The 143,227-nt window shown below is 41.7% G+C and overlaps 8 protein-coding genes and 1 long non-coding RNA gene across 15 annotated transcripts; 5 read left to right on the top strand and 4 right to left on the bottom strand.

The window, feature by feature from the left end:
* Positions 1-43,415: 43,415 nt before the first annotated feature.
* On the top strand, positions 43,416-49,291 carry slc16a1a (solute carrier family 16 member 1a). The gene is made up of 4 exons (XM_061785207.1): positions 43,416-43,632; positions 45,580-45,723; positions 46,394-47,167; positions 48,466-49,291. The coding sequence occupies exons 1-4, from the start codon at positions 43,416-43,418 to the stop codon at positions 48,687-48,689; spliced, it is 1,359 nt and encodes a 452-aa protein (XP_061641191.1). The 3' UTR covers positions 48,690-49,291.
* Positions 43,497-51,487, bottom strand: LOC133483685 (uncharacterized). The gene is made up of 4 exons (XR_009790173.1): positions 51,214-51,487; positions 50,909-51,065; positions 48,507-48,578; positions 43,497-43,636 (listed from the first exon to the last, which is right to left on the bottom strand). It is a non-coding gene; the product is annotated as an uncharacterized LOC133483685 (long non-coding RNA).
* Positions 50,474-61,025, top strand: sycp1 (synaptonemal complex protein 1). 2 transcript variants are annotated; one of them, XM_061785203.1, is made up of 35 exons: positions 50,474-50,584; positions 50,770-50,829; positions 50,917-51,068; positions 52,636-52,723; positions 52,813-52,853; positions 52,947-53,111; positions 53,191-53,258; positions 53,344-53,417; positions 53,494-53,552; positions 53,625-53,691; positions 53,771-53,844; positions 53,920-54,028; positions 55,143-55,237; positions 55,371-55,555; positions 55,642-55,709; positions 55,797-55,858; positions 55,947-56,063; positions 56,162-56,257; positions 56,349-56,452; positions 56,535-56,652; positions 56,733-56,803; positions 58,140-58,221; positions 58,295-58,357; positions 58,433-58,492; positions 58,576-58,638; positions 58,705-58,821; positions 58,897-59,007; positions 59,079-59,171; positions 59,262-59,327; positions 59,407-59,493; positions 59,580-59,669; positions 59,942-60,013; positions 60,088-60,195; positions 60,273-60,338; positions 60,432-61,025. In XM_061785203.1, the coding sequence occupies exons 3-35, from the start codon at positions 50,958-50,960 to the stop codon at positions 60,564-60,566; spliced, it is 2,985 nt and encodes a 994-aa protein (XP_061641187.1). In that variant the 5' UTR covers positions 50,474-50,584; positions 50,770-50,829; positions 50,917-50,957; the 3' UTR covers positions 60,567-61,025. The 2 variants fall into 2 exon arrangements, with proteins under 2 accessions (XP_061641187.1, XP_061641186.1); XM_061785202.1 differs by having other exon boundaries at positions 50,484-50,829.
* Positions 61,026-61,120: 95 nt separating this feature from the next.
* slc5a8l (solute carrier family 5 member 8, like) lies at positions 61,121-70,433 on the bottom strand. 3 transcript variants are annotated; one of them, XM_061785204.1, is made up of 15 exons: positions 69,864-70,431; positions 69,310-69,375; positions 69,073-69,124; positions 67,739-67,806; positions 67,465-67,619; positions 66,414-66,554; positions 66,183-66,312; positions 66,024-66,112; positions 65,178-65,290; positions 64,222-64,289; positions 64,051-64,137; positions 63,759-63,952; positions 61,870-61,979; positions 61,707-61,792; positions 61,121-61,611 (listed from the first exon to the last, which is right to left on the bottom strand). In XM_061785204.1, exons 1-15 carry the CDS (start codon positions 70,215-70,217, stop codon positions 61,507-61,509), a joined length of 1,818 nt encoding a protein of 605 aa, XP_061641188.1. In that variant the 5' UTR covers positions 70,218-70,431; the 3' UTR covers positions 61,121-61,506. The 3 variants fall into 3 exon arrangements, with proteins under 3 accessions (XP_061641188.1, XP_061641189.1, XP_061641190.1); XM_061785205.1 differs by lacking the exon at positions 69,310-69,375 and having other exon boundaries at positions 69,864-70,432; XM_061785206.1 differs by lacking the exons at positions 64,051-64,137; positions 64,222-64,289 and having other exon boundaries at positions 69,864-70,433.
* tshba (thyroid stimulating hormone subunit beta a) lies at positions 66,018-75,262 on the top strand. Of its 2 annotated transcripts, XM_061785209.1 has the most exons (4): positions 66,018-66,100; positions 69,871-70,218; positions 72,924-73,116; positions 74,811-75,262. In XM_061785209.1, the coding sequence occupies exons 3-4, from the start codon at positions 72,955-72,957 to the stop codon at positions 75,081-75,083; spliced, it is 435 nt and encodes a 144-aa protein (XP_061641193.1). In that variant the 5' UTR covers positions 66,018-66,100; positions 69,871-70,218; positions 72,924-72,954; the 3' UTR covers positions 75,084-75,262. The 2 variants fall into 2 exon arrangements, with proteins under 2 accessions (XP_061641193.1, XP_061641194.1); XM_061785210.1 differs by lacking the exons at positions 66,018-66,100; positions 69,871-70,218 and adding an exon at positions 72,831-72,856.
* A 3,411-nt stretch (positions 75,263-78,673) lies between these two features.
* On the top strand, positions 78,674-87,131 carry slc25a55a (solute carrier family 25 member 55a). 2 transcript variants are annotated; one of them, XM_061784027.1, is made up of 10 exons: positions 78,674-78,816; positions 79,430-79,506; positions 79,630-79,755; positions 80,673-80,728; positions 84,414-84,504; positions 84,598-84,716; positions 85,019-85,220; positions 85,293-85,447; positions 85,539-85,614; positions 86,376-87,131. In XM_061784027.1, the coding sequence occupies exons 2-10, from the start codon at positions 79,487-79,489 to the stop codon at positions 86,533-86,535; spliced, it is 1,005 nt and encodes a 334-aa protein (XP_061640011.1). In that variant the 5' UTR covers positions 78,674-78,816; positions 79,430-79,486; the 3' UTR covers positions 86,536-87,131. The 2 variants fall into 2 exon arrangements, with proteins under 2 accessions (XP_061640011.1, XP_061640012.1); XM_061784028.1 differs by lacking the exons at positions 78,674-78,816; positions 79,430-79,506; positions 79,630-79,755; positions 80,673-80,728 and adding an exon at positions 80,749-82,220.
* Positions 87,132-98,087, bottom strand: tspan2a (tetraspanin 2a). Of its 2 annotated transcripts, XM_061784029.1 has the most exons (9): positions 97,985-98,087; positions 94,410-94,738; positions 92,181-92,283; positions 89,737-89,834; positions 89,349-89,423; positions 88,763-88,855; positions 88,610-88,678; positions 87,953-88,036; positions 87,132-87,878 (listed from the first exon to the last, which is right to left on the bottom strand). In XM_061784029.1, the coding sequence occupies exons 2-9, from the start codon at positions 94,476-94,478 to the stop codon at positions 87,813-87,815; spliced, it is 657 nt and encodes a 218-aa protein (XP_061640013.1). In that variant the 5' UTR covers positions 94,479-94,738; positions 97,985-98,087; the 3' UTR covers positions 87,132-87,812. The 2 variants fall into 2 exon arrangements, with proteins under 2 accessions (XP_061640013.1, XP_061640014.1); XM_061784030.1 differs by lacking the exon at positions 97,985-98,087 and having other exon boundaries at positions 94,410-94,739.
* Positions 98,088-98,823: 736 nt separating this feature from the next.
* ngfb (nerve growth factor b (beta polypeptide)) lies at positions 98,824-120,262 on the bottom strand. Its single transcript, XM_061784032.1, has 3 exons — positions 119,713-120,262; positions 103,321-103,442; positions 98,824-99,428 (listed from the first exon to the last, which is right to left on the bottom strand). Exon 3 carries the CDS (start codon positions 99,415-99,417, stop codon positions 98,824-98,826), a length of 594 nt encoding a protein of 197 aa, XP_061640016.1. The 5' UTR covers positions 99,418-99,428; positions 103,321-103,442; positions 119,713-120,262.
* On the top strand, positions 109,762-136,679 carry LOC133483198 (potassium voltage-gated channel subfamily A member 3-like). The gene is made up of 2 exons (XM_061784026.1): positions 109,762-110,304; positions 133,262-136,679. The coding sequence occupies exon 2, from the start codon at positions 135,025-135,027 to the stop codon at positions 136,609-136,611; it is 1,587 nt and encodes a 528-aa protein (XP_061640010.1). The 5' UTR covers positions 109,762-110,304; positions 133,262-135,024; the 3' UTR covers positions 136,612-136,679.
* The last annotated feature ends 6,548 nt before the right edge of the window (positions 136,680-143,227 follow it).

Raw genomic sequence — 143,227 nt, 5'->3', positions numbered from 1 at the left:
GTTAATGAGGTGCACAGCAAGATGCAGACAATTGCGCTTCTTTTTTGGGGTGAAAAAAAATGCCAGTCAGCGTCGACGTCTGCCCACTTTTTTTTCTGCTTTGAAGGCACCGCCTCTGCCCGGCCGGCTGCAAGAGGGAAAGAGGGAGAAAGAATGAAAGAAAGAAGCCTCTCGCCGCTTTGATGCCTCCATAGAGCCTTGGCCAACAGGGCACAAAGAGAGGCGGAGAGATTACTGATGCAACATAAGCGAGAAGATGGATGGCTGATGTGCTCCGGGGCACGGGAACAAAGTCGGACGCTTAACTTTCACGAGCAACCTTTCCTCGCTCGTGACGATTTCAAAAGATGACCCCAGAGAGGATAAAGCTTTTTGTCTGCGGTAACTTTTATGTCGGAATTACAACCCCAATTCCAATGAAGTTGGGACGTTGTGTTAAACATAAATAAAAACAGAATACAATGATTTGCAAATCATGTTCAACCTATATTTAATCGAATACACTGCAAAGACAAGATATTTAATGTTCAAACTGATAAACTTGATTGTTTTTAGCAAATGATCATTAACTTAGAATTTTATGGCTGCAACACGTTCCAAAAAAGCTGGGACAGGGTCATGTTTACCACTGTGTTACATCACCTTTTCTTTTTAACAACATTCAATAAACATTTGGGAACTGAGGACACTAATTGTTGAAGCTTTGTAGGGTGAATTCTTTCCCATTCTTGCTTGATGTACAGCTTCAGCACGACTTCGGACTTAAGTTGAGGCTAATGTAACGAAAGTCGAGTCGACATCGACTAGCCAATAATAACGAGACGATGGCTAGATGCCTTCTGAGACGATGAAAAGAGGACTAACGGTACTCGGTCACCAACCTCAATGAACTATCACTGTAACACTATGTCAATGAGTCAATGTCAGCCATAACAATGCCCGAAAAACATTCAAATACATGAACAACAAACAGCAACTTAGCGAAACCGCAACATTTTACATAACACACACGTTATGTTAGATGTAGCAAATGGTTGTAGCTCTGTAAAGGCGGCCGACTGGAAGAAAAGATGCCAGAAACACGTCATAAGCAATTAGTCCTCTTCAAGCTCTAAAAGTCATTGCTGAGTAGTACAGACGACTCATGGACACTCTGTTCTTCTACAAATTACAATAATACAATGTAGCCTAAAATTGCTCATAGTTTGGACAAATTTTGAATGTCCAGAAATCTAAAACCACAAAAAGTCACTAGATTTTAATGGTAGTGGCTTTTATTTAAAAAAGGAAAAACAATTGGTAGAAGGGGGTAAAAGGTCGTGTGTATTGGGCCCCGACAGCGAGCCTGAGGCCAGAGCATATCCGACTTGATTGGCTAAAGCCGAGGCCGAGCAGCATGAAGTTAAGTTTATCCAGCGACGTACCAGGAAGCACGCCAGGAGAGATCCCCCGCACCTCCTAATGGCGTACAGGCACTCTTGTCCATTTACCTGGCATTAGTGGAAATACTCCAACGATTGGGTTAGTTTGACTGAAAAATGACTTTTAAGGCAAGGGGAACATGCTTTTGGACAGAGAAGCCAGGAAAGGGAATAATTTCAGATTTTTTCGTCTGATCTGAACTTCTGATCTTGATCTTTTCTCTTTTTAGTGAATGTGAACATAGCCATATTGGATATATGTGACTTGAAATGTGCATGGAACTAAAAATCAGATCTAGGTATTCATTTGGACTCGGGCACTTGATTCTTTCAATGAATGCCATGCTTATAGAATTAAGCCGATTACATGCATTGACTGCAAGTGGGCACGCTAATTCACGTAGTTCAGTGTAGTTGTGCTCGGACCACGCGCGAGGGCAGCACAGTTGACTCAGGGCCCTCTCGTTTATATTTCATGCTGTATAAGTGTGCCTTTCCCACCCCCCGCACGTTGCTTTATGCTAATGTGATCAGTCAGGTTTCAAACACGGCTGCGGGCGTATTCCCATTCCCACCCCACCCTACAGTGGAGGTGCGAGGACACGGAAATTTGACAGTTGCCGATGTAGCCTCATCATGTCAAACATGACACCCAGGTTTGAACAGTGCGACCCCCTCGTAGACAAACGCAGGACTGAAGGCTCATTTAAATTGGACATATTCCTGTGTGCGAGGGAGGGCCCGTCGCTGCCGTGTTATCCATCCATCCATCCATTATATCAAATCCCGCCTCGGGGGCTGGCATGCATTTGATGGAGAAACTGCAAGAGTTGGCGGAAAACAACAGCACATATGCGAATTCCGTTCCCGTACCCGGTTGCATTTTTTACACCGATGAAAATCAAGCAGAAGGGGAGGGTGGGTGTTTTTTTTAATGGGATTCACACGGGACGCAGTCGGCAGCACTGGACCATAGCGGAAAGCTCCTGGGAAATCGCGATGGCAATGATGAGGGAACACTGTAGTGTGGTTGTATCTCCCAACCTCAGCCACAGCATTAGGTACACCTTTAATGAAATCCAAATGAAAATACTTGGAAAAAGTCTGCTTTCATCAAAATACTAGAGTTTTGATTGACACGCTCTGAGAGGGTGGCTAGTGGAATGGTGGCGCTCTTCCAAATCACTCCCCTTTCGGTGGGCCTCAACATGCCCCAAACCTCACCAATTTTGATTTCACTCAGTAGCGCCCGCTTGGAAAGTTGAGAAAATTGCTTTTTACCCAGAGACAAGTCTCTTGTTTACATGTTGGTTACACCATGCCTGAAAACACCTATTTTTGCAAACGCATCTATCCTGGTGTAAATGTATGTATTTTAGCGGTCCTTTGCACCCCCCCCAACTCCTTCACTCACACTCATTAGCGACCCCTGGGAAGCTGCCCAAAATTGAACCCCGAAGTCAGCCATCTTGAGTAGAAACAGCCATTTTGGGGTGAATTCCAGGGCTTGTACTTTGCAAAGTCCTACAAGGGAATTCATCCAAATGAGCCCCAATCACATGCAAATACCCTAGCTGGATAGGCGACGCTAAATCATTTCGAGCATTTTTGCTTACACCTTCTAATGTGGGCAAAGCATGGTGCCAAGGTTTGATGATCATTTCAAGGATTGGACATGAAAAAATATCTGAAACTGATCTGAGTATAAAGCAGAGTAGTTGTACACCACCGCAAACCCTAATCACAATGATAGTGTTAAATGAATAACTGTGACAAAGTCAAACAAAACTGATCATTAATAGTTTGTAAAGGAATATTTCTTACACAGCTCAGGAGATGTCAGATTTTTCGGAGTTTAGAGGGTCTGCCGTGGATATTGACAAAAACGCTATTAATCCACTACAAATTGCTCATTTGAATAGTGTAAACAGTAAATATAGCACAAATTATGATCCAAAAACACTAATATCATTTCAAAGTTTTTTCACGACATGACACTTAAAAGAAATGGCTTACAGATGATTTGTTTTGGAAAAGTTGCTCCCTGACATACAAAAATCTTAAAATAGTTATAATGTACAACTTCAACATACTTCCCTGAAACCAATTACTACTTTCCCATTAGTCAGGGCTTTGGCACCATCCTGTTGGCATTTAGCTCGTTGTACAAAGAGCACAAAATACAAACCCCAGTTCCAATTAAGTCGGGACGCTGTGTAAAACGTAAATAAAAACAGACAGAGAACAACTCATCTGAGACAGACTGACGCAAAGTGGAAAAGTGTGCTGTGGTCTAACGAGTCCACATTTCAAATTTCGTGGACGTCGTGTCCTCTGGGCCAAAAAGGAAAATCCGGATTGTTATGAGTACAAAGTTCAAAGGCCAGCATCTGTGATGGTACGGGGGGTGCTACTGTCCAGGGCATGGGTAACTTGCACATCTGTGAAGGCATCATTAATGCGGTTTGTAAATAGTGATCTGCGAATAGGCAAGGTTAACTCTACAGATATTTTATTATTAGTTGGATTTTTGCTTTGAATTGATTGAACAAATCTGACTTGTGGAGACGGAGACTTAAAAACGTATGGGGTTCTTGTCTTGCCGTGGAAAGGGCAGACATATTGACATACAGCGAGATGGTGGTCAACTCACTGATGGTGGTCGACTCACTGATTTCATCTTAAAATTTATAACGTTCCATTTAAATACAAGATAGAAAGCATTTCATTCCTGTCCCTTTTGTCATCCCGCGCTGTCGTCCCCACCCGCGGTGGACAGTACCCCCACAAATGTACGCAGCCCAGATGGAGCTAGCAATTGGAGACCTCTAGTGAATAATCTTCTCATTACTTATCATGATGAACTGTGGCATGCAAATATCAATAAGAGACTGCGGTGAAGCAATCCAATTAAGGCCCAAAAGCTGAAGTTTCATTAGTGCTGAGTCTCTAATAATGCAAATGACACCCCACTGTTAATCAACCTGGACTATAAATGCCGTCCGTGAATGTACCACCACAGGTGACGGTGTGCACCTGCGCTTGATGAAAGGCCAGAGTCAACGCTGCTTACAATGGAGGTTTTAGATGATAGAAATTAGCTGCTACTTCCCCTCTGTGAGGCAACAATGGCCGGAGAACTTTCCCTCATAAGAAAGTGCATTTAGTGAAGTACTGCTGATCTTTGAAAGCACCCAAATGAGTCAGCGTGAAAAACATATTTATTACACTAATTTCCTTTTATTTCCTTGCCTTTAATGACTTTACCAAAACGTTTTTAGTAAAGGGATGGAAGAAATACGGTTCTCCGCTTTTTGAGCACTGCCAAGACAAACCCATGAACCGTACTTAAGCACAAAACTTTGAATTAAACCCTCACTTGGATAACATTAAACCTCAAAATCAAAAATGCAATTCAATTAAAGCTGTAAGCAGTGATGAGCAGACCGTGGCACATCTTTTTCATAGTGACTCCTCAGAATGATAAGCAAAGTTTGACATCATGCTCTGCCCACATTAGATTCCAAGAAACTTTGTAATGTAGCACCACGCAACTTTCTAGGATACAGTGAACCCCCTGCAATTCCCATGCTATTACCATAGGGGTGAATGTGAGTGAATTGTTCTTTGTCAATATGTGCCCTGCGATTGGCTGGCGATCAGTCCAGGGTGTACTTTGGCTCTTGTCTAAAGTCAGCTGGGATAGACTCCAGTTATTCATGACATGAACCTAATGAGGACAAGAACAAAGTATAAAATGGTGAGACCCAACTGCTCAGTGCTCGGAGAGGAAAACAAAAATGTTTTAAAAAAAGGGGGTCTCAAATGGCTTCTGTTGCATACTGTAATAGAATCTTAAGAGGGAATTTACTCTCTGGATCCCCTCCATGCACCAATTTTAGTAAACAACTTCCCACTTAGTAAATCAGCTTGTCAAAGCCAATTGTTCTTCTCATGATGGAGGCAATCTTCCCCTCGTTTCCCCCCCCCCGCTGGGAATTCCTGTCACACGGGCCGTCCCTTGCTGTCAATATCTCTTTCATTCACGCTTCTAAAATTACCGCTTTGTGTCAAATCATTGTTCTCCCAGCCAATCATTCGTAGCCGTTGTCCTTTAAAAAAAAAATCTCTGTTGTTTCCCTCCTTCAGATCTCCCATTACACATCCCACCTACTCCTTTTCATCATCATCCAGTCTACGGTTGCTTATGGATGTCCATTCTCTGTATTGCCTGCTTCCCCAAAGAATAATTGGGTGGCCTTCACACTTACTACCAGAAGTGATATTTTGGCTAAAAATGTAAATATACTTGTAAGGGGGTGGGGGGGGGGGACACTTCAGAAAACTAGAATACCACCACTGAAGGACTAACTGTCAACAGCAAACTCCATCCATTACAAATGGACAGGTGCTGGTATTCTGATTCAGGGGTGGACTGTACCATTCGTACTGAAGAAAAAAGAAAAATTCCTCAGTCTGCAAGACTAATTTGTTTGACCAATGCATCACCCTTCCACCAAGTTTTGTGATAAACAAACTATACAACGAACCAGCTAACTGTGTTGGAAACGTAACCGCTCATTGGTAGAGTCAATGAGTTTCATACCTTGGTTTACGACAGTCCCGACATATGGCATCTCAGTTCGTACTTAATGTTTTTCATATGATTTTTTAAAATTTATTTTTCACCTAGTAGTTTTTATTTGTGTAAAGTACTTTGTGTTGCATTTTAATGTATGACAATTGCTATATCAATTGATTTGAAGTGTTTTTCATACAAATATTTACTGTAACTATGACTCTACTACTGCATTAGCAAAGGTTTGTGACTGCAGCGCATTCCGACTTACAAGTATACTGTATGTGGGAATGCTATATTTTATTTCGAGCGAACATTTTTAATGATAAAATGGCTAAAATCACACATTTCTACCACTTTCAACCAACCTGGAAATGGAGATCTCCGTCGAACGCAGTGCCTTCTTCACCTTGTCATAATGTTTTTTTTTTTCCTTCATTTTCCTTATGCTGTTTCTCTTGTCACTCTGAAATCTCTCCGCCACCACCTCTCCTATTGGATTATGCCGTTTGTTGTCACAGCGGCGCTGGGCCGGAAGCAAACATTCTTAAATCTGGGCACGTTTGGTGGCGCGGCAAACACCCACTTCCCGCGCTGCCAACGAACGCGGAATGGCGTTGCATCATTTGCGGTGCAGCATCACATACACAATGAATGTGTCGGTGGATGGCACACTGCACTGTCCTAAGTGTTGTGTAATTAGACCTTAATCAAATTAGAAAAATAAATACTTTCTAATAAATATATGAATCATAAGTATAAATAAAAAATGCTAATGAATGTATTATTATTATTAAAATAACATTATTGACATATTTTACATGCAAAATATTTTTTTTTTACCTTATCTACACGACCTGGCTCATCTGTCCATGTAAAAAAATGTGCCCACACCTGCTCTATATAATCTATGACTGTTTATTAACAGGAATTTCATGATGGATGCTCTTCCAGTCTCCTACAATTGTTTTCTTTTTCCTGTACAAAGCTTAAGTTTTGCACACAGCAGTAAACACATTCTTCTACATCTCCTGTCTTCCTCCGGCTTCTCCATTATGAAGGGAGTGTTAAACACAGAGTGAATCCATTCAAACTTTATGCGGGTGAGACTTTTCCACACTCGCTTCTAATCAGATTTATGTCGGGCGGGCGCCTCCAGAGGCGGTCATTTTTCACCAAGCTTGCTCGGCTCACAATCATTAATAGCAAAGTCAGCAGAGTGTCTAAAAAGCTCTGAGAACCCAACAAAAGAAAATTAAATGATGATTTAAAAAAAAATAAAAAAATCTACAGAAATACATGTCTATTTCAATAATATCATTGTCTTTAATGAGAGATTGTGGAAATATGTCAAATGTGGCTGGTGCCATAGCAGCAGTTTTATCAGAACTGGGCAGATTGGCTTCATGAAAAGCTCCTTTTAAAAATGATCTATAAAAAATTTGCCTCATGATCATAACGTCTAATTGTTGACAGTTGGTTGAAACCTAGCGCACAAGAATAACCTCAGGTGTATTGTGCGACATGCTGCTTCAAGTTTTTTTTCCTTTTCTTCTTTTTTTCAGTCTGCACTTTTAACCTGACAATAATGTCTCTAATGAGAGCTTGTTACAGAGATACCTTTGAGAAAGACCAGATAGATACTGATTGTAAAAGGCCAGGTACTTTTCCTGAAAAACTCTGGAAGCTGATTGGACGAGGTTGTGCTTATCAGAAATGGACAAACATTTTCTTAGTTGCAACGTTCCTAGCTCCTTGATGCACAACAAAACTGAGATAGTTGTATTTGGCAAGCTCTCACGCCGCCATATTAAGGAGCATTTCAATTGGGTTAAATGTGACTCGGGAGTGAGGTTTGAGCAACAAAGAAGGTTCCACGGAACAGCTAAACTTGAGCAATCAGTAATGCATTCTTCACAGAAGTATTTTAGCTCCCTGACAGTGACATAAAAATGGGCATGTACCAGCTGGATTTAAAATTGAGGCCAGGGTAAAGTATACTTTTGTTTTTGTCATTCCTTGAGTATTTTAGGATAAATATACACATTTTGCAGAGCGCCAGTTCTATTTTGGGCATTATTTAATACTGAAATTGAAATAAAACTATAACTGACACACAGTTATATCTAGCAGTGTCTCCAGAGGACTACAGTTCAATTGATGTGTTGTGCCACTGTCTAAAACAGATAAATAACTGGATGTGTCATGAACGGAACAGAGGATAGGACCCAAAAATGCACGACTCCAAAACAAATGGACAGTTTCAAAAAGAGAGGTTTAATATACGGGCAGAGGTCGGTTCACAGGCAGGCAATCCAAAGAAGGCAACAGTATCCAAAAACGTGAGGCAAAAAGGCGAGGTCGATAATCGGAACAGGGTCTAGTCTTACTATGAGTCTGTGATGTGGAAACAAGGAATGCTGGAACGCGACGACAAGGTACAACGAACTGGCGACGAGAAAGAATGAGACACGAGGTTAAATGCAAGGGGTAATTGGGGTGAACGAGGCACAGGTGGTGAAGATGCTCTCAGGAGCAGGTGTGTACGACACAGGGGGAAAACAACAACCGGAACACACACCCATGAGCCAAAGTTTTCTTGAATTAAACCACAAGAAAACTGAGATAATTGTTTTTGGAAATAAAGAAAAGAGTATTTCTGTTAGTAAATACCTGGAATCAATCTCTTTAAAAACCAAAGACGAAGTCCGAAACCTTGGTATACTGATAGATTCCGTCCTGACTTTCAACAATCATATCAAAACAATTACTAAAACTGCCTTCTACCATCTGAAGAACATATCTAGAGTGAAGGCTTTTATGTGCCAAGCAGACCAGGAGACGCTCATCCATGCTTTTATCTCAAGTAGACTTGACTATTGCAATGGTCTTCTGACTGGACTCCCCAAAAAGAGCATTAAACAGCTGTAGCTCATTCAGAATGCTGCAGCTCAGGTTCTGAACAGAACAAAGAGGTCAGAGCATATTACTCCAATTCTAAAGTCTCTACACTGGCTCCCAGTCAGCTTTAGAATAGATTTTAAAGTTCTGCTACTAGTCTAAAAATCACTAAATGGTTTAAGTCCTGAACACATGAAATAAATGCTAATGGAATATAAACCCAGTAGGGCTCTGAGATCGACAGACTCAGGTCATATAGTGGACCACAGAGTCGAAAGCAAACATGGTAAAGCATCATTTAGTTATTATGCTGCACACAAATGGAATAAGTGGCGGCACGGTGGCCGACTGGTTAGAGCGTCAGCCTCACAGTTCTGAGGACCCGGGTTCAATCCCTGGCCCCGCCTGTGTGGAGTTTGCATGTTCTCCCCGTGCCTGCGTGGGTTTTCTCCGGGCACTCCGGTTTCCTCCCACATCCCAAAAACATGCATGAATTGGAGACTCTAAATTGCCCGTAGGCATGACTGTGAGTGCGAATGGTTGTTTGTTCCTATGTGCCCTACGATTGGCTGGCAACCAGTTCAGGGTGTACCCCGCCTCCTGCCCGATGACAGCTGGGATAGGCTCCAGCACGCCCGCGACCCTAGTGAGGAGAAGCGGCTCAGAAAATGGATGGATGAAATGGAATAAGTTGCCAACAGAAGTGACGTCAGCCCCAAGTGTGAATGTATTTAAATCCAGCATTTCCACTTTTAAATAATATTTATTGCACTTTATGCCGATTTAATTATACTTTTATTTTTTTCCGCTTTGTTTTAAATGTTTATAAGCTGTTTTTTTTCTGTTTTTAAATGCTTTTAATCATGTAAAGCACATTGAGTTACCTTGTGTATGAAATGCGCTATATCAATTACTTTGCTTTGCTTGAAATTACTTACTTACATTGCTATTGATTACTCCACAATGAAAGTCATAATAGTAATTAGGCTTTCATTTTGTCATACATTTGGACCCATTAAGAAAATAAAAAACATTTTGCTGCTTATACACTGTTTTTGCATTCTACATAATGCTTAGGCAACGTATCAACACTGTATTACAACACCGGTATTACAACCAACCGCTTGAGAAGGAAGCCCACTCATGATGGGAGTTGATAAGAGTAACAGTGTTAATCATATTTGACTTTAATTGAATTCGACTCCTTTGTCGTTCTCCTTTGTCGTTCTCCTTTGTTGTTCTCCTCTTTTCCTCGATGGGATCTCTGGTGGGAGGTAGGAAAATGTAAACAGAGACGTGAGGACTGAAGAGGTTGCAAATAAAGAAATGAGGTTTGACCAATGTGTCCAGTTCTGACAAACCCAACTTTTTTCAAATTAAGAGTACATATTGAAAAATAATAAGCAAAAGAATTTTAACAGAACAGGCCGCTACTTGGGAATAATTTATATGCATTAAGAGTTGGTATAAGCAGATGGTTTATAACACCCAAGGTTATTCTCGTACACTGTTTTCAAGTAACAATTAAATGTCATTAGGGTAATAGCATAAATGCCCAAGTCATTTTTAATTGACTGTCATGACATTAAAAAAAAAAAAAGCTTGCTAAAAAATAAAATGTGTTTTTACGACTGTACGTCTGTATAGATTCGGTGTAATCCAGGTCATGGTAATCTGCAAAGGTTGAATAAAGGAAACTGGACTCTTCTTGTTTATTGAATTATTTTTTTTTTCTTGTTAAAAAAAAAAAAAAAAGACTTTTTTTGCGAATTATGCTATGAGGCTTACAATGTTAGAAGACCTTGTACATACAGCGTTCCGTGTGTCTCGCTGTACAAACTCTGTTTTCCTTGCAAGTAATAAACCAAAAAGCTAATGCTTGGTGTTTCCCATCTATTTGAAACTAAATTTTAAAAAAATGCAACGTGAAAGGACGATTAAGGAACTTTAAAATATACAGTACAGACAGTATAAAGAATGTAATTGCACTGTGAATATCTCCTGTACTCTTAATTCTGAAAAAGCTTCCATAATGCGAGCACTTTCATCTGTTGTTATTGTTGCTGGTAACTGACTTAGGAACAGCAATGATTTCCTCTAAACTGATGCATAATTCATGAGCTCATAGTTTAGCAGCGCTATTATGGATTTTAAAACCCCTGAAGGAATCACACACATCACGAGACGCTGGAAAGGAACCTCGGCGGCGACCGCCACTGTTTGCACATTTTTTCTCGAATCAAGTATATATAAGAGATGTTTCCTCCCTTCGTCTCGAGGCTACACAAAGAGAGACAGCAGATAATCACCCCGCGGGGTTCTCGCTGTCTGCTGGGCTTTGGCGTCTCGTCATGTCGTTGCCGCTGGAGGAGAGCTCGTCATCCGCTATGCAGCATGTCAAATATAACAACAGCACCTGCCAAATGTTTCTCCACGTGATGCCTCCTGAAATTCTGGAAGCTTTTTTTTCCTCTCTTATTTTTCTTTTCTCTGGCTCATTGGCTCTCAGGTTGAGTCCTCCTTGCTGCCAGCCATTAGCGCTCTACACCTAAGGCTAAGTAAAAATGTGCTCAGGTTGAGGTAGCGGCCTGCTTTCTTTTAAAACATAAACAACAAGGCGGTGGTAGCAAGTTTCAACGTAATACTGGATTCTCAGTCTGGTACACGCAGGCTCCCTCTAGTGGTGTGCGAAAGAATCACCAAATTAAACAATTTACAATATTTAACATTATTTAAACCTATACATATAATACAATCAGACAGATTAGAATGAAGCTTGTAACTGTGCATACAACCCGTTTAAATTTTATTTACTGTATAATCCAGTACAGTACATTTTTTAGCACAATTTAATTTTATTCAACTTTAAAGTACAAACCATCTGCAATGTAAATGTTTTTAATGATCTATTCAAGTTCACTAATGTGAATTACATTTTAATATAACCATTATTGAAGTCGTTTTTGTTTTCTTCCTTTATTTAAGAGCTAATTTTCAAACCATTGCAGTGGTTTATGATAGTGAATACACTTTTTATAAAAACTCGATGTATACTTACGCCTAGTACATTAGTTTTTTGATGTTGGTCATTATGGTGGTACTTGGTGTAAGACGTTTTAGAAGCAGTGCATTAGACAAATTGATTTTCAGCATTGTCAGTATTTTCCCATTCAACTTCAGACATGTTCTCTCAGTCATTATCTCAACTCATAACAAGAGCAACAAGAGCCCCGCCCATGCCCCAATCATCATCATCAATATACAGTAAAACAGAGGTACTGTTGAGTACGTTTTACTGTTAAACCTTCAGTTGATTTAAACACCACCATCAACATTTTTACAAGAATACTCTTACTTTTCAATTCATTTGTACCGGAAAAAAAAAGGAGAATATCGCAACTTGCAACGCTGGTTAGCTTATGTTTTTAATCAACCACTCAGCAAACCCAGAACCATGACAATCACAGTCACTTTCTACGAACAATAGTTGCTCCCCCCACATACTGTACAGAAATCTTCGAACAACAAAGATGTCATACTTCCTTGACATCGATAACCTCATGTCAACGTTTATTAGCTAAATCCTTGAAGTCCCCTTATAATGTCTCCACAAGGAGGCGCCAATTCCCAATACAAATGTCTATGGTTTACGTGTCAAGATGTCAATAGAAAACCATTTCACGTAGCGTCTTTTGGGGGCAAGTGCATTGCCCTCCCCCCAAGAAATCCTGCCATGTGCGGCTGTACATATTGCACATACCAGAAACCGCCACTAATCTTTGAAATGCAGATTTTCAAACGTAAACAGGCAAGGTTTGTCGACTCATGTAGTTCAAATCTAAGTCAAGTCGAATCACATGAATATCAAGTCAAAGTCAAGTTGAGTTGAGTTTTTAAGTTAAGTTTGAGTCCTACAACTTGTGACTTAAGTCTGACTGGAGACAGGCACTATAGAATCTATTGTTTATCATCAAAAGCTTCAGTCTGCTACATTTATTCTTATTCCTGAGTAGAGGCTTACGTGTGTGTGTGCTAAGTGAGTTTGTTGTGTTGATATGGAGGCCTGATTTTTGTAAACATGAAATAAGGCTGTCAATTTTTCACTGCTTGGAGCAAAAAGAAGTGGTAAGACCAGCATGGCGGGCGACTCGCTTCTCACTTGTCTAAAATAATCAGCGTCATTATCATTGATGTTTGGCTAGTTAACTTGTCCTTAAAGTGGATGATTTTTAACGCACGTAGAATTCGGTTGGTTTTTGAAGTTTCCTCGTCGCCCCAGAGAGAAGTCAGAGTCTGCAACATTGAAATTAAAACGCAACGCATACCATAGCATCACGCCAATTGAAATTTCACGGTGCTCCCTATGGGAAGCTGGGGAGTTGCCAGCTCCAGATGAATAATGAAACTTCGCCTGCTTTGCTCATTTTTTATTTAATGTGGAACTCTCCTTTGTTGCTCCCTGAGAAGCCACAGGAGTCAAAAGAAAACAGTCGAGTTGGCTTTTCGCACATGCGTGAAATTGAGTGTGAAGGTTAAACGCCGATGAATAGTCTTTTGTTATGGAGCTATGGATCATGCTAAACATGTAAAGCGAGCGTTTTGGAACGTAGCTGCGTTCAGAATGAGACTCCATTGGGTTCTAACTGAGCTGTTCAAATACAAACACACGCAGTCTTTAATTGGTGCATTTTCAAATGAGGTTACTTCAACTTATTTCAAAGTACACAGCAGATGTACCATGCAAAAAAAATGCCAATATGGTATCAAATTATATCAGCTGAAGTGAAGTGCTGTCTCTGTGTAATCACTGATTTTTCTTCATGAGAAAACTCAATAGGACACCCATGTAACAAATAAACATGTACCTTAGTTTATCTTTTACCCCAATTACGTCCACCATTGTGGATCAGATATTAGCTAAAATGGTCTTCGCTTTGACAAAGACTAATAACACTAGACAAAAATTGTGGTCGCTCGAGCACAAACCTCTTTGATGTGTATTATATAAATGTAAATGTTTTCAAAGCATTTTCCACCATTAATGAGACTTTACACCGATTTGATCGGGCTGATCGGTATCGGCCGATATTTAACATTTTATGCTGATCGGCTTTAATAATGACGTCATTGATCGGCTCCGCAAAAGACATTAACTCGGCGTCTCCGCGTGCACACTATATTTTCAACTTTCTCAGTCTTTTTTTGCCACCTTTCCCAGCTTTTTTGGAATGTGTTGCACTCATACAATTCAAAGTTAATGGTTATTTGCGAAAAAGAATCAAGTTTATCAGTTTGAACATGAAATATCTTGTCTTTGTAGTGTATTCAATTAAATATAGGTTGAACATGATTTGCAAATCGTTGTATTCTGTTTTTATTTATGTTTAACACAACGTCCCAACTTCATTAGAATTGGAATTGTATTATGAACACACACCAATTAATTTTTGTGCACATGCGCAAAGTGATGCCCTGTTTTGTGCGCATGAGTGTCACTTCACGGACACATTTCTTCCTCATTAGAAGTCGCCTTTGTTTTTGTACTGTGAACGACTACATGAAAAGATCGGATTTAACAAAAAAATTCGAATTGGGCAACAACCCCTGCGGCATGAACATAGTCATAGTTCATGGTTCACGGATTAGTCAAAAACGTGAATGTAAAATAAAATCCACAGGATTCTTGCTTTGCCGTGGAAAAATGGAACTTTTAATCCCGAAGCTGATCAGTCAAGTGTCGTGAATGTTCCGGTATTTCAGCCATTTTAGTGTGTGTCAATAAAGATCTACACGTTAACGTTACGTTGACGCTAACCCTAAAAGGTTTAAGGAAGAGTTTGTGGTTATTGTCCTTCACATAATGGCAGCGAGAGGATGAGGAGGTGGAGACGCTGTACCTTCCTCACTGTCCTGCAATCACCGAACTGCAGCTTCCAATGAAAACATTGTTTTGTAATCCTTAGAACACACACACGCAAAGACACACATACACACGCTGCTGTGTTGGGTGTCATTTCTATTTGGCAGAGGCGAGCACATCGTTGCCTCCTGATAACAAGCGCCTCGCCGCATTAAAAATGGAGTCGCATCCTCCGCTACAAGATCCATATCATGTATGAGAGTATTCTTGCCGCAATAAAAAAAAAAAAAAAAACTCACAAATGTTGTGTTGTTTGTTGCCTTTCTGTAACACGCATTCAGCAGTTGTGCTTTTTTGTTTTTAAACATCTGTTGCTGTTCCACTCTTTTCGCATCCACCTGCTGCCGGCCCGCGTTGCCTTCAGGGACCTCTGATTCAGCTTGCCAGGCCTAAAGGTTAATAACCTCAAGGGAAGTCCACAGTTGAATGTGAGGGGGGAAGAGGAGGCAAGATGGTGTCAGAACCTGCCAACGGAGTGAATTGGATTTTGATTTAAGAAAAAAAGAAATGTGCTCCACTGCTACCAGCTAAGGGCAGTGGAGCTTTTTTTTTTTTTTTTTTTTTTTTTTTTTTTGTAGTTCACAGGGTCAAGGTGCGCAAGGGTTGTTTGTGTGTCTCCCGTTATGTTGTTGACTCTGAGGCATGGCAGGTGGAAATGGTGCGCGCTGCCAAACAGCAAGAAAAATCGATTTGCCGGCCATATCAACAAAAGACAAACGATGCCGTTAACCTTGTGAGCTAGAAAATTAAATATTATTCTCTGTCTCTCTTTGTGTGTGTGGTGTACAGGTTATCTTCTCTGTGTTACACAGTGGTGAGAAGTAGTACTTAAGCCTATTTTTCAGGTACAGTGGATATGGGTCATAATTATTTCCAAGAAAAAAAATATTCTATGTTATAATATTTTTCAAACTGTTAAGGGAAAAATGTCTTGACGGTTCGGTGTCCAAAATGAAGTTTCATGTTTTGCAACATTTCTTCTGAAAATGCTAATTCCATTTTTGGAATTATAGGATTTTTTTTTGCTTCTTTGCCTATTGCTTGACATGCCTTTTCCACAAAAACTAACACAAATGTATCTTCGTGTCTTCAGAGTTCCTTTTTTTGGTTCTTTTACAAACGGTCCATCTTTGTCACTAAAGCTCTCTTTTTTCGTTAATGCCACTGGAGAGAGCCTCATGATGTTGTTGCAATACAGCAGAGGGATCTGTGAGCTCAAGAGCAAGGATGAGGCAGCCATTTTGCATTCCCACAATAACGGACAGAAAAATCGATGGTGTTATTTCTGAGATCTGAATGAATATGTATGAATTTGTGAACGTGTGGGAATTACTGCATGTCTTTACCGTTATTATGTTTCTATAACTACAACAGTGTAATGGGTTTAATGAGTGGTTAGGATGATTTATGATTTATGTATCCACAGTGTTTGAAGGCCAACATGTAAATTGTGGAGCTCACACAATATTTATGAATCTGTTTATATCTTTACCGTGATGCACGTTTGTCTTTGCCCTTCTGCAACAAGTATATTTAAGTGGGTCACCACCATTTGCTCGGATCAGATCAGACTACAGGATTTCAGCCACATTACCGGCCCGATTTGCTATCACGAGCAATTTCCCAGATTGGGCTCGACATATTTTGCCAGGAACGACAAAACTCCTTGTTGTGTTACATAATCCACGACCAACGATTTGGCCCTACGATGCCAAAATGCAAATATCTTCCGTGTATTGTGACATATGAATGTCAACGCTGCGACATAGCACCAGGATGTCGACCAATTGGATTGCATCTTGCAAAACATCGCCTCCTTTCCTCCCCGTTGTCAACATTTATTCACACACGCAAACAATGTTTACCTAAGCTTTACAGCATGAATCGACAGAACTAGTGGTATTAAAAGTACATGAACTTTCTCGAAGCCCTCCTTAAAGCCTTGAAGAATGGACAGCCCAAAACGTCCTCTCCGGAGCACCCAGAAAGAAATAGAAAAAAAGAAAAAGAATCAGGAAAATCCTACTTGAATAGCTGAACTTCATTTGGGCTTAATCGGAGGAACTTTAAATGGTGGCAGTTGTGTGCACTGCTGATTTCCATTTGACATGAGTTTGACTGTGATTGGTTAATTCTGAACACAGCCACATCCCAGTTACATGAGGGTGTGCAAAAACATCATCGAAGTTATTTATTTTTACTTCCCCTCTCAATAAGATTTTAAAAAAAAAATAATTAAAATTAAAATTGAGTTACAGGATATAGGTCACATTAATGGTGGAAAAAGGTTTTGATTTGTCTTGGTCTCATTGTTTATGTCCAAAAACTTCCCATTTGAACAGGGGTATGTAGACTTTATATTTCCACTGTATCCATACTTTAATAATTATTTTTCTGAGGAATTGCTAGCTTTTACCTCATATTTTTGAAAACTCTGCTCTCTAGTTTGTACTCCTTAATTTGTCAAATAAGGCTTTTTACTTATTTACTTAGAAAGTACTAAGTAAAGTAGTTGAATCACTATTTCTTCTACTTATACCAGAGTATGTTATTAGTATTTATACTTCTACTTCAGTACACAGTTTAAGTATTTTGGACTCCTCTGACATTAGATCAGGGTGACGCAAAGAGTACTCAGACTGACTTTCAAACCCCTAGCGAGAGTTGCGCGCCATGCACCTGCGGGACTGCAGCACCGCTGGGCCATGCTAATGAGCAATTACATCCACAATCAGCCATGCCAATTCACTTAGCGGTGGGGTGAATGTATTCTCGGGAAGCAGGAGTCACATTAAATTAATAAACCTAACGTGGTGTTTAAGTACCAGAGCCGGCCACACTCGCATGAATAGGTTTTTAACGCTCACTCAAAAATGTCCATACACACGCACACTGGGTTTCTCGATACGATTTAATTTTTACTTCACGCACACACACACACACACACACACACACACACCCTCGGGGACAATCTTGATCGGTCCGCTTCAATTGTACCTGAAATTTAATTTCTCTTCAAAAGAAAGATCCAATCTGTTTCAAAGAAAAACATTGCAAGAACACACTTTGATTTGTCTCTGGACTACACCTTTTAAAGTTTTCAATTTAACATAAAACACAGTATCCAATAAAAGAAAAAGTCAATTTTAATGAAAACTCATTAATATGCCTTCGCCTCAAATGCACTTTTTTTTTTTTTTGTTACATTTCTCCAGCCAGCCACCATGTCCACCCTGGAACGTTAAACTGTTGTATTACTGTACTTGCATTAGCCTACCTAATAATTTAGTAAATAACAATTCCCATTATTTCGTCATTGTGTTTTTTGCTTTTCTGTTGTTGTATAAATCGGTGTTTACTACACATCCAATTATTTTATTCTTGACATTTCTTCATTTTATATACCGTACTCAGAATAACGTTTTATATAATTGTACATATTTGATTCATAATTGTATCTATTTTTATATATTTAAACTCGAAAACAATTATCAAAAGTTTACATTGTGTTCTTTAATATATTGTAAAATATATTGGAAATAAAAAATGTATTTCATGTCTTTATTTAATTTAAAGGCTTTTATATCAATGTATGAAAAATATTCCTTATATTTTTTACAAAAGCAAAATAAAATAAAAATAAAAAAAGCTATTCTCACAATGGATACACAACATAGCTGAAATGTGTCATAAATGGTAAATCTTTCCTATGAACTGATTTTATGAATTTTCTTTTCTCCTTGCAATTCAGTTCTTCCATTAACCATGCTGGTGTTTAATGGCATGCTGTGAGGCAATTCGAACTCATTTAAAGATGTAATATTTTACATTTCATGGAGCAGTTTGACGCACTGGCTCCACAGAAGACCTCTGTTTAAACATTTACAAATCTATATGCACGGATCATTAAGGTGTCTGATGCAAAAATCCATTGCCGTGAACGTGAGGGCAAAAATCAATCAATCAAATTACATTTGGCCAAGGTACCGGTTAAAAGTAAAAGAAAACATTTTATTGTTGAGTAAATTATTACATTATTATACAATAAGTGAGGATATGTTTCTATTCTCCAGTGAATACATGCAAATGAGCACATCTTTGGGGAGACGGAACACCTACTAATAGGTATTATTTTGTGGCAACACATAATTGCAACGAGCAATCAGGAATTCTTTCCCGGCGCATAGAGGTGGCGCGCCATCCATCAAGCCGCTCGGATGCCTTATCAGGAGATTACTTGATAAGTTGCCCTGCCTAATCTAGTTAACATGGTAATTTTTCATATTTTAACGATTCATTTCCTCAATAAATGTGTGTCTGCGGACACTCCTTCCGCTAAATGTTGGAGTCGAGACACGTGTTAGGAGCTTTTGTTGTGAGGAAAATGCAGCATTCTTACATGATTTCCTTCATTTTCCTTCTGGAGATCCATAATGGATATCTTAATGATTGTTATACAGTTGTGCCTTGACTGAGTTCAATTAGTTAGGAACTCAAAACATCATTATTGCCATAAATCTGTTCTAGATCCCCAAAACAAACATTTGTAACATGTTTTTGATTGACAAAAAGAGCACTCTACAGTATTATGCTTTATAAAAACATACAGTAATGACAATGATTTCAACAGACAAGAAGGCCGTTGCGACTAAGCTGTAATAATCGCAGAGGATAAAGATTATATGCTTGAGAGTATTGTATGTTCTGCATGTGTCGCTACGGTTTGTGTTGAAATATAAGCCATTGTAATTTCCAAAACATCAATGCTAGTTTCAATAGCCCGTCTATTGTGTTTCGCATTATGCTAGTGGAATTTAAGGCCGCGGCACAGTGGACGACTGGTTAGAGCGTCTGCCTCACAGTTCTGAGGACTGGGGTTCAATCCCCGGCCCCGCCTGTGTGGAGTTTGCATGTTTTCTCCGGGTACTCCGGTTTCCTCCCACATCCCAAAAACATGCACGGTAGGTTGATTGAAGACTCTAAATTGCCCGTAGGTGTGAATGTGAGTGTGAATGGTTGTTTGTTTGTATGTGCCTTGCGATTGGCTGGCAACCAGTTCAGGGTGTGCCCCGCCTCCTGCCCGATGATAACTTGGATAGGCTCCAGCATGCCCGCGACCCTTGTGAAGATAAGCGGCTCAGAAAATGGATGGATGGACTTTAAGGCCTTTGTCCTACGTGGTTTGGTTCAATACAGTGGACCCCCGCATACTTGCAGTTCGGCACCGCCAGATTCACCTATTTTTGTTTTATTATTTTTTTATTATGGAAAAAAAAAATAATAATCTTTGTGCACGTCTAACCCAGAAAACGCTTATTGGGGGTTTATCCCCACTTATTCAAGAGGTTTTCAATTATCTGCAGATTTTCGCTATTCACGGTCTGGCTCAGTCCTATTTGTTCACTATCTGCTGCTTGCTGTGAAGTTTGCTGTCCCCATCTGACGGTCGAAACTCAAATTTTTGCTCGCAACCCAGCAACTCATAAGTTGAGGTACCATTGTACATTCTTATTTCTTTTTATCACCTAGTCACACAGAAAATAAAATTGCCTGCAGTACACTGAAACCCCACGTACAGGATTGCTGCCTTTGAATTTCGCCATCTGCATTTGTCGATAAACACATGCAGAAACCCTAATGCGTGTTGCCTTTCAAGGCACGGGTCGGCCCACACATCCCGAGGTGTTCTCTGCAACTTTGGACTTTTCGCAGAGTGTAAATCCAATAAATTTCATCAGATGCTATCGTGAGCCAGCATGTCTTTTAATCTCGCGACGAGCAGGCGGTGGTGTTTAGTCGGACCGCGCTGTATCTCACTCACGCAGGCCTCTTCACCCGACCCTGTGCTGCGGCCCGTTAAAAGCGCTCACGATAGACACGATAAACCGCACATACAGTTTACTCCAGGTGGGGTTTGGTAATCATTGATAATGCATTTTAGTTCTGATTCGTGTTTTCTGGATATCACACATGTTGCACTTGTGCTGCCAGGTGAGTTTTAAGAGTAATTCTAACTAGGATTTATAAAACATCAGTTGTCCACAGACAGGTTGATTACCTTAATTTTTCAAGTTGCTAAAAATAAATTGATCCAATGCCAAGTCAGTCGTCCTTTAAAATCTATGAAGAGATGACAGTTTGTTTTGCTAATCATGTTTATCATAAAAGTTCCCACCATTCACTTTCAATTAAATTGATACTTGATCATGTCAGTTTGCCAATTTCCATATACACACTAAACCTAATCTATAGTAAACAATGCTAAGAGTCAACATGCTGTGTGGGGCCTGATTGCTGGCGCAGTCAATTATCCACTGTTCTGTGTTCTCATCCTAATCACACAAAGCCATTCTTGATGCACACTTGTTTACTGTATTCCTCTCTCACACGCAAACACACACATTTACAGAGGCATCAATTGCAGTTGCAAGACAATATGCACGGATTACATCAGCATAAACATCCAGCGGCGGGTGACCTTTTAATGAAGGCTGAGCCGTGAACAATTCTGTGGAGATGATGGAATTCAGCAATTTATTTAAAGGACACCAACATAATGAGCATTTTTTTTTTTTCACAATGTAAAACAGTTTTGAGGTGCCTTAATTATTCTGTGGCATGCTTGCATTAAAAAAAAAGAAGGATAGAGAATTATAGCACTTTTCCTATTTCTTGTCTCGTTGAAATCAGCGTCTTTTAAGGGCGGGTATCTACCGTGCCCCATATACTGTTGGGCCAATGGAGAGTCTGGCTTTCGTTACCATGATGACCTGGGGCTAGGGCGTTGCAACAAAGCGAGTTATAATAACATTTTCACTCACTGCACTCGATGCACTATAGTTCATAGACATATAGTGTGCCTATCCGTGCATGTAGCGCATGCAGTGGACACAGCACCAAACACAAATAGCCCTTCCCCACCCCCACCAGGTCGACAATTTAATCAAACCGGTTATCAGAAGCTAACACCGTTGGCTCGTGCTAATCTGTCCATCCAACAAAACTCACTGCAGCTCTGCTTACCGTTTGACTCTGATATTATACAAGGGTTGTCCCATAGGGATGTTTCTAAATGATATTCTTCTATGTGATAGTGTTTCAGACTAAATAGTCTGTTCGTTACTTGAAAGTGGCTCTGGATCTTCACCCAGCCATGGGTGGAGAAACTCCGTGTCCATGCGGTTATTTTGTAAATAAGCCCCACTGTTACATAACAGCAGGGTGAAAGTTCAGAACGGCTTCCACACAGACCCATTTTCAGAACCAGGGAGATAAAGATTTACTTGGTAGTTGAATTTTCACATTTGAACGATGTGCAGCAACAATTTGTGTACAAAAAGTCAACCATGAATCTTGAAAAGGTATCTAAAAAGGTATATAACCAAAATAATACAAACAGTACGATGCAGTGCAGCTGTTCACCACTTCAACCTACAGTCACAATAATAAGCATAGTGTTCAAGTGAGGGCCACCGTACACCGAACCGTCACCAACCGATTACTTTACAGTAAGCGACTCCACGCAGCACATCTACCGACACACTGCAATGGATTAAAAGTGACCCCTGGTGTATTCATCAGGAAAAAATGTTTTTAAGGCTTCATATACAGTGTTGTTTATTGAACCACAAACAACACGGTGCAATTGTCAAGGAAGAAGCGGATTGCCCCAGCCGCTATATGTGACCCTCCAGCACGAAACCTACCATCAGTGGATGTCTAACTAATGCTCTGTTTAACTTCTATGGATTGATCCTCTAGCATTTTGGTGCCAGATCAGATTGGTTCATCCTGCTGTTTGTTGATATTGAATGGATTGAAGGTCAGAGTGTAAATCTTATTTTTGAAGGGAAACAATCCCCTTCAGTGTTTCAAAGAGGGAGAGGAAAAACACTAATCCTTAATATCACAAATGTGTATAAGCCCCTCTTTTCTTCTACTTTTGTTTTTACTTTGACCTTTTGCATCACGAGTGGCATCAAATCCAATTCCGAGGTCCGCTTCATCAGGGTGATCTCGGCAAGCTGTGAAAAGCCACAGTCGTCATCCAGCGCAGGGTCCTGACATTTAAATAAAAGATGATGCAATCCAAAAGAAACGCCACTCTCGCTACAAAAATCTGATAACACAGAATAGCTTTTACCCCATTTCATAAGGAGGTCCTTACTTGGCGGGAGAATTATTTTTATCTCCTGTGCTACACTGCCAGGCCGTTAAATATTCATGGGAATGCTTGCGCCATATTTACATACAATTGGCTCTCTGTAGGTTAGTCTCTTTCGAGGTCAGGCTTTTTTTTTTTTTTTTTTGCGTTGATTACCTAACTTTACATTCTGTTGAACTAAGAGTAAGTCATGACACAAGTTGGCAGGTTTGTGTCTCACATTCGGACATATTGAACGCTGTCGCGTCGCTTCATCGTCAAGAAACGGAACGCGATGAATATTTCATCCCTGCCTGATGCTGCACCTTTGCCGGCTGCATACAGATGTTCACCGCATTAAAACGCTGTTTCGCTCCACCATGTTTCTCATTTAGGGGGCTCAGACGGTGTCATCAAGCGCTTTGTCAAAGAAGCGCCAGTTTATTGTCACCTAGCGCGAGTGAAATGAATATGCATGGTTTTCCCAGGTGTGGAGCAGAGATATTTTAGTTTAGTCCAATACTAAGGAACAGAACAACAAAACAAGCTAGAGTTCATATTTCAGAGTGAGTCAAGTCATTATTTTACCATGTAATATAAAAAGATGCCCATCTGTCCATCAATTTTCTACCACTTATCTAGATTATGCTCAAAAGTGAGCTGGCGCTTATCCCATCTGACTTCGGGCAAGAAGCTGTGGTGGCCAGTCAATCCCAGGGCAATCATTCACACTTAATTTAGCCTTCTATTAACCAGAATAGCTGGAGGAAACTGAGAAGCACGGGCAGAATGGTATTCAAATAAAGAACCTGTGGCAGACATGCTAGACCACATTGTTTTGAAGCACTTGATTGAACTTAAGGACTCACTTTCAATAATTGTGTTCTAGCAGAGCTGCATGGCTGACATTTTTCCAAATTTCCTTTACATTATTTCAAGTGCTGTGCTCGATCCTGCTTACGTCATTAAGTTCGCATGAAAAGCTTGTAGTTTCAGTATGTCTGTAAAGTTGTTTCTGTAGGCACAAATGTTTTGGGATACCAGACAATTCCCCCATTGGAAGTGAAAAGTGAAGACAGTATGGAGGTGGACCGCTCCACTGCAGCGCAAATAGCTTCCACTATTCTGGGAAGACTTTCTACAAGAATGGAATGTTTGTCTTCCACAGCAAAATCATCACAAGCTTTTATTAATTTTGTGCACAGGGAACAGAGAAGGACCTTCACCAAACTGTTACTACAATGTTGGAAGCATACGATTGTCCAAAATGTCTTGCTGAGATGAAATAATTAATGTTCAAAGGGAAATAGGGGGACTGATTGCACCTCAGCCGTCATGGTCTATGGAGGAGAAACTTTAAGGTCCCACAAATTAACACTACGCACAAAAAAAATTGGGGTATCTGAATATCGGGTCCCCTCCTGGAAGCCATCACCTTATCGTGGTGTTGGGGTTTGTGTGTCCCAATGAACCTAGGACCTAAGTTGTCTGGGGCTTCATGCCCCTGGTTGGGTCACCCATGGCAAACAGGTCCTAGGTGAGGGACCAGACAAAGAACGGCTAAAAGATCCCTATGATGAAAAATATGACTGGATCTAGGTTTCCCTTGCCCGGACGCGGGTCACCGGGGCCCCTCTCTGGAGCCAGGCCTGGAGGTGGGGCTCGAAGGCGAGCGCCTGGTGGCACAGCCCAATGTGTAATGTGGGTCCCCCTTCCAATGGGCTCACCACCTGTGGTCGGGTGCAGTGCGAGCTGGGCGGTGGCCGAAGGTGGGGACCTTGGCGATCCGATCCCCGGCTACAGAAGCTGGCTCTAGGGACGTGGTATGTCACCTCTCTGGCAGGGAAGGAGCCCGAGCTGGTGCGTGACGTTGAGCAGTTCCGACTAGATATAGTCAGACTCACCTCCACACACAGCTTGGGCTCTGGTACCAGTCTGGTACCTTGGTGGGGGTGCCGGAGAGCGCTCCTGCTGGGGACTCCATTGTTCTGCTGGGGGCCTTCAATGCTCACGTGGGCAATGACAATGAGACCTGGAAAGGTGTGATTGGGAGGAACGGCCCCCCCTATCAGAACCGGAGCAGTGTTCTGTTATTGGACTTCTGTGCTCATCACGGATTGTCCATAACAAACACCATGTTCAAGCATAAGGGTGTCCATACATGCACTTGGCACCAGCACACCCTAGGTCGCAGTTCGATGATCGACTTTGTGGTCGTGTCATCGAACTTGCGGCCGCATGTCTTGGACACTCGGGTGAAGAGAGGGTCGGAGCTGTCAACTGATCACCACCTGGTGGTGAGTTGGCTCCGATGGTGGGGGAAGATGCCGGTCCGACGTGACAGGCCCAAACCCCTATTGTGAGGGTCTGTTGGGAACGTCTGGCAGAATCCCCTGTCAGAAGGATTTTCAACGGCCACTTCCGACAGAACTTTGCTCATGTTCCAGGGGAGGCGGGGGACATCGAGTCTGAGGGCACCATGTTCCGGAGGGTGTGTTCCACCTACAGGGAGAATCACACTCCTCAGCCTCCCTGGCAAGGTCCATTCAGGAGTGCTGGAGAGGAGGGTCCGTCGGGAAGTCGAATCTCAGATTCAGGAGGAGCAATGTGGTTTTCGACCTGGCCGTGGAAACATGGACCAGCTCTACAACCTCGGCAGGATCCTCAAGGGTGCATGGGAGTTCGCCCAAGCAGTCTACATGTGTTTTGTGGACTTGGAGAAGGCGTTCGACCGTGTTGGATTCCACCAAGGCTGCACTTTGTCACCGATTCTGTTCATAACTTTTATGGACAGAATTACAAGGCACAGCCGAGGCGAGGAGGCGGTCCGGTTTGGTGGCCTCAGTATTGCATCTCTGCTTTTTGCAGATGATGTGGTTATGTTGGCTTCATCAGGCCGTGATCTCCAACTCTCACTGGAGTGGTTCGCAGCCGAGTGTGAAGTGGCTGGAATGAGAATCAACACCTCCAAATCTGACACCATGGTCCTCAGTCAGAAAAGGGTGGCGTGCCCTCTTCAGGTCAGGGATGAGATCCTGCCCCAAGTGGAGGAGTTCAAGTATCTTGTTCACAAGTGAGGGAAGAATGGAACGGGAGATCGACAGGCGGATCAACGCAGGGGCTGCAGTGATGCGGACTTTGTATCGGTCCGTTGTGGTGAAGAAGGAGCTAAGCCGAAAGGCGAAGCTGTCGATTTACCGGTTGATCTACGTTTCTACCCTCACTTATGGTCAAGAGCGGTGGGTCATGACTAAAAGAACATGATCCCGGATACAAACGGCCAAAATGAGTTTCCTCCGCAGGGTGTCCGGGCTCTCCCTTAGAGATAGGGTGAGAAGCTCAGTCATCCGGGAGGATCACAGAGTAGAGCCACTGCTCCTCCACATCGAAAGGAGCCAGATGAGGTGGCTGGGGCATCTGATTCGGATGCCTCCCGGACGCATCCCTGGTGAGGTGTTCCGGGCACGTCCCACCGGGAGGAGACCCCGGGGACAACCCAGGACACGCTGGAGAGACTACGTCTTGTGGCTGGCCTGCGAACGCCTCGGGATCCCCCCGGAAGAGCTGGATGAAGTGGCTGGGGAGAGGTAAGTCTGGGCATCCCCGCTAAAGTTACTGTCCCGCGACCCGACCTCAGATAAGCGGTAGAAAATGGATGGATGGATGGATGGATATCGAGTGAAATTTCAGGGTCAACCTGAAAGGCACTACAACCTTTACAGGTGAACTTAATTTGACAAACTAGAATTAATATCTACAACTGTTCAATGTTTCAGTACTTTCGACACAATTAGGCTGTTCTCTAACAACACGTGTTTGATCCATGAATGTCCCAATACATTTCTAAGGACATTGATGCTTTTCTGTGACTCTTCATCTCTTTGGAAACCTGCTAATGAAGCTTTGTGACACGCTAAGCCCAGTGGCCACTTCCCTCTGAGAATATCCTCTTTGAAGCTTCGCAATGGTGAGGCACCTGCAGATCAGTCGTTTGGTGTCGTCTTGGTCACAAGATTTTCAAATATGAACCACACGATGAAGGGGACTTTTTATGTAAAGACCAATTCTAATGGAACCTGGCAATATATACATGGATCAAACAGCTTTTGTGAATTTTGCCATTCTGCTCCTGGTTAGAGAACAGCAGGTTGTGCAAAAAACACCAACAATGAACAGCTGGAAATGTGCATTCAAAAGCTTGGAAAACATCAAAATAAGTTCACATTTAAAGGTTACCTTACATTTTAGGTTTTATTCTGAAATTTCACCCGATAGACCAATTTCCTTAATTGTTTGTGAGTAGTGTATGTTTGTGTGTAAAAACCCACTACTGATATGAGACGTTATGGAGGACTGATAATGTAAAATGGTCCAATTCGGCCCAATTATTAGTATGTAGTACAAACAATTAGGAGTCTTTCCTCAACTGAGATTGACTCGTTCATTGATTCAGGTGTGTCCCAAGCATGTTTGCCTCCTCGTCATCGTATTCCCAGGAGAGCCCTGAAGCATTATGGGCTATGACAGCAGCTCCACTGAATCCATGCGGCCCCTTGCAGAGAGGCTTCAACTAATCCAACACACACGCCCTAAAGTAGCTGTTCACAATTACAGATTTTTCAAGAGGTGAGATTTGTTGTCTATCTAGTTTTTGCGCTCCTTTACTCTGAATTCTCTTGATGTGCTGTCTTCCCATGAATTTTGCATGGATTCCTTGCCAGCCCATCAGTGGTCCTTAATAAAATCACTGCGTAATGCCGAGGTAAATTACACCCTAATTGTGGTGGCATCAATTAATTATTCATCTGCAGCTTCCCTGACAAAGCCTCCGATGTAGCATTAGCATTCTGTGAGGAAGACGTAAAGGACTGCATGTACAACGAGTGCAAATTGAATTATATAACAGGCTCCTCCTTGTCACCGCAGCTTTGTTTACTGAACTCTGGTTTAAAATTGCAGCTTTATTGAGAAATGATTGTGATGGATATGTTGTGCATGCTAACACACTTAAGCTTAGAGGGAAAATTAGATTTACTGGAGAAGAAAGCAACATCTTGCACCGTGTACTGTAATCTTGCAGTGTGAGTGCAGTGGGATGTTTATAAGAAACAAATAAACTAACCAATTAGGTTGACTACATACCAAGAAAAACAACTGGACTTTCTTTTAACGTCTTATGTGACTTTGGAACATTCAAGTATCTCTACTGCAAAGACGACAAATAGTCAAGGTAATTCGTTATAAAGAAAAATGTAATTCCTTGTCAACCACACATTTGCGCAGTAACTTGTTGCTATGAATTTGTGGGAAGAAAAATGGCAAAAACAGTCGCGCTTACTTTACAATTTTATTGACTACTCAGTCCATAGTTTTGGCTTGGACCACATTGCAGACAAAGGACAGATAGAGGTGACAGGAAACGTCTTCAAATGGCAACAGCCATGTAAAGGAAGTAGTGTTTCAAGGCTGTAATTTACATCTCAGGCCAAACATTGCCGATTTCATATCAAGAAATACAATGCGAACCAACCATTGGGTCTTATCTGAAACCTGGACATCCTCTGGACATTTTAGCTGTGATCCTCCATTGTTATTTTGGTTGTGGATAATCTCGATTTTCATAACAGTTTATAAGCATGTAGACAGAAAAGTTTGCTTTTATACAGTAGGTTTCAAAATGTCACATCAGATAATATTAAAAACATCTTCAAAAAAGTGACAAACAGTAAGTCAAATGTACCTTTTAATTGCTTTTATACAATTACATCTCTGGAGTCCACCACATCCATCCACTCATCAATTGTGAAAATTACACAACCAAGTAAATCATTTTGTGTGCTTTATATTTCCAAAAATGCAGAATTGTGCCATCTTAATTTGATTTTAGAATTACAATCTTTTTTGTGTTTGGCGATGAATTTGCTACACTAATTGACTGATTGTAATTTGGTGGCTGGGTAATGAAGTGCTGCCTCCAAAGGTGGAAATACAATTGATGCTTTTACCGTCTTTACAGGCACTCACTTTTTGTTCAGGCGCTGGGCTACCACTTCTGCAAGTCGTAGTAGCCACTGGCCTCGTTTCAAACCCCGAGTTCTCCCCTAGTTATCATTGTAACAGAAGCTATACTCCAGATTGGCCTGCAGTATAGGGGTGGGTGGGGTGAGTAGTGGCTCATTTACACGAGAAAAGACCTACCCCTCAAAACAGGTTGATTTGATTGAATTATTTCTCTTTTAAAGATTACAAGACAGATTTTTTCTTTTTTTTTTTTTTAATTGAGCGACTAAGCTTATGTTCACAAATCTGCTGGATCTGTTGGGGTACACATAAGACATTGATTGGTAACATATCTAAATGCATAAGAAATAGACAAGCTTAAACAAGAGTGTCATCCTTTCTAGCACCAACCACAACAAATTGGTTTTCAAAGCTGACCAAGGTGGCACTTTGACTGCATAATCCATTATGGTACTGAAGCATGAAGAGCTTTTTTTTTTTTTTTTTTTTAATATGTCCCTGCGGGGGACACAAGCGATATCGTAAATGTGTGACTGCTGATGGCTTTTATTTGCAGGATGGATGCTCGGGCGGTCTCCCATTATGTGACGGAGCCTTATTGAAAAGCGCACCCCTACCTGTGCGACACTCCCGACGTGGAAAGAACAGCTAGTTTGCATTGAGCAATTCCCAGTCAATTTTCCCGACTCCCTCAAGCGGAAAATGAGCAAAGTGCAGATAAGATGCAAGTGCACCGTTGGAGTACGTCATATATATCGGTTTTTCGGTGGCAAACAGTGAACGTCCTGTAGACCAGCTCGGCGGGACATGCTTGAATCACATTGCATAAATATTCTCGCATGATCTCCACAGTAATGCTCCAGCAATCATTTACAGTAATTATTCTCTTTTATTTTTACTTTGAAGTTGTCACTGCCCTGAGCGCAGCAGTGAGTGAATAGACAAAACAAGGTCAGACAAAAAAAATCCAGTGACAAATAGTGATGAATGCCCTGTACTTACAACTTGAATGTAATATTATTCAAAGTCAGTAGTGTTCTCATTTGACAACAAAAACTCAAGTTTTGAAGACTTTTAGTGACCTTTTTTTTTTTTTTTTTTTTTTACAGAATACTGTATATAGGTATAAACATCAGTTGTGAATTGTAAATTACACATACTTATAACTGGGAGAAATTTAAGGATTTTCTTTCCCCTCTTCTGACCAAAGTCAGCAAAAGGCTGTAGAAGATTATCCTGAGGGATTATCCTGTGTTGTGGGGTGTGTTAAAAGTGGTTTCTCTTTCCTGGAAAATGGTCGGGAGCCAACAATTATTAATGATCTGTTCAATAGTTACAATCACAAATCTTAGTGTGATCAGCACCGAAGTCGGACAATCTATGGCCTCGCATAACGTGTCTCCCAAGTCATTCCCTGCAGTAAAAATGACAAGAAAAGCTTGCCTAGCTTCTTCTGCTTCTTCTTCTACTACTACTCTTTCTTCTATGGCACCATGTTGCCTCTCACAGGTCAGTCTTGGTACTATGACAGTACTGTACTGTAAAGGGCTACACAGACCCCGATTTTTAACACAACCGATTTTTATAATTTGAGGGACCCCACGTGGCGAGGGAAAAATTATGTTACCTAAGAGCCTTTTTTTTTCTTGAGTTAAGAGGATAGCTATATAATCATGAAACACTGTACAAATGCTAAAATTAACATAAATGCAACAGCAAACGTCAACGATTTGGTATAAAGTTGTTTCTAGTCGACCATGCTGCTGACAACATCTCAGATAATAAGAACTGATGCTCATCAGCGGCAAAGAGCTTTTGTGGTGGATCTGATTGATCCACGTCGAACCAGCACGATCGATGTGACGGACACGCAGGAGGTTGTTATTTGACCAAGCTAACCAGCATCTGCCATCTATTTTAAAAGCTAACAAGGATTCACAACCTTTTCAGTATTGCAAATCGAGACTAGATTCTTGTGTTTTTAACACATGGCGCTTTATATTAAGTACAGCCACACAATCTAATCATAAGATTGAGGCGCAGAGTAAACTCTGTCCACAAGATGTCCTCACTCTTTCAGAATACACTTATGAGTCTGACATAACTTTAGCTTCTTTCAACAGCATGCCACGACCAGCTCATTTTATACTTGCCAGCCCGTATTACCTGCAGACAGCACCTACTTAAACCATGCAGGTGGAGGCTGCGATGAAGCTGCTGATGATAAAGAATTCAAACATTTTGCAGTGTTTGTGTTCTTGTTCCATTCCTGGGCTCAAAGCCAAAGGGCCGCTGCACAACAGTGCAACAGGGCTCTTGTCTTTCAAATTGTATACCTCAACACAGTGGCCATCTGGCTTCTCTCAGTGGCACACAGTGACAGTGATCCAAAATAAAACAGGTCAGGCACTCGGTGAGGAATATTTATTTTTATTTTCTTTAAAAGGCATCAGCTCAGTCTTCATTTTCGTTTTAAAACGGCAACAGATGACATGCATATTAACAAAGAAATTAACAAATTTGATTTTTTTTTCTACTACAAAATCAAAGGTGTGGTCACACCTTTGATTTTGGGGGTGGAAGACCAAGCCCTGAATTAATGTTCTTCTGGATGAATGGACAAAAATTCCCTGCGTACTTCAACATCTTGCTCTTCTCAAGATGACCAACAGAGCACACCACACACGATATCTCCACCGACAATCACGAATATCCCCCAAACCAGATGTCTGTCGTAGTGCTAATACTGGCCTTGCGAGGCAGCATGTAGTTAACCACATACATAAGAATTTGTAATCAGAAATATGGAGCAGGTTTAACATTTATGATTGTTGGCCCCGGCAATTTTTCAAACCGATCAGGGAGGAAACTTTTTTTTTTATTTTTTTTAGAAACACCTTTTCTGACTTTGACAGGAAAGGAGGAATTGGGCTCACAGACCGCCTGATTATCAGTCTGTGTGTACTATGCATGGGCAGTATTAAAACTGCTCAAACTTTCCACCAGCGATATGAGCTGGGTTTTTTTGTTTTTTTTTTTTTTTTGAGTGTGTGTTTGTTTTGTTTTGTTGTTTGTTTTTGGGGTGCAGCATCAGTGTGGGCAAAATGACACGACCCCAAGTGAACCCTATGACTTTTTCCCTTTTTGCAAAAGTCAACTCTTTTGGAAAATTTCTGGTACCGCAGCTTGGTATAGGAATGTTATGCAAATGAAGAGTGGCTGCTCAAGGAGGCAATAATTTCAATATAATCTCACATTTACAAGAGCACCACCCAGCACTATTCGACAAATTCAAGGTAATGTTAATATATTAAAATAAAGCTGTCTTGAAATGACAGTACCATTTTTTTGGTATAATTCTATTGGGGTACCATTAGTGGTACGGTACACTAAAGGGTGGAGCCAGACACTGCAGGTGACTGGTCAAAACAGAACCCTATGATGTTTTGCCACTCAAATACAGCAGCAACATTTCACCAGAATCACGTCAGGATTTACGAATCTAAACAGTGTCAAAGTGAACTGAATTATACCAGTTGGTGGTTTTGCAGCTCCTGAAGTAGTAATGTTTAGGTGTCCTAATACTTGTGTCCAACCGTGCTGATGTTTTCTCACTAAGGAGGCGCACTCAGGCTTGGAAAGCTCTGATCTACGGCACTGCAGCAGGAATTGCCCTCATTGGATAAACCGCTCCCTGATATATAGCAGCCTCTGTTGTTTTTCTATTGTTTCCGTAACCCTGTGCCAATTTTCCTTGTTCCCCTCAAGGTCAGCTCTCCATTCTGCTATACCAAGTAGGGGATCAACTCTCCCGTCTTAATACCCCCCAAGCTCCCACGTCTACTACCCCGGACTTGACCGTCAATAATTTCTGTGGCAATCGTACAGGTGTAGTATGCTAAAATAAGGTACTTGAACATCATACAGCTATAACATAGACAGATAGTTAGTGTATCAATACTGTAATGTAAGCAAAAACGATACATCAGTATATTGATATTTTAGTGAACCTCAGTTCATCGAGACCCACCCGCAATAAGTGAAAATCTGCGGTAGACTATAAATGTATTCAAATCAACTTTTTAAACATAAACTTATTTCAACAAAAATTAAAAGCATAAAATGTACAGAAACTACTGTACTTATTGTAGTAGCTGTTAAATATGCGCCTTTAAAGAGGCGGGGCCTGGTGGCGTGGCGTGTAAGTGGCTGGGTGCAAGCTGTGGCCGACAGCAGCTCATGCGTGAGTGTGCTCAATCTTTTACGGTTCTCCCAGCATTCAATAAATGGCTGAAAAGTGCACTGGCGACTGCTGCTCTCCATTCCCATATGCGAGGGCACTACAGTAAAGGGCCTCTCTCATTGACTGACGGCGACGTCGTCGACACAGCCGAGGCTGCGCAGTCACGGCGACTCCGGGACCCGGGAGACCAAAATATTGCTCTCATCAGGACGATCCCTCGGAGACGTCTCCAGATAAGGTGACAACGAATTCATCTAGAAGTCACTGATATAGACCTATATATAGTATATATGTTCTTTAAAGAAATAAAAAATGTACATTATGTGTGTTTGTTTGTGTCTGCATGATGTCCGTGCTCCGCACTCAGTCGGCAGAGCACGGACAGTTCTCCAATGAGGAAAATGCGTTAACATTATATGTATAGAAGATCCAATATATTGGGACGATCGTTTTCAGAGGTTAAAGTGGGCATAGGTAGTCCATATAAAATTTGGTGACAATTGGTCACAGTTTGGTGACACTAAGCGTACACTTAACGTTCATAAAATCCAAAATGTTGGGGCAACCATTCTGATCTTTTCTGAGGTTGAACTGGGCATAGGTAGGGATGTCCAAATAAATTTTGGTGATGATCGAATGCTGTCTTGTGCCAGAAAGCTAACTACGAACCGGCTAGTCTCCAGGAGACGTTACGGACACATCTCTGGAACCAGCGGAGACTCAAGTCACCATCAGGTCGCCAACTAGTCTCCAGGCTAGTGAGATATGGGTCTATGTATACTGTAAAATTCTATTTGAAATGATCGCTATAAACCGCAGATGTCCTCAATATAGCAGGGCTTCCCGCTCTAGACGAGGAGATACATTCTACAAAAAAATAATCTGCAATGTAGCGGCGTTGTGGTGGGTAAGCCGCAATATAGAGCGGAGACATAATTTAACATTCTCTCTGCAGTCACAAGCGGTCGTCCCCTGGACAGATCAAAGACGAGAGTGCCATTTTATTTCTAATGGGGCATTTGTTCATACTCTACAATGAAATGTCATGTGGATGAAAAGTGACACCAGCAAAAAAAGAATGCCATTGAACACCACCACAAAGGAGCAGGAAGCACACTCCAAAGGCGATTTTATTTCTCGCTCTCCTACGCTTTTGCATCCTGAAGTGCACAGGAGAAAGAACACAAATCCCTACATGAGCCAAGCACTGCATCGCTTATAATTACTCTCAATGGTTTATTTGCTTTAAAGATTTTAGAAACTGTTAATATTTGAAGCCCTGTGTTCTTACTACACTTTTAGTGTGTGGTGTTCTCGTGATCATTGACATAGTGCACCACACACATCGCAATATCTCCACCAACAATGGACGAGTGTCTTGCCCCAAACCAGAAGTCTGTTGACGTACCAAGATTGACCTGACTTCTAGTACATCCAGGATTTCCAGACTGTCGGAACATACAGAGGAAAAGAAAGTGTAGTTGTAGTAGTAGTCGTATAAGAAATATAACAAACTAGGCTAGCTATTAGCTTATCTGGTAGCTACATTGCAGTTCCAAACTCTCCTCTATATTTGAAGTGGTGAATCCTTCTATCGTTGTAGTCGGCCCAACTTGGTTTTGACTACACAGATAAGCGTTTGCCACCGGGAATACTGAACAGGTTAAACATTTACAATCGATCGGGGATGAAGAATCACTCTTAACACAACCCACACGACAGGGTAATTGCACAGGATGATCTTTCAGAAACATCACAGAATCAGTCTTTGTTGACTATGATCGCAAGGAAGGGAACCTGCTCAATTTTGGCCCAATTGTCAGTATGTGCATACTCCGCTTTATTACCTTTTATTTTGATGTCAAGTATCTTTAATTGCCTTTGACTGTTAGTTAGACTGAGTACTATGTAAACAAAATGCCTTTCATCTGTCTATTACAGGAACAGATGCTTTCTAATCAGTAAATACTGTCAATCTAATATGTTGCGGCACAGAAAAACAACTTAAGCATGATTGTGGTACAGCTTTTTGCTATTATGACAGGAAGCATTGTATAGCCGGATATCTGTCAGCACAAAGGGGGTGCTTAAAATGCTCCAAACTAGATGGAGAGTGCAATGTGTGTGTATAAGAGGGTATATATGTGTGCCTTGTAAATAAGACAAAAGAACAAAAAAATAAAATAAAAGTCATGCGAATGACGCATTTATCAGGAAGCTTTCCAAGAGCTGTCGCTTCCGACGCTGTCACGGCTCGCCTTTGTAGCGCCCACTGGTGTGTGTCGCTGTGCTCCTTTTGTGCAACGTTCACAATGCCGGCGATAACATTGAAATGTGCTCGGCGTGTTCACAAAGCAGCCCCCAAATTGCTTTGTAACTTCTTGAACACCTTAATGCATGTTACCCTGGCAAAGACCTGCGAGATGTTGTTTTTTTTTCCTTCTGCGCCCCAAATAGATTGATAGATACATTGTGTCACTGTGTGTAGAAAAATAAGATGCAATCAAGTTTGAAAAAAAGTGTCAACCGTACAAGAAAATCTGTACTTACTTTGGTGTTCATGCTTTAACCAAATAAAAACGAAGCAGCGCAACAAACACATATTGCATGACACACTAAAAAACATTTTATACAGGGTATTGTCCCCCCAAAAAAATTTACATACCCTGTAACTGGCCATCACAGTATTTTGTTTTGATTTAGACAAGTCAAATATGATTTAAATTAATGAAAATAAAATATTTAAGTTAATTTATAGGCGTAACAGAAAACAGTGAGTAAGTACACACCCTGTACTACAGTGCCTTGATTTATGAGTTTAATCCATTCCGTGACTATACTTCAAAATCTTCCCCATTAAAATGAATGGAAATTCCATTAATCCAATCCAATTCCAAGCTCCCCCCCACAAAAAAACCCTAAAATTAATTAATTAATTCATTCATTGTGGCTCCTTCTGGTGTGCTTTACTTTGCGACCGGGGGGCAGTATAATACAGTTATGTAGACATAAAGAACAGTTTCACAACTACTATAAGTGACTCAGTAAATTGCAGTAATATTAGCCTTTTTTTCAGAGGATAAAAAATATATGCCTGTGAATATTGTTATATTGTCTGTCTATATACACTGCTGTACCGTTTGTTTAAATATCCATTGTTTAAAACGTTACAACAGAAATCCCGATGAACTGAGGTTCACTAAATTCCTCTAGCCGCACTTTTAACTTGGTTTGCATTATACTTAACTCAAACAACAAACAAACTAACCAAGCAACAACAATTAAAAACAATACCTTGCACTTTTGAACTTAGTAGAAATAATCAAAACCTGGATGACAGTGGCAATCAAAAAGACAACTCAAGAAAAAAAAATGCGAACATTCATGCTAACTTTTGATACGTATTCCCATGCGAGTCTATTTTGATAGCTGATAAAAAAGTAGCTTCAATACTCTGTTCTGAATGACTTACCCCAATTACCCCAAACTCAAGTGTATAACTTGCATATCATATTACTTAGTAAGCCACTCAGAAGGCTAATGTCCTCTTAATTGCTTTCCCGTGTGAGTGATGCTGTAAAGCTCCGTGTCTCGCTGAGTGTTGCTGCAAAAAGCCTTTTCAAAACATAAAAACATAATGACTATTTGTGTGTGTGTTTGTGTGTGTGTGTGTGTGTGTAGTGTTATTGGTTCAGTGTGCTCAGTAATGTGAAAGCTTTCCTGTCACTGCAGCCTCTTTAACAGAATGGATGTTTCCGTACTTATAGCTAATTGAGTTTGGTAACATTCAGCGCATGACCCTTATAAGAACCTGGCTGCTTCTCAGTATATCAAGACACGATTTACTCCACTTTTATTTGTACCGCGCGCACCTTGGCGCGGGTAAAAGGTAATTGCCACAGACTTTTTGCCCCACAAGCGTGTCTTTCGGTCGGCCGCCGCGCAATCACAATCAGTCACGTTGAAGTTGCGGAGGCGGTGCGGCGTTTATTGCTTTCCCGCTCACACGGCACAGTGTTGTTTTGCTAACCAACTCCAGTTAAGATCATGCATTATGGGCGTAAAATGAAAAGCTGCATGCGGCACACTTTACAGGCTCAGGCACAGTAATGAACGCCAGCACGTTGAAGGATGTGTGCCACAGCGCCTTACAGCTGATTATACTGTATAGGAGCCATCTTTAGCTGAGATAACCAAAAAAAAGCTCTGAATATATTGCGTCCATTTCCAATATCCTATATTGTGAAGCGGGATTTTCAACAAAGGCAGCGACCAAAGCAAAATTACGTAGTAGATTAGACATAAAGCTGAAAGTTGTTTACTGTTAACCTAAACTCACATAAAATAATTGCACCGACTGAATATTCCATCACAGATTTGTTCCCAAAATCGCTTGTTCAAACCTCCATCCATCCATCCATTTTCTACTGCTTATCCGAGCTCGGGTTATGGGGGCAGTAGCTTTAGCAGGGACGCCCACTTCCCTCTCCCCAGCCACTTCATCCAGCTCTTCCGGGGGGGATCCCGAAGCGTTCCCAGGCCAGCCGAAGGATGTAGTCTCTCGAGCGTTTCCTGCAGCGGCTCTACTCTGAGATCCTCTCGGATGACCGAGCTTCTCACCCTATATCTAAGGGGGAGCCCGGGCACCCTGTGGAGGAAACTCATTTCGGCCGCTTTTATCCGAGATCTTGTTCTTTCGGTCCCACAGCTCGTGACCATAGGTGAGGGTAGGAACGTAGATCGACCGTAAATCGAGAGCGTCGCCTTTCGGCTTAGCTCCTTCTTTACCACAACAGATCGATACAAAGTCCGCATCACTGCAGACACTGCATTGATCCCCCTGTCGATCTCCCGTTCCATTCTTCCCTCACTCGTGAACAAGACCCCAAGATACTTGAACTCCTCCAATTGGGGGAGAATCTGATCCCCGACCTGGAGAGGGCACGCTCCCTTTTCCAACTAAAGACCATGGTCTCAGATTTTGAGGTGCTGATTCTCATCCCAGCCGCTCCAGTGAGAGTTGGAGGTCACGGCTTGATGAAGCCAACAGAACCACATCATCTGCAAAAAGCAGAGGTGCAATACTAAGGCCACCAAACCGGACCCCCTCTATGCCTTGGCTGCACCTAGAAATTCTGTCCATAAAAGTTATGAACAGAATCGGTGACAAAGGGCAGCCTTGGCGGAGTCCAACCCTCACCGGAAACAAGTCCGACTTACTGCCGGATATGCGGACCAAACTCCGGTCGTACAGGGAGCGAACAGCCCGTATCAGGGGGTTCGGTACTCCATACTCCCGAAGCACTCCCCACAGGACCACCCCGAGGGACACGGTCGAAGGCCTTCTCCAAGTCCATAAAACATATGGTGTTTCAACATGACTGGTTGGGCGAACCCCCATGCAGACTCGAGGACCCTGCCAAGGGTGTAGAGCTAGTCCACTGTTCCACGGCCAGGACGAAAACCGCACTGCTCCTCCGCCGAGCCGGGGAGCAATAAGTATACCCACACCTGCTGGGGGCCTCTCACCGTGGGCAACTCCCGAGTGGAAGAGAGTCCAACCCCTCTCGAGAGGACTGGTACCAAAGCCCAAGCTGTGCTTGGAGGAGAGTCCGACTATATATAGTCGGAACTTCTCGAACTCACACACCAGCTCGGGCTCCTTCCCTGCCAGAGAGGTGACATTGCACGTCCCTGGAGACAGCTTCTGTAGCCGGGGATCGGATCGCCAAGGTCTGTTTGCCATGGGTGACCCTGCCAGGGGCATAAAGCCCCAGACAACTTAGCTCCTAGGATCATTGTGACACACAAACCCCTCCACCACAACAACGTGACGGCTCAAAGAGGGGTAGTTCAAACCTAACACACAATATATGAAAATCATCATTGAAGAGCTTACAAAAAATTTGCATTGAACTCGCAGCACTTATATCTCCTAAAATAAATATTGGTACACAAATGCTGCATAAACACATAAACAGGTAATATAACAATACTCCCAGTACAGTATTCTTTAAACTCTGTGAAAAATGAGTTCTATTAATAAAAATCGATTGTGACTTCTTCTATTTTCTTTGTTACTGCAAGTGTATATCTCATTGCGTGCACCACACTGCCCCTCAGAGGTACACTTCGGGTCTCGTTGTCCCATTACACCGAGAAGGGATTGGCTCATGGAAGAGAAACAAGCGTAGGGCTCCCACTAATAACAACAACATTCAGCGTAATGGTGAGTTGCATTTGTTTCTATGCCCCTCTGTCAAAATATTGCTTTATGTGTAACCGTGGCACAAGAAAGGTTAGGGAGCACTACCCTACAGGCCAATGTATGGAATTCATCCATCATCATCCATTTTGTTCGGCTTATCCTGTTCAGGCTCACAGGTAAGTTGGAGCCTATTCTGTAAGGCTCTATCGTGGACTGTTTGCCACTCAATCATCGACAACTTAATGTGAACAAGAAAAGACACTACAACCTATAACACAAGATATGTCATGTCTGAAATTCAAACTCACAGGGGGAAAATGTTCCAACAAGTAGACATCATGAGACGTGATGGGACAGATGAGGAAGCCTTTGTTGCTTCCTTTACAGAGTCTTTGCATGGCTAAAACCAATTAGGCCGATGAAGTGAGCAGGTCTGGGATTTGTTTTTGGTACTGGACCGATCAACCCTATGCAAGAACATGTCGTTCTTGCCTCTGAGGGATTGAATCTGGAGACAGAGATGGAGGCTCAATTTGTTTCATATAATCCCAGTCCCTTTCTAATTTAAAGATCAAACTGGCTTGATGCATGAATACGTATACATGGAAGTTCGTCTTCTATGAGAGGTATGCAGATTAAGATCAGAGCCGCACAAGGGAATTGCTCGTGTTGCAGCAGTACAGGGTAAAGCCACACACAGATGATTGTTTAAAATGAAAAAAATAACAACCACAATAAAAATATGTAGAATAAAACTGTCATTTACAATGACGTTTTTATTTTATATAGATAAAGTGACGGGTTTTTATACTGGAGTGTCAGATTAAAAAACGGGCTCTGAGTCAATGTATATGTCTATTGGTTGGACAAGTGCCTCTTGATGAGATCTACCAAGCATGAACTGTCGGTATGAGGTTAGTGCACTGAACATGCTCAGAAGTGCTTAAGCGATTTTAGAGTACCAAAAATGGGTTGGCAACACAGACTCTCCAAACAAACAGAAGACATGTTTCATAAGACAAGCTTTCCCATTCCCAAGCCTTGATACAGACTCACTGGGAAGGAAATGCCTGGCCAGAGCTGACCTATGAAGTGTTAAAAATGACGGCGATTAACAATATCTGTTGTTGGACGGTCACAACATCTAGTATTCAGTGTCGGATAAATCAGCCAATAGAGGAAGTCGGTATGGCAGAAAGCATCTTATCTCTTAGAGTGCAGACGTGATTGGATATCCTCTTAGGTCACAGATGCCATAGGGCCTGGCCGTGAATGAATCTGGCCTCGGCACAAGACAAAGGGGTGGGGAAAGCATTGTAAGGCCATGGCACGAAGCCTTCCCGAGTTAATAAGAGGTGACCCACCGACACCTTTTGCGCCACACTGTCCAGGTTTCATCTGGGCACTGAAAGAACTCCCAACTTTGAGTTTATTGGGTAAACGAAAAAAACAGATAAGGCCGAGTTGGCGCCAGCGAGGTTTATTGGTGTCAGACTGGATGTAAACCGACAGATCAGTTTCGGAGCGTCTGTGAACCATATGCAGTGTATTCTTTTCACGACATATTCAAAGAGTCTCCTCCATGAACTGCATTGACGTGTCCCGCTGAGCTTATCTGGCCCTGTTTGAGAGCTCCTGCCAGTCGAGGTAAGAGGCTTCCTACTTTTAACACTAGCCAGGCTCTGCTTTCAAAATTCCTGATCGTGTACGTGGTCTACTGGTTTGGGCATTCGTAAAACGCTTTGTTGCTTTGTCAGGCTTGTGGTGACGCATACAAGTATTGTATGAAGCGCTAATTTCCCAGTGCAAATATTTAATACTCATCTATTTTCAATGAGACAAAACCACTCCATTAGCAGTCATGAGACGCAAGCAGCCCAAAGCTCGACTGCAGGGCGAATGAATGAAATTGCTAGAAGCATCATAAGCTGCATGTTCATCTAATGATTTTCCAGTGGCTTCGGTGGGAATTCTTACCAACTTTGTGGCTGTACAAAACTCATCAATGAATAATATCAGCGTCTATGGGGGATTTGTTGTAGTTGGGATGTTGTTTCAAGGCTACTTATAATGCTGTACCAATCAAACAGGTCCTACCTCAACATTGAACTTCAATTAAGTTGGCAGTGTCTGGAAAGGAAATAGCAAGTAGTGTATGCATTTGGCAGTAATGCGCACTCCCACTGAGTCTCTGCAGAGCCCCCCACCAGCTGCCTCATGCTGGTATTTGTGTTTTTAAGAGGCATAAAAGCCACCCACTGTTCTTTTTGGACCTTTAAAGTTACAGGGGCATTAATGTCTCTGCCCGTCTCAGTTCATTTATTGACTGTAATTTTCACCAATTTGATTTAGGACTCAGCAATCAAACGTTTTATATAAAATACAACTTTTTTCCCATTATTTCAGTGTTTTTGCCGCTTTATCTGGAGCCTTGTCGGTGTTTACAATGTCGTCCATTTATCATCTTCAGTCAGCCGCTGAATTTTTCATCCTTTAAACGCCAGCACAGATCATTCCCCCCTGCATATTGTCCTGTTTTGGAGTCAGCGCAGTGGACGTGTGGCGACTATTTTCAGGCGGCGAATATTTTTCAAGTTGCCTTCTTGCAATTGTACTGACCTTTGTTTTGCAAAGCGGAAGAGATGACGGGCTACAAGGGGAATCCAGAATTTTCATTCTATTCCGCAAAGCCAGTTGTAAGTATAAGAACACATGACAGTTTCTCCTCCAATGCTTCACTAGCTCAATGCAGAAGGCACATTTATAGCTGCATAGCAGCAGCCAAAATCCCAGCTCAATAACAAAAGTTCTTTAACACATTAAATATTTACTCCTCACGCCGCAGAACTGGCCTTTGCAATATGTTTAGAAGACCAATCTTTTATACGAGTATTCGTCAACCAAATCAAGTACAAACAGGCAAAAAAAACAAACAAAAACCAAAAAAAAGAATTGCACGTAGCTGTGGACTACGGAGCAGTGTGAATTTGTCGTGTTCCTGCTCTGATCGATGCTCTCTTCTAGTGGTCTCCCCAGTGTAAACAACACAGTAAGTTGTTTGACTCTGCACATGGACTCTTATTCATCACGACTTAAGCGACTGCATGAAATCGGCGGGTGGGAGCGCATGCAGAGTCAAGCTAGTTCCTAAATAGCGTCCTCATTCTTGCACCCTGTTGTCCAGTTAGCAAAAATGTTTAGAGTGCGCTTGACTCAAAGTGTTCAGAGGCACACTGTGGTCATGGTGTCTACCTTGCTCATGTTCATTTGAAACTGTAGATAGAGCAAGAGACTCACCTTCACCAACGTTTTGTCCTTGTCATTTTGGATGGAATTTTTAAGGTGGAATTGGAATGTGACATAATTTCCTCACTTAAGTTTGGGTAAAATTACTGATATTTACAGATCCGAAACACTACTTGGCAAGTCTAGTTGGCAGGTCTAATTCGGCGACTAGGTGATGAAGTGCTTAGATGCTTTTATTGACTTGATCGTTTGCACTCGAAGGACCACCCCCTCAAGGCGGTCTAACTTCAGTGAGCCTAGAAAAACAGGGTTAAAAGTGTTGACTAATTATTTTTCCCGTGACATGCTTTCTTTAAAATACCCCAATATTTTGATGAATAGCACATGACCGACATATTAGGACACCTGGGAACTTTTTTCAAATTGGGAGGAAGAAAAAAAAAAATACCCAATTAATGTCCAGTTCATTTGTTATGACTCCAAACAAGAATTTGAGCATTTGTGTACATTTTAATGGGAATGTACTGATCAAAATGAGTTACCTAAAAGATGCATAACACATAATATATATAAGTTTAAGGACAGTGACACAATTATATTGTGCTGACAATCAGTGAAAAATAGCATTTAAGGAATAAGAAATACTAATTAAAACATGTTTTGTTCTTTCCTGCAGAGGTTCTCCAATTTGCACCACATTGATACAGACAGAAGCTAACCCTTGCTCGTCAAAATGGCGCCGGCCGTTGGAGGTCCAGTTGGCTACACACCCCCGGAGGGCGGCTGGGGCTGGATGGTGGTGATAGGGGCCTTCATCTCTATTGGCTTCTCTTATGCGTTCCCCAAGTCCATCACAGTCTTCTTCAAGGAGATTGAAGTGATCTTCAACGTGACCAGCAGCCAGGTCTCCTGGATCTCCTCCATCATGTTAGCGGTCACGTACGGCGGAGGTAACTATATGATACAAATATTTTGTAGTCGTTCAACACTGCTTCATTGTTGTATGCAGTATACCATACATTCACACCATGCGAGCAAGGAACAGTTTGAGTGCCTTGGTCAAGGGCACTTCAACAGTGCTAAGGAAGCAGTTCTGATGGACTGAACCACTGCCGCCTCATCAATCAAATTGAATTTGCTGAAACTTATTAAAATACTTTACAGAAACATCTTTGAAGACTCAAAATTGTCATTGAGGGGTAGAAAAACATGACCGTTGGGTGAATTCATTGAATGGATGGCTGGATCTGTACACATCCTGATTGTTTCTTTAGATGTGAGGCCACTTTGATGAGATGAATGAAAACATGCAGGCAGGTGATGATCGGGCTTTTGTTTGCGCGGCGTGATATTCTTCACAGGGAGAAGAAACATGAGGGTCATCCCTCACGGCTATCTGCTGCGGAATGAAAAAGAGTTGCACTCCTTCATTCCAATGTGATATAAACTGCTAAAAAGGATGATATGGACCACTTTTTGCAATCTCGGGGAAAAGTTTCTTGAACATATTTCCTTAGTGTGGCAAACTGATATGATGCTAAAAAAAATTAGTCCACAAACACTACTTCATGTTTTTAAGTGAAGTATATGAGAAAAAAAATGGAAACAAATTATGGTTAGGCGTATGCTTACCACAGCGTCTTGAATTATGTAAGAGAGTACTGCTTTTTAAGTCAACAATAGCTCATTTCATGTCAAACCCAAGATAAACTACACATCCATCTTAATCCCTCATTCCTCATTATATCAGCAAGCAGGATGTTAAACATCAATGAATCAAAGCTGGTTATCGTACAGTGACACATTCCACCGAGAGGCCGACTGACACCGTCAATTAATGCAAATGTGCCCATGTAAATATACGCATCTGATGGCAAGTGGCACATTGGAAATTGAAAGTTCGCAGGAAGTGTGTTTGCCAGCACTGCAAGGTTGACGCTTTGCACGCTAAGCATTCGCTACACGTCGGCAAGACGAGTTCATTAAGCAACTGTTGCGCATCCCTGTACTCCCTCCATTTTTGATCCATTACCTTCATAATATTCCGCACCGGTTCATCTCTAACCTTTTTTTCCCGGGCAGCTCTCCCTGTGGGCCTGCCAGGAAAGAACCCATTGATAGCGCGGAGACGGCCTGCATTACAATTTAAAGACCCTTTGTCTCGCGCGGCGCTGGCAAATGAGTTTGGACAACCTCTAAACAAAAACTGTCAGTTTCTATTTAGATGGACTGGGCAGTGTGCGGATTTGGCAAGGAGGCGATCTTCCTCGAAGGCTCTTATAGACACTCTAGCCTGTTAAAAGTCGTATATGGACATCCGAATTGCATGGAAGCCTGGATCAAATGCTCTCGCGGTCTGTATATTGACCCGCAGAAGGTAGGTTCCCTCCTACTGTTTTACAGATTCTGCACATGGTTCCAGTAACCAAAGGGCTGTGGTTGAGTTACACCTTTAATCACGACCTCGTTAGAAGAGCCTTGCAGTCAAGATTAGCACTGATATTGTAGTGCTACACCCGTTGCCCACAACCTCCATCCACACACTCTCACACAATAAAACACCCACTCGTAAACTTCCAGTCATCTTTCAAATGCTTTTAGAGTCAATTTAAGGAGATTCCACTAACAAATTACTTCTGTCCATTTTTATGCATCTCCGAGCCAACTAAATTATTATTTCATTACAGCTCTCACGGTTTTTCTGACAGATCCTATTATTAATGGAATGAAAATCTACTGCAGTGCACCACTGAGAAAAATGATGCACAAGTTGTTGTGAGTTTGCTGGGCCTCAGAATGTGGTGCTGTGGCTCTCTTGTGGGTGAATGTAGAATTGCAGTCACATGCAAACAAACCCAATACAGTGATCGCGTGTGTGATTGTTTATTTATTCACAGGTCCTATCAGCAGTATCCTGGTGAATAAATATGGGAGTCGCCCTGTTATGATGCTGGGAGGATGTCTTTCTGGATTGGGCCTCGTCGCTGCCTCTTTCTGCAACTCTGTCCAAGCACTGTACTTTTGCATTGGCGTAGTGGGAGGTACTGTACTAGAATTCTATTTATTATTTTTGATTTTTTTTTTTTATCATAAATCATGCACACTTCTGCCATCTACTGTTCTGACCGTATAAACACACCTTTGTTGTCTTGCTGAAGCTAACCCATTTTGAGGGGGCGGGCCTGTCGCATGCAAGTGAGCCACTGTATACCCAGTCCCATATACTGTTGGGGCAATGGCAAACTTTCGATACCATGATGACAGGTCGGGGGTTAGGATATTATGATGAACTAAGTGCAGGCTTGTACTTGTGGAAGCAGATCCCAGTGTGTGGAAAAATAGCGAGCACACCTAAAGCCAATAAAAGCATTTTCACCGGAGGAGGCCGGACGTCACTAACTATACTTCCCACACACATTCAGAAAATGGCGGATCTTTGGCCAACTTAGCGTCCAAGTCATGGGCAGAGAAAACACTGAACAGTTATTGTGTCAATTAGCCATATTAGGACGACATAATTTCCAAATGGCTCGCTCACAGACGCATTTTCTGAAATAGACTGCAAAAGATTTACTTGGTTAAATTTTACATTTAATGGTTGGGCAAGCCCTCCAGAGATCCAACTCTTTGTATAGATCATTAAAAAGTAAATACATTTTCCATAAAACTGTATTTCCACTTAAAGTTACGATATTTGTGACTGTGTTTTAGGATTGGGATTGTCCTTCAACCTAAACCCTGCCCTCACTATGATTGGGAAGTACTTCTACAAGAGGCGGCCCATTGCCAACGGCCTTGCCATGGCTGGTAGTCCTGTCTTCCTGTCCACGTTGGCACCTCTCAACACGTGGTTCTACGACCGCTTTGGCTGGAGAGGAAGCTTTCTCATCCTGGGCGGCCTGCTGCTCAACTGCTGCGTTGCCGGTTCCCTCATGCGACCCATCGGCCCGAAACCCAAACCGGTGGAGAAGAGTACGGAGCAGAGGTCCTGTTCGCAGATCATAAACAGCTTCATTGACCTGTCTTTGTTCAAGCACCGTGGCTTCTTACTTTACATTTCAGGCAATATTATCATGTTCTTTGGGCTTTTCGCACCATTAGTGTTTCTGAGTAATTTTGCAAAGAGCAAAGACATTCCGAAAGAGAAAGCAGCTTTCCTGCTATCTGTCCTTGCGTTTGTTGACATGGTTGCCCGGCCCTCGATGGGTATTCTGGCCAACACCAAATGGGTTCGGCCCAGAATCCAGTACTTCTTTGCCGCCTCTGTGCTATACAATGGCGTGTGTCACGTCTTCGCCCCAAAGTCAGTCGACTACAAAGGCTTTGTGATTTATTCCATGTTCTTTGGCTTTGCTTTCGGGTGGTTGAGCTCCGTATTGTTCGAGACCCTGATGGACCTGGTGGGAGCCCAACGATTCTCTAGCGCCGTTGGCCTGGTCACTATCATTGAATGTGGCCCCGTGTTGCTCGGGCCCCCCTTGCTAGGTAACAGATTCAATCGCAAACATTTGTGCAATACAGTGGAACCTCCAATGTCGAATACTAGCTGTTCTGTTGTTCTTATTTCACAACAATTTTCTCATAGGAAATAGTGTAAAGTGTGTTAATTTGTTTATGGCTTAGGCTTTCGCCATCATTAAAGCTGTATTCATAGTACGGGCAATGTTTTAAGTAAATAACACTTAAATGTCATACAAGTAAAAAGAGACGCTAACCACTGTTTTTTTTACAACCAAATAAAGCAAATACAGTAAACTCCCATTTATTGTGGCGGATACATCAGTGAAATTACATAAAATGAAAATATTTAAAAACCAAAACAAATTGCAAGCATAGCGTATATAGAAAATACCGTCCCTATTGTAGTGGCTGTGTACATGCATGTGCCTTTAAGAGCCTGGTAAGATTACATGCAGACTTTTTTGTCATTCCAATTGAAATCACTGAGATTGAAGATCTCTGGTCAACTGTTTACATGTGACGTGATCTCTTCCGAGCTAGTGTTTACATGTGCAACAGCTTGATGAAAACAAGAACTCTGTCGCACACGAGCTCTGGTTGGAAGCTGCCATATTTACATGTGTAAAAGATGACGTCACCACGCATATGGAGCATTTTCACTTGGTATGGTCTTGTAATCAGAATACAGGCTCCATGTAAACAGGGCTTGTCTGTGTGTGTCCTGAGTGAGCGCTGGGGCCGACAATAGCTTCTGCGTGAGCGTGAACCGCAATATAACATGGGAACACTGTAAAGGTAAAACTGGTCATCCATTGCATATATAACCCAAATGTAAGCCAGAACGCCCCACAGTCCATCACTAACCTACACTAACACAGTGGTAACGTCATAATTACAGCAAGTATTTGTATGAACAATGCTTCTAGGCAATAAGTAGACCGCTTCGCAAACTAGTTAATTGGGTGCTGCTCATAACCTCGAAAGTTTGTATGTCGGACTCGTCGTGAAAACGAGAACCCACTGTATTAAAAATGTGTGCTTTGTTGGCAATCCTTTTGGGGGGGTCATGTTAATCCCACTCATTATTATGAATAAAATAAATTGATAAAATTAAATTTGGACATGTAATCGACATTAAATGTTGTAAAGCGCAGCCAGACGCTGTCACAATAAGTTCCCTTTAAGTTTCTATGGTCATCATCACACTTTAGGTAGAACTTAAATTGTTTCAACTACGGCGTTGTTCAACTTTGGAGGTTCCACTCTGTACTGTGCTGTGGACGCTGAAATTAAATCACAACCTGTTACTCACCTGTTCACAGGCAAGTTTAAGGACATCTATCACGACTACAAGTACACGTACCAGGGCTGCGGGATCCTCCTCATCGTCTCCAGTTTCTTCCTCTTCATGGGCATGGGCCTCAACTATCGGCTGCTGAGGAAAGAGAAGAAAGCGGAGGAGCGCATGGCCAGAGTGGGAGATCATAAATCCTACAGGGTCAATGCGGCCAAGGTGGTAGAGGCCAGGAACACAGATACCGTCTAAATGTTTTGGTCTCTTTTTTAGTCAATTTGTTTGTTTCAAGTCGTAGAGCTAAACCTGAAAACATTCTGCCTCATTTAGGACAAATGCGTGGATAACATACAGTGTTATTATGGCCATTAATCCAAAACACATTTATATTGTACCATCAGATGCAATTTACTGTTAAATATTTATACGCCACTAATGGTATATACTTATCATTTTTGAAATATGGACTGTTAGTGTCTGGTTGTGATAAGTTTAATTCACTTTTTACATAGAATCTATAATGTCGTCATGCAGAGCATGCAGAACAGGGTTTTAATTCCTTAAGGACTGTATGTACTGTACATGCTTTGCAAAAGTCCATCATTATTGTACTTGTATCATTATGTTTATCACACAAATGTTACCCTACTATTTTTTTCTTTCTGGAAGATGTTTTGAAATGAGGGCATAGAGACCTCATTGCTTGGCTTGCCTCTTTTTGTACAGGAAAATGTACTACTGACTGACTGAGTTACTTTACACAAGTCATATATTAAGTATTCACAATTACAGAGGACCTTTGCAACTTCCCACGCGTTTATTTTTGCCTCACACAAATAAATAGAAAAACTCTACATTGTTTGTTTAGTGGATAAATATTTTTGCTTCAAAATTACTGACTGTTTGAATACTTGGAAACATTGCCATTCCCCCAGAAATTATGAGTTCATCCCGAGAAAGCAAGAAATTAATTGTTACATCACCCTATGATAGCAATCCCTAGATCCCATGCCCATATGCCACCTGACTGGAAGGTTGGCGAGTGCTAGGATCTTCCGGTGCTAAGACATCATAGCTTCTCTGTCTATGTGTATTTCGGAAAATAGATTTGACTGAGGAAAACAAAATTTGTACAATAATCTATTCGACTGATAGTATTGTGACAAAAAAAAACATAATTCTGATGTCACTTGACTAAATGAATGAATGCATGACAATTATGACAATTGGATTGGTGGGAATTTTTCCATATAGTTTCAGCACAGTGAGCTGCACTTCGAAATTACACAGAACTCCATCGGAACACACTTTATTTCATTACTGTATGAATGGATTACTTGTGGTGGCACGGCGATGTAGTGGTTAGCACTTTCACCTCACAAATTTGAGGTTGGGGTTTCGAATCTGGCTCCGCCCTCGCAATGTTTGCATGTTCTTCCCGTGCTTCCCTGGGTTTTCTCTCGCCACTCTGGCTTCTTCCCACATTCCAAAAAGATACGTGTTAGGTTAATTGAAGGCTCAACATTGTCCATAGGTGTGAATGTGAATGGTTGTTTGTCAAGATGTGCCCGATACAAGATTCGCTGGAAACCAGTCCAGGGTGTACCCCACCTCTTGCAAAAAGTCACCTAGGACAGGTAGACTCCAGCTCATTCGCAACCAGAGTGAGGATGGATGGATGACATGTGGATTTATATACAGTACAAAATAAATCTTCCAGGGGTTGGGCAAAGAAGACTATCCTTTAATATGGGCCACCAGGCATTTACATTATCATAAGTCCTACAATATTTGTTGCATTCATTTAGCCTAAAATTGACTACCGTATCCTAAAATGCATTTGCTCATTTTTAAATACATTTATTACATTGAATAATTGATTTATTTATATAAGTTAAATAAGGGATTGGGCATACACACATTTAACAATTTAAATTAAATAATTGTCAATTAACTGTAATTAAAATAATTATAGAGAGTACTATTTTGAATAAATTATTTGTGTTAGTTTAAAAAAAATAGCTTCGCTAACAGGTGTAATCGCGAGCGCCATCTTAATCAGACGTTAATGGAACGTCGACGTTTTGTAAAATTGACTCCATACACTGGTGGTTTCGTTTAACAGCGGTAACGTTCTGACATTGTAGGTAAGAAACAAGTTGAAAAAAAAACACCCTTAGTGGCATTCGCTCGATGCTTTTTGACAGTTATCAGGAACCAACAGATAGCGGTTAACGTTAGCTGCAAGCTAATCTTTTAACTCTCGCTGTCGCTTTTTTCTTTTCTTTTCTTTCCTTTTTTAAACAACTACTAAATGTGTCGCCGCCATTAGCGTCCGTAAAGTTGTCTTGGACGACGAATATTACTGTCAACGCTTCCGTCAAATCCGAAGGTGAGTGCTCATGACGTTCACGCCACTTTAAAAAAAGAAAAGAAAAATCAGTATTTTAATTGTTTTTAAATATATTTACCTGCTAAGTACGACAGTTGTCCAGCCGAAGTGTTGCACTTGATTCCAAGATGGAGAAAGACCGACGGTTCAACTTAAAACTCTTGGTGCCCCCGCTGATGAATAACAGCCAGGTGTCTGCCGTTAGACCCCAAGAAAGTGTCGGGAACGGAGCTGAGCTGGTAAGTAACAGTGGTGGGAAGTAACTAAGTATTTTTACTAACTTATGTAGATTTTCAGGTATCTCTACTATACTTGAGTATTTAATGTTCTGACGACGTTTTACTTACTCTTACTCCCTATATATTTGTACTTTCTAAAACTTACTTTGTCAAAATACGCACGTTACATTTTTCAATCTCCGCGGATGACGACAAAACATCCATCCATCCATCCATTTTCTGAGCCGCTTCTCCTCACAAGGGTCGCGGGCGTGCTGGAGCCTATCCCAGCTGTCATCGGGCAGGAGGCGGGGTACACCCTGAACTGGTTGCCAGCCAATCGCAGGGCACATCGAAACAAACAACCATTCGCACTCACAGTCATGCCTACGGGCAATTTAGAGTCTCCAATTAATGCATGTTTTTGGGATGTGGGAGGAAACCGGAGTGCCCGGAGAAAACCCACGCAGGCACGGGGAGAACATGCAAACTCCACACAGGCGGGGACGGGGATTGAACCCCGCACCTCAGAACTGTGAGGCTGACGCTCTAACCAGTCGGCCACCGTGCCGCGACGACAAAACATTAAAATAAAATAAAAAAGATATTGATAAATCTGAGCCATGATTGAGATCGTGGGGTCTAATGAGGCAGGGGAAAAAAACATTTAACATAGCAACAATACTGACGATTGTGAACCAGGGAGCATTGACGACAATGGCAAAAGAATGGGAGAAGCATTCCATGGCCTTTTAAAAAAGAATTGTTTGGTTTGGTCATGTACAAGAATGATTTGTGGTTGAATGCATTTTGTCTTGTTGAATCCTACAAACCACCAGCTTCTGGCGTCTGTTCTGAAAAACACATACCTAAACAAGTAAGGGGTTTTTTTCAGTCAATTTTGCCATTTTTGTTACTCTGCACAACGTTAGCTATGAGAACAAATTGTTTTTTTCTTGTTGTACGAAGTTATCAAAATAGGAATTGTATGTATTGACAGTGAAAATTAATTTTGAATTTTGTTATTAAATATCTTTCAGAATGTGTGCTTTTTTTACTTTTACTTAAGTAAAGGATTGAATCAGTACATCTACTTTTTGCAGTCTTTTTTTCATTATTTTTATGTAACTCTACTTCTACTTAAGTACAGAGTTTGAGTACTCTTATACCTGTGGAGTATTGAGAAATTAACCAATCTCTCCTTGTTTTTCTGTTAAGAATTCATGTACAATAGGTAAAATGTCTTCACTCCCCTGTTCGAATGCCACCTTTTTGTGATAGAAAACAATGAAACCAAGATAAATAATTTAAAAACCTTTTTTCTACTGTTAATGTGATCTATAATCTTTACAAGTAAATTCATTTTGTTTTTTTGTATCTTTTTTTCGAAGGGGGAAGTAAATAGAGATAATGTGGTTGGACAAGTGTGCAGGGGTCACATTAATACTGAAAAAAACTGAAATGAGTTATCTTGGTGTATTTTTTTTTTAAATATCACAAACACCTGGTATATGAACAGGGGTGGTTAGACTTTTTATACCCACTGTACATGTATTTCCACTGTAACCTGAATACTGCTTTCTTTTAGGGTACCAGTAAATATTTTGTGAAAGACCAAACGACTCTGCTTCCACTCAACAAAAGTGTTGTTACCCCAACTCAACCAACCACACACGGTAATGTCTACCAAACGCACATCTCAAAGATAAAGACGCACTGCACCAAGCTTAAAAAGTATGAATATGTAATTTTCTGTCCTTAAAAGATTGCCTCAAGATGAAAGTGGCCCCAACGGAGAAAGAGGAGGTAACATAAATAAACAGTCAACAGTCTCTGAATCTACATTGATGCAAAGGTGAATAATATAAATTGCTTCCTGCCATTGTCAATGTTCCACAGAGCAACTGTACTCCTGGACAGCTTTGTTCTAAAATGTTTGACGAGGTGGAGAAAATCAAATGCTGGAAAGTCAAAGTGGTCTGTGATGCCGCACAAAGCGAGAGGAAACTTCAGGAGAACAAAAGAACAATTGAAACTCAGCGCAAGGCCATTCAGGAGTTGCAGGCACGTGCCTTTTGAGGAAAATGTTTTCCATGTGTGACTGTGATTTCATACTGTGCTTGCGTGTGCGCGTTCTTTACAGTTTCAAAATGAAAGTCTCAGCATCAAGTTTGAGGAGCAGATGAGTGAAAACGAGGATTTGCGGAACAAGTATGTTTATTTTATTTATCTTTTGTTTGCACACAGCAGTTTCCATGTAAAGCTTTGCTCATGAAAAATCAATGTTTTGATTCAGACACAATGCAACCCGCAACTTGTGTAATTTGCTGAAAGAAACCTTTGAGCGGTCGGCAGACAAAATGCAAATGTGTGAGTGTGCCTTCGTCACACGTCTCACAGCCTCAACGATGTGACGAAAACTGACGCAACATTCTATGTTTTATAGTTGAATCCGAGCGAGAGGAGACACATCACCTTCTAATGGAAAACAGTGACAGTGTTCAGGTACAATATCTATATCAGACAGACCAAAGGTGAGTAATAAACAGTTACTTAAGCAATTATTCATGTTTCCAGACACTGATTGCAGCATTCGATCATCTTCGTGGTCAAGCTGAAGCCCATCAGAAAGATATGCAGACTGGTTTGCTCCTTAACATTTTTTGTTTTTGTGCATTTTGACTTGATACAAAAAATGTCCGCTCAACTCTTTTTATTCACAGTCAAAGAGGGTTTACAGGAATGTGAAGAGCTCAAAGAAAAGTCTGAACAAAAATACACCCTGAAAGAGAAAGAGGTCTGTAAGTAGAAGATTATTTCACAGTATCTGCCTTCGTAAGAAAAACTGCTGAAAGACTTGATGGTTCCACAGGTGGTGACACTTAAAGCTAGACTTCAGGATAAAGAAGGTGAACTAGAGAAAGTCCAAGATGACCTCCATGATACTCAAAATCAATGTAGACTGCTTCAAGAGGCCACAAGTAAGAACGATGCCACATAACTCAACACCTGACATTTATCGTCATCCAATTAATTCTGTTCTTAAAGGGGACTTATTACTGAATGTAAAATTGGCTTTAATGGCTTGTTTCAAATAGTTGAGGGTGCCTGCCCACCCGTCAAGTGTGAAATTAAACAATTAGGGCCTGATTTAATGTCTTCTGGGAGGAGTACTGTATATGTAATTAGGTTAATTTAGCATGTGCAATGTGATTTACAGTGGATATAAATAGTCTACACCCCTCTTCAAATGTCAAGTTTTTGTGATGTGACAAAATTAGACACACTGACTGTGATTTGTAACTGTTCATCATTCCTTCCACCTTGTCTAAGGCCGCAGTTCCAGCTCATGAGAAAAAAAAAAAAGCATGATGCTGCCCTGCGTTACTGTTGGTATGGTGATCCCACATGTGTTCTGGAGATTTGGTTATGGTCCAATGAAACCAAAGTTGGACTTTTTGGTCATCATTCCAAAAGAAATGTTTGGTACAAACAAATCACTGCTCATCACCAAAGGAACATGAAGAAAATACCTACAGTGAAGCATGGTGGTGGCTGTTTTTCTTCAGTTGGAACTGGCACCTCAGTCAAGTTGGAGGGAGTTATGAGCAGTGTTCGCACAAAACCTTGAGGCTTTTGCTAAAAAGCAAAAAGAAAAAAATGCATCTGAAATGAATTTGGAGTGGCACTTGAAATGATGGCAGCACATGAGTATGAAGGTGATTTGGTTAACTGAACACAGCCACAGCTCGCTTATAAAAGGATGCGCAACCACATTATCTCAGTTATATATTTTTACTTCCCTTCTCAAAGTTTGTTTAAATTCAGTTGAGTCATATGGGTTATATTTCACATTAATGATGGAAGAAGTTAAGAAATTATTTATTTTGGTCTCATTTTTCTGACTCAATTGCATGAGACAGGACGCTCCCCTGAAAAGAGGGTGAAGAGTGTGCGGTAATTCTAGCTCCTAGTGGTATTTTGATCAAAACATGTTATTTAAGACCCATGGGATGTATTTCAAATTGTAAAAAATGTCTCCTTGAAAATGTTCAATTCATTTTGTAATCCACAAAATATTTCTTACTTTTGGAGCTCAACAAAGTGAGGACCTGAAAAGCTCAAAACTGGAGCAAGAGTCCCTTCTTGAAAAACTGCACTCAGCAGAGCAGCGATGTAAAGAAAGCGAGGTGAGTTCTAGTACTGGCCGTGTCTGCTTGATCTGCATATCTGCTCAACATCATAAAACTCTCCAAGCGCCCTTCAAACGGGGCTCAACTGTGGGTTGCCTGCTTTGGCTGAAACATGTTTCGTCCCTCAAAGACCAGTCGGGAAGTCATGGGTGACGTGCTGAGACAGAACAAAGAAGAACACGCACAGATCCTCAGCAGCAAAGATTTAAGCTTACAAGAGGTTCGCCGTGTTAAAAATGAAAAAGCCGAGAAGCTCAAGCAAGTTCAGACAACCCTTGTGGAGCTGCAGAATTCATTAGCCTTTGAGGAGCGAAGGTACAGATTCTTTAGAATTCACAGTGTTCTCAGAAGCCTGCATCGTGATTCCTCTGGTCATTTTGGTCCTGGTATTAATGTTTAAGGTCTAAGGACTGCAAGGAAAAACTAATGGAGACAAAACAAGAACTTGAAAGGAGTAACAAAGATTTAGGTGAGTCTTAATGAAAGGAATCTTATGAATTCAGTGCTTGATTTAGAAAAGAAGGGTCAAAGTAACTTTTTTTTTTAACTCTGACAGGAGAAATTGAAGACCAAAGTGCCAAAAAAGATGAGCAAATCACAATCCTTCAGACTGAATTGGTGAGTTTTACTTATTTTACTGTACCTTACTATATTTCAGTTGTTACATCAATTGAAAACACTGGCTCTGTGTTATTTGTGCTGTCAGGAAAAAAGCTTGAACTCAATGGAGCTCGTGAAGGGAAAAGCTGAAGTCCTTCAAGTCAGAGTAAAGGATCTCCAAGCTGAGCTTTCGGCAAAAACTATACAAGCGCAGCTAGTCATGGTAATGCACATCAGTCATCTCAGAATGTATATGTATTTTATGTATGTATTTGAAAACATTACAAAGACCAGCCAACTCTTTTTTTTTCCATGAACCAGGGTGAAGCAGAGACTATACGTGCAGACAACGAAAAGCTCAAGAAAGCTGGTGAAAAGGCGAAAGAGGTTTTCATGGAGAAGCACAGCATCACTGAGGTTTTTACATCACCTGTGGAAATCGTAAGGAAGCAGACGCGTTGTATTGATTGCACTACTCAGCTACGTGCATTTTTGTGTTGTTCCACAGAGCAAAGCATACGAGCTGGAAGACAAGTTGTTCAATGCAATGAAGAAAAGCGAAGACTACAGCTTTGAGATAGTGCAACTCAAGACAGAACTTGCACAGCATGAGTGAGTCACTGCAATATATACAGCTTCCTATGTTATATCGAACTACTGTATTGGGTTTGGCAAGTGCTGTGGCGCTTTCCAGAGAAAAGTACGAAGAGCTGCTGTCTAACTTTAATGAGGTTCATCGTGAGAAGAACGCTGTTGAGCAGCAGTTGGAGAGGATGTCCTCTAATATGGAGGCCGTCGAGGCAAACATGAAGGTCTGAGCATTGCGTCACATTTCGGTCGTTGACAAATTGTGTCCATCGATTAGTAAAAAAGTAAGTGATTTGACTGGCAGGTGAGTGAGGAGGAGGCGGTGACGCTCACAAAGCAAATGCAGAAGCTGGAAGAAGAAAACCAACGGTTAAGGTCAGTTTGTATTTTCAAGATTAGTTATATTGGTTTTAGTTGGGTCACTGGAGTGTGAAATCAAACACCCATGTAAGTTTATTTTTGAAAATGTGTCTGTGAGCGAGCCATTATGGATTTTACCGGATTGTGCCATTTTCATGGGGGCTGCATGAGCTGTGCAGTTTGCACTCACTTTTTTTTAACAAGTAACACCCCATACGTCTGCCCCTAGTCATCATGGGAACAAAAGCGATTCCTCAGTAGAACACCCCTCAGTAGAGGAGGGCGGGGGACGCAGTAGCTCAATTGTATGAGACACAACCGCTCCATCAAAACAAGCTAATTTCAATGACTGGGTGGGAGAGGATGAAAAGTGTGCTATAATTGTTGAATTTTGAGGTATTTAGACAAAATCATCTCACAGACATGTTAATACACCTGGAAATTGTTTTTAATTGAAAACAAAAACCAAAAAAATAATAATAATAAAATGTGTATATATATATATATATATATATATATATATATATAAAATGAATAACAAAGATGTTGCAGATGTACTTCATGTGTCTCAATATAACATGCTTAGATTCCTTAACTTTATGTAAAACCAAGTGAAGCACTGTCAAATTTTGAAACAATAAACATTTCCTAACGTTGATAGCAAGTGACAAATCATACATTGTCCACCAAGTCGATTAGTCATAGTGTACAGTTGAAACCAGATGTTTACACCTACAATATATAAAATGACTCGTACGCTTTTTCTCCAAATACTCTCTGACATGTAATCAGACTAAACCTTTCCTGATTTAGGTCAATTAGGATTTCCAAAAGTATTTATATTTGCCAGAATAATGAGAAGAAATAAAAGTCTTCATTAATTTCTTCAAAGTCAAAAGTTTACCTAGATTGATGCGTACGTAGAGTACTCTGCCTTTAAATATTTTGGGAAAACCCAGATGATGATGATGTCATCATTTATTTGGAAGCTTCTGATTAGTTTATTGACAGCATTTTAGTTAATTACTGTAGAGACATACCTGTGGATGTATTTGAACAAGGCACACCTGCTTCTTTTTGTAACATCATGGGAAAGTCAAAAGAAATCAGCCAAGATATCAGGAAGAGAATTTTCTATAGTGTATGTACTGTAAACATCAGGTTTCAACTTTATGTCCGTACTTACACGTACTCCTTATTTTTTATCTTTTTAAAGCAAGCTAAGGTCTCATGTTACATCAATCATGTGGTGCAACTTTAAAGGCAGTTTCCCCAAAAAATTGTCATCAAATTCTGAATTTAGTGTTTCAATTTAGAGATTCTACATGTTTTTTTTATTTTTATTTTATAGGGCGGAAGTACACACCATTCAAAGTCTAACCAAAGGACAGTGTGACGAAATTGAGATGTTGCAAAAGAAAATGGAAGATAACGTAAGCACATAACTAAAGTTCAGCGGCCATTTTCTTGACTGATCTTATCTCTCATTATCATGGCTTTCTGCAGTTTGAGCTTTTGCAGGAGAAGGTTATACAAACAGAAGGACAGCTCAAAGCCGCGGAAGCAAAGGTGATGAGAAATAAACGTGTGCTGATATTAGTTTTCTCACTTTATGAAACTTATATGTTATTGTTTGTTTTTTAGTGCTCTTACCTCATGAAGAAAATTGGATCTCACCGTAAAGCAAGGCAATGCGAGAAAGAGGTTTGTAAGATGTTCTAGCAAGATTATTCTGTATTCTATAATGTCTTTAGGCAAATCTTAAAATCTTCACTCATGTATTTCAGATTAAAAAGCATAAGACAGAAATGGCAAAACAGCTTGTGAAATACAGTCAGCTTGAAAATAAGGTTGGTTATGGTCTTCTCATTTAGTCACGGTAAACATGTTTAATCCAAGTCCTATTTTGTCTTTAGATGAGCAGTCTGAATGAGGAGTCCCAGAACCAGAAAAGGCAACTTGAGGAAAAGCATCAGAAGCTGCTCGAAGAACTTCGAGTTACATCCTCATTTGCAGCAGAACTTGACAATGAGGTTACTTCTATAATTAGCTAAATGTTGGGCTCTTTAGAGTGTGAACGTAATAAAATGACAGTTTTTTTCCGATAGATGCAAGTGCTGCGAATAACAGCAGCTGAAGCCGTCAAAAGCAGAGAAGATGCAGAACTCAAGTGTCAAAACAAGACGGCAGATATGGTCGCACTGATGGAAAAACACAAAGTACACTTTGCCTTCCAGAGGTGACCGCTGCACACGACGACTGCTCGTTCAAACACATTTGTCCTTCCTAGAGCCAATATGACCATGTGGTCAAAGAAAAGGATGCAGAGCTGGAAGAAAGGAAGAAGAGTGAGACAGAGGCAGTTGGCTCGAGGAAGTCGCTGGTACTCAAGTCCGAAACTAGTTCAGTCACAATAAAAACCTTAAATATTTTGTTTCATTTTAAGACGTATTTGTTAAATTGTCTTAACTAGGCGCTTGATGTCTCCAAGCTGAAGACAGAAAACCGTCAATTGACGAAGCAGCTGATGACTGAGAAGGTGTTGTATTATTAATATATTTTTGTTTTTATTTGAATATCCAATTGATAAACTATTATAAACTGTTCTTTGCTGTCAGGACAACTTTCAGAAGGAGTTAAGTGATCTGAAGAAAGAATTGTCATCACTTAAATTATCCCGGCTGTCCCAAAAAAAGAACAACAAGGTATAAATGCATGGTGCAACTATAGGAACACCCATCACCTCATCCGTTTGCGTACAATATACAGTACTTGAGTGTGTACCTTCTAGGCAAGTGCCTTCAACACAAAAGATAAAGGGAGATGTGCAGATACACCAAGAAGTGGGTCTTCAAAGATGAATGTGTTTGACTTCGCCAAGGTTAGTAGAAGACCACTGTATACTTTGCAATAATAAAGAAGCCAAAACTACTCAGTTAACCTCTGCACTAATATGTACAGGTCAGCATTTTCACATGACAGTGATTTAAATTTACTTTGTTGAGGAAAATGTAACATAACATGCAGCATTTGGTACATTATGCGTGTTAGGAATGTGACTTTGGATCCATCAGAATGTCAAGTGAAAGACCACCAAAAAGCAAGGTAGCCATAGTCAAGACCGACCTCATCAATTTTCAATTTATGCTCAAGGAACTCCACCATGAAGACTTTGCTTCTCCGGGAAGTGGGACAAAGTGGGCTGGCAGAGCAGAAAAAATTAAAGTAATTGATTTAGCATTTGGACAGTATGAACGTTTGACTTGTCGGCATGCTTATGTATTGTGACTGTTTGACAGACCTACAGAATAAGGACGCCCCCTAGTGCTGAAAAGTCAGGGAGCTGGGCGAGGAGAGCCATGGAGCTAGAGCCTAAGTCTGACAGCTCTGATCCAAACAATATTTTGGTGAGAATATTTTATTTGTTATCCAATAACAGTGGTAGCTCATTAGAAGTATTAATTTGTCTTTCTGGTCTTGACAGACTGTTAAAAATGCACCAGCATCCCACGTCTCCATTCCCCCCTCAAAATGCAACCGGTTCAAAAAGGTAACGTGAATAATCTACGTGTTTAAGAATGAATTAATATTTGAAAAACCATGTCGCTGAATTTTTATTTTTTTATTTTTTAACCACCTCCAGAGCCCCGCTTCTGGAAAGTCACCAGGAACCTCCCTAAAGTTAGCGGCCATCAAGAGAATGCGTGACGCTGGCTGGACCGCTGTCATTGACAGTGAGAAAAAGAAGAAAAAGACTCAGGGGAAGATATTTTCATAAGTCGTGCCTTTTCGGGGGGACATTAGACGCAGTTAAGTTTTCAATTCCAACTTTGATATCCAACCTTTTGGTGGTGGTAATGTAGTAAAAATATTAGTGTTGTGGTAAACGAAGTATAGTAGGAAGAGGTATAGTTTCGTAGTTGTTTTTCTAGTAACATTGTTATAAGCATAGCAGTGGTATTGTAGTAGTAGTAGTCATAGTTTGCTAGTGTAGTAATAATTGAAGTTATTCAGTGATTTATGCTGTAGTAGTAGTCACATGACTAAGTACTACTAGTTGTTATTGCAATAGTCATAGTAATGCATTAGTAGGCTATGATTTAATATTTGCATGTGTTTTCACAGTATAAATGTGATATGTGAAGGAAATGCTTATTTGAGTTTTCAAATGTTAACTGTACACTATTCTTCATAAGTTCACTGACAGAAATCAAATAAAGATAAATGCTAAATTGAAGTCTGCAACTTTAAAATATGGAGTTTGGTACTTGGAATGAAAAACTGAGGTCATATCAATCCTGTAAATGGATGAGGTTTACAGTGCAAGTGAGCTTATGTATATAAATAAAATATTTATTTGACAAGCATTTCAATTTAAACAACTTGTTAAACAATGCACACTTTCCTTTAAAATAAAAAGTAGGTGATGAAACTGAATAAAATATTTCTTAAAAAATTGTACTGACAAAAGTGCACTTAACATAATACTAATGAATTTGAAATTTAGATGATCATCATCAGCAGTTGTAATCAAATAAATGAAACATGGTTCTGTCATCAATGCAGTATTGTGCGTTTGTTTTCATACCACCACTTGGTAAGATTTAGTGAGATAACGCGGTGGATTAGTATATTGCAAGTAACTTAATAAATGTATGCAAAACTAAGCGACAGTATGTATTTAAAATACATGTTGGAGATATGCAACTGTATTCTTCTTAAAGTTTGGTCGCTTCAACAAAATCACCACATGTCGGGTCACAGTGTACAAATCCAGACTTGTCGGCTCCCGCGTAGAAATCTGATACACCGTTTTCTGAAGCCTGGGTAATGGAGAGGTACACGTTGACATGAATCTTTCTTTTCAATAATACTCATATTTTAAAAAAAATATATTGAAAAAAGAAGGAAGCTCTACCTGTGATTTACTGCTGCATCTGAAACACACCAAGTTGCTTTTCCGCACAAATAGTTGGGAGTTTAGCTTGCCTTGCTTGCAGCCACCTATAAACGACAAGAGGGAAATTACTGCAGTGTTTTATGCGTTGCTTTTATGCCACAGTGGAGGTGGTGGTCCTCACCTGTCATCACGCTCACCAAGAGGCCCATCACGATGGTGGTCAGTGTACCCAGGAAGGCGATGTAGAGGTAGGACAGAGAGTACCACAAGTCTGCCAAAGGAGGCCTCACACTGATACACACACACAGGAAATTTTATCGATTGTCATATACCGATGATCATAGACAGTATTGTGCGCATCGTATAATTATAAAGCAGCCTCTAATAAACCTGGGTTGGGTTCTAGGTGAATTTTTATTGTCGCCAACTGTCAGAGTTAATCTGTTTTACTGGTTATCAATTAACTGCGCTGAAAATACAGTGGTGCCTTGAACTCAAGAGTTTGATTCTTTGCGTGACCATGCTTGTAACTCAAACCACTCTAGCTCAACTTTCCCCATTGGAATGAATGGCAATACTATTAATGCTTCTTGTCCCCCAAAAACTCAAAAAAATTTTGTTATATGTTTTTAGGAGAAAAAATGAACCTCTGTTGAAAACCATATGAGAGTATAAATACATATTTGTTCCCCCTGAAGTGTAATATTCAAAGAAAGCCTCGACATGCTTTGAACTGACTGCATGCGCTGTCATTGGTTAAATCCACGTCACATGATTTACGGAACCTATTTTGGTCGGTTTTTGGCCTTTTGTAAGTGGATTTTTGGGGAAAATTATTTGTTATGCGAGTTTGGGCCATTCCACTCGTCCCGGACAAACCTGAAAACCCCAGAAAGACGATGCCAGTGGAGGTAAAAACCCTTTATTAATCGCATTAATTTAACAAAATCCATCATCATCACTTAAAACACATGAATGAATTTATTTATGTATTTATTTATTTAGAAAAACATCCCACCCCTGCCACCTTCTGATGACAGCCTCGGACACAAAAGTGTGTTGTCTTAAAAATTGTACTGTAGCCTATTCCACTAAGACACGAGGCCTTGTTCGGCTGAATCTTTTTCTCTTTTTTTTTTATTGCCACTTCCAATTGAAGTTTGCTGTCAAACTAAAGATGAAACAAAGACAATTACAACTATTTTTTTTAATTCCAAACAATGACAGCTTTGCAGTATGTTTAGCTTAATGCTAACAAACAATGGTTTTATAGCCCTTCAAGCAATGGATAGATGATAGCGGATAATATAACAATATTCCCAGGCATATATTCTTTTTTTCTGCAAAATACTACTATATTACTGTCTTACTAAATAGGCGTGACCATCTCCTTGTACGTCTGTATTTATGTATGTATGTATGTATTATACTGCCCCCATGTGGTCAATGCGCACACACCAGAAGGAGCAGCACAATGTCCATTGATTTGAAGCTAGAAAATGTGGCATTAGCTGTTTAATTCTTTGCATTCTACAAATGAATAAATTATCATTCATGTATGTTTTCATAGACTACAATACAGCTAGTGTTCCCTTGCGAGATTGCGGTACACCTCTTGCATATTCAGTGTATTGCAGATTTTTTTCACAGTCATATAACACATAATTCGCCATATCATGTGATTTTAAGTGTATGCTGTAATTTCTTTAGGTAAAATAAACCCGTCCTAGCCTCAAACATTAAAGCTAAAAAAAAGAAAAAGAACAATTCATTAAAACAGGAGTGTGGGGAAGATTAATAAGAGTCTCGCGAGGTTCATACTGCTTTAAAATATGTATAAATAATCAAAAAAATATGTGTTCGCTACTTCACAGAGTCCAGAACCTAACCCCCGTGATAAATGAGGGATTACTGTATTATAGAGCACTGTTTCTCTTATTAAAAAACACATTACAAAATATTTTGTTGTTTTTTTGGGGGGAGGCTGGAACATTATCAGTTTTACTCTCCATTAGTTAACTTCTCTTTGTACTTGTATGACAGGAATGCTACTTGTCTCAAATGACTCACTCGGGTTGCGGCGTGTGTGTGACTGGAGTGGTCCAGGACGCTGCTGTGGTCGTGTTGTACTGGAGTGTGCTGTTGCAACCCGCGGTGCTGACCGGCAGAGGGTTTGTCTTTGCTGTCGTCGGCGGGTAGATCTGTCCTCCGATCCACACCCACAGTGTCAACGCCAGGCTCAGAACCATTCCTGAAAAGCCTCCCTGCAAAGTCAACAAACGGGCGGTGAAATGGTCTTCGCTTGCGTCAGACTAGTTGCGGTAGCAGGTGCGTGTCAATGCTTGTTTTTGGCACTACTCACAATTGAGTTGGCTGCGGGGAAAAGCATGCCTAATAGGTAAAGCCCCAAAAGTGGGGCGCTCAGCATGCCAAATATGGAGAGAGCTGCCTGTGGACAGATCACTGTCAGGACACTTCTCAACTCACTGTAGAGCACAAATGTAATAAGTGAGTGAGTGCCCATCAGGTTTACCTGCAGAATGCTTCCCAACTGTGAAGCGACTCCAGCCATCCCAATGCACACAGCGCCAAAGAACACACCTCATTGAGAAAATAATGGATTTAAGTTAAAGGAGGCATAATATGCCTCCCCATAATCCCCATAATTTAAAAGAGGTCTCTGACATTATTTTGTCAAAATTCACACAGGATAAAGAATTACATCACACTTACCATCCATTTGTCACACTCTGGTTCAAATCAAGAGATTTCAGTGGGTGGTTGTCTCATAAATGTCCAGGATGCTTTTTTGTTACCATGACAACTAGTCACTGAGCAAGTTAAGAAGAGAGCCTTCTCAGTGTTTCCAACTTGTTACAATTAGCAACTTTTAGCGACTTTTCCCCAACAAATCTACTTTGGTCTTTCACATTTTAAAAGTCGTTTCAGATGTTAAAAATGGGTACATGTGAACGGTATGATCCAGGAAGTGTCAGGCCTGCAATTATACAGTAAACGGTTAAAACGCCTTAACCACATACTGTAGATATGTCAGACATGAAGACAGATGTGACTTATCTACCCCTGCAGCTCACATACTTCATTTATAGATACTGTACACAGTACAAGTACTGTATATGAAGCCGCATCTTTCTTGCCACCCTTCCAAAGAACTGGAAGATTAGAATGTTGTCAATGCAACATCCTTTGTTTGTTTGTTTTTAGGTTACTGGCATCAATCAGTATGTAATCTTCTGATATTATCGTTGCTCGGTGAGTAAATTATTATTATTTTTAATATAATTGCTATCATGTAAACATAACTGTGCAGTTCATGAACTCATATTCTTATATTTTTAAATCAGTCAGCAAGGCTGTTCTCATTAGAATCGGGACATATTTATACAGAAAACAACTAGGTTAACATTTTTTTTTAAAATGTAATTATTATAATACAATTAACCATTGCACCTTTTTATTGATACTTACTGAGCCCCATGTTCATCCAGGACGTCTGCTTCACTGTGAGGTTTTTGAACATGAAACGAATGAAGTCTTCCATGGTGACGGCAACGAGACCATTGATGCTGGAAGACACTGTGCTGAAAAACATACACACACATCATCGAGCATATTAATGATAGTTTGAATATTTCACGCTACTTATTTGTTGAGCAGTTCAATACATAGTTTATTGTTCCTTTCCGATTTAGACACACCTACACAATAATGTGCCTTTACTACATAAGATGCAGTAATAATGCTCAGTTGTCAGAAATGTGTATCATCCAGAGAGTGGTTTAGCAAGTGCATGTTCAAATCCATACCTCTCTGACAGTGACATTCAAAATGGAGCATTCTTTCTTAGTAAAGGAGGAATTCTTGTGTCATGATGGGTCATTATTTGATAATAATATGGAAAAGGGTGCTTTTTTTTTTAAGCATGTGAGTCAGTATGATACCATTGGAACTGTCCAACCCCCAGAATCATACTGGCACCACCTGTCTGTTCCTCATCCGCCCTTAACCAGAAAATAGCCCGCTAACTAACAAGCAGATGGCCAAACTAAAAAAGCACTGTTTCGTCATTTGTTATTTGTTATTTCTTGGTGGAGATCTGAGCTCTGCTTAGGTGCATTCAGATTTTTATCAAACAACAAATGTAATGGTGGACTAAGATTTGTGCACAGTAGTACCATGTGAAGACAATATATAATTCCTGAGCATACATTTTCCTACATTGATGGATTGGTTTTAGCGTGTTACTGTAAATAAATTAAAGTTGAAGAATTTCAAGGTGGCCCTTTCAATGCATTTCTCTCCTCTTAGCCTCACCTCAGGGTCCCGCTGTATGCAGCAGCCACAAACAAACCAGGGATTCCAGGGTAGACGGCCAAGATGTCCATGACGAGGTAAGGGAGCAACTAATTTTGCAAAGACAATATTATTCAATGCACAGGCGGCTGTGCGATGTGGTTGTGAAGTCGTGGCTACCTGGTCGGTGGAACCGACATCACCGTTGGTGAACGGGTCGCAGTTCTTGTAAATGGAGAACATGGTGAGGCCAGACAACATGGCCAGACTCAGAGTCACACACAAGCCCGCCATGTTCACATACAGAGACCTGGAAGTGGCGAAAAAGAGGAGCTCTCAGGGCATGTAGCCTGCTTCAATAATAATAATGATGTAAAAAAAAAATTTAAAGTAAGGTGCAAGAATGCTCACATCTTGGCATGGCGCAGTGTTTTGCAGGAAATGTAACGCTGCACCTGGGACTGGTTGATAGAGTAGACTGACATCCATGTCACACTACCACCAATAAGGATGCTCCAGAAAGTATGTCGTTTCAGGGGATCGGGGTCAAAGCTGAGGAAGATCCAAATTAAAAGACAGCTTAGACGTGAAAACTATTTTTTATTTAGCCTACAGGGAGTTTTCGCTTTGCGAGTTCCATTCCGAAGAATTTGTAGGCCGTAAATATGAAAAAATCAAATGAAAAACAGTGGGTACGGCAATAACTGAGCATGCCTTCTTGTCCCGTCTGCATATCCTTACGCTGCTGCACAAACTAGTTCATTGCGTGCCATTCTTAAACCTCGAAAACTAATAATTACAGTAAATACACGATTTGCCTGAAAAACACTTGTCAGCAAAATTTTCACACCCCTGTTCAAATGCCAGGTTTTTGTAAGAAGAATGAATGAGACCAAGATAAATCATTTCAAAACCTGATTTGGGGTTAATTGGAGGCACTTTAAATGGTGGCAGGTGTGCGCTAACTCCCATTTAACATGAGTTGAATGTGACTGTTTAATTTTGAACACAGCCACATCCCAATTGTTAGACGGTGTGCACACTTATGCAACCACATTATTTCAGTCATTTATCCTTACTAACCCCCTCAAAAAGTTTTTTTATTTAGTTTTTTTTTTTTTTTTTTTTTAATGTAATTGAATTGTACAGTAATGTGGTTAAAGGCCACATTATTGGTGGATAATTATTTTATTTTTTTTACTTATTTGTACTGGTCTAATTTTCTTATATCACAAAAACCTTGAACAGGGGTGTGTTGACTTTTTATATCTACCGAATATAAGACAATGAGATGAAAAGCAGCAAGTATGGTAGTCACTGAGCGTGCCTTCCTGTGACAATGTATTCGTAGCCTCGTAATGTCCTATCATGAGACTGAGTAAACCGCATCTCCTATATACTTATGTTCTTAAATAGACAAACATATCTTTCCAATAATGATACACTACCCACTCCTCCTTACTCAAATGCCTTAAGTCTGCCCCCTTGACTGGCATCTTCCCAAATCTTGTCCAGACCTCCTTGAAGCACGGCCCCTCTCGCTATGACGGCCACAAAACCCGCAAGCATGATCACCATCTGCAGCACGTCAGTCCAAATGACCGCTTTCAAACCGCCCTGAAGACGACACCAGCACAGATGACAGACTTCAACCAAAATGAGGCTCAGAAATATTTAGGGTGCCAGTAAAAACATGTCACAGTAAACACAGAAACACGTGAGTGTGCATTACCAACCAAAGTGCAGTAGAAGATGCACACTGCCCCTGTAGCCACCAGCACTCCCCACAGATCCATTCCGGTGACTAAATAATCAGAAGGGCATATGACTGTTGTTAAGTGGAAGGATGTCACCTTTTTCCCAATTATCTCAGTTCAGTCCATGAGTTAACCGCTAAGTGCATTTCAATCTTGTTGTTAAAGGCCCTTTAAAGTGAATTCAGAATTTTGTTTCAAAATACATTATACATGTTTGACGATAGTTGGTGAAAACGTGCATAGACTGAGAACTATTTAGTAATGAATGGTGGCGATTAAGCATTAAACTGTTTAAATTCCCAAGCAAGGAGGTGACGCCGCAGACGAGCTTTGCGCCGACCCGGTGGGATATATAGCTATATTCCAGATTTTGAAGCCTCGTTTTAAAAACTTGAGGATTTTCTTAATCATTCACATATGGCAGGGTTGTTAACAACACTCTTCTCTGTGGTCTGTCAAATTAACAAGGCATTTATTTTACTTTACAGTTACTTTAACAAAGGTTTGTTCAGCGGGATACACCCATACCAATAACCAGGCCATATTTGAGCTTCCCTCCCCCCAACCCTCTGATCAAAGTCAGCAAAGGCCCGACTATCGAATGCCTCTAAAAGACTATCCTGACCGATTATCCTGTGTGTGATTATTAGAGGAGCAACTGTTGAGTGGTTGTATAACGTGTCTCGCGAGTCATTCACCACAATTGAAATGTCCAATAAAAGAGTTTTCTACTGCAATGTGGTTACCAGATAAGCTAACATTTAGCCTAGCTTTTTCTATTTCTGTTTCTACGACTACTCTTTCTTCCTCCTTGTATTTTACGGCAGTCTGGATGCCCTGTGGCACCATGCCGCCTCTCACAGGTCAGACTTGGTACTATAACTGAAATCTTGGATGGGAGAAGGGACTCAGATTATATTATTGTGTATGATGTACTCTTTTGGTCATCGAGAGTACATCATACACCAAAAGAACAGTAAGCACACACAATTTTTTTCCCTCGCCATGTGTGGGGTCTCAAACCTTTTAAAAATCGGCGTTTACCTTACGTGAACCAAAACATCAGCTTGTTGAGTTAAGTAAATACATTCTCCCAGCCACTATTTGCAGAAACACAGTACAGTTGTTGACACTCACTTAGACAATATTTAGTCACAATGCGTTTGTTTGTTTTGTCATGGTCTCAGTCAATTCCAGTTGTTCAACTTGACACCTAAGTATGAGCTTATTAGCTACCAACATAAACTCAAATTGAATGTCTCTCATTAGAGATTGAAGTTTTAAAGCTTCAAAAGTATTATTTGGATACTTACTTTGATTCAGAGCGAGAGCCGGAGCATAGATGACCAAAGCGGTGTAAAGGATCTGTTATGAGAGGCTGCCATTAGTTGATTGGATTGGAAACAACGCAAGCTTTCCATTCATATTCATGGAGGATGGAAAGAGGTTTCATGTTCCATAAAACCAGCAGGGAAAACAAAGACAGGTGTTGTTTGTCATGATGAAGAGCACAAAGATGTGTGCTTGCTCAGTTGTGTTGAGTTACCGACCGTCTGAATGGTGTACATCAAAGTCCCAAATATGCGAATGTACCAGTTGAAGCGCATCTCCAGGTACTACAATTGAAAAGGAATCATGCAAGTTAAAATCACAGATGGTCTTCGTTACAGGCGGCACGGTGTACGACTGGTTAGTACATCTGCCTCACTGTTCCGAGGACCCGGGTTCAAATCGGTGTGTGCACTTTGCATGTTCTCCCTGTGCCTCCGTGGGTTTTCCCCGGGTACTCTGGTTTCCTCCCACATCCCAAAAACATGCATTGTGGGCTAATTGAAAACTCTAAATTGCCCGTAGGTGTGAATGTGAGTGAAAATGGTTGTTTGTTTATATGCCCTGCAATTGGCTGGTGACCAGTTCAGGGTAAATTCTTTTAAAAAGCTTAAAAATTACAAACAAGCTAAAAGGTATAGTAAACTCAAACAAGGCCTTTGGGTTAAATATGGAAATTAAATGATTGCCAACCGCTTTGTTGTATTTTGTGACCGACCAGTAAAATTATTTTTTTTGTTCCTTTGATACAACATTAGAATTCTACTCCTCTTACTTCATAGGCGCTGGTGATCCCCAGCCGGTAGAAGAGAGGCACAAAGATCTCAGCAGTGATGGTTGACATGATGACGTAGCTGATGCCAAAGAGCCAGAAGGACGTTCCGTACAAGTACGCCTCGACCGGCGTGCCAATGACGGTGACGCCGGACATGAAGCTGGCCGTGAGCGACATGGCCACGGGTACCGCTGTCATCTGCCGCCCGCCCAGAAAGAACTCGGCGCTGCTGGCTTCCTTGCGTCCACGGAAGGCCTGAAAGAGGCCAATGCCAGCGGCGCCCACAATCGTACCCGCAAACACAACATAGTCCCACACGGAGAACGTGGCCACAGGACCACCCGTGCCAACCATGGTGAGTTCAGCTGCAGAAGATGCCTTGTGCTTGGCTCTTTAGCGTGGAATACCTCAAAATATTCCACTTGTGCATACAATGAGATCACAAAAAGTAGTAATAAGAGAAAAAAATCCTATCCAAGCTCAATGAAAACATAAACACACGTAGGGTGTAGCGACCAGCACTGATTTAAACTGACACTCCTCTGCCTGGCAATCTGCAAGAGCCTCCTGAAGACCATAAAGATTTTTTCACTTTGTTAATAATCTATCAAGGACAACCGATGGCTTTGTTTTGTCATCATCTAAAGCGATTATAAAGAAATAAAAAAGACCTGATGGTGTATCTGCTGTTGTTGTTCTGATGTAAAAAAAAAAAGAAAAAAAAGATACACCCTCACTGAGACATTTCCCATCAGTTGTCGATGAGCAGCTTCAGGTTGCGTACTATCTGTTGCTCATCTAAGAAGGCAGCTGCCTCACAAAAATGATCACATCAGACAGTTACGTATGATTTAATGCCATATATATTGGTAATTTTCAATACTCAAAAAATTTACAGTGAAGCATTTTTTAACGTGATGGGAAAAGATAAAGGGATGTTTGTGTCATTTCAAGAAATTACATCTACAATGTGCAATATATACAGTAGCAGGCATTTCCTGGGTGATTTACTTCAAATTTCAATGAGCTCATCAGGTTCCATAAATGCTAAACGTTAACTTTAACTATCTATCACGTTAATGTTTGCTGACTGACCGTGTAAGAGGGCTGCATGGCTGCGACGAGGTTGCCATGTGCGGCGTGAAATACTATGGTAGATCACTTGACAAACACATTTGTCTTCATGGATTAATGTCAGAATAACTCGAGTGCCTTTGGTGTCGTCAGAATCATTCAGTCATCATTTAAATGAAGCACAAAAATGAAACTCCGAGGTCTTATTATAAGTGCCCACACATTTGCACACATACCCGTCCAATGATAGGTTTTATTCTCAACAACAAGTTACTTGATAAAACATTTTGCATGTGTCCCTGAAATTGCTGTCCACCCTGTCTTTGTGGGGTAACTGCCCCTTTAAGAAATCCTAAAATATTTCCAGTCAAATTACGACCAGCATTTTGTCTTTCTTTCATGGAGGCAGAAATAGTGGAGAGTTGCAGAATAAATAATTACACTTGTGTTTCGTAATTTTCAGTACATGATATGTAGTTGGATGTTGTCAAGCTTAACAGTCCACTCTGTCATAGTGGAATATCAATTGATTAAAAAAAATTTTAAAAAAAACTTGAAAAAAAATCTAATTACCTTTGTTAACATTACACAGTTAGCTTACTAACTGAATCATATTGCTTAGTGAAGGTCCACCATGTGCTCATCAAATGCTAAAATTAGCCAAAAATGTCAGCCCTGTCATTGCCCACCCTGTAACCAAGCTCATACTGTATGTTTTGCTGTTTATTGTCTGTTAGCGGTTTACATGACAAAACATCTATTACAAACCATATGAAGTTCACTGGTAAACTCTCAAAGGCTTCTAATCGTTACATTGACTCCCTTGTGTTTCCTATTGACTCTCAACTGGACAATAAAAGGACAGTTTAAAAACATAATTATCAGGTAAGGCAAACCACATGCGTCGACTGTCTTCCGACAATCATTCAACTAAAGGCTAGATAAGGACTTGCAGGTAACTTTGACTATATAGAGTGCAGGAAGTTTTAAAAGTTTATAATACCATTTTGTTGTGTTTTTAAATGTGTTATCGCTCCCAAGACGCGATAACACATTTAAGAGTGTGGCAACTTTGTGGACCATTCACAATGCTGTTTTACTGAGTACAGAAAACTACAAGAATAGTTTGTGTGAAGACACTTTTTCCTGGTTAATGTTTACACAAATGTAAGACAGATTATGGTATCTTTGGAAAACAGTGTAACTTAGTTTCATATTTGAGAGGCTCACAAGAAATATGCAGTCCCTCGGGGCAAAACCGAAAAGTATGGGGCCTCTAGTGCAGTGTTTCCCAACGTTTCTTGAGCCAAGGCACATAAAGTACATTTTGCGTTTGAAAAATCTCACGCCACTCCACCAAAACAAAAATGCCACAAAGGGTACAGTATATACTGAAGTAATGAAGATCTTGTCTCAATTTACTAACAAATCTTCAGTAAGTTGAACATAAGTATAAGATGTTTAAAGATAATATTTTATGAACGTCAACAGATACACACAGGTTAAACGTATCTTCTGCCATCTAGTGGAGAAGTCTAGAATTGTTCTGCCTTTTATTATACGTCGCTGGCAAAGATAGCTGAAAGAGCATTATTTGCAGTAAATAAATTTGGATTTTCTGACAAATTAAGTGAAATTGGATCATTTCCCGCAGCACACCTGATGATTTCTCACGACATAGCTCTGGTCAACACACAAAGAAACCATCGGAGATTATTTTGACCAGATATTGATGGAAAATAATAAGTAATTCATGTCATCACTGTAATGGCCTTGTTTCTCAGGGGTTCAGTTTGATCACAGATTGGAGATAAAAGGTAAACAAGACAACAGACAATACATTATGTACAAAAATGCACTGAGTATATAAGTAGCTCAGGGATTCTTATTCACAGCATCACCAGGCTTCACTCCAGCAGGTGACGCAGAAGAGAACAAATAAGAAAATGCTAAATGACATACTTTAATAGTTTCTTTCTTTGCTAGGTGCCCCTGACGACCCGGAACCCGGCCGAACATGAACGCTGTCGTGTTCACCTGCTGCCTCCTCTTGCTGCTTTGCAGCTCGGCGGCACCGATGTGCATCGCCTCCGATTACACGTTGTACGTGGAGAAGCCCGAGTGTGACTTCTGCGTGGCCATCAACACCACCATTTGCATGGGATTTTGCTACTCCAAGGTGCGTACTGTACACCCTCGACAACCAGAATGTAGAATATCTTGCCCTTTACGAAGATAAATACAACTGAATTCAGAGTTATGCTTTATTGTGTAAAAATGGATTGAAGATTGAAACAGCGCACAATCTCAAAATGTAAACGAATATACAATTATGCATTGGACCTTAATCCAGATCTGCACCCAAATAGAACTTCTTCCTCGGCCCGTCCCACTAGCCTTCAACTAAAGTGGGGTACACACATACGATTTAACATTTTCAACAAGAGGAACAATTTGTCAGCGTTGTTACTGCTCTTAAAGTGCCATATTCTCCTGTGTGCTTAAGTGAGAAAAGGCGCACAACTACAAGTTTTTCTAGTCGCGCGGATTGTCACATCCACTTAAGTCTATGATTCACACAATCTGGGTGGAGCAATCCTAAAATTTGGGCACTCAAATTCGGCCTTCAGCGTATTCTACCGTCTACTGAAGCAATGTTGCTCTTACGTGCTTCATGGGCTGCAAATAGTCGAGCGCAACATTATATGAAATGTAAAGTTTGGATGCAGTGACACTTTACTTCACACTTACCAATAACATTGAAAAGGACACTTCCAGAAATCTATCAGTTGTATTTTTATTTAACAGAGGACCCCCACATATTTGCGGTTCTACATTTGCAGGTTTACCTATATGCGGATTTTCATGGACTTATCCCCCGGTATTTGCAGAAACCCTTGCTTATTTTTGCGTTTTTTTAAACTCAATCTCCCTCTTATTTACATTTTTTACGGGGGAACATTTGGGGGGGAAAAGTTGTTGCTTTTTCATGACAGTTGCAATAAGTGTCAATTATTTGCAGATTTTACCTAGTTGTGACTAGCTGGGGTCCGCCGTTATAGTGCCATTGTCACAAAGTTTCTTTTATTTTTTGAAATTTTCTTTCTTTCTCATATAGTTGACATACACCTATACATTGACTTGAAGGTTGTTCATGGTAGAAAAAAGGAGATTGCGACAATGGCACAACGAACACAACCGCGCATTAATCAGCCGCATTTGGACATCTTGGGTTTCACAATGCTGCGATTGGCTGGCAACCAGTTCAGGGTGTACCCCGCCTCCTGCCCGATGACAGCTGGGATAGGCTCCAGCACGCCCGCGGCCCTAGTGAGGAGAAGCGGCTCAGAAAATGGATGGATGGATGGGTTTCACAATGTATTCAACGACTTTGTCTTACTTTTATTGGCTTTATTTCATAAAAATATATACTGCATGCATACATTATGCATCACTTTATTTCTATAAATCTCTGCAAGTGATTACATTTTCAAATGATCACTTCTACAAGATTCCAAGGAAATCAAAATGTCCCGTCACTGGTGCAATACAATGCCAAAGTCTATGCAAAAAGCTTTTGTTTGAAATACCTTTATCATAGCTTTCAAGTTGACATAATCAAACAGCAAATAGGAGGATAGAGCAATAACAAAAAAATGCTACCAATTTCACCAAAACTTGGAGTCGAAGAAAATGCCATTACATTTTGGTAAGGATGTTGGCAAAGGTGCGACTGCGTGTATTGGAACTTACGGAGAAGTTGTGCATGGTACTCTGCAAGCATCATTTTCATTTTGAAATGTTTCCATGTTTAACATACGCTGTGGTGCTGTTTTGTGTATCAACGCTATGCTGCTTGTGTATGGTGAGCAGGACAGCAACATCAGAGACATATTCGGCTCGCGCTTCGTGATCCAGACAGGCTGTACCTACGACAGGGTGGAGTACCGCACGACCCAGCTGCCCGGATGTCCCGGACCTGCCAGCGCCTCCTTCACTTACCCGGTAGCCCTCAGCTGCCACTGTGGAGCCTGCCGGACCGACACCGACGAGTGTGCCCACAGGGCGGACGCGGGCGGCTCTGCATGCACCAAACCGGTCCGACACATGTACCCATACTCTGGCGACTACATGCTCCCCTTCTGAATCCGTTGTGTGTATGCCATCGCATCCGGCCTGCTTTGTTACACCTGTATCAGTGAAGGCTTGTGAGCCTCATTTGTGTCAGAGTCACTGACCTCATTCATCCCCAATGTACACAGATGTGTTTGTTGTACTCCCAGGCTGATTATGTGCACTCGATTAAAGCCTCTAAATAGCCTGTGTCCCAGCTAAGCCGTGCTTTACTTAATCACATCCGGTTCTGCTTTCTGTTTACTTCTTATACACAAGGCCCACTAAACTTTCCACAATGTCACCTTGGAGACTATATTTGCCTTGACTGCGAGGCACACGAACACGAAAGCTGTTGTTATGGGTGCAGGGTTGACCCTCTCAAAAATCCTTGACTGATAGGGCCCAATGTCACCAATACTGTTCATTTCAGAACTATTGGACAGTGATAGCGTTTAAACAGTACTAGAAAGAATTGGAAATAAGATGTGATTGAATCGTAGACTTAAGACCCTATAAAGTGAAAATAAATGTCTTGGAAATTTGACACGCCACAGAAGTGTTGTTAAAAAGCCCTGCCAAATTTGAATGATTCAAAAGATCACAAGTGCAGGGACCTGTGCTTACATGGGTTTTCTCCGGATACTCCGGCAATCATTAAAACTCCACACAGGAAGGTCGGAGCCCGGATTCAAACCCCCAACCTGAGAACTGTATGACGGATGTACTGACCACCTGTTTGGTGTTCGTTCATTCAACTCCATTTTCAAAAGGGGTTTAAAAATGTTTGCAATAGCTCAACAAAATGAAAAGTTACGGCAATTTTGGTAATTTTGGTAAATTAAGTAGACGCACATGATTTGCATTATTTAGTGGGCCACATTAAATCATGTGGCAGGCCGGATTTGTCCCGGCCTTTGAGTTTGACACCTGTGCTCTATAGGGTTTTGATCAGGACACTCATTTGGCCAATGAAGGATAAACGGGGATCTCAGTTGGCAGTGACGCAACCCAAATTTGTACATTGTCGGAAGACATAAAGTCATAACAGCAGTAAATATTCGTAAGAAAAACACTTCCAGGTCAGAAAGGTCAATAAAAAAATCGAATGATAGACAGTAAGTTAGGCTTGTAGCTGACCGCATATTCTTACACAGCTGCACAAACAAGTTCAATGTGTGCCATTTTTAACCTTGAAATATCATACGGTATGTCAGGACTGTCATAAACTTTTAAACATTACTTTGTCTTCAAAAGTCTTAAAAATTGCCTTTTTAAGCTTAAACTTTGCATTTAAACACACCAGGGGTTTCTTCTAAATCCATTGTGTTGGTGCATTTAGGCCAAATTGTCAACAGTCCACTCCACTGACACAGTAAAACTGTTCCGGCATAAAAGGGAAACAGATCCTCCATTCTGCTTGACCTAACAGCCAAACAGGACACACACACACACACACACACACACACACACAAAATGCACCAGTTCAAACACTACTGCATTCCTTTTCGTTGACACACCTTTCCAATGTCAGTCTGCAGAAGAAAAAAAGAACGCCTTTTTTTCACATCAAGACTCAGCTCTCTACCTGCACCTCCTCCGTAACGTGCTGTCTGTAGCAGCCCTCATCCTACAGGGGCTTTTGGGAAGACAGCTGGAATGTATTAATAGCACGGCCACTCAAGAGTGGGAGAATGCATGATGTCAATCGATGACATCGCTCCCTTCATGTGATGTCCACCTTGTTATCTTTGTGATCCCTACTGTTCCCGGCACACCTCTGACAAGGGCTCATGTTCTTGGTTTAAAGACGATGACGCAAGGGGAAAGATATTCTAGGGAAGGTTCATTGAAAACACTGATGCAAAATCCACGGTAGCTCTCAGGAGGCCTGTGTAAACCTGATGGCCTTAAAAGAGGTTTTGTAAAGAAAAATGTGGGGCGGCGTCCTTGTGGAATCTGCTGCCGTCAGCCGAGTCGTGCGGGCCTGATCTGTGATTCACATGCAATTCAGTCATCCATTTGAAAAAAACAACATGCAGTTTGGTCAGTATTGCATTTACACAACAACAGAAAAACAATTTCATTGTACAGCCATACCATGGACTAATGGGCCCCAGACATCTTGCTTCTCAAGGGCGGGCATAATAGGTGATCCTATTGGAATTTGAACTACTTTACTATGGTACTATATAGGATACAGTATTTCATGGCAATATGCCAATGCAAACAAAACGAGAGCTTTCTTGCCTTTGGCATTTACCAAATTATTTTCAATGACATGTAACCAACATAAATCAGAATCAGAATCATCTTTATTTGGCCAAGTATGTCCAAAAAAACCAAAAGGAATTTGTCTCTGTTTTGTCTAAACAAGAGCACCTGCAGAGTCATGTCCTGAGCATTTTTACAATTGTATATAGGCCTACAGGAGAGGGAAATCTGCTGCCCTGCCCTTTTTCTTGCACAAAGGTGGAGGAAGCAAGACCCACCAATGTTCTACATTCCACTCTATTAGAAGTAAGTGGGTGGGGGAAAAAACCGTCGTGGCAAAATCTTTCACTTGTAGGAAGGAGTGCTGAAATGTACAAGCACGTTTAGAAGACTGCAATAAAACTAGGTTCAATGCAAACGTGTCTGTAATGTAAAAAAAAAAAAATATATATATATCCATCCATCCATCCATTATCTGAGCCGCTTCTCCTCACTAGGGTCGCGGGCGTGCTGGAGCCTATCCCAGCTGTCATCGGGCAGGAGGCGGGGTACACCCTGAACTGGTTGCCAGCCAATCACAGGGAACATTGAAACAAACAACCATTCGCACTCACAGTCATGCCTACGGGCAATTTAGAGTCTCCAATTAATGCATGTTTTTGGGATGTGGGAGGAAACCGGAGTGCCCGGAGAAAACCCACGCAGGCACGGGGAGAACATGCAAACTCCACACAGGCGGGGACGGGGATTGAACCCCGCACCTCAGAACTGTGAGGCTGACGCTCTAACCAGTCGGCCACCGTGCCGCAATATATATATATATATATATATATATATATATATATATATATATATATATATATATATATATATATATATATATATATATATATATATATATATATATATATATATATATATATATATATATATATATATATATATATATATATATATATATATATATATATATATATATATATATATATATATATATATATATATATATATATATATATATATATATATATATATATATATATATATATATATATATATATATATATATATATATATATATATATATATATATATATATATATATATATATTTTCATTGTTGAAACATTATTTATGGGGATGCGAGGTCATGTTTGTGTCCGTGAACTTTAAACTAAATGCGAGTTTTCGGAATCAATCTAAAGAATGACTTTGCATTCATTATTGGAACGCCTTTTCACTTTATGCCCTTCCCCCCTATGTCCAACTATTAAATTCATTGCCAGAACAGTTTGAAGGATCGCTGTATGGGCCAATGGCAGCGTCTTAGAAGCAGCCAATCGCCGGCCAACAAGCAAACTAGGGAGGCGCTGATTGGTTATTTACCAGTAAGAGGGCGGGCTTGTCCGAGTCGTACTCAAATGTGAAGACTCAATGGAAATTTCCATTCTTTCTAGAAATTTTCAAGCTCAAGCGGTCGTCTTGGCAGACCTCTGCAATTTACCAGCACAGACTATAAAATAATAATAAAGGCTCACACGGGCTTACTTTAGGTGAGTGACTTTATTTGACAGTTCAACGTGTACTTTTACGTTTCCTACCATGTACTTTGAGGGTGTATTTTGCGGCACTTGTCGCGGACGCTGTAATAATGGCTAGCTAATATTAACCTTAGACGAAAATTAAACGCTAGGACGACTCGGTACTTTTATGGGAGTGCTGTCATTACTCTTACTTGTTAAAGTGATGCTAGTTTACTGATCCAAGTTAGAATGTTAAATTCGGTTTCAACCTAAGTCAACCGAAAGTGTGTTTTTTTTATTTTATTTTATTTTATTTTATTTTTTTTAGCAACGCAAAGCTAACTCACGGAAGACAAAAGCGTTTATCTAAGCGTTTATGTCCGTGTTTAGCCGCCATATAGAATAGAATTGTATTTTATTTTATTTTTTTCTTTTGTGTGGCTGCGAGAGTGACTCCTATCCTTTTTTGGTGTTCCGGAATGTGAAGTAGGACACGCCCACTTGTGCAAACTATGTGACGTCACTGGGTCTCGAGCTAAATGTATATAAGCCTCAACAGCTGTGGGTTGCAGTAACTGCACGAGTGCTGTGAGTTTGTGTGTGCTTTCCCAGTTTAGTGACTCCTGACTTTATTTTAATCTAGAACTCTCCATCGATTTTCACTGAAGATTCAAATCTACACATTTAATTGAGAGTCGTCATGTCTCAGCAGCAGATTAGGTATGCATGTTTTTTTTCCCTCATTTATTTTTGTGTTGTAAATGAACATTATTTAAGGGTTAATGCGATCTCCAGTTTTTAAATTGTACTTTTTCCACAAAAAGTATAATCTTCTCCTTGCAGCCTCCCAGCCAAGCTCATCAACGGCGGCATAGCCGGCATTGTGGGCGTCACTTGCGTCTTCCCCATTGACTTGGCAAAAACGAGGTTACAGAACCAGAGACATGGGCAGCAGGTCTACAAGAGCATGTAAGTACGCATGCATAGTCTGGCGCAATATTCATTCCCCGGGCATTACATACCCTGCCGTGCCCCATTTTCCAAAGGCATGATTGTTAGTAATTCCTCTGTGGTGCAATCAGAATGATGTGAATGGGAGCAGTTCCTTAAATTCCAGGTTTTCTGGACCGTGGTGGGATCGCACTCATGGTGAACACTTCAAAGAGACGCCTCACTAGTTTGCACTGCCAATATATAATTGTTTTTGTATATTTTTTTTTTAAAGGGGACGGTCTGTTGCCAATGTACATTTTAAGTGGCACATCTTATCTGGCAGCGGTTTTCAAACTTTTGATGCAAAGTACCACCTAAAAATATACTTTGCTTTCCAAGTAACACCACAAAGGCTAATATTAAAATACAATAGTGTACTATGCTGTAATATTTGTCAATAATGAGGTGGAGATTGTATTCCTAAATATCTTTTCTCTAACATTATGCACAGTTTAACATTTACACTGAACTTCATTGTCAGAAAATATAACTACTAAAAGAATGATTCAAGTAAACTCTATTGCACACACAAGTTTAATACAAATTGTTCCTAAAAGATTAGATGCAAATTGACCTCACTTTAACTTAAAAGTTAACTACAACTGAACTGCACTTTACAAATGTATTTCAAGCAATGTAACATTAAAGCAATGCACTGCAACTTTATGGCCAATTTGAATGTTTAATTAGCGACTGTGATGTGGCATAATTTTGATTTAAAGATAACTGATTCCATTTGTTTTTCTTTAAAAAACAAACAAACATGCAGTGTAAATTTCACCTTGCCGTAACAACAAGAAATTTCACAAATCAGTTTTCCACATTTTAGGGATGAGGATGCTGTCAACAATATTTAATATTTGCTAATTGTTAGTTTGTTTTTGTTTTTTTAGGATGGACTGCCTTTTGAAAACAGTTCGATCCGAGGGCTACTTTGGCATGTACAGAGGTAAGATTCCAAATATAATGATTACAATCAGTAGAAATGCACGAAGAGGATTTAATGTAAAGAGAGGGTAAGAATGGGATGTGGTGTTTAATATCATAGAGTGATATTTTCGACACAGTGGAACCTCCAAAGTTGAATGCCCCCGTAAAGTCGGACGATTTGGGGTTCACAACATCATGCTTGACATCGGCAAATCTCGAGACTTCAGTTCAGCAAGCAGATAATAATTCCTTGAGTGTGATTATCTTTTTCTTTTAAGGTACAGCTAACTTTACAGATAGGAGAGGAAATTGGAATGTTAGTGTTCTGGATACCGTGATGAAAAGAGAAACGGGGGGGGGGGGGGGGGGGGGTATGCTATTATATTACGCCCCCAAATAATTGTAAAGCCCCCACAAGTTGTCCAAGACACATCTGCCGGTGCACTTTCAATCATTTTATTGAACAAACGGTAACAACATATACGCCTCATGAGCACATTAATACACAAGGTGCTTTGGCCAAACGGGCAGTCACTCTGTAGTACGCAGACTGGCTAACGGTTGGCCAGTTAACAGTCAGCCGGTAACCTGAGCTCACAAAAGCCAAATCTACATTCTCATTCGCGGACGGTCGCACGTCACTTGACCAGGCCAGGCAGGACATTATAAACCCAACACACTCAAAAGTCACATTATAGTCAGAAACATGAGGAAGGTAGACGACACAAATACCTGCACCTTGTGCACATCTCTTCGGTAAATAATTGTTTTCTCCGATTATGTAAGTAATCAATGCAGTAATTATCTGTTCTAAAAGTATTTCATAGCTGTAATAGTAGACTAAATAATTTTACTAAGCATTACATGTATGGCAGGAGTCTTCAGAGTGAGTTTCTTTTAGATTTCTAATGCAGTTGTTAACTTTTCTCTTTATATCTGTGTAAGGTACGAAATGATATTTAAGATATGAACGGTAGCGTAAATACAGATTTCATCATGGTAATGTTTAGTCAAGAACAATTAAAATCACTTTACAATATTTTGTATGGGGGTTTTTCTTTTTTTTTTTTAAAGCCATGTTTCTTCACCGATTGTTTGACCTTGGAGATTCCACTGCATTACTTAATGTAAGGTTACACTTTCTTAGTACTGAGAGTCTAAGGGTGTTGACAGTGTATTTTAAGTCAACTGGTTTTCTACAGTAAACTTGTTACTTGGCTGTTTTTAGATGAGGCCACAACTATTCCAATGTTAATTGTGATATCCATTCTGCCAACATATAAAAAAAAGACACCCGACAATATTTTTCAATGATTGTTAGATGTAATTAAAATAAAAGTGGACGTAGTGTTTAATGAATAAAAATCGGGGCCCATTTGTTGTGGGTCTCTACCTGTGTGAGGAATGCTGTTTGTTTGCATCTGTGTTTTTCATATTACAGACGTGGGTCCCCCTGGGATATTGAAGGCTAGCCGATAAGGCGCAGCCACGCTGGAGGCAAACCATTAATGGTTCTTACTATATTGCTCTATTCCAAACTACAGGCACATATGTTGTTTTTGCCATCTTTACTTGTCCTCTTGTGTCAACTCCTTGTCTGTAACATCCGTGCTTCTTCTTCACATTCCAGATTTATGGCGCGTGCTTTCATAAATACAGCAGCTGAAATAAGTATTTAACATTTTTCTCATGAAATATATTTCCAAAGGTGCTATTGATGTGAAAATTTCAACAGATGTTGGGAACAGCTGAAGTAATCCATACATACAGAGAAAGTCCAACAAATAAACTCAGAAATACAGTTGTGTGTAATAATGTGAAATGACACAGGGAAAAAGTATTTAATACTTTGTACAAAAGCATTTGTTTGCAATGACAGCTACAAGGTGCCTCATGTATGGAGAAACTAGTCGCATGCATTGTTCTGCTGTGATTTTGGCCCATTCCTCCACACAAGCAGTCTTCAAATCCTGAAGGTGCCGTGGGCTTCTTTTATGGACCTTGAGTTTCAGTTCTTTCCATAGATTTTCGATTGGATTCAAATCAGGTGATTGGCTGGGCCATTCTAGTAGCTGTATTTTTTTTCTTGGAAACCAATTGAGGCTTTCCTTGACAGTATGTTTTGGATCATTATCCTGCTGAAATGTCCACCCTTGTTTCATTTTCATCATCCTCGTAGATGGCAGCAGATTATTGTCAAGAATGTCTTGGTACATTTGCCTATTCATCCAGTCCTTCAATAATGTGAAGTTTATCACTTCCATTTTCTGAAAAGCAGCCCCACAACATCATGTTCCCACCTCTGCACTTCACTTTACTGGTGGTATTGTGTTTTTAGGGTGGTGTGCAGTGTCATTTTTCCTCCAAGTGGGTGCATTATGGCATCCAAACAGTTAAATTTTACTCTCATCGACCAGACTCTATTCTCCCATCCTTTAACTGGCTTGTCCAAATGTTGCTCAGCAAACTTTAAACAAACTTTGACGTTTTTTTTTTTTTTATTTTTTTTTTTAAAATCAGCAATGGGGTCTTGCGTGGGTGAGCGTGCATACAGGCCATGCCGGCAGAGTGCATTACTCACTGTTTTCCTTACTTTCCTGACAACAGTATCTGCTAATTCCAGGTCTTTTTGAAGCTCTCCACACGTGGTCCTTGGCTCTTGGACAACTCTTCTGATTATTCTTTGCACTCCTCTTGTCAGAAATCTTGCGAAGAGCAACTGATCGAGGCAAATTTGCGGTGGTATGATTTGGCTTTCCACTTGAATATTATGGCCCCAACCGTGCTCACTGGAATGTTCAGAAGCTTAGATATGCACCTGTAAGCAATGCCATTATGTTTTGCAACAATTAGTTTGTGATGGTCTTGTGACAGCTCTTTGCTCTTACCCATCATGCGATGTGTCTTGACTCACACCTTGGCAATGAGACCTTTTTGTAGGCCATCAATTAGGACTGAGCCAGCTGATATTCATTTGCATTGCCAAGGGGCTGGATTGCTGTTTGATTCTTGATCGAGTTTAGGTGTTGTCTTGGCTTTGCATGTGTTTTTCCACCTCCCTTTCTTCATGTCTTCAATACTTTTTCCCTGTGTCATTTCACATTTTTACACACAACTTAATATCTTGAGTTTTGTTCTACTTTCTTTGTGTGTATGGAGTACTTGGGTTGTTCCCAACAGCTGGTGAAATTTTCAGGTCAATAGCACCATTGGAAGTATATTTGGTGAGAAAAATGGTGACGAATAAACGAATTTCGAACGAATAAATCCTTATTTCAGCCACTGTAAGCTTTGCTTGAGCTTCCAAATGACTTTTTCACAAGGGTCTATTTTGAAGTTTGACCAAAGTCTGATCATGCTCGATTGTCTATTTCTTTTCTTTTAACTAACATCATCTTTTGTGTTGTCTTCATCTGCTTCTATGCTCCTTTTGTCTCTTAATGTTTGCATCGACCTTTCTTTTTATCCTTTTCATCGTCACGTCTTGGTCTCGTTTGGCCCCTCTCTCATTTTCTTTCTGTAACTTCCTTTCTCTGCTCTTGTTCAATGACTGAAGCTTCTCTTTGTGTTTTATTAGCCTCATATAGATTGGACTGTTGAAATTCTAGTGTCGTAATGATAATGGTGGGGAATGTTTATGTTATGCATGTGGAAAGTCCAATGTGACGACCTCGCGTCTAACTGTCAACTTGTTTGTCCCTTAGGTGCCGCCGTGAATTTGACTCTAGTGACGCCCGAGAAGGCCATTAAACTGGCCGCCAATGACTTTTTCCGCCACCACTTTGCGAAAAATGGGTGAGGTTTCCCTCGTTCGATCCCCGCATAGCACGGAAGCTAATTGACTTATTCTGGACTGACTGACTGACTGGTGCTATTTTGTGTTTGCAGGCAGGGTTTGACAGTGTTCAAAGAAATGCTGGCGGGCTGCGGTGCGGGCATGTGCCAAGTCGTTGTCACCACGCCCATGGAGATGCTCAAGATACAGTTACAGGATGCAGGCAGACTCGGTAAGCACATTTTTATCAGACCGGACGGGTTCCGTAAGAAATAGGGTTAAAAGCTTGAGCACATATTATTATTATTATAAATGTTATACAGTTCAAAAAAAGTTTTTGGCCCTTGGTTTATTCAAATGAAATGGCGTCTGTCTGCTCCTTGTTTTAGGGATACTTTTAATTAAAAAAAAAAAAAAAATCGCAGTGATTAAACATTTTCCTGAGTAGTTAGGCATCATAAGTCATAAGGGCTTTTTCATGGCACTGCAATGATGTCGAATTGTTTGTAACATTTTCTTCTCTTGTCTCCGTAGCTGCCCAGCAACAAAAGCCAGTCATGGCGTCTCCCTCCAAGCTGGTGGCCACCAACACGCTGCTCAGTCGCTCCTACAACTCGGGAACTGTGAGCGCGATGATGGCGCCGCGACCCGTGTCGGCAACGCAGATCGCCAAGGAGCTCCTCCGCACGCAGGGCATCCAGGGGCTCTACAAAGGCCTGGGGGCCACACTCATGAGGTAACCTCCTCCCCTTCACACCCAAACATAGGAGTTCAATGAGTGTCTTATAATGTGTCCTCATGCTTTCAGGGACGTCCCCTTCTCCGTGGTCTACTTCCCGTTGTTCGCCAACCTGAACCGACTCGGCCAGCCGAGCGCCGACCAGTCGTCGCCTTTCTACTGGGCCTTCCTCTCGGGGTGCGCGGCGGGCTCTGCCGCTGCGGTAACCGTCAACCCCTGTGACGGTGAGGCTCCCGAGTCGCCGGCAACATTTCCAAATCGGCGTAATAGATACGATGGATGGTTCTAAACGTGTCGTCTTTTGTTGCTTTCCAGTGGTCAAGACCAGACTGCAGTCACTGAACAAAGGTTCCGCAGAGGAGACTTATAGTGGAGTAGTCGACTGTGTCAGGTGAGACTTGTCACATCTTACCTGCATTATTTCCCTTTTATACATATTTTGTTTCAAGGATACACTGCATTTATTTTTCACAATTTAAAATACTTAATTATGGCTCCAAGTAACAATTACTGTAATCGTCGATTAATCTGTTGATTATTTTTTTGATGAATCAAATAACTTTTTTTTATTTTTTTCATCTTTCTTAAAAATCAGGACATTGTTTCAAATTGAAAGTGCAGAATATGCACAAAAATATATTGATGATTCAGTCACTGGTTTTATCAGTAATGTCAGAAAATGGGTAAAAAAGTTTTCCAGCGTAAAATCAAAAGTTTGCAAATGTCTTATTTTGAATATTTACTGTTGAGGGGCTAAAATTCTAATCATTTGAGGAATTTTAAGTGAAACATTGTCTCTAAATGATAACTACTATTTTGCTGATTGATTTAATTTGATAATCGATTAGTTGTTAATTAATTGTTGCACCTCTCGTTTGATGTTCTTCGGTCAAAATACACAAAGGACGAAGAATTCTAGAACACCCTAAATTAGGCCGGAAATTATCAATTGAATAAATGGATTAGAACAAAGTCGAAGCAAAATCTGCCCCTTACGTGTGCATTTTGTATTGGTATTTTTTAATAATGCCAATTTTTTTAATCCAATTACTCGATTAATCAATGGGACAGCTGGTAGAATACGCCATCCTGAAAATATTCGATTACCTGCTGCCTTATTTGAAATAATTTGCTCTTGCTTTGCACCCATAGCAAAATCTTACGCAAGGAGGGACCGTCCGCCTTCCTGAAAGGCGCCGGCTGCCGGGCCCTGGTCATCGCCCCGCTGTTCGGCATCGCCCAGGTCATGTACTTTGTCGGCGTGGGCGAGTACATCCTGGACAACTCCCCTCTCGGCGTCCTGTCACCGTGAGGTGCCACCACCGCCGCGTGCGCACGGGGGACCGCTCGGAGACAAGAAGGATGGCCGCTACTGGCAGCTACGTTCTATCAGTTTACATCCACGCTAGGAGGAAGCAGAAGAGTTGTTGCACTTGAAACACTTTTGGTGGCTTAACTCTCGCTCTGCCTCAGCCCGCGTTTGCACTTTGACGATGTTACTCCTTTTTTCTTTTTTTTTTTGGGGGGGTCCGAATATCTCCTTTTTCCACCTCCATGAGGGCAGGAGGAGCTAAAAGAGACACACCTCTTTTATTTTCAGTGTTTTACATGGTCTCTATTTGTTCCTTAGTTACTGTGGGTGACGCCATTGAAAGCCTCCCTACACGTGAAGTCGCTAAGTGTAAAGAGCTTTTTTTGATACCACCTCGTCACTGTGAATCTCCTCCATGCACATTGTGTGCGTGTCAGTGAATGTGTTCTGTCCACATAGTCCGTTCATTTGCATATGCATTTACATGAAATTTCATCTGGCGAAGATGCCTTTGAGTGAAAAAATTCCACTGTTCATGCAACTTTTTTTTGTACTGTGTATGTATGACTATACACACATTAAATAATGCAATCTAGCACCTTGGTTTGTTCATTTATTTGAATGATGACACACAATTACTACGCAGCACTTTTGGACCTAAACACATGTATCTGTTTTTATTGGCACACCCAAAATCATGTACAGTACATTAACAATTATAGTACTCACGTCACCTTTTAAAAAGAGCGTTAAAACCTCTAGTGTGCTTTAGAAGTACAGAGATTGTTTAGTGACTACTTGCAGTAATATGTACACATTTAGATGCATTTCTAGAGTGCTTTAGGGTTGCAGGTGAGCTGGAGTGTATCCCAGCTGGATTTGGGCAGAGGTCACTTAACACCCTGGACTGGTTGCAATCTGATTGCGGGCCACATAAAGACAAAAAAAAAAATCATGCATGTTTTTGGAAATTGGTGAGGGAGCCACTAGTCTGAGAAACCCCACACAAGCACACATTTAAATCAAATGTAACAAAGACTTTTAGCTGCACAAGGCTTGTCCAGTAGGCACATACAGTATGTAGTACATTCTATATGAAGTGAGGTCCACAAAAAAAGGAAGGCTAGTCCTCCAAAACAGCAAGGCACACACTATGTACGATTTAAGAAGAGGCGCCCTTATTTACAGCGGGAATGTCACAAGCGTGCCACAAGCCGAGAATGTGTGTTATATGCGGAGGAGAGGGGATCAGTCCAAGAGGGTCGTATGAGGGACTGCTATATGACCTCTCTGCTGTTCCGGATGGCACAACACAGCACCATGCTGAAAATCATCCCTAGGATCTGAAATCACACACATGGGCAATTGGAATATCTCCGGGCGGTGCCTTCAGTGACACATAAATCATCACACACACCATTACTCCTCCGATGCCAATCCCGATGTAGCCGATGACGTGCAGCTTGTCGTTGAAGAAATCGGTGATAGCGCTCAGACAGTCCTGGAATGACATTGGACACTTCATTAGATGCACCTACAGTACAAAAATGTTGCTGTTACAAAGATGATAAATGACAACATAATTTGCCTTTTTGTATTTCATTAATGTGAATTTGTTATTTTCATTGAAATTGGCAGTCATTTTTTTTTGTTTTACAACATTTTTAAAATGCTGGATATTTATTTCTAGGTTTTAGGCTAAAATTAAAAGTACAACGACAGGACTGGGTTTGATTTAAGTACGTCCGCCTCACAGAGGTGAGGTTCTAGGTTCGAGTCTCAGCTCGGGCACTTCCTGCTTGTGTGAATTTTCTCTGGGTATTCTAGATTTACCCCCCCCAACCCAAAAGAAAACCGTGTTAATTAATTGAAGACTCTAAATTGTATATATTTAATCGTGTACCCCGCTTCTCTCACCAAACGTCAGCTGTCAGCGGCTCCAGCCCACCCAAAAACGTGATGAGGACAAGCACTGTGGTTGGATGGGTACCTAATATTTTGACCATCTCACTGAGCAAACTGAGCTTTGACATATTTTCATTTTAGAGCGCCCAATCACTCGGCTTGACTTCACCTTGGTCTCTGGGGCGTCTGGACACAGGTCACTTGTAGCCGCTGACGTTGAGCCCCCACAGCAGTTCAGCTGCAAATTAAAATATTTTGTTGTATTTATATATATATATATATATACACATATAAAACTTGGAACTGAAAAAAGTTGACTCACAGTTTTGTGGTAAATGAGTGCGATGGCAGTTGCATTGGGATTGGACGTCTCACTGATGGAGCTGCTGTAGAATTTTTGCACCTCCTCGACAATCTGTTAATATATATATATATATATATATATATATATATATATATATATATATATATATGCACTCAGCTCAATAAATGCAGTTTATGTTTCCTTTATTTATTTCAGTACATTGTTCAATTCAAAAAGTGAAACTCATTTCTTAGATCCATTAGACACAGGAAAATACTTTTCATTCGGCCAATTCCTGTGTAATTTCCAAAACCATTTTTATCATTTCTTATGTAATATTTAAATGTATTGAGATTGTAAATTTGAGCTTTTTATTAACTGCCAGCTATAATCATCACAATTACAATTTTTAAAAATCTGTGTGCAGTGAATCTGTTATACATGAGTTTCACTTTTTTTATTTTTTTTATTAAACTTCTACTACTGCTAAACTTTCAACACCCACACTTTTCCCACTGTGATCAATATCACCCACCCAAATGAAAATCTTACATCACACACCACATCCTTCCACACCTTTGCACAGCTTCACTATTTGTTGTACCTGCTCCTTGTTGATGAATCCAAACACGCCGGCTGCAATCTCCGCAGCGAAAATGATCAACAGGCAGGCAAAGAACTGCAAAAGAAAAAACCAGTTTAAAAAAACCAGTTTAAAAAAAAAAACACTCCTCCTGTTGTGCATTCCTAAAGTTGTCTAAATGAACATTTATTGTACTTAAAAGTTAAACACGACAGAGCTGCACTAAACAAATGTACTGCACTGGATTAGAACTCAAGGTTTAAGACACTGTAACATTATGCTCAATTTAAAGATTTAATTCAGTAATTCTTTGCACACCACGAGAGGGAGCCCGCGTCCCACACTTTGAGAATCCGTGCACTCCAACATTCAATAATTCCACATAACGTCAACTTGTGATTGTACTTACCGAGGCGAGAAGACACTGAGATTCCCGAACGGCCCCGAAACAACCAAAGAAGCCCACCAGCATCATTAAGCTGCCGGCACCCAGGAGAATGTACACGGCTGCGGATACAAACACGTGAGTGGTGTCACTGATAAATATGACACATTATGGGGGGGGGGAGTTTTTTAAAACAAACCTCCACCGAGGCTTAAACCCTTTGGCATCTTAATAATCAGCATTTCAGCATGTTAAAACTGGGGGATTTACGCTAAAATTGGTTTCAAATTTTCAGTCTGGATCAGATCCTGATTAGCTTCGTTTGGATAAAAAAAATCACTCAGGTGTTTTCTTTTGTTTGTTTGTTTGTTTGTTTTTTTACTTCTGGACAATACGAGCAACGACATTTTGTTGGGAGATTGTTTTTTAATTATTAATGTGTGATTCTGATTGAAAAATGTAACGGAACCATTATTAGAAAAGTATTTAGCCATAGTAAAAAAAACAATAATTCTTTCTTTTTTAAACCGGACCGCACTGTATTTTTGAACGTCTGCAACAATTTTATATAAATAAAATTTGGAATGATTTTCTGTCATTACAAAAAAAAAAAAAAAAAACACTGATGAGACTTTTAATGTTAGGACATCATTACTTTGTGCATATCACCAAAACTTTTATGAAAAAAAGAAAAGAAAAACCTGCTTGTGACGTGCAATTCAGCATTTTACCAGAGAGAGAGAAGGGGGCAGCACTGTGCCACACACTGGTCCTGGTCTTTTGTTCTTTTTAGCCGCCATGTTAGCTTTGCTTAGCATCATTAGCCTTTCTGCTGGGATTTCCTCACTTCTTCTAGTGTCGTACACAATCTCCCTCGGGGGGGGGGGGGGGGGGGGTTCACACTGAGGGCCTCATCAATGAGCGGACCCCCACTCCAGAGAGTGAGCTGCACAATTTTAATGAAGCCACATGGGAGACTCGCAAGATGTTGTTTTTTTCCGAAACAAAAAGAGCTGACTGAGGAGAATGAAAGAAGCGCAGCTTGTTTGGGAAACAGAATAATCCGAATCATAACCGGAGAAGGCAGCTGTTATGCTGTCCAAACAGAACATTTACGAGATTAAGTTGTCTTTTTCTACAGTATGTTGCATGCAAATGATTATTTACCGGTATTAAATTAGCTCTCCTTCCATCTGTCACTTTCTCTTTTTGATACAGCCTCGTGGGTCGACCACATCAAGTCATGTGACACAGCGAAAGAAAAGGCCTCATTCTCATCATCGGCGCCCACTCCGAAAGCCACAGGACTTTTCTTTTTTGGGTGAAGTCTGTTTCTTATAAGCTGACAGCTTGTCGGTGGTGTTTTCAAATCAGAAACCCTCTCCGAAACTGTTCCGTGATAAAGCGGGATGAAATATTTGGCATTATGAAACACTGTGATGCATCATAGTGTAGTGCTGTTTTCGCACAACGACGCATTACGTCGACATACTTGGCAATAAAGAGGATTCTGATTCTGATTCCAATTGTGATTCTGATCTTGTAGCATCTATACGCAATGACCCACCTTGAACCTAACCATCATTATTTGCTGAAATGCTCCGCTATTTTCTGCTTTTCCGCTCAGCCCAAAGCAACGAAAGTATTACTTTGGCACCTGGCGGAATCTTGGTGTTATTGTTCAGTCGAATCATTGATAGTGTTTTTTTTTCCGTCTGTGTTTGAGTTTTTTGTTGTTGTTGGCAGTCCTTGAATGCACTGCGTGTGATATTAAAAGTGAAACTTTGTCTTTGCTTCCCTCCCAATGCAGAGTTTAATGATCGAATACCATTCTTCAGCATCTTTTTTCGCCCGTGCATGATGTCACATCAGTTTGTGCTAGTGTGTTATTTTGGCTAGTATGCTAGCTAATACCATTGATCAGCTTCATGTGAAGGTTGGTTGTTTGTACTGAATACAGCTGTTTATGTAACATGATTTTATGTCAATAAAATGACATGATTTTCTGACATAAAAAAATGATAGGAGACTTAATGTTATGCCATCGATAATATGTGCATATCATCAAAATTTTATTTAAAAAAAATACATTTGTGTACTCAACTGAAATTACTGTGACTAAAATTGTGTACATGCTAGTTGTATGGTGTTGATGCTTTATGGTCCTCTCGGTTTTTAAATGCTTTGCCACCATCTTGTGGCATCTGTTCGCAATTACAACTCCCTTTTGCAGTGGGCGGTTGCGTCAATTATTCGCAGGTCTTCAATGGTGAAAAAGCATCATTGTGGGAAAAAGAAAAGGGAATTTTGTTGCACTACATAGTTGCACTCTGCTACACCATGACAAACAGTGCACTATTTTGCACCATAGTGTATTGCATTGGAACTCAGAGCACTAGTCGGTGCCACGAGGATGGTAGCACAATGCGTACCATTTCCACCACTCGACGGGGTATTCAAGTACGTACCAATGAAGAAGGTGTCAGGGGCATCGTTGCCCGTCAGCAGCTCCACCGTTTCCGGATCAAACCGGAGCCAAAGTCCCACGGCCAGAACCAGCAAGCCGGATAACTGAGGGGACAGAAAGTCACAAGGGCGGGATGGTGAACCGAAATGATGGCTGACTAGGAGCACTATTGATTTTGAAGTGTATCTGATTAAAAGATGGCAAATGGTGAGGTGAGCATTGATTAAATCGGGACGTGTTCCTTTTTCACTTCTCTACCAGAAACAATTCCCCAAAAGGTGCTCTTCAAATGCTAACAATTTGCAAAACAACATTGATTGGCTAACGGATGGCATCGGCGTTGCAGTGTCATAACTGATAAGTCATCAGCAACCGATATTTGAACACAAACGGTGGAGCAACACATGCAGACGGATAATATAAGAATACTCACAGGCATATATTCTTTTTCCTCTACAAAGTACAAATGTATTGTTACTGCACTCAGGCCACAGGCCGTGCCAGCCTCACAGCCGTGAGGGGCAGGAGGGTATTTTCTAGGGGTGACGTAACCCACCCCATTGGCGCCGCCACGTGAGCACACTTTCCGCCCCTTTTGGCCGCCGCCACAAGAGCCGTCGGTCCCATGGGCTCCTTTGCAACAAAGAGCCGCTGTCTCCTTTTATGACACACAAGTGCTCGCTCTACGCGGCACCCTTGGGTGATTGGGAGGGCCTCAATCGGACTATAACGCTCTCCAGTCCATCACTGGTGCCATTCAGGGCCAATACAAGAGCTGCATGCCCTCACAAAGATAATCATGCTCGGTTTTGAGCTCTATTTATGACTGTGAGAATTATCGCTACTAGATCGTATCGAGAGCAGTCAAGGAACCAAAATAATAGAAGCAAGTCGATTCAAGTCAATTTTTTGTATTTCTATAGCGCCTTTTCACAGGATACATGAAATATGATATCATATAAAAACGTACAGTAATAACATCAATAAATAGAATGCAAAAAATGAAATTGTTTTTGCCACATTTTTTCCCCCCCATTCAATTGAAGGGACATTGTGCTTCTCCTTCTGGTGCGTGCACCGTGGCCACCTGGGGGCAGTATAATACGGACATAGAGACACGGGTTCAGTAAGCTGCAGTAATAACAGCAAAAAAGCATTTTTCACAAAGGACATTGAAAATATGCCTGTGAGTATTGTTATATTATCAGTTTATGTGTTGCTTGACCGTTTGTGTTCAAATAGCCGTTGTTGAAAGTGTTGTAAAACCGCCATGCCGATGCTATTCGTTAGCCCCTCTATGGCATTTTACATTGTTTGTTAGCAGTAAACTAACCAGAGTGTATTAAGGCAAAGCTATGTGGTTGTTTTGAATACAGAATAAGATTCTCTTTGTTTAATCTTTCATTTGAGAGTAAACTTGAAGTGGGAGTGGCATTCAACGCGCTTCTATGGCAGGTAGTCTTATCTGAGCATTTAAACATCCAAACATTCAATTGTTTTTAAGAAAAAGAAAAAAAAAAAAATAGGCCAGTAGTGCAATTTTAATGCGAAATAAAAAAAAAAACATTTGATGCTAATTTTCTTTTAAAGGAAAGGAACAATTAAATCACTCATTACAGTTTTAATACTAAATGTTTTTTACAGAATAATTTTCATCCTGTTTTTTTTAAATATATTTTTCAAGAAAAGAAAAATATTCAGTTTTTTTTTATTTAAGGGGGAAATGAGGCAACCAGAATAGATTTAATATAAAAAATAATAATAAGTAAATGAAAAAATAAGGGCAGCAGAATTTAAGTTCAGTCCAAATTATTATTATTTTTTTTAGAAAATTTATTATTTACAAATTTTAACAAATTAAGGAGACGGAAAAAGTAAGGCCGGCAGGATGAATTTATCGTAATCATTTTTTTTAACATATATTTTTTTCTAGCTTTTCTAAAAGATCAATATTTGACCCGTACAACGCAAGAGCATCATCTATAATAATAATAATAATAATAATAATAATCAGCCATCAACACGCACATTGTGTACTGTAAACAACAACAACAACAACACAGTGCACTGTTTTGAGGATTACACAATAACGCGTTGCCATGACAACCTACCATAGAAAAGCACAGATTGCCGCATGCAACTCATTCCCAGTGGACAATTTAAAAAAAAATTATATTTTTAATCAATGCCTACACTTATTCTCCCCCCACGCTGGTGCAAATGGACTCACCCAAAAGATGAAGTTGAACACGAAGAGCAGATATTTCACGCATTTCATACCCCCGTGGACTTTGCCCATGGTTGCCACCTGATCCGACCCGAGTCGTGATTCGCCGCTACTGAACCACGCAAATCGATAACGCACGCACACACACACACACACACACAAATATCGCAGATGTTGTGCGCGCCTCCTCGTCGACGTCGTCGTGCACGTTCACGTCAGCCTACAGTAGTCGCGAGCGTGCGTGCGTGCGTGCGTGCGCGAGACACCAACAGCCGAAAACATGCGCGTGAGCGAGATGCAGGCTGGCCACGCCCATCTCCCCCCTCCACCGTCTGCGCGCGTGTGTGCGCGCGCGTGCGCGCGGAATCCCAGGGAAGGCGAAAGACAATCACTTACCACAAACAATAACATTGACCATATTGATTATTTTTAAAAAATCATTTCCCTGAACAAATTGGAGTGCGTGATGAGTGTTAGCTGTATAGATGTAACCGTCATTTACATTTTAACAGCTAATTTGATACGGAAATAAGACTTGACTTGCGAGTTTAATTCGTTCCGTGACCGAGCTCGCAAATCAAAACATTCGTACCTGAAATCATCTTTCCACGTTGAAATGAATGGAAATGCCATGAATCTGTTCCAGCGCCACCCAAAATTTTATTTTATTTAATATTTTTTTTCAGATAAGAAAAAGAGCACTCGATCCTATTGTACTTTATAAAAACATACAGTAATAACATAAAAAGCAGAAAGTAAAGAATGAAAACGTTTGCGTGTTATGATTTCCTGATGCCCATTTCAATGGCCATTAACATTGTGCTGCGCCTTCAGGTGTGCACGTCCTGACCACGAGGGGGCAGTATAATACAGACGTACATAATACTTGAAATGTTTCAGTATTATTATTATTATTAATATTATTATTATTATTGTTTTATTGTATTTTATTTTTTGTTGCAAAGGGCTAGCGGCCTATGTGTAAATTTGGTCAATTTCATATTTTCCACAAATCCATACTATTGGACTGTCCCCAAGTGGGTTATTTATTTACTTACTTTTTACAAGTGTTTGACCAATCTGAGTGAAAATGGCTTGCTGTCTTTAATAATGCAACGTTAATGGCTAAAAGTGATGGTTTTGGAGATGCAAGGATTCCGCCCTGCGACAGAAATATGCCTGTGAGTCAGTTTTATTGTGTCTACATGGGTTTCTTTTCACTGCACCGTTTGCGCTCTGTTGCTTCAATAGTTATAGACCACGACATTGACGGTAGTTTCGATAGCTATGTCCTTTTGCGATGCGTGTTAGCACTTTCATCAAACAAAAGTTACGTAGTTTGTTTAAGTACACCATGTGTAATTATCATTGTTTTATGTGTCAATTTACAGTAAACTTCAACTAGTAGTGGCAATAAACAACTTGAAGCAAGCACACTTGACTTCTTTTTTAATGAATGGTTTGCTATCTAGCTGCCAAACCGCTGCTTGTTTTGTAGTTTGCCACTGCCATCTTGCAGTCATAACTAAAATTTTTGCAACTGAAGACACAAACATCAGTGAAGCGACGGCTCGCAACTCGAAAAACAACAACAACAACACCAAAGTCTCGCTGTGTCCTTCTTTTATTTGACCTGTTCATGTACTGTACGGTTCGCGTGTGCTGTGCCGCTTCATGCGGACGAGGATGACATTATGGTATGGGGCATCTCCGTGGGGCCCCGAGCGAGTCGGCCTGGGTTGACCCGCTCTGCCGTCCCGGCCTCCCGTGGTCACGCTGCCTTTCTGCCACCGTTTACGCGTGTGGGCGGCAAACAGCGACCTCGTTTGTTTGCCGGGGGAGTCAATGGTGTGATCATCACAAGACTTATCGAGCTGCTGCCCAACTCCGGCATGCTGCGGCAGTAGCCATTGTCAGTGGGCATAATCATTGGCATCGACATGTGTTATGTACATTGGGAAGCTGATTTCTTTGGGATGGGGTTTTCAAAGTATAGTCTTTAAAATAGATATAGTCTAACAACTGCATTTGTAATGAGTCAATCCCTGTCCAAGATTAGTAAAACAAAAAAAGAGAGAGAAATTAGATCAAAATCTCGTCAATGTAGTTATTTTTTTCTCCCGGAGCCAAATACTGGCATTGAACCTCACATGAGAATTTAAGTAAATATTGGTCATAAACGTAAATATAGCGCATGGGCAAAGCCAATTCAATCCTGCCGAGTTGATTGGTTGTCTTTTTTTCCGAGTCAAATGTTGAACTTGAATGTAACACAACGCATGCGCAATATCAATAGAAGCGATCAAATGTCAGTCATCCAGCCGTTAGTAAAACAAAAGACAAACATTAAATGAGTTGTCTTTCGTTTCCAAAATGTTGCCATTGAACGTAACATCTAATTTTCGCAAATCGCAATACACATCAATGCCCATCCAAGGTTTAGTAAAAAAATTCTAAAGAAAAAGAGCGAGAAGAGTTAACCAGTCAATGTTGGATGCTTTTTCCGAGTCAAATGTTGCGTTGAATGTAACATCGCGCATGCGAAATGCCTATTAAAGCCAATCTAACATCGATTACTTGGCTTTCTATCTCGTTTACAAAAGCGAAACGAGATTTAAAACAAAAAATCAGGCGCTTTCTATTTCCGAGTAAAATGTCACCCATGAACATAACATGACACATGCGCAAGGCACATTTAAACAAGCCGGACGCATGAAGAATACTCTTTTTACCGAGTAAAGTGCTGGCCTTGAATGTAACACTGCGCATCCGGAATACCCACTTTACGTGAGCCTGTTAGCTAGCATGTACCAGACGCCCTTTTCCTTAAATGACGTAAAATAATCATTATGTCATGTTTCCACGGTACACGTTACGTTCCACGTGTTTATGTGACCCAAAACTAACCGGTTGTTTATTTTTTTAGATGGCTTTGTGACCCTAAATCAGCACTAGCAGAGCTGTTGCAAGCACCGGCTTGTGCCAAGAGGCGTTGTTACGTCATTTATCCTCTAGAGGTCAGTGTTGCGTTAGAGTTTGATGAACAAAACAAGGCGAAAACAAAAAGAACATAAGGAAATATGACTCATAAAAGCAAGCAGCAGCCCTTGTTTTTTTTTAAAAATTTTTTTAACTGCCTCTCACAGGTATTACTCAATGTTTTAGCTACAATAGATAGTTTAACAAGCTAACTAAAAAAAATAAAAAAAAAAAACTCGCCTGGCTGGAGATCACTTCTAAAATAATAACAACCGTAAAAATATGGTTAATCATATTATTATCAACTACAGCCAAAGCTGTAATTTATTGGAAGCCTTATTCTAATGCTACTGAAGAATGGAAAAAGTCACATTTGTAGTAAATTAAAGCCATATGTTTTTTTTTTTTTGGTTGGTCTTTTCCCCCCATTCTGTCCAAAACAACTTTGATGCCAGTGTGATTGAATTCCATAAACACACAACGTATAATGTACATGTTTAATAAATAATAATACACAATATTTTCAACACGTTTTCCTCATATCAGACCTGGGCCAAGTAAAGACAAACAAACAAACAAACAAAAAACAGGACACTTACAGTATGATTGTGTTGCGTTGAGGGCTGTGCTGTCTGTCTCGATGACAAGTTTAAACCTGCAGTTTGGCGGACAGTCGTGTTCTCTTCGGCTACATTTTTACTCTCAACTCTGCGTCATTCAATTAGTCTTAACCATTTTTTTTATACAGTTCTCACCCTGCTACTGTATCTTGAAGCCAGCAGATTGCACAACATTGGAATATTTGCATAATTTGCAATCTTTCCACAGAGCGACAGTATGTAGATTTCCTCAGGCAATCCACCCCTGTTTTTAACGTAAAAGTCAAATTATCACCTAGCAGTGTGTTTCCACATGTCTGAAATATGTGCGCCAATGTATTGTGCAGGGGGGAAAAAGAACAACATGCTTGGGAGAGGACGTTCATTCAAGGATTGCTTGAGGTATGTTCACGTACTTTTAATACGATACGGCTCGCATTGCAGGTCGCAAAACGTTATGTAGCCTAGCAAGCTAGTGGTACCATGAACGGTTGGACGTAAACATGCCGGCTTTCTGTCAAATCATGCTCTGAAGCTTCGGCAAACATTGGTTTGTGCGCGTAAATAAATGTTGACAAGGGGCACCGAGTATGACAACGCCGAGCACGGTAGGCGATGCGCCGGTCGCAATACGCAATCCTATGGGTCGACGCTAAGGTGCGCTGTCGGGGAGTTGTCGTTGATATGTCACCCTACACGGAAGATATCCCCAAACAAATCAAACATGCTAGACTTTTCATTTTGGTGTCGTAGGGCTATCGTTGGGCTGATAATTTGACATAATACTAATAATTTACTCTGTGCAGAAGTCTTTTTTTGGGGGGGAGGGATTTGCCTCATCACTGCCGCCACGACTTGCGGCTGAGCACGCACACGCAGGCCACGTTGATGCGTATGAGCCTCCAGGCCACCAGGTTCTTAAAGGACGTCAACGCCCGCACAAACGTGTGCGAGTTGGTGCAGCGCGAGTTCCAGTGTCGGGTGTCGATGCCCAGGCAGCCCGAGTTGCCCGCGTGTGAGCTGTGACACGTGGTCTCGAAGAAGTACTGCTTCTTGTTCACGTTGTTGATGTTGACGTCCGGCAGCACCGTCACCTCATTGCCCGAAATGTCGGTGGCCTTGGTCTTGTTGCCCACCCACACGCTGACGCTCTCGCACACCGAGTACACGCCGCGGTGCTGGGGCTGCCCCGCTCGCCGCCGGCTCCTGCGCTCGCCGCGCGACGCCGGCTCGGCGTCGGGCGTCCGGGCGCTGAACAGCACCCTGGGGGAGAGCCTGCGCCGCCGGCTGAAGAGTTTGGGGTCCACCCGAGGGGCGGCGGCGCCCGAGTCCCGCCGCTGTGCGTTGGAGGCGGCGGCGCCCGAGTCCTCCCCGACGGAGGCCACAGCGTGAGCACTGAAGAAAAGCAACAGGACCAGCATAGACGACCTCATGGGCGCACCGCCTGCAGGGGCGGCAACACATTCTTAGTGAAATAACGTGGTTGTACAAGTGTGCACACCCGAGGATGTGGCTGCCTTCAGAATTAACCAAATACATTCAAACTCAGGTTAAATGGGAGTCAGCACACACGACATGGTGTGTTTTTGATGATAGAAAATTTATATGTACAATATGTGCGTACCTCATTTTAACATGCATACGTCTTCCATTTTTACACACGACTATTTCCACGAGCCAACGTCGCAACAACGACGGCGTTATTTTCCTTAACGTTTGCGACCCGTCGTTGGACGTCCTCACGCTCCGGCGCGACAGTGGCCTCTGGCTTTGTACAAGTTCGAGTGGCTCTCAGTTAAATATCCTCATTTTTTACACCAAAAGACAAACAATCTCAGGCAGCGCGACCGAGTAGGCCAAACAGAACAATCCTCCCCGAGTCAAGTTCCCGTAAAACAATCTGGCACAAACGGCCCACTCGCCACATTTACACATTGAATGGATGCTTTTTTTCCCCAACCACTTTGTGACGCTATACAAGAAGTGAATCTGACTTAGATATGCTTCATAACTTGGAATAATCATCTGCTCAACCAAAGCGCTGCATAAATTGCATTCACATTCACATTGATAGCCAGGGCTCGTTTTGAGTGACAGCGTTGACCCTGCGGTAAAGTGTCATTTATGATCATTCCATTCTCTTCTGTGGGGACTGACAGGGAAGCGTGGAAGCGAGCGGACGTGTCGGCACCCGTGCCGGCGCCGTCGGCGGGCTCCTCTTCCAGGTAGGTTTGTTACGTCACGTTTTGCCCCAGAGGAGGTCGCGCTTGATCAATGCGCGCGTTCAAATGGTTCCAATTCAAACGAAACCCCGTCACTTGACTCCCGATGACACATGAAGGCCCTCTGTGAGGTCACACACCAGCGAATTAAACCATAGAAAAGTCAAATGTCACTTTTGTGCTTTTCCGGTCATACAGAATCAGAGCTTGTGTGCCATGTTGGTGTTTCTTTTCTCTCACGCAGGATCCAATTAAAACTGGCTCTTTAGAACACATTGCCGCCGTCGCAGGTTTAAACAGAAACACGTGGCTTTGCGGCTAAAGAGGGTGGCGAAAATAAGTTGAACACGTTTGTATTTGTTTACCAAGTCGCTTAAAGGGGACATATGATGTACAACCCTAATTCCAATGAAGTTGGGACATTGTGTTAAACATAAATAAAAACCGAATACAAAGATTTGCAAATCATCTTCAACCTATATTTAATTGAATACACAACAAAGACAAGATATTTAATGTTCAAACACATAAACTTGATTGTTGTTAGCAAATAATCATTAACTTAGAATTTGATGGCTGCAACACGTTCCAAAAAAGCTGGGACAGGGTCATGTTTACCACTGTGTTACATCACCTTTTCTTCTAACAACATTCAATAAACGTTTGGGAACTGAGGACACTAATTGTTGAAACTTTGTAGGTGGAATTCTTTCCCATTCTTGCTTAATGTACAGCTTCAGCTGTTCAACAGTCCGGGGTCTCCGTTGTGGTATTTTATGCTGCATAATGCGCCACACATTTTCAATGAGAGACAGGTCTGGACTGCAGGTAGGCCAGTCTAGTACCCGCACTCTTTTACTACGAAGCCACGCTGTTGTCACACGTGCAGAATGTGGTTTGGCATTGTCTTGCTGAAATAAGCAGGGGCGTCCATGAAAAATACGTTCCTTGGATGGCAGCATATGTTTCTCCAAAACCTGTATGTACCTTTCAGCATTAATGGTGCCTTCACAGATGTGTAAGTTACCCATGCCATTGGCACTAACACAGCCCCATACCATCACAGATGCTGGCTTTTGAACTTTGCGTCCATAACAGTCCGGATGGTTCTTTTGCTCTTTGGCCCCGAGGACACGACCTCCACAATTTCCAAAAACAATTTGAAATGTGGACTCGTCGGACTCGTCAGTTTTCCACATTGCATTAGTCCATCTTAGATGAGCTCGGGCCCAGAGAAGCCGGCGGCGTTTCTGGGTGTTGTGATAAATGGCTTTTGCTTTGCATAGTTGAGTTTCAAGTTGCACTTACGGATGTAGCGCCAAACTGTATTTACTGACATTGTTTTTTTGAAGTGTTCCTGAGCCCATGTGGTGATCCTTTACACATTGATGTCGGTTTTTGATGCAGTGCCGCCTGAGGGATCGAAGGTCACGGGCATTCAATGTTGGTTTTCGGCCTTGCCGCTTACATACAGCGATTTCTCCAGATTCTCTGAACCTTTTGATGATATTATGGACCGTAGATGATGAAATCCCTAAATTCCTTGCAATTGTACGTTGAGGAACATTGTCCTTAAACTGTTGGACTATTTTCTCACGCGCTTGTTCACAAAGAGGTGAACCTCGCCCATCTCTGTTTGTGAATGAGTGAGCAATTCAGGGAAGCTTCTTTTATACCCAATCATGGCACACACCTGTTCCCAATTAGCCTGTTCACCTGTGGGATTTTCCAAACAGGTGTTTGATGAGCATTCTTCAACTTTCTCAGTCTTTTTGGCCACCTGTCCCAGCTTTTTTGGAACGTGTTGCAACCATAAAATTCTAAGTTAATGATTATTTGCTAAAAACAATAAAGTTTATCAGTTTGAACATTAAATATCTTGTCTTTGTAATGTATTCAATTAAATATAGGTTGAACATGATTTGTAAATCATTGTATTCTGTTTTTATTTATGTTTAACACAACGTCTCAACTTCATTGGAATTTATAAAATGACTTTATAAGTACACAAATAGTAGGGTCTGATCGTTTGAGATCTGCCCATTTCTGAAAAGTGACTGTGATAGAGACGTTCTGCACTTCAGCCTAACTGTTGCACTGAACACACTGGGGCTAATTTACAAAAAAATTAAAAAAAATTAAAAAAATACATGCCACACGGAGTGCCAATTAACTATTGAGATAGGCTGGGTGAAGATCCAGAGTCACTTTCAAGCAACAGCAGCCCACACACTGTCTGACACAATATAATGTAGAGGCACTATTAAGAAAAAAAAATTATCAAGTAACTGCTAACCTACTTCTGATTTGTTGAATTTTTAATCCGAGTATAAATGTCAAGTAGACAAAAAATATATAAATATATAAAATGGGAACGGGCACCTTCAGATATTGTCTAACAATATCGCTTTAACTGCAACAATAATGATTTTTCAATGATAACATCAATTAAGGCAAATTCCGCCACAGCGAATGTTCTTAAATGAACCAAGAAACCAGTTACTGAGAATTTTTGCTTCTGTGTGGGCACACGGAGGTGTTGTGTGGGGGTCATGTGACTGCCTGGCTCCGTTTGATTGGTGGAATGGAGTCGAACGTCGCTAGTGGTTATAGTCCTGTGACAAAAGTCTACCTGACAAACCAAAATAGTTCTCGCAAGCAATAATAATAAATAGCATTGGCTAAAAATACAAGTTGCGAGCGCAATGTAATGTAATGGAGTAAAAGTGGACTTTCTCATTAATACCCACCTCTGTTATCATGTCAATGCCTAAAAGGTAAGCAGAGCTGCATTGAGTTTTAACGGGTACTAGTGCTGTGCACAAATGGGTGGTGACTTGAATTCGGATTGGAGCAGGCATGCAAAAGCGATCAGAGAATCTGAATTTTCTGACTCAAATCCTCTCTTTCCGGTTCAGTAGATTGCTTTCAAATAATCAAAATGGATTTTTCACGTGTCGGACTATGACATATCTTTACTTTGGTATAGTACTAAGAGTAACGATTCGAAACTTGCATGTTTTCGCCGGCTTCCTACTCAAATCTCCGATTCATTGAAGACTCTAAACCATCCAAGGATACTTGTTTGAGCTTCTCGGCGTGCGTCGCGCTTACCTTTTCTGAGTCCGCTCGGGAACGCAAGCGCCTCACCGGGCACCTAGAGGACGCGAATGAAGCCGCGATCCGCGCTCCGGGCTCCTGCCATGTGGCCCCCGTCCAGCACACCTCGCCTCCTCCTGAGACAAAAGGCAGGACTTTTTTTTTTTTTTTTTTTACTCTCGTAAACATACTATAAACACATTGCTAGCATCATCACTGGACTCTCACATAGCAAACATAGCCAAGCCTCAAAAAGCAGGTTAAGGCCAGCAAAGCCTTCTGTGCTGGCCTAAACGCTGTCAGAAGCACTGATCCACATTCTTAAAGGTTCGACCTGAGCACAAAAACAGTGCATAGGTGAGGTTTTTTTTTCTCGCAAATAACGGAGGATAGCTTCCCAAAAATATATATATTATATTATATTATATTATATTATATTATATTATATTATATTATATTATATTATATTATATTATATTATATTATATTATATTATATTATATTATATTACACAGGCGCCGTAGCGCCGTGATGGATTTGTCGTGGCACGAATCGCCTTCTGATGATGCCTCACAATAAAGCAGACATCTTCCCTTTTGTTGTGTCATCTTAGGCGGAATGTTTTCATTCGCCCGTCACACGACACCCGCTGACAGACCACAACAGTCGTTTGTCACGATCGTATAGGCGAGACGAGCCGACGGGGGGAATGTAAGCCATCGTTCTATCGAGAGTAAACGGGCCGCAAATCTACGTGACAGTGAAGTATGCGCCATAGCACGGGAAGTGGTCCGTGCCTTATTAGTGCCTTAAAACTTAGCATGGCCCTGAGGAGTTGAACCTGGCCAACGCCATTATGAGCCAAATACAGAACATCATACACAAACTCGCCATCCATCCATTTTCTGCCGAGCAGAGGTTCGAACCCAGAACCGCCGGATGTGAGGCAGAAGCGTGCTGTCCCTGCACAGTCTAATAAAATCAAATAAAAGAACTGTATTAGAATAATACCAGTGCTCTGAAGATGTTTCAATTTCATAAAAACAACTTGTATTTGTTTCGTCTTTATTTTGATACATTCATTTGTAATATGTAAAGTGGGCCTAGCTTTAGTATAATGAAAAATACTAATGTCAAGATGGAAATGTTCAATATTCTTCAGATGTAAATTGGGTTTTGACAATGTCAAGTTCAGGTTTTTTCCCCCCCGTAATACTGGAAACTTTCAGTTCTCTTTCGAAGCAAACTACAATGGAATGCCTCTTATTACGTTTTGAGTTATATCAGAGATCACAATTCAGGGGTTATTTATTTACTTTTTAAAATAATTTATTGTTACTTTTAATTCCTTCATTTTATACAGAAAGAAGACCGAGTCTTTTTATGATGAAAATTACTAATGTCAAGATGTGTGTTTTTTTTTGTTATTTTTTATTTTTTTTTGGTTTTGCAGCAGCAGTTGATAGAAGTGGGAAGTTTCAGTTCTCTGATAAGGAAACGTACAACGGAATGCTACTTGTAAGTTTTTAGTTACATTAGATATGACTTTAATTCTCAAACTTTTCCGCATGGAAATTGATCTGTAGATGTAACTCTATGTATTATCTAGATGAATGAATTTATTCAATAATGAAGCAGTGCACCATCAACACCGTGTATAGCGGGGATGGGGCGCTGCTTACCTCGACTGGGGACGTTGTGAGCCGGTGGGGAGAATACTTCCAAGACCTCCTCAATTCCACCGACACGTCTTCCCATGAGGAAGCAGACTCTGGGGTCTCTGAGGCGGGCTCTCCTATCTCTGGGGTTGAGGTCACCGAGGTGGTTAAAAAGCTCCTTGGTGCCAAGGCCCCGGGGGTGGATGAGATTCGCCCGGAGTTCCTCAAGGCTCTGGATGTTGTAGGGCTGTCCTGGTTGACACGCCTCTGCAATATCGCGCGTACATCGGGGACAGTGCCTCTGGATTGGCAGACTGGGGTGGTGGTCCCCCCTTTTAAGAAGGGGGACCGGAGGGTGTGTTCCAACTACAGGGGGATCACACTCCTCAGCCTCCCTGGTAAGGTCTATTTATGGGTGCTGGAGAGGAGGGTCCGTCGGGAAGTTGAATCTCAGATTCAGGAGGAGCAGTGTGGTTTTCGTCCTGGCCGTGGAAACCAGCTCTAGACCCTTGGCAGCGTCCTCGAGGGTGCATGGGAGTTGGCCCAAGCAGTCTACATGTGTTTTGTGGACTTGGAGAAGGCGTTTGACCGTGTCCCTCGGGAGGTCCTGTGGGGGGTGCTTCGGGAGTACGGGTTACCGAACCCCCTGATACGGGCTGTTCGGTCCCTGTACGAGTCAGAGTTTGGTCCGCATATCCGGCAGTGAGTCGGACTCGTTCCCGGTGAGGGTTGGACTCCGCTAAGGCTGCCCTGTCACCGATTCTGTTCATAACTTTTATGGACAGAATTTCAAGGCGCAGCCGAGGTGTAGAGGGGGTCCGGTTTGGTGGCCTCAGTATTGCATCTCTGCTTTTTGCAGATGATGTGGTTCTGTTGGCTTCATCAAGCCGTGATCTCCAACTCTCACTGGAGCAGTTCGCAGCCGAGTGTGAAGCGACTGGAATGAGAATCAGCACCTCCAAATCTGAGACCATGGTCCTCAGTTGGAAAAGGGTGGCGTGGCCTCTCCAGTTCGGGGATGAGATCCTGCTCCAAGTGGAGGAGTTCAAGTATCTTGGGGTCTTGTTCACGAGTGAGGGAAAAATGGAACGGGAGATCAACGGGTGGATCGGTGCAGCGTCTGCAGTGATGTGGACTTTGTATCGGTCCGTTGTGGTGAAGAAGGAGCTAAGGCGAAGCTCTCGATTTTAGGTCAATCTACGTTCCTACCCTCACCTATGGTCACGAGCTGTGGGTCGTGACCGAAAGAACAAGATCCCGGATACAAGCAGCCGGATGCCTCCCGGACGCCCCCTGGTGAGGTGTTCCGGGCATGTCCCACCGGGAGGAGACCCCGGAGAAGACCCAGGACAGGCTGGAGAGACTATGTCTCTCGGCTGGCCGAGTTGATTGGTTGATAAAGTTTGTTTCTTTTAACAATATGGTGATTAACCTTTACATGCTTAGCTATCTTGTCAGCTAACTAGCTGTAGCCCAATGTCACTTTTTCCCTCCAAAATGCAGCTTTGTGTTAAGTTTGCTTTTTTTTTTTTTTTTTTTTAACAGCCACTCTGTAAAAAACACATTTATTCAACCCAAATGTGCCCCTGCGAGTGAAAGCAAAGGAAGGCTTTCTTGTGTTATTCAAGCTAATTTCCAAGTAAATTATAGCTTGTGGGGAATTTAGTCAGATGTAGATCTTGTGTACTGTACTTGCGTTGGCCTCCTTTATGATGGCGGAAGGTCGCTCATAGAAAACAGACGTCTCGCTTATTTCGAACGCCTGATGCGAAAACGTCTTAGTGGTTTAGTAAAAAGAAATAAAAACGTCCAGTCAGCAGTTGCTTCTCGACTCGGCGGGTTACAAGAATTCACGAGACTGGGCCGTGCACCAGCGTTGAGCTCGGAGGCCAGCGGAGCCGTGAGCGACAGCGACAGTAACCGAAATTTTAGAAACATCTCTCAGTGTGATGCATTTCAGTTGTACAGTCACCAAGCTCCAAGCCTCCACCGAGAACCAGAAAAATGCTCATTCGGCTCACAAACCTCCTCCAAGACCACATCTCAATGGAATTGGTTCTTTCGCAGACTGGCGCATTTCCACTCAGTTCTGTGAAAATCGGTTTAAGAGTTTTTGCGGAGTCATGCAAATGAACATAGAAACGCGCATGGCCAAAAACGGTGTAAATGGAACAATTAATGTTTTGGCGTTAACAACACGGACGCCTTGCTGAAATCAACAGCTGAACGGTCGTCACGGCAAACTAGCAGCGGTGCTTTAAAGCGTGTGGAAATATTTTATTAAACATTTGAAAGGTAGCGCAGTCGCTTGTAAATTAGGAAGTCTTAATCTTTAATACGATAAAAGTACGCCCATCTGAAAAGGAACCCGCTAACGCTAGCTGACGAACAGCATGAAGTCCTCACGTCAGCGAATTCACCAAATGCCCTCCTGTAACAGTAAAAAAACAAAAACAATATACTAGGGCCAAAGCACCTGTAGGCACTTTAAATGTCTACAATGTTTTTTTATTTTCGACACAAGATGCCTTCAAGACCTAGCAAAGTCGACAATATCAGATGTTTAGGCTTCGTTCATGTTTACATATACAGTATCATATCAAACTAAAATAAAATATGAATAAATGTGTGAATCATATACGTGTATTGAACTATTGTGGGAAGACACCAGCCATAAAGAAAACAACATTTTAGAAAGTTCGGCTTCAAACCGTCATGTCGTCAACCCGTAGTTACGCTAGTTATCGCAGCTAACCTGCGCGCAGCGAGTTGACGCCTGAAAAATGATCGACGACCTCGCCGATTAATCTAAGTTAACACGATAATCATCACTCAAGCATCAACTACAAAAAAATCTGACCTTCTTGCAGCATATTCAAGTTCTTGCTTTGTTTGTGTATTGCTCCTAAAAACGTGTTATTTTCTTCAGATTTTTTTGTTGTGCTAAAGAACTGAACATTGTTACACTGTGAACTTTTATCGTACATCTTGTACCGGATCTCAATGTACTGTCCGTCTGTCCGTCCGTCTGTCATCCATCCATCGATCCATGAATTTCTTTTTCTAATCCATCATTCTGAAATCATTCAATTTCCTCCCATCTGTCCATCCCATCCCTCCCACACTCTAGCGACCTGTAATTTATTTCTGATAGACCGCACTCCAGTCACATTATGTGCTCATGTATTCAGTATGTGCAATTCGTTTTGCTTCATGCAGAAAGAGTGGAATCTACGAGGACTGTAAACATCCATCCATCCATTTTCTCAGCCGCTTCTCCTCACAAGGGTCGCGGGAGTGCCGGAGCCTATCCCAGCCATCATTGGGCAGGAGGCGGGGTACACCCTGAACCGGTTGCCAGCCAATCGCAGGGCACATACAAACAAACCACCATTCGCACTCACATTCACACCTACGGGCAATTTAGAGTCGTCAATTAACCGACCTTGCATGTTTTTGGGATGTGGGAGGAAACCGGCGTTCCCGGAGAAAAGGCTGTAAACATCAAGTAAAAAAAACAAACAAAACATCATATTGCCAGAAGCCAGTCTACAGTTGTTCTACTCAATAACTTGAACCGCTCCAATCTTCCATAATGGACGTGAATCCTTTAATTAATGTCAAATCGGCCTCAGTGATGTCATCCCAAGAGACAACTTGAATAATATTTTGCAGGTAGTCAGGGGAAAAAAGGCAGGCTCATTTTGTTGCTATGGCAACAGTGTTGTCTTTTCCTTCCCCGGGAAATAACCACCCCCAATGACTTAAGTTTTGTCTTTATTACCTTAAGGAGATAAGGCTTTTTTGTCCACATAGGTTGGTAGTTTTTTTTGCACAACTTACCGTCTCCAGCATTTATTAAATCAGTTGACAGGTTTTCCCATTTCATTTTAGTGGGAAGCCACACATTTAGCTGACAAATCTTAGGAGAACAATGGCTCTGTCCATTATGAAAATTCATCCGCCTAACCCACCAACGCATAGAAAACAGAACAAAACCCAAGCAAATTGCAGCTCCGGTCAAGCCTGACGTTCGTACGTGTTTGTGAAAATTCTGTTTTGGAACATTAAGATTGTGATTATGTGGGAATCGAAGTTGTTACAGCAGCACAGCGGAATTTGAGTGATGTGAGGTTAGCTGTTTTCCTTAGAAAATAACAAAAAGATGACATCAGGGAGGTAACGGGCCCTTGTTTTCAACCACATGCATAATCAATTGTTGTGTGCCTATGTTAACATTATTCAAACCTTGATCATCAAACTTTGACGCAATGCTCTTTCTACATAAAAAAATTAGCATGGCCCATCTGGCTATTATAATTCCGCCGTTCTAACTGCTTGCGATCAAGAGTTCGTTGAAGTCTGAGGTCTGGAATTCACCCCAAAATGTCTGCTTCAAACAAAAGTGGCCAAGTTACTGTTCCATTTTGGGCATTGGTCCTTGAGAACTTTTCGTTCGTCTTATTAGGATAGACTCGCATATCACCCAATTTCATGGTTTTTTTTGGGCGGGGGGGGGGTTTTCCTGAAAAGTTATGCTTTTGGAGAGGTTTCTGCCCGACGCCAGCGATATGCATTAAATGCAACCTAAACTCAAATTACATTTCTCTCATGTACCCCCACTCCCCCTCTTAAATGGGAGTCTGGTCCTTTGCAGCGCTGACAATTAGATCCAAACTTTCCGTCCAAACTTCTCGGTGACGCCTCTGATGTCCAGAACATCTGAAGGGAAACATTTGGAAGTGTGGCAGCCTTTTTTTTTGTTTTGTTTTGGTTTTTTCCCCTGCCGTGTAACACAATACACGCACTGATTTACAATCTGAAAAGTTCTCGCAAGAAGACTCGGCACTTCCTGTTCAACACGCACGCACACACACGAGTGCATGAAAATCTATGAAAATACATGCTGTCAGGCAGGGATAAGTAAAACCAGCTCTAGAAGGAATGTTCCATAAGCCCGCAACAGCTTTTTTTAATACCAGTTGACATGAAATATAATGAGTGTCAATGACAAACACGTGAGGCACGGTTCGACTGGGCCACTAAACGCAACACGGCAGCTTCCCCAATGAAAGGCACGGACGGGCGATTGCGTCCCTCGATGTTTACGTCATCGGTGCAAGTTCAGTTAGGCCGTCACCTGAGCTGAACTGCACATTATGCGTGCTCGAGAATCCAAATCAATCCCATCCAAAGCTTCCTTGATTGTGTTGGCCGCTTCAATCATTGGAAGGCACGGCGACGTCCGGTGCCAGACAAAATAGCAAGGCTTTGTCATTGTTTTTTGTTTTGTTTTGTTTTTTTAAGATTCCTGAACAGCTCGCCTAAAACAACAGCACGAGTAAGTACCCAAATGATGTTTTTAATCTAATATGGTTGAGTCACCAAATGTAGAAGCCAAAATGATTTTTATAATGCTAAAATACAATTATTATTGTTACATATGAATTGAAAAACTGAAAAAAGGAAAGCACATTATACTTAAAAACCCTGTCAAGGGAAATCGTAGATTGGTTTCCAAAACTTGAAAGTGGCGCATGAGTTGCCCCTCCCCCACTATATAAGAACTGAGCGCCATTGTTCACATCAGCCATTATCCGGTGCAGTTACGAGTTACTTAGCTATTATTACTAGGCCCATGCAGAAACAAGCTTTGATTGAGCCTGACTTGGCGCTAGTCCCGCCTCCTGCCCGCCCACTGAGTTTGATGGGCGTTATATACTGTATAGTTCATGATGCGCACAGGGTAACAGAAGTGGCAAAATTAAATACATAAATGGTAAAATTAATAAACATTGAAATAAATGCATTTTGAAAAAACAAATAATTTTTTTTATATTTATGTAGTCAAATAATTAAAAAAAAAACAATTTAAATATATAATTATTGAAATATTAAATAAATACTGAAATAATGAAATACTTTATGACACATTTATTTATTTATTTAATAACATATATTTAATTTTGGCAGTCTTGGCCCTCCATACAATCATGTAGGGATGTGTAGCATCCATTTCTCATGCATTCAGTGGACACGCCCGCAGCGTTTGAGAGCACAATTTTACATTCTTGGTGATTTTTTTTGTTTGTTGTAAACATTCAAATTTGGCAGGGTTGTTATTGTTCACAACATTGTTCTCTGTGGCGTGTCAAATAGGAGTTATGTTGAGAAATAATTCAAGTTTTACTGTTTTAATCTAATTTGAAGGCATTTTTGACCAGATGTTCTCTAGGCGATGTCACACAAAACAAAAATGGCATTTTTTTCGCCCCCTCCACACACAAACAACAACCAGAACCCATAATTTGATTTTCAAAATTCTTGGTGTGGTGTACTAAGTTTGAGGTGGCCATTCCAACCAGACTTAGTGTTGTCATTTTGTGGTCAATCTTGTTACGTTGCTATTAGAAAACATATTTATTTTAACTTAGAATGAACTTCAATATGTCAAACTCTAGTTATTAATTTTTATTTCTGAACACAAAGTCAGAGTTCAGTTAATATTTGATGACTGACTTATTAAAATTGAGCCCAATCCCACGGGACACATGATCATCATCGGACTGCGACAATACGGTGACGCCTGTTGAAAATGATAAAACATTGAGAGCTCACTGAAATGGAAAGAGTCTGAATTAAAGCACCTCATCATGCTGGATGGCGTCTTTTCATTTTCACAATGTTTGAGCTAATAAATGTATTCAGAACTTTACAAGTTGATGTTCTTGTATCATGAAATTCACAAATCGCTTTGTTCTTGAGCTGAAAAAGTTCCCCAGTTAATGGAACAGCGATTGCGTCCATCTTTGTTCTCGCCATCGGCGGCGGTTTCGTCCGGTCGTCACCTGATCTGAACTGCACGATTAGCATACTCGAGGATCCAAACCAATCCCATACAAGGCTTCCTTGATTGCGGTGGCCGCTTCAGTCACTGGAAGGGACGGCGGCGTCCGGCGCCAGAGAAAATATCAACGCTTGGACCGCAAAGTTATAATTTCAGCCGTCTCGTAAGGGAATAATTCGCTCTTCACGTCATTCTTTCCACCCTCTGCCATCGTTGCAGAAGGTCTGTCGCTTCTTGTACGGCGCGGCCCTCGCCGTGTGCCGTCGCGCTGCTAGCACAATAAATCTCAGAACTTGTTTAAGAAGAAGCCAATGGTGTGGGAGAACAAGTGTAGAGCTGATCTTTGTTTTTATAGCTCTGCGTGTCTCCCAGCGGGATTTGTGAGGATTGCCAGGGCGAATAGTTAGCGCTTGCATGTGGCGTTTTAGTGCTTTTGACGTTCTCTAAACAATAGCAGGCGGTTTATATTCTTGGAAGTCGTCCAGCGTGCATTTCTTCAGTACCTGCGTCAAGGTAGATGTACTTTGGCGTTGCGTTCAAAGTTGTGGTGGTTTGCCTCAGTGGAGGGCTGGGTGTTGTTGTTTCTCAAGATCTTTCATAGCTATTCCAGTCGTTGGATCGAACCATTCAAAGATGCAGGGGGTCGCGGCAGATGTTACTTTTTTTCTGGAGGGCATCCCATTCTGATAAAACCGCTGCTAGGTTAACTAAGGCTGGGAATTTGACTGGATTTGTTTGATCGGCTAGGACGAAACTATACATTTTTTTGTTATTCTAATATATTTTTTTTGTGGTGTCTTCTCTGACTGCTCTGAACTCCTGTTTCCATGCCAGTGTTACAGTGATCAGAATAATACTACCTGGAGAAGTTGTAACATGTTGACTCCGTGGTGATTAATCAACAATCAGTTCATATTTTGGTAACATCTAATCTCTTCAGCCTCGATCATTTTTTTTTGTCGCGTGTTTTACTTCCGTGGCCTCGTCATGGCTTTTTAATTTTCATTAGGTAAACTACTGTAAAGACGAAAAAATTAAATACTGGAAGACATTTTTATTGTTCATCAGCATGTTTCACATCGATCAATGCTCTTCATGATGATGAATGGTCTCTAAATATCGTCAAAGGAATGTTTTTTTTTCTTCCTGAAATTCTTTGTTGTAAAACTGTTGTATTCATCCCACGTGACTCACGATTGTCATCAAGCTGTGACAGTATGATCGAGATCAATCAAATTGAAAGAATCTGCATTAAAGCGCTTCATGATGGTGAATGGTCTCTAAATATCGTCAAAGGAATGTTTTTTTTTTCTTCCTGAAATTCTTTGTTGTAAAACTGTTGTATTCATCCCACGTGACTCACGATTGTCATCAAGCTGTGACAGTATGATCGAGATCAATCAAATTGAAAGAATCTGCATTAAAGCGCTTTATGGTGGTGAATGGTCTCTAAATATCGTCAAAGGAATGTTTTTTTTTCTTCCTGAAATTCTTTGTTGTAAAACTGTTGTATTCATCCCACGTGACTCACGATTGTCATCAAGCTGTGACAGTATGATCGAGATCAATCAAATTGAAAGAATCTGCATTAAAGCGCTTCATGATGGTGAATGGTCTCTAAATATCGTCAAAGGAATGTTTTTTTTTTCTTCCTGAAATTCTTTGTTGTAAAACTGTTGTATTCATCCCACGTGACTCACGATTGTCATCAAGCTGTGACAGTATGATCGAGATCAATCAAATTGAAAGAATCTGCATTAAAGCGCTTCATGGTGGTGAATGGTCTCTAAATATCGCCAAATAATGTTTTGTTTTTTTCTGAAACACTTTGATGTCAGACTGTTTCATTTCACGTGACTGCCATCAGTCCACCACGATATGCTCGAGGGCTCACTCAAATCGAAAGAGTGCGCATTAAAGCACTTGATGATGCTGGATGGGCTCCACTCATTGTTTTTTTTTTTTTTATGACAGGTGCTCGAATAACTTATTCAGCATTGTATATGCTGATGTTCTGGCATGAGGAAATTTCATTATTTTGTTGGCTCTTAAGCTGAAAGAGTTTAGGAAATCCAGTTTTAAATGACCAAGTTAGATGTCTGAGTTGTTGTGAGCAGTGAGTCACAGGTTTTAGTGCTTGTGTTTGTGTGTGTGTGTGGTCTCATTGTATCTTTGCAGCGCCTCCTCAAAGTAGTCTTCACTTGTGTTTGATTTTGATTCATTAATAGCCAAAAAAGTAGGACGGTACGTGGGAGGGCGGTGAAATCAAGTCGAAAGATTCCTGGAGCATAGCATCAAGTTTTCAAGTCGGAGCCGTGCGCGTTCCTCAATCGTCATTGCGTACGCGGTTTTCACCGTCGCGGTGAGAACGCCCGAGGCCGTGAGAGACGACGGGACATGCCTGCGTCGGAGGCTTTGATGATTGCCGTCGTTAACACATACGACGGCTGGCTGAACCGGGTTGGTTGCCAGCGAGGGAGGGGCTGGCGCAAGCTCTTGTTTTCTGGCGGCTAATTTTTTTTCTTGTGAGGCCCAGAAAGCACAACAATCTCATTACACTGGTCTACAACAAATTTATTGTCGAATACTTTTTCGCTGATTTAGGACAATTTTGATGCGCTGAATCCAAATATCACATTGGTTTTGCTCAATCAGGTACATTTTTGTTTCCATGTACAGATATTTTCGCTTTTGAAATGCCATTAATCCGTCCAGCCTCCCCCCCAAAAAATAACAAAAATGTTTGTAATGTGTTCTTTAATAACAAAAATAGCACTCGATCATACTGTACTTCATAAAACCTTAAAGTAATGAAATAATTGAATACAATGTAAAGAATTTTTGTCATGTTTTTTGCTTCAATTCAATGGACATTTTGCTGCTATTTTATTTATTTATTTATTTATTTTTGCTGAGGATAAATTACCCGAACACTATGCTTGTGAATATTGTTATATTATCTATCTACGTGTTGCTCCACCGCTTGTGTTCAAATATCCGTTGCTTAAAAGGGTAATAATACGGTGATACTGATGCTATTGTTAGCCCGTTTTGCATTATGTGTTAGCATTAAGCTAACAGATGTTAGCAAGGTAACTATGTGGTTTGGTTAAATGCACGACATGTAATACTCTTTGTTTTATGTTGAGTTTGACAGTAAACTTCAACTGAGTGGCAATAAACAGAAAGCTCGTAAGTCGGGTCACTCATATCTCAAGGCACCATTGTTTATTGTATACAGTATATACAGTATTTATTCTTCCATGGATATTCCAATGATTTATCGGTGAGTGAGAACCCTCTCAAAATGTTTAAAATAAGCTTTTCTCTCCCCTCTCAAACGGTGTGGGCGTTTATCCACTTAAAGCCTGCAGTAGCTGGAATATATCCCACCAGGTCATTGTGCGGCTTTTCCCCGGCGCGACGAGGCGCTCTAAAGCGGCCACACCAGCGCAAAGCCTCGGTTCACATGCTGGCTGTCCATTTTTTTCCCCCGTCTCTCCTCACTCTTTCTCTGCATATTATGCGCACACTCGCTGCTGACAACGAGGCACTCTAAAGCAGCCACACCAGCGGAGTATCGAAAGGGGAGATACAGTCTTGGGGTGTAGGCATCGCTGGCTAGCTAGCTGCATGACGCAATTGTGCCGGATAACCTTGTAACTCTCGTAAAACACGTTGTCATTGGTTGCGCAGTGATGCATTTTTATCAGGATGTGCCACGTGTAGACACTTGTGACGTTAAAACATCAAAGTCATCATGAAGTGGATAGGCGAGGTTTTCGGCAACCGTTGTAGGTCAGGATGGATTCTAAAGAGTGGTCCCACACAATCTTCAACTATAAACAGGAGATTAAAAGACTGAAATAATTCCACTAATTCCAGGTGTGTTAACACAGATGATGTTTGTACCTTGTACTTGTTTGTCACCTGCAGTGGGTACGGAAAGTATTCAGACCCCCTTAAGTTTTTCACTCTTTTTTATATTGCAGCCATTTGCTAAAATAATTTAAGTTATTTTTTTCCACATTAATGTACACACAGCACTCAATATTGACAGAAAAAAAACCCAGAATTGTTTAAAATTTTGCGGATTGATTAAAGAAGAAAAACTGAAATATCACACAGCCATAGGTATTCAGATCCTTTGACTCGGTATTTAGTAGAAGCACCCTTTTGACAGCCATGAGTCTTTTTGTGAATGATGCAAAAAGCTTTTCACACCTGGATTTGGGGATCATCTGCCATTCTTCCTTACAGATCCTTTCCAGTTCTGTCAGGTTGGACGGTCAACATTGGTTGGCAGCAATTTTCAGGTATTTCCAGAGATGCTCAATTGGGTTTAAGTCAGGGCGCTGGCTGGGCCATTCAAAAACAGTCATGGAGTTGTTCTGAAGCCACTCCTTCGGTGTTTTAGCTGTGTGCTTAGGGTCATTGTCTTTTTTGAAGGTGAACCTTCGGCCCAGTCTGAGGTTCTGAGCACTCTGGAGTAGGTTTTCGTCCAGGATATCCCTGTACTTGGCCGCATTCATCTTTTCTTCGACTGCAACCAGTCTCCCTGTACCTGCAGCTGAAAAACACCCCCACAACATGACGCTGCCACCACCATGCTTCACTGTTGGGACTGTATTGGACACGTGATGAGCAGTGCCTGGTTTTCTCCACACATACCGCTTTGAATTAAGGCCAACAATTTCTATCTTGGTCTGATCAGACCAGAGAATCTTATTTCTCACCATCTTGGAGTCCTTCAGGTGTTTTTTTTCTTTTTCTTTATCAAGCTCCATGCAGGCTTTCATGTGTCTTGCACTGAAGAGAGGCTTCCGTCGGGCCACTCTGCCATAAAGCCCTGACTGGTGGAGGGCTGCAGTGATGGTTGACTTTCTAGAACTTTCTCCCATCTCCCGAATGCATCTCTGGAGCTCAGCCACAGTGATGTTTGGGTTCTTCTTTACCTCTCTCACCAAGGCTCTAGGAAGGGTTCTGATCGTCCCAAACGTCTTCCATTTCAGGATTATGGAGGCCACTGTGCTCTTAGGAACCTTAAGTGCAGCAGAAAGCTTTTTAGTAACCTTGACCAGATCTGTGCCTTGCCACAATTCTGTCTCTGAGCTCTTCAGGCAGTTCCTTTGACCTCATGATTCTCATTTGCTCTGACATGCACTGTGAGCTGTAAGGTCTTACATAGACGGGTGTGTGGCTCTCCTAATCAAGTCCAATCAGTATAATCAAACACAAAAATGAACTTAAATGATTTTAGCAAATGGCTGCAATATAACAAAGAGTGAAAAATTTAAGAGGGTCTGAAAACTTCCCGTACCCACTGTATAAAGGCAAACATTTTTCCTCTGCAGCTCAGTGCTGTACGCAAACTCGAACAACAGCTTCTTCCCTCTTGCAATCAACTTCTTAAACAGCTAACCCACAATTCCATTGCAACATGCTGCCAATTTTTTTTGTCTGAGTTTGTTGTCACATTTCTGTCGGGCCAATTATATATTACTCGTGCACTCACTGTAGTAGTCTCGCCACGCTGCACTATTTGCATATCTGTTGTTGACCAATACTGGCCACTCATGCCAGAGTAGCATCTGCTCCATTTGCACACTGACTGAGGAGTATCTGCAACATTTGCACAATCAACATTGTCCCAGATTATCGCGCTACTAGTCACTTTACATTCCTAGAAGTCTCGGCGCCCTTTGCACAATGATCATTGCACCGGACTATTGTGAGATTAGTCATTCAAACTGCTCTAAGTGCGAGAGGACTCTTCATCTTTTTGCACAGTTGTCAAAAAAAATAAAAAATATTGTACCGGCATTACCAGATAACCAGCAACCCTTTATTGCTCAGCGACTGTTTTTCTCAATGTCTTTATGTCTCCAAAGTGTTCTCTGTCAATTGACTGTCTGTTGTCGTACTAGAGCGGCTCCAACTACCGGAGACAAATACATTTCTTGTGTGTTTTTTGGACATACTTGGCAAAATAAAGATGATTCTGATTCTGAACTACAGTAGTTCCTGGTCTCACAGTTAAAACAAATTAAATACGTTATAAGCCCTTGGAGTACCAACCCAGGAAAAATCAGTTGAACCAGCTGCGGATCAACTTTCAAAGTCTTTTTTAAAATTTTGGATTTTTCTCCAAACCTCTTTAACTTCGTTCTGCCGCCAGTAAACATTGTGCTTAAATGCATTAGCAATAATCCCAGTGTCTAAACAGTGGGCCCTTACATGTCCGCTGACTAAAGGCCCATCAAGTGTTTGGAAAGACATCAAATAAGCATCCTCCCAAGGAGCAAGTTGACCTGTGGGCATGTTCCACAATGTCTGGGCCAGAAGATGTCGAGTAGACACGCTCGGGATCAAGCATGAAGATTTTGACTGTCGGACTTCCACTGGAATGCGGTTAGTCTGTCAGTCTCGGCAAGAATGCAATATCCATTGCTCCTCGGGGATCAGTGATCATCTCAAACGATGATGCGTTCAGTTGTCCACGACTTGGTTATGAGCATTACGGAAACCAAAGAAGAGATTAAAATGTGATGAACGAGATTGCCGAAGTTTTTTGGGGGGGCCTGTCAACGACTGTCCTGGGGAATTCTCAACACAGGTTCTTGAAGTTGAAAGAGTTTTAATACCAGAATCCAACTTCAACAAGATCAAGAGTGTGCTGACACACTGCTTGACACAGTAGCACCAAAACAATCCACTTTTTTAGTTTGGTTTGGTAAGTATGCTACTCAAGTCACTCAGGGAGTTTCTCTCAGAGTTCCGGACTGCTGTGTTGTCTGTTAACGTTTGAACCAAAATATTCTGGAAAGACGAGTAACTGCTGGTTTGCAGAAAAACTCAAACGATGATTGATTTATGAAAACTTTCATAGAATTGTGTGAATGCAGAGAAACAAGCAATTGCTTATGCTGCAGTGATATTTCAGAGCACTCCCACGCATGACAGCCGGGTCGTTTTCCAACGGATTCAAAGTCAAAAGAACAAAATCAGCCATTATTCTTGTCCCCCCAAAGCATTTATCAGTTCATAAATATCAGACTTTCTTCGCATGAAGAATAATCATGGACAGAAAATCAATAACACTGCCCCAAAGACGCTTACCTTTCTGAACTAGTCAACTGATATGCACACAGCTATCTTTATGTGACTAGTAAATCAGTGCATCTGGCTTCATAAGAGTTCTTAGGCAACAGAGGGTCTAACTAGAAATCTGCCAGTCGCTTGAGGGCCACTTGACCCTTCAACCAATGCCTCTGTGCGACTACGTTATCGTTTCCCCTGCAGAAGAACAAATCGAGGGCAGCGCGGCGTCACCACCGAGTCAAAAGTCTTCCTGACACTCTCCACACCTTGCATCAGTCCATTGTTAGACAAACAAGCAAAGAAGAAAAATGATAGTTTTGCTAGTCTCTGACATTTACTCGTCAAAATGTCATCGAAGTTTTTCTTCGGCGACCAATATGTGTCCTGCCCCGGATTTGTTTTTCATCACTTCTCACTATTGTAAAACCGACTTTTGTCTTCTGAAAAAACATGGGAAAAAAGTCTTTGTGGAACAATAAACAGTAAAACCATCTGCAGGAGTTCATGCTTTACTACGCCCAAAGGAAGATGATGGATGCATGCAAGCTATGAAATGTACAATTTGTCGTGAGGTCCAAAAACAAAGCCCAAAGAGGAGATTTTCAGGAAAACCATCAACCCTATGAGCAAATCTTCTCCGGTATCATCACCTGCTCTTACGACAAGAATGCAATCATTCATTTGCCGCGCTCTGTGGCATAATTTGAGGAAATCGCCCTGCGGCTACCTCCTCGTTTCCACGCCAACATACCATACAAACCCAGGAACTCTGCAGGAATTTTTGTTGTTGTTGTTTTGTACCTCCAGAGAAGAGGAATGCACCTCTGCTGCTGTGTAACCTGATGAGCCCCACGGATACGCTTCAGCAGTCTCGCCGGGGATGGAGGTTCCCCGCTGGAGCTGATCTACGACGCGCTCGGCCTTCAGAAAGTGTCTCAGTAGTACAGTAGTCATTAAAATCCCCCCGCAGCTTGTGTTTATCACCAAACACAGACGCAGGAAACATAAACAGCGTGCAAATGAAACCCGTGTTCTTTTACCTGCAAAAAGTTGTTTCAACTACTTTTGTTGCATTGCAATTTTCTGTAATTCCAAGGAGTTGAAAGGCAAATGGTGGTGTACCTCTGCAAAGGTTGACCTGTTGCTCCACGGGAGGATTATTGGAATATATTCCTGTGTGCGTCCACGGGATGCCCGAGAGGAGACGAGCACATTCTCTTGCATTTGTCCCAGGCTCTTGCTCTCTCAGCTCTGCACTTGTTGGAAACTTGTTCTGATCGTGAGCAAGTCCAGCAACTCACTGTGCGCCTCCGTTGAGTATGTCGTGCGGTCCTAGTGCCTGCCCGGTCCTCTCTGTAGGCCCGCTCCTCTCGTCTCGCGCTTTGGGACGACTCAAGACTATTGCAAGGATACTTTGAAAACCTTTGAGACTCATGCGGAGCGTTTCCGTCCCAGCCGCATTATTAAACGACTGAACTCCTTAATTGCTCTGTAAAGGTCTATTGGAGCCTTGGGTGCATTTTGCACGCCGGCGAGAGTAAATAAGCGCAGAAGAGGCCCGCTGTTGTGCTAAAGCAGAATTAAATTAAAAAAAAACAAAAAAACACTGAGAAGCAACACGGCGATCTGTTTCACTTTAATTGATTGATTGATTTATTTCAAGGAATCTTGGACGTTGGAGCATAATGTTGAATGTTATTAGCCACCCGCAACATCAGAGAGATTGTGTCCTGTATACTGTATTCATTGAATTGTACTAAAAAAAGAAATAAATATTTTACGATAGTTTACGATCTGACTTCCGACCTTGACATTGATCTCGTTTGACTGAAACTTGAGTAAGTAAAGATGAATATGTTAGCTTATTGGAAACATGTCTTAAAAGTGCAGTCCTCCAAAGATTCAACATTCAAGAAAATGAACGTGAAAAACCCCAAAGTCGACATTCATTTCATTACATCGGGAGAATGTCAACATCCATATCTGGTCAATCTCAATAATTGATAAACCCCAAAATGGTTTCCTAATCCTTTAAGTGAATCGTTGAGTTTTTTTTCTCAAAATCATACTTGAATCTGTTGTGCCGAGTCCCTGCTGCTCCTTTTCTTTACTTTCTTAGCCGTTGTCTCTCCAATGAATACAATGAGCGACCGAGATCAATGAGACAACATTCATTTATAAACACAACTATAGAAAAACTAAGTGTATGCAAATATGCAAAAACATATGAATTGGCTGTTGAACATCGGAGAAGTACTTCCCCTCAACAAATGTAAGCCTTAAAGAGCCAGTGAGGATATCATATATTTGTTTTCAAAGCTCTGATCTTGGTTCTTACTTTTCCTCTTTCCCACCCTTTTCTTTTTTTGTTGTTTTTTTTTTTTTTTACAAAGTTGTGTGTAAAGTGAGTAAAAGTACAGTAATTCCCAAAAGAATGACTCTGTAGAGCTGATCGTGAGCAGATGTCTCAAACCCGATCACCTCGCCCGCGCCATTCAACCTGCAGACCAAGTTTTGCATTGCAAGCGTCGAAATTGGAAATATGGCAGCGCTGGCGAACGAACCCGCAGCAGATCTTCGGCGTTCTTCTTGTCCCAGCGCCAAACATTTGCCCTTTAACGTTGGAAAAATGTGAAAATTGTCCTTTGATAAGTTTCCTAAATTATCAACAGCGTTTATGGGATCAAGTTCCACGCTGTGTGTCCTTTCCTCCCCCCCCCGTCTGAACCTCACTCCAAGGTTACTCCAAGGTCACCGGGAAGTCGATGATTTATTCCTCATAAGTGAGACGACGGCAGCGGAGAAATAAAATGCGCCGCTTGTGTTCGCACTGATGTCGGCGGCCTCGCACATCTGGAGCCAAATGGGAGCATCTGGATAGGCGCGAGGATTACCGCCGCCGCTGCTTTGAATTAAGCGCTCGCAACGCTAGGGGGCGCGGGCTTTTCAACACACCTCTCCGCCATTGTTCCGCAACCTTTATTGACACATTTGACGTTATACAACAGTCAATTCCCACCGAGCAATCTGATTGGACACAAGTCACTCCGTGATTGATGCTACAATCCAACAGCACTGAGACTTTTTCACTTTCCAGACGCACACTGATCGGTGGCGGCCAAAGTGAAAAGGAAGAACGGATGAATTATCGTACAGTTCGTTGCATGTCGCTTTCATAGTTCTCAGAATTGAGATCGAGAGATCTGATGGGCCTGTGCTCAGACTCCATCCGAAGTGTGTGACCTTTGAACTAGTGCCCCCCTCCCTCCCCAGGCCAGATCAAGCCCCCGGCAAGATGGCCCCTCATTGCATCAGGACAATGACTGTGTTGTTTAGGACATCATTTGTGCATTGGATCGAATTTCTCGTAGCGTAACAAGACTCTAAAAAGGCACACTTTCATGTTGGACGCTCCTCAGTGCTTCTACAGTGTGTGCGAGAGTGAGTGGGTGATTGCGCTGCTGGCAGATGTCCAAATGGTCGGAGAGAATTCCCTTCCTCCCTCAAGGTGGAGAGCGCTGTCCTTCTCCACGGGGATCCTCTTGAAACGGTTGAAAATGCTTGAACGTTGCCCTTTTTAAAATGACCTTTCATGTTCACAATTTAAGTCAGTTCCCACATGATGTGCTTTTATCCAAAAATCCCCCCCCCCCCCCCCCCCAAGGAACAACAATTACAGCGCACTTTAGCGTCGCTGAACGCAGCATGTTTTGGAGGGGTTGGTCCTTTTTCATGCAAATGACCGACTGCTCGGCCGGACCCCTCTACTGCGGCGCCACAGCCGAGTACGCGAAGCGCAATGCGCACGAAAGCCCCCCAAAAGACTGTCAAAGCCCCCGAATTACACGATCAATTAACGTGCGGATCCGTGCATGTGGCGCATGTAGCGGACCAGTGCGAAATCGTGAACGCACAATTCGGCAAAATTCAGATCAATTTTACTCAATACTGCATGTCCCAATAAGGTTAAAAAAAAAAAAAAAGATTAGATCTGAAGTAGACTCGCAGTCCATTCCAAGAGGCTCTTTGACCATCAATTCATTATTAAATGCCCAATGGTTGCCAGTGAAAGCACTGGAAAACTAATGCAACAAACAAAATTAGCATAAAAAATAATTACACCTCAACAAAGCATGTCGCAAAACCTTACCTTTGCGTTCCACTTTTTACTTGTTGTCGTAATTGCCATTTTCCTCTTGGTCTTACCTCGACTGATACAATTCTAAAAGGCTACACACACACGCACACAAAGCCGAATGGAGTGCAAAATGAAATTCTGACTTAGCAGCAGCTTTTCTTTTCATTTTTATGCCCTCTGCTATGACGCAACAAAATTGGGCTTGTTCAAAGCGTAACATCAACATCTTTAAATTTCCTATTTAATTTGTATTTAACTTTTATCTGCAACATAGCTTTCATTTCCCCATATTTAAGTGCAGTGTTAACATTCACAACAATAACGAATATACTTTTAGGCAATAAAACCATGTTTTTGACCAACGCTTGGGCCGATGCGTTACTTTATTTGAATGTTTTTGAACGTTCAATGTCATTTGAATATTTGAAAAAAAAAAAAAAAAGGAAATTCTTATATATAAAGTTTATATGGTAAGATGGACTTTAACAGCCTATTGCGGGCCATATGTTCGAACATAACAAAGGACTGTAGTTGTCCCTTGTGCATTGAGTGTGACCCGCATTCCCAACTATTTCATGTGCCCTTGCCCTCTGAGACTTGAGCTGGTTTCTTGAGCATGCCTCGCTTCAAACACGTGTAATCTAAAAAAGCTCAAGAAAAAAAAAAAAAATCATCCCTCAACTCTCTTGCTGTCATTTCCATTTAAGCGTGCCGTACGCGTTTGGTTCCAGCAGTGCTGCCACTCCGTGTGCTTGCAATTAAAACAAGATGGTTAAAAAAAAAAAGAAAGGAAAAGACAAAAGTCAGGCAGGAAGGAGGGCAGCTAAATCTATCTGCTGCCCTCTTGTGGAAACATGCTGTAACTCCTCTTCCTGCAGTGATTGACATGGCCTCTTTTAGTAAATCTCATTTCTGTATGAGGAGTAACTAAGCCAATTTATTGATTGTCATCAAGCAACAAAATAATTGGCAAATTCATGTTTGTTGTAATTAGGTAAAGCATTTTTCAACATTGTTCTTCTGCATATGAGAACAATAAATGGCTTCCGTCTTCACGGTTCACCGCAACACATCCTGTTTTGATGCCTTTGGCGTCTCAGAGGACGTGCGATGGGGCAAGTACGGTGGTCCAAGAGCTCATTAGACGTCGGAGCAAATAAATCCTCGCAGGGATTGAGCAGGCGTGCCAGGCCCACACAAAAAAAAAAAAACAACAACAACAACAGTCGGCTGTCGGAAAGCTCAATGTCGTCGCCTAATGAGGCTTTCTTTATGAGCCGTCGTAGCTTGCTGAGGAGGTGCGTCAAATCAAATGCGCCGCACGCCGGATAAAACCGCAGACCCTCGAGGCGAAAAGTGACTTTATCTTTGTGACACTCTCAGGCTGGAACGTATTCTGGTCCGAGACGCAGCGGGAAGCCGTGATGTGCGCAGCGAGCGATTGTTCGGCAGATAGTCGCCGCAGCGTGAAGGCTTTATGCATGCTCATCCATAAGGTATCGCGGCATAGTAGTAGCGGTTATATTTAGATGCAATTCAGGCCTGAATGATTATCACGTAGTGTTTTTTTGTTTTTTTTCTCACCGATCGTTGTGGTCGACAATCGTAAATGTTAAACCCGTCCAGTATTTACGATTGTAAATCCTTGTGCTCAACATCGAGTTGGGACGAGCCACAAGCTACATAACTGTGACATGAAACTGAACGTTGGCCAATCAGGAAGCCACCGGAAGCTCGTACTGCTGTCGGACACAACTGGTGGTCCCTCACCATAATAAAACATGACAAGAAGAGTTTCCAATTGCAGTGTAGTAACCACATAAGCTAACATTTAGCCTAGCTTCTGCCATCGCTTTGTCTTTGTATATTCCAGCATTCCAGCACCATGCAGAGGCAGACAGATACCTGGATCGCTGGCGCAAACTTAAAGTGAAGTCTAAGGTCCACAGACAGCCAGTACAGGGAGGCCAGAATAGGAGTTATGTGCTCCCTTTTTCGGGTTCCAGTTAAGTGGTGAGCGTTTCGAAGTGCTGCTAAGAAAAAGAATTGTTTTCCCTCTTTTTTCTTGCATCATCATATGTGCGTCTCTCACATTTTAGAAATGGGTTCAGATGATACAAATTGGTACGTGTGAACGCGGCTTTGGATTTAATCGGCAAAAGACAAAAGCGCTCAAACTTCCTAAACGCGACGCGTCTTGGTTTTGTGCGCCTTTAGGGAAATCCCGCATCCGGATAAACTCTTCCTCTTTTGCTCTCGCCATCGTTACGAGCGGAAATCCTCATGATGCCAATTAAATCTCTGCATCAACACGCGCCCGCCCGCCTGTTCGTGGTCACCGGGGTCTTTTCCCACAACGGCGCTTCCCGCTCTGTCATCATCTCCACTGACCTGGATCGCCGGCCCACGCCTCCACCTCGCTAAATATTTGAATGCTGACGGATGCGAGGGGAGGGGTGGGGGGGGCACGCTCATGGATACAGTGTAGCAGGTGTAGCTTTCAATAACCTCGTGGCCACGGATTTTGAATGGAAGTTTAACACATCCTTGACTAGCAAGACGTTACTTTACAACTTCCTACACGCACGCACATCATTAGCCGCTGTGTTGTTGTTGTTGTGTGTGTGAAACTGTTTGTGTCTACATGAAAGCAAGTGGGTGAACACTCCGCCTGGATTTTCGTTTCTTTTGGCACCAAATGAAAGTCTAAAAAGTAGGATATGTTCCTGTTTTGCATATGTTGCCCCTGTTTGTGTGTGTATTCGTGTGTGTGTGTGTGTGTGTGTGTGTGTGTGTGTGTGGAGAGGAGGGTGCAGCTGCCGCGCTCGGTGGGCTCAGGCGACTGTGAAATGTGTTCTCAAACAGTTAATTTCACAGCCCGGATGGAAATGCAGGACGTTGGCTTACGCGGCATCAGTCGAGGTCACGCCGTCCCGCGCTATTAGCGCCGTTACCGTGGTCACCGCTAGCGTGACGCAAAAAAAGAGATTCCCGCCATCTGTTTGCTGCCAATTTGAATTGGCACTGGGACTGAGCCCTGCTTCGAATAGCAAAAAAAAACCAAGTGATTTTATTTATTTATTTTATTTTTTGCCTCCCCCCCAAGAAATGTTTAGAATTGCCTATATTGACTGTTAAAATTCATTTCAAATTCATCTTACAAAATGACCCTTAAGAACCAAATACATGATTTGATTTTAAAAAAATGCACCAGAAGTGTACAAGCACATGCGGCAAAGACTCTCCCTAACTTCCACTAACAACCCAGGCTAAACTTAGCTCCTCCACTGCATACAAAGCTTGGTCTCTTAGTTGAGATGCATTACTTCAACATACTTCCTTGACACCAATTACAGTGCTACTTTTCCATTGAGGCAGTGCTTTGGCGACACCTTATGGCAACCTAGGGCGTTTTAGATGGAGTACACAAACCACATGTAGGTGAGTTTTTCAGCCAATAGCTGGTTTTAGGTTTCACGGAAAGAAACGTGAATTGTCCTCAGTGTTGCCAACTTTGCAACTTTTTCTCACCCTTCTATTTTTCTCAAAAGCAACAGGCTACAAATCTAGCCACTTTTTGCGGTGTTCGCGGACTCCTGACTGAGACTCCTTTTAAGAGCACGGGACGTTCACCGCTCTGCTTCCAGACCGCGAACGAATGTCGCGCACGCAAAGCCAGAACTGGCTAATTCAAGGCGTGTAGCTGCCAAGTCATGGGTGGAGAATCTCGGCGTGGCGGCGCTATTATGTACAATTGCCAACGTATGACGTAACATTTCAGAACAGCTCGCTCACAGATTTTCAAAGATATGTAGATGGTATAAGATTTACTTGACATTGATTTTCACACACGTTGGGTGGCCAGGCACGCCAGGGACGCAACTATTTGTATAAAAGCAATTAAAAAGCCAATTTTCCATTATATGGCCCTTTAAGACAGCTCTTGTATTGGATGTCATTAGATTGCGCAGGTGCCCAGACATTACGACACATTTGTGCACTTCCCCTCATGAATTTACCGCTAAAGGTTGCATTGCCAGCGGGCCAATTTGCACTGGAACACGTCATTTCCTGCTAAACGCCGATCTGCCTTGTAACCTCTCTCAGTAGTTGTCAGTATTTTCTCCTCAAAAGTGCACAAGCTTGCAAAAAAAGACCAAGCTTGACCGAGCATATGCGCGCTGTTTAATATTGAACCAACAGTTCTTAAGTGAGCCGCGGCTCCACGATCCCTTGGTGGGCCACGTTCCTGTGCCGCCGCCTCGCCGTGCTGCAATTTGGCACCCTTTCAGGGGTTACTTTCGTCAGACCATCTGCCCCTTTTGAAAAGTGTCTGCTTCACACGCTTCCAAGTCGTTTCTCACACTCGGGAGCAGGATTAATTAGCTGCAGAGAAAGAAAAAAGACAGCAAGGAGCAAAACAGTCTTTTCTCGTGTATGAGTATTACAACCCCAATTCCGATGAAGTTGGGACGTTGTGTTAAACATAAATAAAAACAGAATGACTTGCAAATCATGTTCAACCTATATTTAATGGAATACACTACAAAGAGGTGGCACGGTGGGAGACTGGTTAGCGTGTCTGCCTCACAGTTCTGAGGACCGAGGTTCGATTCCCGGCCCCGCCTGTGTGGAGTTTGCATGTTCTCCCCGTGCTTGCGTGGGTTTTCTCCGGGCACTCCGGTTTCCTCCCACATCCCAAAAACATGCATGGTAGGTTGATTGAAGACTCTAAATTGCCCGTAGGTGTGAATGTGTGTGCGAATGGTTGTTTGTTTGTATGTGCCCTGCGATTGGCTGGCAACCAGTTCAGGGTGTACCCCACCTCCTGCCCAATGATAGCCGGGATAGGCTCCAGCACGCCCGCGACCCTAGTGAGGAGAAGCGGCTCAGAAAATGAATGGATGGATGGATGGACACTAGAAAGACAAGATATTTAATGTTCAAACAGATCAACTTTATTGTTTTTAGCCCCATACCATCACAGAGGCTGGCTTTTGAACTTTGCGTCCATAGCAGTCCGGATGGTTCTTTTCCTCTTTGGCCCGGAGGACACGACGTCCACAATTTCCTTAACAATTTGAAATGTGGACTCGTCGGACCACAGAACACTTTTCCACATTGCATCAGTCCATCTTAGATGAGCTCGGCCCCAGAGAAGCCGGCGGCGTTTCTGGGTGTTGTTGATGAATGGCTTTTGCTTTGCATAGTCAAGTTTCAAGTTGCACTTACGGATGTAACGCCGAATTGTATTGACTGACATTGGTTTTGTGAAGTGTTCCTGAGCCCATGTGGTGATATCCTTTACACATTGATGTCGGTTTTTGATGCAGTGCCGGCTGAGGGATCGAAGGTCGCGGGGATTCAATGTGGATTTTCGGCCTTGCCGCTTACGTGCAGCGATTTCTCCAGATTCTCTGAACCTTTTGATGATATTATGGACCGTAGATGATGAAATCCCTAAATTCCTTGCAATTGTACATTGAGGAACATTGTCCTTAAACTCTTCGACTATTTTCTCACGCACTTTTCCTTTTCCCTGACCCACCTGCTCTCCTTGGCTTTCACGTTTCACTGTCGGAATGTCATTTGGAATAGCACCACCTGTCTAATTTTTTTTTTTTCTTTTTCATCGCCTAGCATCTAGCATCTAGGCTTGGTATGATCCAAAATCAATAGTGTTCATACTTGGACGGAAACCCCTAAAGTTTCTAAGGGATTTAATTTTTAAAAAAGTTTTTTTGAAAGAGCATTAAGAAGGAAAATGGCCATCTTGTAACACAGTGTTTCCCAACGTTGACTACATATTTTACATTTGAAAAATATCACGGAACACCACCAAACAAAAATTTCACAAAAAGTACATATGCTGAAATAATGACAATCCTGTCTCAATGTATTCACTAATTTACTGACTTTGTTAAATCTGGGCCTGTTGAGTTTAACAACATTTTAATGCCACTGTCAGATACGTAGTTTAATTGTACCATCATTTTCACACCAATTAAGTTCAACTGGATGATTTCCCGCGGCGCATTCAGTGGTTGGCAATCACTCTTGTAAAAGACATGATTCAAAAATCAATTGCGCTGGAAAATCCAAAGATGAGCGAGAACATGCGTTGATTTCCAACATTTGTCAATCAATCAATAGCCAACATTCCTCCCCAAAAATAAAAATGTATATAACAGTCTCAGAAAGAAGGTGATTGGCTGTTCATGGTCCCCAAATCAAAATAATTTTAATCCCACTTTGACCACAACAAGCATCTTGTGTTCAGACAGGCGTTTATTCTGGAAGCAGGTCTCGCCACTTTAGCAGCCCGTCGGCTTCCAGATAAATCAACGGTAACCTCGGCTACCGGCCGCTTCTCATCACGTCGAGTGCGGCCCGCGCTATTTACGACCTTGGCCTTCACCTTGCCTCGCGGCGGCCGGTCGCGTGTGCGCGTAATGATTGCGATCTGGCGGGCGGCCGATGTATGAGCGCCCGATCGATCCCACTCTCGCTCGCTCTCGTTCTTATTGACCGGCCGGGCTGCCACAAGCCGCACCCGGCGTGGCGAATAAATCCTTGCGCCTCGTCACTCAAAGAGCAGGCCGGGAGTTATTACTTTCCGTCGACGACACGGACTATCTGCAAGACACTTAAGTCTGGTACGCGCATATTTATATTTAACATCGCAAGCAAATTGTATTTTCCGTCGTATAGCGAGGTCCCGCTGTATTGCCAAAAGCGTATCGCTACGCATGACGTCCGCTAACCAGAGGCTGAGCTGCACTGTGTTTGTATGCAGAGTTGACCTGAGGCAGTCACACTTCCCAACCTTTGTACGAATCAAGACAATTTTCAATACAAATCAAAATCCAGGGTGTGCCTCCTAAAAATGACTCCCTCGTTGGCTGGCATATATTTCGTTTTGTTTTCGGCATTTATTGACATAGATACAAGTCTAATGAGTTAAATTAAAGAACGTGGTGTAACATTTGCTATTTTTTAGGGTTACTTGTGCCGGGAAAAAAAAAGAAATGCATGGGTAATGAGCAGGCAAAGAGTGAGTGCATCTTTGTGTGGGTGGTACCCAAAAGCAAACTAATCACTAGGCAACCACAAGCAATAATTGGAGACCCAAATTTTCCAGGAGGCCCCCAAATGTCTCATTAAAAACTGATTAATACCATTTTATTGGATTGAAAGCATTTATTATTGTTTTAATTTGGAGTTCTCCCTCCTACCTTCTCATGCAATGGACTAATCCATCTTCTGACTTCATTCAGGAAGTAGGTAAATAAAAGGTCTCTGTTTTATTTATTTATTATTGTATCATTTGTGCACTTTGTTACAGCTGCAGTTGTTGAAAATGACTTTAGTTGAGTATCGAAAAAACAAACACGTTGGCGCTTTGCGAGGACGTTGAAGCAGAGTTATGCCAGTGAAGAAGAGAAGCTGAGAAGAGAAACAAAAAGTTCAAGGTGCTAACGAATAGCGCGTCACCAACAACCGCGAGAGCCAGACGCTCTCTCCGGTAGCAGTAGCACTGCTGGCAGTGTCAGCCGAGGAGAATTCAGTTGAGAGGAAGTGGACAGTGACACTCGTGACGCTTTTCATCACAATGATGTCAGCATGAAAGCGTTTTAAAATGCCACACTATATTAAATGTTGATTAGTGTTCTTAGCAATTACAGTGAAAGTGTTCAAACGATTCAACTTGTTCGATAGTAATCCTCAAGAAGGATTTGAAGGACTTTACAGCTCAGGAAATAGGATCATTTTCTCCAATTCACACTTTAAAGTTGATGATTAACCTAAATATTTAATATCTCGGCAGCACATGGGTGCGTACGGCCCCGTAAGTGGGTTTGCCTTGGGCCCCCAAATGACTAAATACGCCTCTGCATGTAACCGTTATATGCAATATCAATTCTCATTCAGTTAAAGACGTTAAGTCATAAAAAAGTGGTCTTTTTCTGATTCCATCGTGCGGGTGTACCTCATGTTGAAACCAACGAAGGCTAACGAGCGTGTTCCAATATGCATATATCAAGCGAGGAGACGCTTGAAGGATCAGTGGAAGTCACGCGGCCGACATTAAATAACCAGCTGACGGTGGAGAGCGTGGGAATTTACAGCGCTGGCCTAAAAGAGGCTGGATGGGACTCCTCTCGCTCTCTGGCCCCTGGTGCATTCCATCTCATCGGAGCGGCAGCACTACCCTGGCGTCGAAATGTCCAATCCTTGTTTTGTTTTGTTTTTTCTTTTTCCGCCCAAATGAAAAAGCGAGTCGGAACCCTGAGCAGCGACACGACTCCAGACGCAATAAGCTGCCGTGTTTGAACAGAGCGTGACCTAAATAAGTAAGTGCATCAAGGGAACAGATGCCGAGTGGCCAGATAGGGTTCTGTTGAAAGGGGAGCATCTCTTCCAGCGTCCTCGAAGCCTTTTATCTGGACGTAGTGATAAGTAGCCTTACTTTCAAAACACACACACACACACACACACACACACATATATCGTGGAAGCCTCTTCCACTTAATCCCAATATGTAACATCATTCATTTCTCAGTGGGAGCACATCACACAAAGTCTCTTAAGTCGATTTACTCCTGCACAAGCCAAAGCGGAGGTTATGTAACGTCTTCAACTCGAACTACTTTTCTCTTTGGGGGTGGGGGAGGGACAACAACAGTCAGTTGCCGTGGAGACAAACTCCAGACGAAACTTTCCCAGGATGTCGCTTGCAACCTCAAATTTCATGCTGTAGCCGCAATAACTTCAACAACGAAATCGGTAAATAATCAACATTTGAAAGAACGAAGGCTTTTGGCCAAATGTTGCAAGTTATTTTTAGATCAAATTCTTCATAGGAAATTGTACACAAAGATGAGCACCGCACAGGAGGAACTGCCAAAGTCCAACACAATTCGTTCCGCAACGCTTGTTGACTTTCAAGTTGTTCTAATGTCAAATTTCCAATTTTTCAATTGGAAATAATACTCATGGAAATAATACATTTTGTCACCATGGTGACACCTTTATTTCCCGTACAGGTGTCGTTTTAAGTAACATTTGAACATTCTTAACTTGCGCTTCCCATTTTCCCTCATTTGTTTGGGAGATTGTCGTGACCAGGAGAAGAACACAACTACCGTGCCGCTGCTTTTCTTCAGCTGAAAAATCTCGACAAACTTGGAAGGAATTCTGGACCGTTCGAAGAAGCACTCGGTGTTAGCGCAAAATGTTCACGCTTCTGCTAGGAAGCAAAATAAAGTGTTGAAAAGCCTACTAAATCATCTGAAATCTGGGGTTAATCAGAGACACTTTACATGGTGGCAGGTTTGTGCTGACTCCCGTTTAACACGACTTTGAATGTGATTGGTTCCTTCTTAACACGGCCACATTCCAGTTATGCGGGTGTGCACACTTGTGCAACCGCATTTTTTTCCCCCCAGCCATTTATAATTACTTCTTGAAAGGATACAAAAAGACATCTTTCAGTAGAGTTGTACAGGTTGTAGGTCACATTAAGGGTGGTCTAATTTTTTATTTTTTTTGTATCGCAAACAACTGGCATTTAGCAGGGGTGTGTAGACTTATCATAGGAACTGTATTTGTAGTTTGTATGGAGAAATGCGGCTCCAAGCATACCCTCCACTGCCCTATGATTTATTTTATTTTTTTCGGTCATTGCAAAAGAGGTCACTAGGTTTTTCGTAGATCAGTGGCATCCCTTTAAGAGGATTTTCGACATGTTGAGTGCGTTACCATATTTAGACATGCTCAGCTTCTACTTTCTTTTTTTTTCTCCCCTCCCTCGTTCCAATTTTTTTAACATGTGGAAATGAAAATGAGCCGTGCACAAGAGACACCGCTGAATCCCATTTGGATTGATTCATAACCCAAAACCCCCACTCTCACCTCGCACACGTGTTGCTCGCCCCAGACAACTGCAGCCGCCTTTGATCGAACACGAAACAACAGCACACTGACAAAGGCGCACACGCGGGATGCTTTTTCATGCCGATTTTGTTAGCACACGCTTGGGTGGGAAAAATAGAAAATGCTGATGAGCTGTTTGTGTATGTGAGTGTGTGTGTGTGTGTGTGAGGAAGCGGGGGAGGGGGGTTGTTGTTTATGCATAGTAACTGATCTCAACCCTTGTGTTTTGTTTCTTTATGTGTGTGTCTGTGTGTGTGTGTGTGTGTGTGAGGTCAGGCTGCTGTTCAGCACCTCGGATAGCAACGACACCACCTCAGCCGAGTCGCCATAATTATAAGCGGGAAGCCAAGGTTTCATCCATCTGCTTTAGGCCACCCTGACAGCCGCGAGCAGTCCAATTTCTGTCAGGGTACTCACGAGACACAACATTAGCCACACCCGCACACCACAATAATATCCTTTATTTATTTATTTTATTTTTAAATGTTTTTTTTTAGAGCCCACTAAATCAAATAGTGTCTATCTATTTCATTGTTTCTTGCTAAATGAATTTGATGTTTTCATTTTGGCTTTAAATCTGTACTGAAATCCATCCAAATTCCTTATTAACTTAATTTGGACCCTAGTTGTACAGTGGATTCACCTATTTGCCGGGTTTTATCCCTGCTTATTCAAGAATTTATTAGGTTAAAATATATAATAATAATAATTCATTTTCAATTATCCGTGGATTTCTGCTATTCGTGGTGCAACCCCCCCCCAAATAGCGGGGGTACACGGTGTATAAAAAAATAGTTGCTTACTGCTATTTTCCATGATCTCTCATTACTCATATCTAAATTCAACTTTATTTATAACGACAGCTGAAACAAAGTACTAGTAACAAATACAAATCAAACATACGATACGAAACAAATATAAAGCGTAAAAAAACACACGCAAAAAGTAAGTTAAAAACGATCAAAACAAAACACTAAAACAGGTGCAGAGACAAAGCCAAAGAATAAAAGTGTGTTTTAAGATGCACAGTGTGAGGGCTTGCCTCACGCGCAGAGCGACGCCATTCCGAAGCGTGGGACCAGCAACGAAAATAAAAAGCTCTCGCCACTCTGAGCTTCGGCTGGGACTTCGATACCTCCAGAGGCAGCTGGTCAGCTGACTTGAGGCACTGAGCATTTGGGCGGAGAAGCTCAGAGAGGTAAGGTGGCGTGAGATCATTTAAAGATGAAAATAACAAAATCAAAAGAATCTGAAAATGAACTCTCACAGGCAACCAGTGCAGAATCGGAGTTATGTGCTCCCTCTTACGTGTTCCAGTTAAGAGGTGAGCGGCAGCATTTTGAGCCAAATGGAGACGTTTGCGGTAGGGCTGGCTGACTCCAAAGTGAAGTGCGTTACAATAATCCAGTCGAGTTGCGGTAGAGGATGAGGTTTTGCAGTCTTTGCGGCCCTCGAACGGAAACCAGAACTCCAGTGTTGCCCTCGCATAAAATTAGTTTGACATCCTTGCTTACTGCAGCGCTCTGTGCATGAATGCTACAAATATTCACAGTTGTCCTTGTAAACTCTTTTTTTTTTTGTAACAGATCATTTCAAAACTTTTTTTCGCCATAAATGTGACTTGAAAAAAAAATTGAGAGGGGAAATATTTTCTTTTTCTTTTCTGTTCTTTCTTTCGTCTTCTTTTTCGTCTTCTTAGCAATGTCGTGTTTGCGCCAAACATTACGTACCCTTTTGTAATCATGGCCAAAAAGTTCAAACTTTGCTTCATCGGATCATCCCAAACCCTCTCTAAATTATTTAAAAAATGTTCTATATCCACTGTATATGTTAGTATGCTAAGGCCAATAATAGTTCGACATTCCAAATTGAATAAATAATGCATGAACGTTATCATGACAACAATGTCGTCAAGTTGGCTTTTCTTGAATGACTTCCCTTTTTTTTTTTGTAATGATATGCAATGAATATGTATCATATTCTTGTTATTGTGGTTTTGTAGCGTGGTAATATTTTGGACCACGGTCTAATTTATTTCCATGAGACTATGGCGTCCAATCTCGCGTGTACCTAATGATTTGGCCCTTCGCGTGCCTTTGAGCGTGTCGCGCGCGCGTGGCTGTGCGCGTGCGTGTGCGTGCGCGCGCGCGTGTGTGTGTGTGTGTGTGCGTGTGTGTGTGAGCGAGAATGAGACATATGCGCGCGCGGTTGGCGGGTGTGGACGCGTTTGCGCTGGGACGGTGGGATCCCGGATCGTGGATGCTGGAGCGAGCCGAGCGCGGGTCACCCGTATGGACATGACGGCGGAGAACCGGAACCAGAACCCGCGCGTCGTCGTCAACATCTCGGGTTTGCGCTTCGAGACCCAGCTGCAAACTTTCAACCAGTTCCCCGAGACGCTGCTGGGCGACCCGCGCAAGAGGATGCGCTACTTCGACCCCCTGCGCAACGAGTACTTCTTCGACCGGAACCGACCCAGCTTCGACGGCATCCTCCACTACTACCAGTCCGGCGGGCGCATCCGAAGACCCGTCGACGTGCCCGTGGACATCTTCTCCGAGGAAATTCGCTTCTATCAACTCGGCGAGGACGCCGTGGAGAAATTCCGAGAGGACGAAGGCTTCATCGGGGAGGAGGAGCGCGTGGTGCCCAAGAACCACTTCCAGAAGCAAATCTGGCTGCTCTTCGAGTACCCGGAGAGCTCGGGTCCGGCGCGGGGCATCGCCATCGTGTCCGTGCTCGTCATCCTCATCTCCATCGCCATCTTCTGCACGGAGACGCTGCCGGAGTTCCGGGACGAGCGCGACCCGCGGTGCGCGCAGCTCGCCCCCGATTCCAACGCCACCGCCGGCGGCCCCTCGTCCGCGGCGAGCCCCTTCGCGGACCCCTTCTTCGTCGTCGAGACCCTGTGCATCGTCTGGTTCTCCTTCGAGCTCCTGGTGCGCCTCTTCGCGTGCCCCAGCAAGACCTCCTTCTCCAGGAACATCATGAACGTCATCGACGTGGTGGCCATCGTCCCGTACTTCATCACGCTGGGCACCGAGCTGGCCGAGACGGAGAGCGGCGGGGGCGGCCAGCAGGCCACGTCCCTCGCCATCCTGCGGGTCATCCGCCTGGTGAGGGTCTTCCGCATCTTCAAGCTGTCGCGCCACTCCAAGGGGCTCCAGATCCTGGGCCGGACCCTCAAGGCCAGCATGCGAGAGCTGGGCTTGCTCATTTTCTTCCTCTTCATCGGGGTCATCCTCTTCTCCAGCGCGGTGTACTTCGCCGAAGCCGACGACCCCGCGTCGAGCTTCGCCAGCATCCCGGACGCCTTCTGGTGGGCGGTGGTCACCATGACGACGGTGGGCTACGGGGACATGCACCCGGTGACCGTCGGGGGCAAGATCGTGGGCTCGCTGTGCGCCATCGCCGGCGTGCTGACCATCGCGCTGCCGGTGCCCGTCATCGTGTCCAACTTCAACTACTTCTACCACCGCGAGACGGACGCCGACGAGCGGCCGCCGGGCGACGCCCCGCTAGCCGCCAGCTGCGACCCCCTGCCCGGCGGGGGGTCGTGCGACGAGCGGCCTCGTCCCAACAGCCGCAACTGCGTGAATATCACCGAGATCTTCACGGACGTCTGAAGTGCAACACTGGGACCAAAGTAGCCACATTATTATTTTTTTTTTTTTTTTTTGGGGGGGGGGGGGGAGGGGGGAGAAATATTGCTCATATCTGCGGACAAACTATCATTTTCCCACATAAAATGCACAAAAGGTGGGCGATGTTAGGCTTAGGGTTCAATTTCAGGATGAACCTAAAATGTACCATATCACCAGTAGGTGAATTTAATTGGACCGTTTGGAAGTATTTTTTTCCATTCCTCTTCCGCTTTTTTTTGTCTGCAAAGCATGTTTCCATATGGTTTATGCCAACACTGGTAAAAACAACAACAACAACAAAACAACAAGAAGACAGATAGAACTTGCACGTTCAATGTCTCAGTACTTCCCCCCCCCCCCCCCCCTCTCTAACAAGGAAATGAATGGCAGAATTCATAACCTCTTTTTGATCCGACAGTCAATTCCCTCCTCAATAAGAATTGGTGTTTAAACGGTGCTCTTCATCATGCTGTTCACATTTTGACATCGGCTAACAGTTGACCAACATTGCGAGGATTCAATCGGAATATTTATTCGGCGGGCAGGAGAGGCCACTGAGCTCAGTGGCGCACGGTGCCATCAGCGGGTTGTCACGGGAAGACTGGAGGAGTCACAGAAAGGCATACGACCCTCGGAAATGTATTGGTCCATTCATGGATCAAACACCTGTTGTGAATTTGTGCCATTCATTATTAGACAACAGCCAAGTTGTGCAAAAAACAAACAAAAAAAGTACTGTAAACGGCGAACAATTCGACATTAAGTTTATGTTCAAGGTTCTCGGGCGTTTTAGGTTCATCCTGAAAATTTACCCGAAAGCTGAATATCCCTACATTGTCTCAGTAATGTAGTTTTGAATATATATTTAAAGTTAGTGTTATTCTTCATCCTAATTTCCATTTTGAAATATGAATTTATTTTTGTGAAAAAAATATAAAATAAGTGGCTTGTTTAATATATATATATATATATATTCCCTCATGGTGCCTATAACATATATCTCAATGTGTGTGTATGTGTGTGTGGGGGGGGGGGGGGGGGGTCTCTGATGGGTAAAGATGTTCACAGGACATTTTATTAGGCACACCCCCCATGTCCGTGTTTCCCAACCTTGAAACATTTACTGAGCCAAGACACCCATTTTCCATTTAAAAAAATAAAAATAAAAATAAATCACCGCACACCGCCACACAAAAGTGTCCCCAAAAGTTGCTATATGAAATAATGATGATCCCCATTTACTCACAAATGTACTTTTATGACTTATTGTGTTGTATAAAACGCAGGTTAATTGTGTGCCTTCTGCCATCTAGTGGAGGAGCATGTCATTGTCCTGTCTGTCACCAGACGTCGCTGGCATGGAGGAGCAATTATTTTTACGAAATGAGTAATCGTTTTACGACCATTTAAATGACGTTGGATCGTTTCCTGTGGCACGTGCACCTGTCGAAAATGGTCTAATGAGTGCGAAAAAAAAGAAAGAAAAGGGCAGCCTTTTAAAAGGTGTTAATGCTCACATTTGACTAAATGCTGTCAGGGGATTATTATTGATTTCATATGTTTATCATCGACCCCACTGGGGTCAGCCGCTGCAATTGACCGCACAAAAGGATTTGCTATCATAAATATTGGCGGCAGATCGGGGAGGAAAATAATCACAGGATGATCGCTCAGGAGAATCTTTTTACAGAAACCCAAAAAATCGGGCCTTTGCTGACTTTGATCGCAAGGGTGAGAAGTGCTCAAATTAGGCCCGATTATTGGTATGTGTGCACCCTGCTTAATTGCCTATCAGGCCACTAATCAAAGCGTCCGTGGGTCAGACCCTAAAATGTGTTTAACGTCTACGATTGTTGCCCCCGATCGTTTTACGAGCAAAATAATGGTGTACTTTATAAATGTAACTTGATTAGTCCATCCTGAAATGTTCTATTGTCAAGTGAATAGAGTTGTTTTAAATCATCATAACTTGTGGAGATTAATAATCGGGTGACCATAACTTTAAAGTCCTTTTTTTTTTTTTTTTTTTTTTTTTTAATGATTTCAATTCAGAGTTGCCTATATGTAGTCTATTGTAAATAAAACAAATTGTTACACAACATTCACGGACTTGTGGTAACTTTTGTGTATAACGACAATATAAAGGTCACAAGGTCAAGAGGAATTCAATTCCTTTGGCTCAGTTTCAAATTGGAATTTTTTTTTGCCTGTGAAGCGACAACAAAGGGAAATGTGTTTATTATTTATATCAATATATCAACCAAAACTAGTATTAATAATCAATTCATCTTTGTTTGATTGTGACTGCTTTTCAAAGATTTCATGGTCGTGCACTGAAAGTCCTGTGAATTAAAAAACAAACAAACAAACATAAGAATAGACATTTAAAACATTTGTTTGTGAAATGTAAAATTTAACCTAACATTAGTATTTTAGAAGTTTCTAAATGGACTTGAAATAAAGAAATGTCTGTATTAAACGAGCATTTTACATTGTCAAACAATAATATAACACACGAGAGCAAATCCAATGAGATAAGAATACATCATTAATTAAAATCAAAATGAAAAAAAAGCTAAATAATAATACAAAGCTACTTACTACTACTTAAGCTACTTAAAAAAAAATGTATCCATACATTTCATGTTCATATTTAATCAATGCTAGGGATTTTACAATAGCTCAACACTGCTCTCTAGTGGACAAACTGAGCTATTACGACACAGTATTTACTTTATACACCAGTGATTATCCTAAATTGTCCCGATTTAGAGGTTCAGAAGTGATTAAAACTATTCCAAGCAGAATATTGTTATAAATAGCTTAAGTAAAAAAAAAAAATAATAAAAAAAAAAAAATGTTTTTTTCTCTTTATTTTAATGGCAAATGTTTTGATCCACAGTATTTTTTTTTCTTAGGTCTCATGTTGCCGAGTGTCAGGTGTGCTAATCTCTATGTCAATCTTTTGACAAAATATCCCAAGGATCAAGAATTACAGCACACTTCATATACTATGCTTGTCATGTTGAAATCAGCTCGTTTTTGGGGCTGGCTTTGTCTCATTCGAGTGGCCAAGAGAGCCTGGCTTTTGTTACCGTGACGACCAGTGGGCCGGATCTGGTTATCAGAAGCTAACGCTGGTAACACTGTTAGCTATTTTTAAACAATTTTAACCCTGCAGCTTTGCTTACCTTTTGCCTTTGACCTGATTGACCGTTTGAAGGTGGCTCTTTTGCCATGAAACTTCTGCCAGCCGTGCTGCCAAGTCATAACCCGAGAAACTCAACGTGGGGAGGTGTCTATTATGTACAGTCAATATAAAAAGTTTACACACCCTTGTTCAAGTTTCACGTTTTAGTGATACAGAAAAACGAGACCAATACAAATCATTTCAACACTTTTCCCATCAATCATGTGGCCTCTGACCTGTACAACTCAATTGAAAAGAAAAAAACAAAAACTTTTTCAGAGAGGAAATAAAGATAAACAGCTGAAATAATATGGTTGCACAAGTGTGCACACCCTCTTATTTACATAACTGTGATATGGCTGTGTTCAGAAAAGCCAACATGCAAAACTCATGCTAAAGGGGAGTCATCACACACCTGCCACCCTTTAAAGTGCCCCCAATGAACCCCCCAAAGGTTCAGCTGTTCTAGTAGGCTTTTCCTGACAATGTGTCATCTTTTTAGATCCCCTTTAAATAAGTGTGTTTAACCCCTCTGTATCCAGACTGCAAATGAAAGGCACTTGCGCAAAGCCACCAGTGGCTGGAATCAGACCATCACTTGAAAATGGTTGTGGATCTTCGCGCAGCCTAGCTGAACATGTCATTTTGGGGGGGGTGGGGGGGGGGGGGGATCTCTGTGTAGGGGCGGTTATTAGTTAAATTTGCCCCATCACAGTCCATCTAAATTCAGAACATTTCGCCGCTCACAGACACCTTTTCAGAAATAGGCAAATAGCTGGAGATTCTTTTGTCTCACACTTGCAAACAATAAAAAGTCCGTTTTTACAAACACTTTTAAATTAGGCAAATATTCTATTTAATCTGTGTTTTAAATATTCGCTCTGAGGTCAATTTGAAGCAGGTAAACAGCACTCGAAGACACAGATGTATGGTTTGTTTCAAGAAAGTGCTGACCTTTTACATCCTGTAACCGCGTACACACACACACACACACACACACACACACACACACACGGTCCGTCTCTTTTTGCCGACTGTTCACTTTCGGTCACATAAAACATGTCTGTTCCGGGCAGGTGCTGCACTTCTCGTGTAGTCTGTACAAACACTTTGTCCCTTCTCTGTGCCCTTCGATGGACAACATGTCATCTTTTTCTCCTCCATAGCACGGTGGCCATGTTTGGAACACCTGCAGATGTCAAGAACTTCCTCTGCTTTGTGGAGAGAGGAGCAGATATAGGTTCGTATCGCCGTTGTTTTCAAATATTTGCACAAAATATGGATAATACAAAGTCGATGCAGTGTGGACAAAAATCAGCAGTGTCGCTGTTTGGATGCTCCGTTCTACCTTGATTTGGTTGCCACGGTGACCAGCTCCCCGGAGATGTTTGTCAGCAGTGGGAGGAGGCCAGGCGCTGGCTTGGTGGCTGCCGGGACGCTTCAGGTCCAGGTCACATGACCAGAGAATTATGCGGGAAGTTTACAATACGAATATATTCAGCTGGAATTCAAAAGAAAATATAGTTCATGTATTTAGAATGATTTAAAAACTTTAAAAGTATTTAAAAACTATCTATAATTATTATGTTTAATTCCTAAATATACTGTATGTAATGTGGAAAGTAGGGGCCCACCGTTATGGATTTTTTGAGGCCGATTCCAATATTTGGCACACTTCGACAACCTGTAAATCGGCTGATTAATTGAAAAAAAAAAAATATATATATAATGAATAAAATAACTTCTTTTTTTTGGTCCCTTGTTGACAACAACAAAGATATGAGTGACAGGCTTAACATTTGACTGTAACATTGTCCATTAGTATTTGTTTAACTTTACAACAGAGAGAAAAATCTGCAAAAATCGGCGGAATTTTGAATGTTTTATTGTGTGAAAAAATATAAAAAATAGGCTGTTTTTTGTCGATTTTTCTCTCTTTCTCTCTCTCTCGCTGATTTGAAAAGGGCTAACATCAGCCAATTAAATCGATCAGCCAATTAATTGGCCGGGCCCTAATAGAAAGCCACCTGGGATATATTTAGCAGAAAATTATGGGTGAGATCTGAAATATTAATATAATACCTAATATTTAAGTACTTTTAATGTAAACATAAAATAATTACAAGCGGTAAAGGAAATGGATGGATGGATGAAATATTGATGCCAAACAGCCAATCTGCATGCAGTTTTCAAGTCTCAGTGCATACTGTTGTCACATGACCAAGACCAAGCACTCCAGCCACGTTTAGCAGAGAATTATGGGTAACCTGAGCCATGTTAGTCCAGTATCTATGGCCCGGCTGCATACCCTCTGTGCGGACATCCTCAATGGACTTGCCATGACTCCCTTGTGCGGAGACGGCGCTTCCTTTTGTCTGAGTGGAGGCCCGGAGCCCACGTGTCCGTGAAGAGCAGTGAATTTCACGAATGGCCCCCAAAGTGCAATTACGCACACGCCACAGAGCAGAAGGACGGACGGATGGACTCGTGAATGGCAACAAGCTCGCTTCTTGCTATTTCCGGCACCACTAAGTCGCCGTTTTAGGGCACGGTGGGGAAATATCACAGACAAAGCGCCGAGAGCTGTGAATAATTGCACCGAATGCACACGCCGCTTTTGCTTCCTCTGGTTTGTGATGAATGAGCTTCAAGTGAAGTTCAAGTGTGGCCCGGGGGCCCCGTGTGTTATCGGAGGAGAAGCGCGCCATGCTGCCATGCGCCACTTTTACGGCATGTTGGTGGCTGTTGTGTGGGCACAACTCTTAAAAGAGGCGTCCTTCCATCCAACCATTTTCTATACCGCTTAACATCTCTGTCTGGCTATCTTATCTCTCTTCATCATCTCAGCTCTGAGTTTCCAAACAATCCGGAGCTTACGGAATGCGTTTGGAAGTGCATTACCATGACGCAACCCTTATATGTGTGGCCCTAGCAGCTAGCGACTAATCGAATTGAACCGTAATCGAATTCTTAACGAATCGCGCTTAAGAATCCAGATGTTGAACCATGAGACACTGCTGACTCAGGTCAATTGAGCGTTGTGGCAGTTGGGCACCCTCTACTGGCACTTCATCATCACTACGCGTCTGTGGCATGGGCGGCCCTCCTCCTAATTTTGGGCTTTACTTCTTATTCTGCAAACACAATAAGAATGAATGTTTTGACAAGTGCTGGCACATAACAACGTACTATTGCAAAAAAAAAGTGGTTTAGTTCCCCTTTAAGCAACGGGTATTTGAACACAAATGGTGGGGCAAACACATATCGACTGACAATATAACCATACTCACGGGCATATATTTTTACTCTCAGAAATCGACTAATATTGCTGTTGTTGCAGCTTACTGAGTCAGTTCTGAAACTCTTCATGTGTGTTTTTATGTCGGTTAATATACTGCGCCCTGGTGG

The sequence above is a fragment of the Phyllopteryx taeniolatus genome, chromosome 9, assembly GCF_024500385.1.
Source record: "Phyllopteryx taeniolatus isolate TA_2022b chromosome 9, UOR_Ptae_1.2, whole genome shotgun sequence".
In the NCBI taxonomy this organism is placed as follows: domain Eukaryota; kingdom Metazoa; phylum Chordata; class Actinopteri; order Syngnathiformes; family Syngnathidae; genus Phyllopteryx; species Phyllopteryx taeniolatus.
This window is presented reverse-complemented; position numbering and strand designations above follow the sequence as displayed.

Coding starts and splice junctions, on each gene's coding strand:
- slc16a1a (XM_061785207.1), top strand. CDS start 43,416: ATGGCGCCGGCCGTTGGAGGTCCAGTTGGCTACACACCCCCGGAGGGC. Junction 45,724..46,393: donor TTGCATTGGCGTAGTGGGAG/GTACTGTACTAG, acceptor ACTGTGTTTTAG/GATTGGGATTGTCCTTCAAC. Junction 47,168..48,465: donor GCTCGGGCCCCCCTTGCTAG/GTAACAGATTCA, acceptor ACCTGTTCACAG/GCAAGTTTAAGGACATCTAT.
- sycp1 (XM_061785203.1), top strand. CDS start 50,958: ATGGAGAAAGACCGACGGTTCAACTTAAAACTCTTGGTGCCCCCGCTG. Junction 55,859..55,946: donor CAATCCTTCAGACTGAATTG/GTGAGTTTTACT, acceptor TTGTGCTGTCAG/GAAAAAAGCTTGAACTCAAT. Junction 56,258..56,348: donor AGAAGCACAGCATCACTGAG/GTTTTTACATCA, acceptor GTTGTTCCACAG/AGCAAAGCATACGAGCTGGA.
- slc5a8l (XM_061785204.1), bottom strand. CDS start 70,217: ATGGTTGGCACGGGTGGTCCTGTGGCCACGTTCTCCGTGTGGGACTAT. Junction 67,807..69,072: donor GGCTCTCGCTCTGAATCAAA/GTAAGTATCCAA, acceptor CTGATTATTTAG/TCACCGGAATGGATCTGTGG. Junction 61,612..61,706: donor GATGCAGCAGTAAATCACAG/GTAGAGCTTCCT, acceptor TCCATTACCCAG/GCTTCAGAAAACGGTGTATC.
- tshba (XM_061785209.1), top strand. CDS start 72,955: ATGAACGCTGTCGTGTTCACCTGCTGCCTCCTCTTGCTGCTTTGCAGC. Junction 73,117..74,810: donor TGGGATTTTGCTACTCCAAG/GTGCGTACTGTA, acceptor TATGGTGAGCAG/GACAGCAACATCAGAGACAT.
- slc25a55a (XM_061784027.1), top strand. CDS start 79,487: ATGTCTCAGCAGCAGATTAG. Junction 84,717..85,018: donor ACAGGATGCAGGCAGACTCG/GTAAGCACATTT, acceptor TTGTCTCCGTAG/CTGCCCAGCAACAAAAGCCA. Junction 85,615..86,375: donor GGAGTAGTCGACTGTGTCAG/GTGAGACTTGTC, acceptor TTGCACCCATAG/CAAAATCTTACGCAAGGAGG.
- tspan2a (XM_061784029.1), bottom strand. CDS start 94,478: ATGGGCAAAGTCCACGGGGGTATGAAATGCGTGAAATATCTGCTCTTC. Junction 88,856..89,348: donor GATTCATCAACAAGGAGCAG/GTACAACAAATA, acceptor ATATATTAACAG/ATTGTCGAGGAGGTGCAAAA. Junction 87,879..87,952: donor TTGGCATCGGAGGAGTAATG/GTGTGTGTGATG, acceptor GTGTGATTTCAG/ATCCTAGGGATGATTTTCAG.
- ngfb (XM_061784032.1), bottom strand. CDS start 99,417: ATGAGGTCGTCTATGCTGGTCCTGTTGCTTTTCTTCAGTGCTCACGCT.
- LOC133483198 (XM_061784026.1), top strand. CDS start 135,025: ATGAGACTATGGCGTCCAATCTCGCGTGTACCTAATGATTTGGCCCTT.